Source organism: Myotis nattereri (genome assembly GCF_964212035.1).
Source record: "Myotis nattereri genome assembly, chromosome: 5".
NCBI classification, from domain to species: Eukaryota; Metazoa; Chordata; class Mammalia; order Chiroptera; family Vespertilionidae; genus Myotis; species Myotis nattereri.
Window position 1 is genome coordinate 75289979 of NC_138080.1, and position 143081 is coordinate 75433059.

Here is a 143081-nt window from a genome sequence, read left to right on the forward strand (position 1 = left end):
CCACCAGCATGAGCGTGGGCACCCCTAACAGCCAGAGGAGGATTGCCCCTCGGGGTGTATGACTCCGGGAGAGTATCTGTCTCCCTGCATTCTCAGAAATCTCCCTTGGGTGTTTCTCCCTTTCTCCCTTTTCTACTCTCCCTTTCCCCTCTCTCACCACCAGGGGGCGCGCTCAGTGGGGAGGTGGTGAAGAAGGGCGGAGATTTTAGAACACTCGCCTAGGGCCGCACCCTTCAACCTCTCCAAAGTTGAGAGTAAACACCCAATTCAGAGGCCAGTTGTTGTTACAGTGTGTGCGAGGCAGCCTCGATCTTTTCGCAGCTCGGTAGCATGCATCCCGGTAGAGACTCTCACGTTTAAAAAATATTAATGCTGCCAGAACCGGGGAGCTGTGGCTGCTCCTGGACTCCGAGTCATGTGCAACTCCCCTCTCCTTAGCTTGCTCCCGACTAGAAGCAGCCTTGTTTATTTAGTCCCGTTTCATGTAGTGAACCCGAATAATATGCGTTTGTGCTATTGTCAATGTTGTACTATTGCAAACCACATAAGTCTTATCAATTCACACTCTCACCGTCAGCACACAGCAGTACGCATTTCCTTGCACTCTTGCCAACACAGGACTTTTTTTTTTTTTTTGGCCAATCTAAGTAACATGCACTATGTAGTTGCTTTAAGTTGCATTTCTCTGATTACCAGTGATGAGCATTCACTCAAATATATATTGTGTTTGTGGGTGCTGAGCAAACAGTGGGGAGCAGAATGGTCTTCTCCAAGAGTTCTTGGGGGGAAATGCTCTAAACGAGAGGTTCTCAACCTGTGAGTCGCGACCCCTGAAAATACATCCTGCATATCAGATATTTACATTATGATTCCTAACAGTAGCAAAATTACAGTTATGAAGTAGCAACGAAAATAATTTTATGTTGGAGGTCACCACAACATGAGGAACTGTATTAAAGGGTCGCAGCATTAGGAAGGTTGAGAACCACGGCCGATAAACCCCTTTACTCTTTTTACTGAGGTTTAACTTCTTTTTTGTTTTGTTAATCCTCACCCAAGGATATTTTTTCCATTGATTTTTAGAGAGTGGAAGGGATGTAGGGGGTAAGGAGGGGGAGAGAGAGAAATGAGAGAGAGAGAGAGAGGAACATTGATGTGAGAGAGACACATGGATTAGTTGCCTTCTCGACCAGGACCAGGGATCAAACCTGCAACCCAGGTACCTTCCCTTAGCCAGGAATCGAACCCCTGAGCCTTCGATGCGCACGCAGGTTGATGACCGGACTACTGAGCCACACTGGCCAGGGCTATTTAACTTTTATTATAATTATTTTTTTTATTTCAGAGGGGAGAGAAGATATATATAGAAACATCAATGATGATGAGAGAGAATCACTGATTGGCTGCCTCCTGCATGGGGGCAGGAGGCCCCCCCTCCTACTGGGGATCCAGCCCTCAACCCGGGCATGTGCCATTGACCAGAATCGAATCTGGGACCCTTCTGTCTGCAGGCCGAAGCTCTATCCATTGAGTCAAACAGGCTAGGGCTATTTAACTTCTTAATTATAGGAAGGAACTTTACATATTTTTGTAGGAATCTTTGTTACTCTCACTGATCTATTTTCCTATTTTTGTGACAAAATCACATTGGTTTGATTACTGTCATTTTAGAGTTTAATATGCCCATCTCTCCTCCTTGTTCTTTGTTTACAAACACTTCCAGGCTATTCTTGCACATTTTCAATCGTCAGAGGTTTAGATTCAGTGTTTCAGGCTCTGGAAAAAAACAAGCAAACAAACCTCTGAACCGTGGCTGGGGTTGCCCTGAATCTGGAGAGACACTTGCTGAGAACTGCCCTGCGCCCTTTTCTCCCAAGCAATACTGCACCGTGATCTGCGCTCACCGTCCCAGCTACGCAGGTGCCCAGGACGCCTTCTCCTAGGGCTGACTTCCGTTTTCTTCCTGTTGCTCTGTGCTCCTAGGACTCCTTCCAACAGCTCCTCCCGCCGCCCCTCCCCTCCCTGGGGGAGCACAGGCCAGGGCACTGGCGAGTGCCCTTGAGAAGTGAGATGAGAAGAGGGCCTGGGCCCTGGGCCTGCAGGCAACCGCGGCCCCACCCCAACCCCTTGCCCTGCGGCTCCCCAGCCGTCCGCGCGCAGCGAGGCCCCGCCTGGAGCGGACGGAGGGCCCCGCCCCGGCGCCGAGCGCGCGCGCACGTACCCACGCCCTCCGGCGGCTTCGCGGGTCGGGCGGGTGTGGGAGCGTCTGCGCGCCCCTCCCCGCCTCGCAGTGCCTGCAGACGAGGTTAGGGCCCCACCCGGTCAGAGGCGGGAATGGAGGGGATGACAGGCCGCCTGGGGAGCCAGGGAAGCAATTAGGCGCAGGAACCGGTGGAAAAATACAGGCACAGGCCACCTGGCTCTCGGACTCAAACCGCAGAGACTGCACCCACGGCCCCGCGCTCACTCGCCGCTGTACATCCACCAGCCGCCGGCACTCCGCTTAACCCCGGGGCGCGCCATCACCCCCTCTCCCCACAGGGTCTGCTACCCAAATTGAAGGGTCCTTGAGCTGCCTGGGCACCATCGGTACCCCCAAGAACAAGGGCTGCACCCCCACAGGGCTGCAGCACCCAGGGAAGCCCTTCCTAAGCAGGCATCCGGGTGAGGGGCGGGGGAGGCAGGAGCGAAGAGGAGTGGCGCCCAGAACTTCGGACTGATCTGTCCTCTCCCTGTTCACGACTCTGCCCAGCGGCCCTGACTGAGCCCAAAGGTGGCAAACGTAAACATCTTGGGCCAACGTCCTGTGAGACAATAGCTCTGTGACCCAGGGTCCCCAACTCAGAGTGCGCCAGCCCACCTGGCCCAGGCCCAACTCTCATTATTGTCCCCAAACCTGCTCCTCTCTCAAGCCCTCACCCCCGGAGCCTTCAAACTAGACTTGGACATCATCCTCTACACCCTGCCCCCACCAGCCCATCCTACCCATCATTCTGTCTGGGGTTCTGCCTCTTAAGCATTTCTGCGACCCATTTCAGGGCAGCTGGAGTATTCTCGCACTCCCTGGCTTCATGGACCCCTTCATGGTCCCCAAGGCCCTGAGGACAGAGCATCTGATTGATCAATTATAGGCCTAGCATTTGAAAACTCTTTGACTTCCTGTTGCTGAACTCTTGATCTCACTTTCTCTGCTTACCAGACAGTTCATTGTTTGAGCCATCCTGCCTTTTCATACACCTCAGACCTTCTCTCAAGCTCCAAATGCCTTTATTTTTTCTTCTCCATCCAACAAACTCCTACTCACTCCTCAAGGCCCAGCTCCACTGTCCCCTTCCCACAGAAAAGCCTTGGCAATTAGTAGTTCCCATCCACATGCCCTCCTGCTGGAAGCCAGTCCATCCTTGCTGCTTGACACAGTCGCTGCAGGGAAGAAACATCTGCACAGCATATGTTTCAAGGGACCTGGCGTATATAGCATACTGTTCTTAATATGTTTGCTCCCTTTCTTGGCGCTATGTGTTTTAACCAAGGTCACCTCTCCGAGAAAGGTTGTTTCCCCAGGTAGGGATTTTTCCCCGAAGTTAGGGAGGGAATAAAACCCCTTAACTAAGTGCCAGGCGGGTAGTTAATCACTTTAACTACGAACAATCACGCTTAAACTACATAATCTTTACTCCCTGGAATGGAGATAAGAAACGCCCTAACCTTTGGAATAGAAATTGATAGGATTAAAATCAACTGGTATAAATACAGATGTAATAAGACAATAAAATACAGAACCTGGCTGGAGATCCTGGATAGAACCAGACAAGAGAACCCAACCATGCTGGTCAACTGAACGCTACCTCCGTGTCATTCATTCTTCGCTGACTCCGTCCACACCTTTGGGAACCCCTGGACCTGCTGGTGCTGGACCCCAACACCCTCCACTCCATCCACTCCATCCCCTCTATCCCTATCTGGTGTTTCTGGCCTAGACCAACCTGTTACCAGCCTGGCCTAGACCTACCTTTGTCCTGCCCAGACCCCAGGCCAAGCAGTGTGTGTGTATGGTCAGCTTTCACAGATACCGTGACATTTGAGCAGAGACCTGAGATGGTAAAGAGGAAATTGCGGTCCAGGCAGACAGAGCAGGAAATACTAAAGCCCTGGGTAGGGCTGGGGGAGGAGGCACGTGCTTGTTTGTCCTAAGAACAGTGAAGAAATGGCCGGGTGGTGGAAGTGAGGTGGCCGGGAGTAGTAGATGAGGTCAGAGAGATGTGGGGACAGGAAGGCTGACCACACACACACAAATCCCGGGTCTCCCTGCCTCCCACCACCTTCTTCCTTGCTTTGCCCTCCTGGTTTCAATGGGCATACTGCCTAAACCCTCAAAGGAGGTAAGGCCTTGAGGGCAACTATCTCTCACCTACATCCTCAAGCTCAACTCACTCATTCAATTAGTTATTTACTAAGAATCTACTACATTCCAGGCATTGTGCTCCCTACTAGGAAAACATTTTGGACAAACATATAAATACAGATTATAGGCAGTGCCATAAAGGAAATAAATAGGCCATTACAGTAGACAAGAAGTGATCCCTTCGTGTGGGGAATTTAGAAAGACCTCACAGATACCGTGACATTTGAGCAGAGACCTGAGATGGTAAAGAGGAAATTGCGGTCCAGGAAGATGGAGCAGGAAGTACTAAAGCCCTGGGTAGGGCTGGGAGAGGAGGCACGTGCTTGTTTGTCCTAAGAACAGTGAAGACATGGCCGGGTGGTGGAAGTGAGGTGGCCGGCAGTAGTAGATGAGGTCAGAGAGATGTGGGGACAGGCAGGCTGGCCATGTTGACCTTGTAAGCCACAGGAAAGACTTGGGATTTTACTCTGCGATGAGAAGCCAGACGAGTGGCATGACCGGCACTTTTATGTTTTAACCAGGATCCCTGGGGCTGCTCTATGGAGAATCGACTGTAAGGGGCAAAGGTGGAGAGAGACCAATTAGTAGGCATGAGTGCATTCACCCTCACTAATCCCTAACTGGCCCACTCCCTCCAGAGCTCCAGGCCCCCACACTCTCCCGCCTGGGTGCTGTAATAGCCTCCTGCCCAGCCTTCCTGTCTCCTGCCTGGCTCCTCAGTCCCACCCCACACAACAGCAAAGCGAACTTTTAAAAATGCAATTCTGATTATGTCACTCCCAGCTATTAAAACTCCTGGCTCACCATTGCTCTCAGGACAAAGTCTAAACTCCCAGCCCTGCCCACAGGCCCCATGACGTGCAGCCAGCTGACCTCGGCTGACAGCTCTGTCTCATGTTCCCACAATTCTGGTCACACTGACCTGCGGGTTCAGCTTCGTCAAGCTCTCTTCCAGACTCTTGCAGCCTTCCTTGTCCTCACAAGGAGCTTGAAAAATGAGTCCTTCCTTTTAGTTCTCTGTGTGACACCTTTATTGCCCCACCTTCCTCCTTGAGAACCAAGGAAAGGGGTGAGGGTAGGAGAATGCTAGAGGCTGCTTCATGGCAGCCCTCCTCCCTTCCTGGCCGAAGACCGAGTCCCTCTAGTGGGCACAATAGCCTGCCCCTGGGCTCACAGCCCATGAGCAGCTGAGTTGGCGGAGGGAGGGGAGGGAGATAGGGGGCTGGGGGTAGGGGGGTGTTGTGAGTTGCACGGAGGGCCCAGAGAGTCCCTCTGCCCACCTGGGAGCTCCCTGCCTGCTCCTCTGCCTCTGGGTCTCCCTGCCTAGCTTATCTGTACTCCAGCTCCATCTGGACCGCTTGTTCTTACCCAAGGTAACAGCTTCCTATCCTTGGGTCCCATACTCTTCACAACTCTGGCTAATTTCATGATTTGCTTTTTCCCACACAACATTCCCCAGCACCCCTAAATGGAGGTGGAAGTGTAAAAAGGGTTGAGGGTAGTTCAGGGGTCTCTCTAACAAACAAGACTGTCCTCCCATGCCCCTACTACCACCAGTGGGAAACGATTTGCGTCCCGACAGAAACCAAATTTCATCTTTGCTCCTATCTGAGATGAACCATCTGTGGCTGAAGATAAAGGCTAGAAATCCCAGGAGCGGCTGCCGGAGGCTTTACCTGTTCCTGGGGTTGTCCTCAGCCATGAGGGCTTAGAAACCCAACTGACCACCCCTGTGAGCAGGTCTGTCTCCCCAGTGAGACCCGGGTAAGCCAAGCCCAGAGGCCAAAGCACCACTCAGCAGCTTGCTCACCAACAAAGGCAGCAGTGGAAGGACACTGGGCAGTTCTCCAGGGCATTCTTGGACACTCGGCAGTTCTCGGGCACATTTTCATGGGAGCCAGAGCACAGCCACAGACTCAGAGTAAGAGATACAAGTTGGTTAATAACTGTAACAGGAGCGAATGTGTCCCAGGCATTCATCTCCACGTCCTTGGTGAACTGATGTTACCCTCCTGTCACCCTCACGTCAACCTGAAAGGAAATACAATTATTATCCCCATTTCATGGGTGACCTCAGACAAGTTGAAACACTTGCCAAAGTCACACGTTAGTTAGCTAATGTCAATAGCAAGGGCACCCAGGACAACCCATCTTCCCTGGAGAACACTGCCTGCCCTGAATGACCTGGGGACTCTGCCCAGGCCACTCTGAAGGGTGCTAACCTGTCTCTGCTTGGCAAGGTCCCCAGAACAGCCCAGCGTGTGAGGCTCAGACTCACCAACCCCTCGCACGGGTCTGGGTTCCCAGTCCTCTATGGGGAGTGGAATGGTGGGAGCTGGGCTGAATCAAAGTGATCCCTGAAACTTTGGGTCAGAGAGAAGACAAGGCTGGAACCCACAATTCTCGATCATAAACTCTGGCCTGCATGAACCCACCCCTATGCCTGCTTGACTTGTTCCTGCTGTCTGGGGTGGCCCCCTCCAAGCCCCCAGAGCGCTGTCTGATTGCTGGAGCCTGCCCTGGTTGGGGGAAGTCTCTTACCCCTCAGCCCTGTCCTCCTATATCATGCTGTGCCTTCTCAGCCCCTGCTCCGGTCCACTCTCCTGATGGTCCCCGAGCACCAGCCTCCTTCAGGCTCTGGCCCAGCTCCTCATTTCCTCTTCAAATGCTCATTCTCTAGAGAGGCTGGGGTTGTTTGGGCCTCTTTCCAAACTGCCCCTGCCCTCCTTTAGTAGTCTCATCCAGTCCCCTGGCTTTGGTCTGGAAGGACAGAGATCAGAGGCCACCTTGGCCCAGCCAAGGGCTGGATCTTGCCCTGCTAGGACTCCACTTTGGTTTGTAAACTTCCCAGTACCCAGAACCACCTCCAAACAGATTCCTGATAATCCCAGCGGATGTCCAGCATCCCTGCTTCTGACCAAAAACCCTGACTGGCTCTGCTCTCTGGAGACCTCAGCCTCCAAGAGCTATGCCCAAGGCCTCCAACACAGACCTCTGACTGACTGGGCATCTCTACTTGGATGTTCCCAGTACACCTCAAACTCAAAACATCCCATACCCACCTCATCATCTTCTCTCCAACCTACTCTTACTCCTCTGCTCCCACCTCAGAGGAAAAACACACCAACCACTCACCATCCAGTTCCCCAAGTTTGGCATCTTCCCTGCCTTCTTCCCCTCCCTCAGCCCACATCTAGTTGGTCATCATGACCTGTCCTTGCCACCTCCTTAACAGCTCTGGAAGCCATCTGCCAGATGGATCGGCCAGGGCCACCATCAGCCTCTTGGAAGCTGACAAGTCTCCTCCCTGGCGTCTGCTTCCACCCTAGCTTCCTCCTCTGCATTCTCAACTTGGCCACCAGAGGGATCTTTCTAAAAACAGAAATGGCATCAGGTTTTCCTTCTGACTTCCATTGCCTCAGAGTGAAACCTAAAGCCATTTAACAATTAAGGATTTTTGAGGTCAGGGGTGGTTGTACCTCTGCCAACCTTTCCAACCCTCACCCCTGTGCCTTTCCCCACCACTGCTTTCTGGCTCACATGGGCCAGTCTCGGGACTGGATTGGATGGTTCCGGAGCCAGGAGGTGACCTGCACACTCCCCTCCTGCCCCCGCCTCCCACACACACAGTTGGCTCCAGGCCCCCTTGGCTAGAACAAGCAGAAGCAGGAGTTGAATGCATGGATAAGGCTGCCAGGGTCCTGCCTTCCTCAGGCACCTGGGCAGCACCCAGTGAGAGGCAGCACAGCCTGGTCCTCCCAGGTCCTATTTGAGTAGGATGACAGGCAAATGATTCATTGCTTCAGAGCCTCCGGGCTATTTACTCCAGACCCTGCTCCTCCGAGGTGTCCCAACCTCAGCTGCTCTGTTTAATTCTCACTTTCTGCTCCCAGACTTCCGGACACTGAGGCATGGGACGCCTACAGACACCTGCCCAGCACTCACGCATGTGCAGTCTGGAAGTGGGGGAGTTACCACCCAAAGGGGCACACCTGGACCAGTGAGGGAGAGACACCTGCGAATAAATGTTCCTACTTCTGAGCCTTAGACAGACATTTCTGAGACACAGTCTCCTGATTTCCCACAGCTGTAAACAACCCTGAGCTGTACCCATGTACAGTGGGGCCTTGACTTACAAGTTTAATTCGTTCTGAGACCGAGCTCGTTAAGGAGCTCGTTAACTCAAATTACTCTATCAACTCAATGCAAAAAATCATCCGAGAGACAGCTGGTATCTCAAAAAACTTGTTAGCCGGGACACTCGTAAGTCAAGGCCCCACTGTAGTTGCTTTCCTCCTCAGTCCTTTACTCATGTTTTCCTAGAGCTATTCCTAAATAGAAGCTGTTTAGAAGGCACACTTACCAAAAAGGGATCCTAGAATGGGACCATTAACCTTTCCAACAGAGCTAAGGACCCCATTACTGTTGGTAAATGGGATGATAATCATCTCTGGCAGGCAGTTACCAAAACTCTTACCCAGGCTAGATTACACTGTGATGCCAGTGAAACTAAAACATTGCCTTGTGTCAGTGTTTATTAATAGGGGTGATTTTACCCCCCAGGGGACATTTAGCAATGACTGAAAACATTTTTATTTTATTTTAAATATTTTTAATTGATTTCAGAGAGTGGAAGGGAGAGGGAGAGAGAGGGAGATAGAAACATCAATGATGAGAGAGAATCATTGATCAGCAACCAACTATAAACTCAAGGCACACTGTGTAAGACAGGAGGTCTCCATCTCCCAATCTTCTGCAGCCACAGGGCAGATTGCGCTAGAAATCAAGCCCAGGATTTAGCTGATTTAATTGAAAGGGTAGGAGAGACACCAAAAAAGGGTTGCATGCACAGCTTTGATGGCTGTCCTATGACAAAGTCATGGCCCTGATAGGAAATACATAGAACCCTGGAACACAGAATAGGGACATTTGGGTAGATGGTGACAATTCCCCTAAACCTTCAAGGCAGCAGCAGATCTCTCCCCCTTGCCTGGAGTCCCTGCCAAGACTCCTCCTGAGGCAAGTGGCTCCAAAAACCGCTGCTTATCCCCCTTAAGATGCTCTCCTATCGCCCCTCCAGCCGTGGGCAAACTACGGCCCACGGGCCGGATCCGGCCTGTTTGAAATGAATAAAACTAAAAAAAAAAAAAAAGACCGTACCCTTTTATGTAATGATGTTTACTTTGAATTTATATTAGTTCACACAAACACTCCATCCATGCTTTTGTTCCGGCCCTCCGGTCCAGTTTAAGAACCCACTGTGGCCCTCAAGTCAAAAAGTTTGCCCACCCCTGCTCTAGACCAATACCTCCTAGGGTTAGGCCTCAGCACAGCCTAAGTGCAGAGATACAGTTCCTGACCTACCAGGAAATAACACACACATTGAAAAAGTGACAGGTAGGAACAGGGGTGATGTGTGGGTATGTATTAACCTTGGAGCACTCTGGAGAGAATCTCCTCTTTGGCTTGTAGATGGCTACCTTTCTGCAAGCTCCCTGGTGTCTGTTCTTATAAGGACACTAATCCCATCATGAGGGCCCCACTCACAATCTCATCAAAGCCTAATTATTTCCCAAAGGCCCCATCTGAAAATCACTATTACATTGAGGGTTAGGGCTTCAGCATATGAATTTGAGGGGACACAATTCAGTCCATAACAGTGGCCTTTTACCAGAGTAACTATGTCCTGAAGAAAGAGAAAGACCCAGACCTTTCAGGTGCTGTTGGATTCAGGATATGAGTTGGCATTGATGCCAGAGGATGGGAAACACCATCATGTTCTCCCAGTTAGATTGGAGGCTCAGGAAAGCCAGGTGGTAAATGAGCTCTTGTGTAAGCTGGTCTAATAGGTCTAAAAATTCACCTGTAGCCCTGGCTGGTGTGGCTCAGTTGGTTAGAGCATCATCCCGTACACCAAAAGGTGCAGGTTTGATTCCTGGTCAGGGCACATACCCAGGCTGTGGGTTCCATCCTCTGTTGGGGTGCATATGGGAGGCAACTGATTGATGTTTCTCACATCAATGTTTCTCTCTCTCTCTCAAAAAAAAAAAAAAAAAGAAAAAGAAAAAGAAAAAAAGAAAGATTCACACTGTAGCTACTGATCCCTAAGTGAGACAGATATACTTAGCAGCTGGCAAGACCCTAGCATTACCCCCTGTCTCATTAAATAAGGGCCATTATGGTAGGAAGGGCCAAATGGGAGGCTCTAATACCCTCACATTTTTTACCAATTTATTAACTCACAAGTAAAACTATATCCTGGGAGTCCTGGGAGGAATTGTGAAGATTAGCTCCAATATCAAGGATTTTTTCTTCTTGATAATCTTCATGATGGGGAACCAAAACCTGTTTATTTTGCCCTGGCTGGTATGCTCAGTGGTTGGAGCATCTGCCCATCCACCAAGCGTCTCCAGTTGTTTCCCATCAAGGGCATGTACCTGGTTCAATTCCTGCCCAGTCCCCACACCATTGGGGTGTGTGCAGGATTCAACCAATAGATGTGAGAGTCAATCTCCCCCCCCCCCCCACTCTCTAAAAATCAATGGGAAAAATATCTTCGGGTGAAGATAAACAATAGCAAAAAAACCTGTTTGCTTTTATGTGAGATAAATAGCAGTACGTTCTTGCCCCTGGGCCATGTGAATTCTCCTGCTCTCTTTCACAGCATAGTTTTTAGTGACTTTGATTGTCTTTGTAGTCCATAGAACATTGTGATGGTTCACTGTATTGGTGGCATCATGCTAATTTGCCATCAATAATATACTGCATGCCAAAAGTTGGGGATGGGGGTGGCGGGGCAGTAGGAAGATTCAGGGCCTGCTCTACTGGTGAAGTTTTTTCTTACCTTTTTATTCTGGGCTGAGTTAAATGTATGTAAAAGCAGACACACTGGTAAAATGAACCCCTAGAACCACCATCATAGCCAATCTTATTGTATCTATATGCTTGCTCGCTTCTTCCATCTCATATTATTTTGAAGCAAATTGGTTAGGTTACTAGGGATCCAGCAGTCAAGAACATGCCAGGTCCTCCCCTGTAAGGTAAAGACAAGTTGTTGTACCCTGTACCCTCCACCAGTAAGAAGACATAAAGCTTGGTGGTGATATTACGCTGACCCTTTGTTGGGGGTCAGTGAAGCCCAGAGCAAGAGAGCTCTACAGTATGTCCGCGTATAGTGCCAGGTTCTACTCTCTGTTCCATATGCCCCAGCCGAAGGATGGTGCTAGAGGTGTTTGTGGTGACAAGATGCTGGACAGAGTCTCCCGTTAATCCTAAAAAAAAAGAGTTTCAGTACAGACCTCTGAGGTTCCAGAGCAAGGTCATGCCTTGTGCAGCAGAGAGCTTTCTGCCTTTTGAAGAGCGGCTGTGGCAGTGGGACATCAAGGGTCTATGAAACTAGAGATGTCCAGTATGAGTTGGGTATTACCGGATTCTATCCAGTCATAAGATTAAGCAGGCACATCAGCAATCCACCTTATAGCAGAAACAAATGATAGAGTCAGGATCAGGACTGAGCAGGTCCATAGACTCATGTAAGTTAATGAACAGGTGGCTCTAACTCCTGCACCACTTATCGTAGTTATACTAACACTTCTCCTTTAACTTGAAACTACAGTCTTGTGGGATTGTTCTCTATAACGAACTGGTGGGGGAAAAACACTCAGGCCTGCCTCACAGATGCGTTAGTTTGATATTAGCCAAAAAATGGATTGTTACTGCAACACAGCCCCACCTAGGGGTGGCCCTAAAGGACAATGGTTGAGGGAAATCTTCCCAATGGGCCCAGCTGTAAGTAGTTCACTTGGACATTCATTTTTTATGGAGGGCAAAATGGTTCAAGATATGGATCTACATATACTCATAGGCAATGGCAAATAGTTTAGCTGAATAATACTGTTCATCTCTCACACCTGTGCAACCTGGAAAAGTGCAGGGGAGTTGACCAATGGAGCCAGAACTAGGAAACAAATACCTCCTCATTCTAAATAGCTCTTATGCCAAAACCGGTTTGGCTCAGTGGATAAAGCGTCGGCCTGTGGACTGAAAGGTCTCAGGTTCGATTCTGGTCAAGGGCATGTACCTTGGTTGCGGGCACATCCCCAGTGGGGGGTGTGCAGGAGGCAGCTGATCGATGTTTCTCTCTCATGGATGTTTCTAATTCTCTATCCCTCTCCCTTCCTCTCTGTGAAAAAATCAATAAAATATATTTAAAAAAATAAAAAATAAATAGCTCTTATAAGGTCCCAGTGGGATTGAATCCCAGTCACCCACAGCAAGGAGAATTGGGACAAGGCTAAGGCAAGTGAAATGAGTGAGGCATTGCCTCAGGTGCAAAATTTAAGGGGGCACAGAGAAATTAAATAATCAAGTTAATGATATTTTAATGTATTTTTTAAAAAAATCAAAATCAGTATAAAATCCATATAAACAAAATATTAAAATCTTAAGTAAAGATAGGATCAGTATTGCTAATTTTTTCCTTTGGCCTCTAGCTCCAATAAGTCTCAGCACTGCACTGTCATGGTTCCTGGCCATGGCCAGTGACCAGCTCAGTTACACAGTCTTGTGCTGGGCTTCCCCCCTTCTCTATTTGCTCTCCCTTAGTCCCTCACTCCTTTCCCCAGGTTACCACTCAAAATAAAACACCTCCACATAAGTTCTTGTCTCAAGCTTTGCTCTTTTACTGTGGGAGGAGGCGAGGACGAAATCTGAGCTGAGTAAGATGGTGACCACATTTCAGTAAGTATTCACTTAATGTCACCGATAGGTTCCTGGAAACGTCAACTTTAAGGAAAACAACGTATAAAGAAACCAATTTTACCATAGGCTAATTGATATAAACAAGAGTTAAGTTCCCATGACATATTTCTGGCCACAAAAAACATCACCAACTTCTAAATAAAGACCCCAAAACACTTCTAATAGTAAACATTGAAGTAAATGTCAGCTATACATACACTCAAGAAAAATTAACAAAAACAAGTAAGATTATTTTCCAATCTGCTTCTTCCAGTTCAGGGTCAGAGGTGGCCAGAGACTATCCCAGAAGCTCAGGATGCAAGGCCAGAACCCACCCTGGACAAGACACCCTTCCATCGCAGGGACACGGACACACACACACACACACACACACACAAACAACGCACAGTCACTCATACTGGGATGACGGAAACAGGTGAATTAACCTTACATGCACATTTTTGGGATGTGGGAGGAAACCAAAGGACCTGGAGAAAACTCACACAGACATGGGGAGATGTGAAAACATCACGCAGACGAGGCCCAGGCTGAAAATTGACTACTTTTTCCCTCATCAGCATAACAAAATGACATTGAATTCGAGGGTGTGATATATATATATTTCAAAGAAGAACACCTTTACACGTGAAGGGAAGGGCTATTAATAACTTCGCTGGATTACTAGGCATAAATCAGCGCTGTCCTGGCACATCAGGACATACGGTCTTATTCCAACAAGGAAACTGAGGTGTCAAAGAGGTGGGCAGCCAGGCTAAGAGGAGGGGTAAGACTGGAGGCTCCAAAACATGAGGCAGAAATGTCCCTCAGCCTGGTAAGCAGGGGCTGGAGAAGCAAACACACTTGTACAAAATCTCCACTTTGACAGGTCCTTCAGCCTGTCATCTTCCGGCCTGGTGAAGCCCAGGACTCTGACAGCAGCCCCAGGCTAGCAGAGGGGCCTGAGGCCTGGACCCTGAGCAGACTGTTGTCCCAGCTCTGGTTCCCCGTTAGATCTAGGGGAACTGGATCTCCTCCTCCTCCCTTCCTCCCTCCCAGTTCCTGGACTGGGGGCGGTCCCTTCTGCCAACGGGAGGCCTTCCAGCCCAGATGGCTCTGGCAGCCACCCCATAAAGAGCCCTGCGGGGTGTGGAGGGAGGGACGGGATCCAAATGAGAATCCAAGAGCGGTGACAGCAGCGTCTCCATGAAGGGCCCTCACCTGGGCCAGGCTTCCTGTTGAATCCTCTAGGGCCCACGCAGGACCCTGGCACGACCCCTGCCCCCCACCGCCCTTCGTCCCAGCCTATCTCTGACGCAGAGTGACCTTGCCCGTCCCTTCCGGGCCCTGGGCCTGTTTCCCTTTTTCAAGGTGAGGCTCCTGGCTTTCCTAGAGCGCCCGCCCCTCCGGATGCCGCCGCCGGGGACCGAATCCAGCCCTCCCGGGACGGCTGGCGAGTGCGCGCCCCGTCAGCAGGCGCCGGCCGCGGGCGCGGCGTGCGTGCCCAAGGAGAGTGCGCGCTGTCGCCGCGCCGCACGCGTTTCCCGGCGCACCGACCCCCCGGACTGGCGTCCGCGTGCGGCCAGCGGAGCTCAGACTCGGGATTGGAAGGGACCGCCCCGGGCGAGGGGCAGACGCCGACCGGGAGGGCAGAGAGCCGACCTCTCCAAGACTTTGCTCTCCAGCCGCGGCCCCTCCCTGTCGCCCGCTCTCTCCCGAGGGCCCAGCTCCGAGGCCGGGTAGGTTGCTCCGCACTGCGGGGTGGCCGGCGTTCGGAGCGGGGACTCGAGGCGGAGCCGGCCCGGAAGCCCCACCCCAGCGGGCCCGGCCGCCAGGCCCTCCCCAGCCCCAGCCCCAGGCGGGATGGGGGTGTGGTCCCGAGTTCCTCCGGAGGCTTCCAGCTTGGCGTCCAGATCCTGCAGCAGGTTTCCCGGGAACCGGCCCCGGTCGCGCGTCCCACTTTCCGCAGCCGGCCGCCCCCAGAACGTGCCGACACCCCCGGGGAACGCCCTCGGCCGCGCGGCGCCCTCCGGAGAGCGCTCCTGTCGTCACCGCGCGCTGCAAGCGGCCGAGCCGCGGCGGGGAGCATGCGGGACTACGACGAGGTGACCTCCTTCCTGGGCGAGTGGGGGCTCTTCCAGCGCCTCATCTTCTTCCTGCTCAGCGCCAGCATCATCCCCAACGGCTTCAACGGCATGTCCATCGTGTTCCTGGCAGGGACCCCCGAGCACCGCTGCCGGGTGCCCGACTCCGCGAACCTGAGCAGCGCCTGGCGCAACCACAGTGCCCCGCTCCGGCTGCAGGACGGCCGCCAGGTGCCCCACAACTGCCGGCGCTACCGGCTCGCCGCGATCGCCAACTTCTCGGCGCTCGGGCTGGAGCCGGGGCGCGACGTGGACCTGGAGCAGCTGGAGCAGGAGGACTGCCTGGATGGCTGGGAGTTCAGCCAGGACGTCTACCTGTCCACCATCGTGACCGAGGTGGGTGTGTGAGCAACCCTCTATCCGTGGCAGTCCCCTTCGAGGCTCCCCCCCGCTGGCTGTCCCACCACTGGGTTATGCTTCCAACATAGGAGTGCAGCCGAAGAGCACCGAACTCAGGTTTAGCTCATTCTTGATCTTTTGGTCCCGGATGGAGGGGATGGAGCAGGGAGTGTTCTGGCCAACTGTCTTCTCCTTTTAGAGTTGCACAACAGTTGAAGTTGTTTCTCAAGAGCCTAGATGCTGCCCTAGAGAGGCTCAGCCCCAGGCTCCCCAGATGTACAGGCTGAGTCAAGTTCTGTACAGGCAGGAGGGGTGTGTAGGGGACACTGCTGAGCTCAAGTGCAGACACAAATGGGCAGGACTGCCTGCTGGTGGCCACAGACTTCTGGAAGCATCCGGGACCTACTGCTCTCACGTGCCTACGGTGAAGCTTGGGCTCCAGTTTCTGCGGAAAGGAGCAGAGGTCCTCCTGATGCCTGCTGGGTGCAGGGATCAGAGGAGCCAATGACCATGGCCCCAAGGCACTTAAGAAGAGACAGACACACCGAGACCCCTCTGAGCATAGGGCCCAGTGGTGGATGGGGGCTCCAGCTTATGCCATTAGCCCCTTAGCATCCTAAGTGATTTGGTGACAGGTTTTCCGAATTTCAGAAGTCGGGATACACACAGCTTCACCCCCTGCATTTCCTGCTTTGCCCCGGGTAATGGCCAGGAGATGCTGGGTCAGGGCATGCGTCCTTCCGAGAAGGGTATCCTCACAGACTGGTTTCCTGCTATTGGTTGGGCAGGTCCGACTCCCCAGCTTCTGGACCCTCCTCTGCTCTGTGTTCCTCCCAAGAAAAACTTGAGGGTGGCCTCTGCTCTCCCCTTCCTTCAGCACAATGGGCAGTAGGACAACCATCAGACACCACGGCTGGCTTTGAGCTGGGCACTAGGCTGCAGGCATCTCAGAGGTCAGATGCCCATGAGGCATACTGGCCATGTTACAAAGAGGGCTAACATCAATGGAGTTCTGGAGCCTGAATTCAAATCCTGACTGGCTTGCTCTGTGACCTGGGGCAGATACATTACCCTCTCTGTGGAGATAACAGGGTGAGGAAATACTCCAAGGACGGGGGATAAGATTTGAGCAAAGTCTGGAAATATGAGCAGGACTTATCTAGGCAAAGAACGTGGCAGATCCTGGGATGGAATTCTATAGATCAGGGTGCCTGGAGCTCAGGATGGCAGGTGAGGCTAGAAACGCCCACAGAGGCCAGTTCCCAGTGGGCCTGGTGGGATCACAGAGGAATCGACTTTATTCCAAGAACAGTGAGGGTTCTAAGCAAGGCGTAACATGGGCAGATTTGTGTTTTTAGAAAGAGCTCACTCTAGCTGCTATAAAAAGCAAGAAGATTCGTGAGGAAGCTGTGGGAGTTGCTTTGGCAGAGACCGGTGGCCAGCCAGGAGTGGTGGCTGCAACATCTACAGGACCCACGGAAAGTGGGCTCAGCCTATGGGCCACCTCAGATTCCCACTGGCATTGGTGCCATGCCTACCTTAGACCCTAAGGCGGCCATACTTCTTGGATCCCCTAACAGGGCCTCCTAGTGCTTGCCCATGCCCTGCCTACAGCCTGGCCCAGGGGCACCTAAGCCTGGAGGCCAGTTCATCCCACCTCAGTTCCTGGAAGCGTCGTCAGCAGCTAAGCTGCAGCTGGCCGAGCTGGCTGCTGTCTCCTCCCTGGCAGCTGTGTTGATCAGTCTCCTTTCCCTTCCTTGCTGGTTTTGTTCCCCTCAGGTGTCAGGGGTGGGTAGCTGCTGGCCTCCAAGTACATAGCTACCCTTTGTGCCCTGCTTACAGAGAGGGGGCCTGTGGGATGCTCTTCATCACACACACACACACACACACACACACACACACACACACACCAGGATTTGGTTTTTCCCCTCCTTGCTTCCTTTTTGGGTGGTGGGAGTCAGGTAAAAGGCAAATGGGCACTGGTGGTTGGGAGGAAGGTGGGAGAAGCCACAGGGTGGCGGCGGCTCTCCCCAGAGAATTGGTGGCACAGGAGGAGTCTGGAGTCTGGAGTCTGACTGCAGCGTCGGTCTGACCCCACCGCTAACCACCTGGCTAACTTCAGCATGTTACATTCACTGCTCAAAGCCTCTTTTTCCTTATCTACAAAAGGGATACAGGTGTATGAAAAGGTGCTCAACCTCACTAATTGTTAGGGAAATACAGATGCAAATCAAAACCACAATGAGATATCATCTCACACCCACTAGGATGACTGTTATTTAAAACACACACACACACACAAAGGAAAATAAGTGTTGGCAAGGATGTGGAGAAATTGGAGTCCTTGTGCACTGTAGTGGGAATGTAAAATGGTGCAGGCACTATGAAAAACGGTATAGCAGTTCTTCAAAAAATTAAAAATAGAATTACCATATGATCCAACAAGACCACTTCTTGGTATATATACAAAATAATTGAAAGCAGAGTCTTAAAGAGATATCTGTACACCCATGTTCATAGCAGAATTATTCACAATAGCCAAAAATGGAAGTAACTCAAGTGTCCATCAGCGGATGAATGGGTAAATGAAATGTGGTATATACGTGCATCTGTCTTTGTGTGTATGTGTATATACGGTAGTTTCCTTCCTCAGGGGCTGTTTGTGAAGTCCGATTTATTCGTCCTGTGCAGTAACTAAGAATCACTTTTTATTAAACTTTATTTTGAAGTAATTTTTGATTTAGAGAAAAGTTGTGAAAATAGCACAGAGAATTCCCATATACCCTTCACCCAGGTTTCCCTAATGGTCACAAGTTATATAACCGTAATTTACTTATTAAAACCAGGAAATTAACATTGGTTACAATGTTATTAACTAAATTTCAGACCTTGTTCTAATTTCACCAGTTTTTCCACTCGTGTCCTTTTTCTGTGTTAGGGTCCGATCCAGGATTTGACATTGTGTTTGGTTGTCATGTCTTCTTAGCCTCCTCCCATCTGTGATAGTTGCTCATTCTTTCCTTATCTTGATCTTGACACTTGTTATGAGTCTCCTTGCTTTGGGATTTGTGTAATTTGTCTCACGCTGAAATTGAGTTTGTGAGTTTTTGACAAGAATACCATAGAAGTGATGTGTCCGCGGGCATCATACCAGCAGGTACATAGCATCGATATGGCTTATTACTGGCGATGTTAACCTTGATCACTTGTTTAAGTTGGTGTCTGCTTGGTTTCTTCATTGTAAAGCCACTGTTTTTTCCCCTTTATCATTAATGAATATCTTGGGGGGAGATACTTTGAGGCTATACAAATATCCTGTTTCTCCAACTATAACAACTATTTCTGTGGCATTTGCCTAGTGGTGATTTTTGCATCGTCTACATTCTTTCCAATTTATCAATTGGAATTCTGCAAAGAAGAGCTTCTTCTTCACTCCCATTTATTTATTTATACAATTATTACTTTATATCAGTACAGACTCACACATGCTCATTTTGTTTCATGAGTTATAATCTAATACTATCCTCATTTATTCTGTTGCTTCAGCTGTGCCAGTATGAACCAAATGATTTTTCACTTTAAGGATAACGAATGTCAGAGTCAGGGCAGGGCCCTTCGTCTGTCTCTGGAGTCGGGGCTGGAGAAGCCTGTGCTTGGCCCAGGGAGGAGGAGTGCCAGCCACCGCAGAACAGGAGCAGGAGCAGGAACGAGTGGAATCTGCCCCAGCAGGTTGAGACTGACACTTCTGTTGGGGAAGGAAGGGACCCCAAACATCCCAGAGCGGCTGATGATGGATGCTTCTCACTGAGACCTACTGCCGTGGGGGGACCGGCCTCCCTGGGCATGGCCCTCTCTGTAGCCCTTCAGTGTGACGGGCTCCACAGAGCAGAGGCCCTGTGTGTGAGGAAGCTCAGGAGCCTCCAGCCCTGAGGCTGAAGGAGCAGGGAGGGCAGCCCATTCCCTGCTCTCCAGGGGGCCTCGATTCATCTGAAGGGCCTCAGGCTGAGCAGTAGGGGTGAGCCTAGCTTCTGGCCAGGGTCTAAGCATGGGCTGGCCTCTGCCTCACACACGTCCTCGTTTCCCATGGAACATCAGGTAGTCTTGACCTCATTCAGTCCATGGGCTTGGAAAACTGTGCAGTCACCTCTGAGTCAGGTACCACTTCCAGGCCGTGTGCTCCACAGGCCCTGAGAGAACCTGCTTTTGGTAAGGACCGGCCTTCTTCTTCTTTGTTTAGAGAGAGAGGAAAGGAGCGAGAGAGAAACATCGCTGTGAGAGAGACACATTGATTGGTTGCCTCCCATATGTACCCAACAGGGGATTGAACCCTTAACCTAGATATGTGCCCTGACTGGGAATTGAACCCACAACTGTTTTGGTGTATGGGATGACTCTGCACCCTACTGAGCCACTGCCCGGGGCAGGACCAGCCCTCTGTGGCCAGCCACCAATGGCCTGAGGTGGGGTTGCTTCCTCACCAGACAAACTTTTAGCCTTTCTAGCAGTTGGGTGCTTCCTCTAGAAACCCGTGGGTGGAACTGCTGGCAGTCATGCCTTTAAGCATGAAAGAATCTCCAGCAAAGGGCCTGGACCTTCGGAGGCACTAGCCTTGTGCATCTTTCCTGGGACCCGGGGTCAGGGCATGGATGGACAGAACAGGACACGCTGATTTCCCCCACACAGTTCAAAGTTATGAGGTTGAAACACAGTGGCCTCATCTCTGCTAAGATAACACTTATGGGAGGCATTGGGAGCAGCAAAGAAGGGAACAGTTAGACAGACTGAGCCTGGCATCTATCTGATCTCTATGTGGGAGTGAGTGCATATGGCAACACGCAGGCATGTGCCTCTCCTGGGGCCTGGCTGGGCCTGGCTGGGCTCTGGCGAAGTTGCAGAGTTTGAGCAGTAGGCAGGTTTAGGCTGTTTTCTTTCCATCAAGCCTGTCGGCTGCCTTGGCATACTGCTGGCCAGTATGGGGACTGACAGCTTGGTTCTCAGGATAGCCTGAATATAACCAAGTTCACACTCAGACCTGCCCTTTGGTACATTCCAAAGGCGGTAAGGTGTGGGGACCTCTGCCTCTAGCCAACACCAGCTGGAAAGACTTTTATTTCCAGTCAGTGCTTCAGAAAGGTCTTGCCAGAGAACAAATAAAAGAGATTCAGGGGTATTTCCCTACCTCTGGCCTGAATGTGCTTCCCTGTTTGTTTATAACTGTCTCACCCTAAACAGTTTGCCTGTGGCCTCTCAGCTGTGTTCCTCCAGACAATGGCACCAGGATCTCAGAGCGTGCCTTTGTCCAGAAACTGCCTCATCTACACCTCCTGCCAACTTTCTGGATAAACAGACTTTGTCCATCCCTCCTGGTGGGCAGCAGAACTCTCACACAGAGTCCAAGAGGTTGGTTGTCAAAAAACAAGGCTTTGGCAGGGCTGATCAGAGGAGCTGCAAATGCCTTGGGCATCTGCAAGGACTATAATTTGTCCCTTGTGATAGGCCAAGTCAATTTATATTCAAGGCTAGTACAGGCCTGCCTTGTTATCGGAAACCTTGGTGTAGTTTTAAGCAAGGATACCATTTGGAGCAGAGATGGTACAGAGAGAATGGAGGCTCTGGGGAGAAGCAGGATTGACTCACATGCCCTAGCAACTGGCATAGACAGCCCAAGTCTAGTGGTTCCTGCTCTGTGTTTGCCGGAGTGTAGGGAAGGTCCACAGTGGTACAGACCCCATGCCATTTGCTCACATTCCCAGAGTGGAGCCTGGTAGAGCTGTGATGGATTCCATGCCAGGATGCAAGAGGAGGGCCAGGCCCCTGAGTACCCCTTCTCCTCCCCTCAGGTTCTCCAATCCCATCCCCACCATCCCACTCAAACTCCCTGGGTCTTTCATTGGGGTGAGCCTCTGATGACCACAGAACTCTTCACTGAGGCCTCTCCACCTGTGGTTGATTTTTCTTTACCTCTAATATGAAGGGGGAAAAAGATACTGAGAACATTTTAAGGTTTAGCCCACCTCAACTTCCTGGACTCCAAGTCGCAGAGGTTTAATTTCTTTGAATGCAGCCAGGAGATTGGGGGATTCCCCTCTTCCAATCAGCTCCTACTGATATGGTGGCAGCTCTACCACAGGTTACATAAGCCAAGACTATTGGGACTCTTGTCCCAGCTTGTTTGTAGGGTGGAAGCAAGCCGAAAAGACAGAGGCTATCACCCCCACCCAGAGTCCCACTCATAAAGTAGTGGTGTCACTCTGAGGGCTGCTTTCTCTGCCCTCAGCTCTGGAGCTGGAGCTCAGAGGCCTTCACCCTCTGAAAGGTAGTCCCATTGGAACAGAGAGCTCTGAAGCTGTCCCTACAGAAAATAACTTCATTTGAAAGTGTGCAGGAGTTGAAGACGAGGAGTGATGTTGAAAACAAAGTAGACTGTGGTGATAAAGAAGAGGAGGATGGCAGCTCCATTAGAGCAACAAGCTAACCCACAGGTCAGCTAGTTAGTTTACCAGTGGCAACCAGAAAAAGAAACCGCTCAGAACATCCCTCCTAGAGTCAGAACAAACCTCAAACACTACTCCTGCAAAGGGATTTGAATTAATCGAACTAGACTGTGGGATAATTTATGTGCTAAGGGATTATTAAAAACAATAACACGATCAGCTGGGTCTGTTATCAGCAGAGGCAGACAGTGTAATAGAAAAATCAGGGAAAGAGACAGTCAAAAGAGCACTGCTAAAGCCATTGTCATCCCAGGGTGACTGTGCACGGGCCCAACACTGTGCCCTCTGAAGAGCAACATCAGAGGCTTCACACTGAAAGGGAACCAGACATCACTTAGAGTCCAGCCAAGTTACTAAATAAGTCAACAGGCAAATAAAGACAAGCCTCCCTAGGGTGTGGGTGGGGTTCAATGCTCAGAGTTTCCATAATATATTTCCTAACATGTCCAATTTTAAACAAAAGAAAATTAGAAGACATGCAAAGAAACAGGAAAACATGACTGACACATAGCAGAAAAAGCAGGCAACAGAAACGGAATAAAAGGGCCCAGATATATTAATAAAGACTTCAAAGCAGCGTACTTAAAAAAAGTAAAAGAAGGTATGATGACAATGTCTCATCAAATGTAGAATACTAATTAAGACAAAATTAAATTTATATATAAAAATTAAGTGGAAGTTCTGGAGTTGAAATATATAGTAACTGAAGTTAAAATTCAGTAGAGAGCTTTAATTGTCATATAAACAGGCAGAAGAAAGAATCAGCAAACTTGAAGGTAGAACAATAGTAAATTTGCAATCCAAAAAAAAAAGAGAGAGAGAAAAAGGAATGAAGAAAAAATGAACAGAGTCATAGAGAAAAGTGGAACACCGTTAAGCACACCAACATATGCATAACGGGAATACTAGAAAGAAAGAAGAGAAAAACAGAAAAAAATCTAGTCAAAGAAATAATGGCTGAAACTTCCCAAATTTTATGAGAAACATTAATCTACACAGGTCAGAGTTCAGCAAAGTCCAAGTAGAAAAAACAAAAAAGTTCCACACACAGACATATCATGGTAAACTGCTGAACATCAAACACAAATGGAAAAATTTTAAAGCAGCAAGAAAAATATGACTTCATATACAAGGGGACTCCAATAATATTTACGTTTGACTTATCAAAAACAATGGAGGCCAAAAGGCAGTGGGATTACATATTCACAGTGCTGAATATGTCAACCAAGAATCTTATCTCTAGCAACACCTCTTTTGAAAATGAAATAAAGAGCCCTGGCCAGTTTGGCTTAGTGGCTAGAGCATTGGCCTGCGGACTGAAGGGTCCTAGTTTGATTCCAGTCAAAGGTATATGCCTAGGTTGTGGGCTCAATCCCCAGTGGAGAGCATGCAGGAGACAGCCAATCAATGATTCTCTCTCATCATTGATGTTTCTATCTCTCTTCCCCTCTTCCTTCCTCTCTGAAATTAATACAAATATTTTTTAAAAAGAAAATGCAATAAAGATATTCCCAGGTACACAAAAACTGAGATAATCTTTTGCTAACAGTACTTCCTTACAATAAATATTAGAAGAAGTTCTCCAGGAATACATTTTTTTTTTAAATGCAAAACATGCTCTGAAAACTACAAAGCATGTTTGAAAGAAAGTCAAGACCTAAATAAGTGGAATGACGTCTCATGTTCTTATGATAGGCCAATATGAAGCAGAAGACTTAATGTTGTTAAGATGGCAACACTCCAAGTTGATCTACAGATTCAACACAAAAGATGCTCAATATTGTTAGTCATTAGGGAAATGCAAATCAGAACCACAAGGAGATACCTCTTAACACCATTGGAATAGTTATAATTAAGAAGACATACAGTAACAAATGTTGGTAGGAATAGGGAGACTGTGGAGATAGAGCAGAATAATGCTGCTGTGTACACAAAAGTTCATAGCAGCATTATTCATAGTAGCCAAAAATAGAAACAACCCAAATGTCTATCAACCTATGAATGGTTAAATAAAATATGGTATATCCATACAATGGTATATTATTCAACCATAAAAAAGGATAAAGCACTAACACATGCTACAACATGGGTGAATCTTGAAAACATGCTTAGTGGGGGGGAAAAAATCAGTCATTAAGGGCCACATATTGTATTATTCCATTTACATTAAATATCCAAAATAGGAAAATCCATAGAGACAGATAGTATATTAATAGTTGCCAGGTCCTGGGGGAAGAGAATGGGAATTGACTGCTAATGGGCATAGGGTTTCTTTCAGGAGTGGTAAAAACATTTTAAAATTAGATAGTGCTGATGGTTGCACAACTCTGTGAATAATATACTAAAACCACTGAACTGTACACATTAAAAGAGTGAATTTTATGGCGTGTAAATTATATCTCAATATAGCTGTTATAAACAAAAATAATTAACTATCCAGCTTCTTTTTCCCCAATAGTCAAGAAATTTTCAGCTTTAAATAGCAACTAAGTTATAAGGAAGAAATTGGGGGGATGTATATTCTATTATTAACTAATTACTACTTCCTATTTTCTCCGGAATGAAAAATAACTATAAGAGATGTGACCGAAATATATTTTTCACTCTTAAGTGGATTAATGTCAGATTTTCATGTATACTCATCTCTAAGATTAAAGTCCATTTATAAAGGGATTTTATGCCCTATGGTAAAAGCCTTTTGGTCACTGAATACAAAGTTCTTGTTTCTGAGAATCTCTTTTGCTTAGTCAGGTTTAAGTGTAACCTGCTTTGCTTATTCATTCATGCTGTTTGTTCTAAGTCATGGTTTTGCTTAGGACAAAGGTGTGAGGTTAGCAGAAAGGGAACTGCCATTTAGGAAGGCCTGTAATATGTCAGACACTCTACTTACATTTCTTGTCAAATGCTCACAGTATCCCTAGGAAGGAGTATTACAGCTCTTCTTTGACAATGAAAAAGCAGGCTGATAGGTGTGCATGAGTAGCCCAAAGCCACCTAGCCATAAGTGACAGAACTCAAGAGAGCCTGTGCACTCTGCTCAACGTCAGGCTGCCTTCCAGAGTTCTCATTTCTCTGCAGTTCTTTATGGTCCTTTACGCCTTTGATAAATGCGAAAACTTTGGCTACTTGGAGAGTTCAAGGTTGAGGATGATTTTCAAAGGACAAAGTGTGACACCACACATTTTCCAAACTCGTTTTCCATTACTCCTAATTGTTCAGTGTTTGTTCATCAGCAGTTTGTTAAGCATCCATCACGTGCCTAGCCTTGTGCAAGCATTCGTTATCTCAAATAATTATATGAATAGGCTCAGGTTTTAGAACTCTGTCCATCTGGAGGAGATAGAGGAAAGGGGGGGAGGGGCTCTTCTCTAGCCAGAGAGCAAGGGCACAGTGGCCCAGGACAGCTGGGCTAATGCACGCACATGATCTGTCCTATAAAGTATGCTTGACCTTGAGCTTTGTGGAGGCAGAAACCATGTCTGTTTTGTACCCCACACAGAGCCTGGCCAAGAGCAGGTGTTCAATGACGGTTGGATAAATGATTAAGCAATTTCCTTTACCAATCCACTAGAACGTGGGCTGGTCACTTCAATGCTCTGTGCCTTCATTTCCTCATTTGTAAATGGGGATAAAGAGACTACCCATTTCACACGGCAGCTTTGAGATCCATGAGACAATACAATGCACACAGTTAGCACTCAATACACTGTAGTTGTCATTCCTGTTATTACTGCTGGGAGGGATGAAAGGCACATTCTTCTATGGCAAGAGTGACCTCCTGTCCCCTTTTACCTGGTGACCTGGGTTTTTATTTCTTAAAGCAGAACCGAAGGCCAGCTGGTCCAGCTACATGGAACTCACTCTGCTTTGTTGGGGAAACCTTGGTCTGAGCCCCTGAGGATGAGACGGACATAGTAACGCTGGGAGGACACATCCAGTGCCCCTACTCTGCACATCTTGGGCCAGTTGGTTCCCGCATTCCACTCTCTTTCTCTCCAGGGGATGTGTGGGGGTGTGGGGGTTATGTTTCAGAAATGTTAGTGTTTGACCTCAAAGCACAAGTCCAGAGGATTGCCAGCTAGCTACTCACCAGGCCATCCACCTCTGAGCATGTTGTATAGATCTGTGAGAGACCAAGGCACAGGTCTGTCCCATCAAGGAAAAGACTGTCTCCCACTGAGCCTGTCATGTCACTGTTAAGCACAGAGAGTTCCTTGGGGCCCTGGCTAGCGAGGCCCCAAGACACACCCCTCAAGCCCCAAGGGTCTGGGACAGACATGACCTGAACTCCCCAGGAATAGCCCCGTGGAGAAAAGGAGCTCCTCTTCAGACTGACAGCTGATTTACTAGACTGCAGCCCCGTGAGCCCCAGCTGGAACTTTGTCTGCCAATCCTGTGTCCTATTACCAGGCCCTTTGCAGCTTTTCTAAAAGACTCCTTGGATACAGCAACTCCCCAAGAGAAGATCAGCCCTGGAGCCTCCCCGCCCCCTTCCCCGGTAGCACTGAGGTCTGCTGGGTATGAGCAGGCTCTCTAAAGGTAGATGGCATGCCCTACCTGGTTTGGCTCAATGGATAGAGCGTCAGCCTGCGGACTGAAGGGTCTCAGGTTCGATTCCAGCCAAAGTCACGTGCCTGGGTTGCGGGCTCGATCCCCAGTAGGGGGCATGCAGGAGGCAGCCAATCAATGATTCTCATCATTGACATTTCTATCTCTCCCTCTCCCTTCCTCTCTAAAATCAATAAAATATATTTAAAAAATTAAAATTAAAAAATAAATGTAGATAGCAGCCTGCATGGGCCTGAAGCAAGTGGCTGCTGTGCACACACGGCCACCTCCTGTGTAGCATGATATTGATGGGGCTTCTTGAGCCCTTCTTCAAGGAGGGAAGGGGGACCTAGAGCCATGGCTGCATGGCCTCCAATAGGAGAATGATGGAGAGCTGGTCATTGCTCACCCTTCCCAGCACTCCAATTCAGAACCCCTTCCCCTGCTCCATTCCCCAAAGAGATCAAATCGACCCACTACTAAGCCGATTTCCTGGGCATGCAACCTGTGCAGTCACAAAGGGCCCGTGCTTGGTTTTAATGTTCTGATATTGACATCTTGAAATTCTTAATCATTTTTTAACAAGGGGGTTCCTGCATTTGCAGTTTGTGTGGGGCCTGCAAATTAGGTAGCCAGTCCTTCCCACAACCTTTGCTCAGGCGATGCCTAGCTTCACACCTGACAGCCTTCTTCTTTCTTTGATGCCTGTAAATCTTACCTCCCCTCATCTAAGGCAAAGTCCTGACAGAAAAAGTTCAAAAAAAATCACGAAGGAGAGACCACAGTATCTTCAGAAGAGCTTTTCTGCTCCACTGCAGATGGACTGGTGATGATTGATCATGGACACGTTAATACTCCTACCAAGCTGGAGATCTTGGCTCAGTCCAGGCTGAAGGCTGTGGTGGAGGCCTCCTGCCCCTAGTCCTGCTGTCACACTCCTTGCCGAAGTGTATGGGATGGAAGTTCATTTTATCCAGCCTTCGGAATTCATGTTCAAAGCGGGAGATGCATACAAGGTTGTACAGACCTGAGTTGGTCACTCACATGCCCTTTTACTTGCTATGACTTCAGACAAAACCCAGTCTCAGCACCTCAGTTTACTCTTCTGCAAAATGGGTCGCACTCCACATCATAAGGCTTTGAAATCTCAATTGCTTATCTTGCTGTGTGTTGGAACAGATCCAAGCTCTTTTTTGACACTTTGGCCAGTGAGTTTTGGAAGTGGGTGGCCATCAATTCAGGTGCATATCCTGTCTACCTTTTCCCATCCTTTGCCCAGGCCCATGAACCTGGCCATGTAACTTTGGAGGGATTGTGACCTTTCCCATGAAGCCCATTCAGGGACCCGAGGTGAAGCAACCCTACTGTGGGTGTGGTCTCAGGACTTCTCCTGGGATTGTGACTGAGGGTAGAGAGCTGAGTTCCTGGGCCACATTGTGTTTCTTCTGCAGAGCCGTGCTTGGCTGTCCCTCCCGTGGCCAGCTTCATGGGCACCAGGAAAGGCAGCCTCATGAATCTTGCTGTTGTCTTTAGGACAAGGGTGTTCTCAAGGACGTTACCCTCACCATCACAGAGTGACGCCTTTGTGGAAGAAAGTGTCTAGGAGAGACTTCTCTCAGGTCTCGGTACTCAGGCGCTTCTGCAGAACGAGTTTATCACCGTGTGCACTGCGGTCCTGAGCGCTGAGCGGCTGGGATGCTCAGAGCCCGATTTCAGGGCCTCCGGACCCGGGCAGGGCAGCAGGTGGCCAGTCTCCCCTCAGCTTGGGCATTTTGCAGCCCTTCCCCCCCCGTGCTTTCTCTTTGCCCCCGTTCCCTTGGCTTTTTGTGTAACACTTTTCTGGGGGGCGGGGGGGGGGATTGTTCTTACACACACCTCTCTCTGCTGCAGAATGAGGTGACAGAAATACGTGAATTCATTTTTAAATCTATCTTAGGGAAGTTGTGAGCATTAAGAACTGAATTGCTTTGAGACTGTCATGAAGCATCACCACCTGCAAGTGGAGCTGGGGTGGTGGTGGGACGGGAAGCAGGGGCTCTGCTCTGGACCAGCGATTTTCAACCTTTTCCATCCCGCGGCACACACGCTGGTTACTGAAAGTCTGCAGCATACCCAAAAATATATATTTTGTGCCAATCTGACAAAAAAAAAATCAGTATAATTTTGATTCATTCACACTAGATGGCTGTTGTTATGTTGGCTATTGCTATTTTTTCATTCAACAATCTACAGGAAAAGAGGTCAGTGCCCCTGACTAAATAGTCAGGTATTGCATGTTTTAAAGATTCTTGTGGCACTCTGGTGTGCTGTGGCACACTCCTTGAAAATCACTGCTCTAGACCAATCATCCGGCCACACACAACAACCTCCTGACCCACAGCTCCCAAATACTCATTGGCACCTGCTTATCCTATCTAATAAAAGAGAAACATGGTAATTAGCGTACGACCGCTACCCTTCCCATTGGCTAATCAGGGCGATATGCAAATTAACTGCCAGCCAAGATGGCGGCCAGCAGCCAGGCAGCTGGAAGCAAACATGAGGCTTGCTTGCTTCAGTGATGGAGGACTCCAACGTTCCCCGCCTGCCGCTGCCGGCCTCTGAGCTGCAACTCTAAGCAACTATGTTACAAATATAGAAGCTAAACAAAACCCCAGAAACCTGCTTTAGTCGCCGGGTTTCAGCCAGCAGGATTGCAACATTGTTTCAAATACAGAAGGTAAACAAAGGCCAGAAACCTGCTTTCAGCAGCGGAGGCCTAAGAGCTGGAGCCAAGCCTTAGAGCTAAAGCTGGCCCAGAATAAAAAAAAAAAAAAAAGGAGCGGTTGGGAGCTTCAGTCACCCACCAGCCTGAAAACAGCCCTCAGCCCCTCATCCAGGCTGGCCAGGCACCCCAGTGGGGACCCCCACCCTGAAGGGTGTGTGACCAGCTGCAAACAGCCATCATCCTTTCACCCAGGATGGCCAGGCACCCCAGTGGGGACCCCCACCCTGATCCAGGACACCCTTCAGGGCAAACCAGCCAGCCCCGACCCATGCACCAGGCCTCTATCCTATATAGTAAAAGGGTAATATGCCTCCCAGCACCAGGATCAGTGAAGCCGCGAGGCCTCCCGGCACCGGGATCAGCATGACGGGGCAACCTCTGTGTGTGACAATCTCCCTATCGGCCCTGCTCTGTTCGTGACAGGGGAAGGTGCCCCAACCCCCTGATCAGCCCTGGTCTGTGCCTGATAGGGGGGAGCTCCCCAACCCCCTGATCGCCCTGCAGCTCTGTGTGTGACAGGCTGCGGTGCCCCAACCCCCTGATCACCCTGCTCTGTGTGTGACAGGGTGCGGCGCCCCAACCCTCCCCCCCCCCCACGGGCCCTGCTCTGTGTGTGACGGGGTAGAGCCATAACCTCCCCATCGTCCCTGCCCTGAGTGTGACAGTGGCGGCACCCCAACCCCCTGATCCGCCCTGCTCTGTGTGTGACTGGGGACGGTGCCCCAACTCCCCTATCGGCCCTACTCTGTGAGTGACAGGGGGGAGCTCCCCAACCCCCTGATGGGCCCTGCTCTGTGTGTGACAGGGTACGGAGCCCCAACCCCCCTGATGGGCCCTGCTCTGTGCGTGACAGGGGGCAGCGCCCCAACCCCCTGTTTGGCCCTGCTCTATGTGTGACAGGGGGTAGCGCCGCACAACCTGCCCATTGACCCTGCCTTGAGTGTGACAGGGGATGGTGCCCCAACCCCCCAATCAGCCCTACCCTGAGCGTGACTGAGGGTGGCATCGCAACCTCCCAATCCGCCCTGCTCTGTGCATAACAGGGGCGGCGTCCCAACTCCCCAAACGGCCCTGCTCTGAGCCCGACCAGGGGCTGCACCTAGGGATTGGGCCTGCCCTCTGCCTCCCGGGAGCAGGCCCAAGCCAGCAGGTTGTTATCTCCCGAGGGGTCCCAGACTGCGAGAGGGCACAGGCCGGGCTGAGGGACTCCCCCCTTCCCCCCGAGTGCACAAATTTTTGTGCACCGGGCCTCTAGTTTTTTAAATAAATGAAAGTTCATTGAACACATGTTGAAATTTGTGCAACCTCCCTTGAGATGTTGCTGGCTTGACTTAAGTCAAGAGCTGGGAGGAACTGGAACGCTGGCTGAAACCCTCATGTTATCGATCAACCAGCAGAGACTTGTTAAGGCTGCAGCAGCCCCGGGGACCTGGGCAATGGGAGGGCCCCACTTCTTGGAAGGCTGGGTGGGAAGGAGGGTGGAGGACTGTAGATGGGAGATAGGCTACATCCCCTCTGGCTCAGTGGGGCCCGATCCAGGCTTCTGGTGTGAATGGGCCGGGGAGCACAGGGATCTCCGGGGGAGTCTCCTCAGCGCATGTAATCACAGACCCCCTGGGACCACTTGCACTTTCAACAAGGCAGAGGAAACTTTATACCTGGACCAAGTGGCCATGCCCCCTGCCCTGCCCCTCAGGAGTTTCTAACACCTTCGCTCTGTGCTCTGACACCTTCCCTCCGTGGTGTAGACATGCCACCTCTGCTTCATGCCACTGTGCAGCTGAGGGTCCCCAGTCGCAGCCGTGGCCTCAGCTCACTCTCACTGTGATGCCAGCAGAGCCAGGGCATCACACTCCCTTTCAGAAGGGAAGGGGGCTCTCAGGGAGGACAGTGACTTGCCCCAGTAAAAGGTAGTCCGGAGCCCACCCCCAGGGCCCTCTGCACAATGGCCAGCCTGCCCTTGGCTGCTGTGCTGCTGTCCCCCGGAGCTGGGCTGGGGCTGGGCCGCTGGGGAGCGGGCTCACACCTCGCGCTGTTTCCCTGGCAGTGGAACCTGGTGTGTAAGGAAGACTGGAAGACGCCGCTCACCACCTCCCTGTTCTTCGTGGGCGTGCTCCTTGGCTCCTTCTTTTCCGGACAGCTGTCAGACAGGTAAGGAGGCGAGGAGGAAAGTGGGATGGGGCCCCTTGTCAATCCCTGTTTGTCTTGGGATTGAACTGAATGCAAGGTGTTTCCACCCAGAGAAAGGAGGCCCCTCAGGCCAACAAGTCCATGACAGGAGCAGCCATGATGCCTCCTAATCTTCCTACACCCAGCCCCTTCCCAGGACCCACTGGGAAGTGGATCCTCATATTACCAAACTCTTCAAAAAAGGTGCGCTGCTGCCCGGCCGGTGCGGCTCAGTGGTTGAGCGTCAACCTATGAACCCGGAGGCCATGGTTCCATTCCCAGTCAGGGCACATGCCTGGGTTGTGGGCTCAATCCCCAGTGGAGGACATACAGGAGGCAGCTAATCAATGATTCTCTCTCATCATTGATGTTGCTATCTCCCTCTCCCTCTCCCTTCCTCTCAGAAATCAATAAAAAATTATATTATTTTTAAAAAGGTACACTGCCATCACCATGCCTCCCACCCCGTCCCTAACTCTTGGATGACATGATCTATCCACAAACAGCCGTAAGCCAGAGTCAGGGCCAGACAGTGAGCAACGGCTTGCTAATGTGCACCACCTCTGCTGTGGACCGGGCCCTGACCAGGCACGGGGGCCACAGAGCTGATCTCCAGCTCACAGTCTTGAGGAGCAGGCATCACAGCTCCAGGGGAAATGCCCACTGACCCCTGAATGGTCTGTGGGGATAGAGCAGGAAGGCGGGAATGCTAAATGGCAGTGTTGGGAAGATGCCCAGAGAGGGGGCTGTGCCTCCCCTGCAAAGCCGAATAGGACCCCAAGCTCAACAGCCTGAGACCTGAGTTTGGAAAATGGGGTGGGAGACTGTTCTGCTAACATCTGTGATCCGTTTCTCCCATCGGTGACTATCAAAATGTGAAATTAAGATTTAAGCCAACTACAGGGTTGCTAATGAATGTTCCTGGAAGCTACACTTCCCACAGAGCAGTGGTTCACAATTTTGGTTACACATTATACTCACTTGGAAAAATTGTTTAAATCCCAATGTCCAAACTGCATCCCAGACATAAGAATCTTGGGAGGCGGGTACAGGCTCCAGCATTTTCTGAAGGTGATTCCAAGTGCAGCCAAGGTTGAAGACCGCTGCCATAGAGGGAGTCTTGGTTCTGGACACATAGAGGTCCCGTGCTGCTGATAGGAGATGTGCCTGCTGTCTGTGCAGTACCTACCTTCTAGAAATGTGGTGGCAGCTTCTACCTGTGGCTCATTCTCAAGTGATTTCCACGTGGTCCTTGCATAAGTTGCTCTGTGCTTTTGAAATGTGGTGGTTCCACAGGAGGCTTAGACTCTCACAAGGTAACTCCTGGGCAGATGGATGCCTGAGACCTCACCAAGGAGGCACCTGAGAGGATGTGGACGACAGAGAGAAAACCCTGTCCTAACCCCTCCCCCGAGAATGAAGTCTGCAGCAGTGCCCGACTCGGTGCCTCCCACACGCCCGAGTTGCAGTGCCTCCGTGACCTGCCCCGGCCATGTTTTGTGCTGTGCTATCCTCTACAGGTTTGGCAGGAAGAGCATCCTCTTTGCAACCATGGCTGTGCAGACTGCCTTCAGCTTCCTGCAGATTTTCTCCACCAACTGGGAGATGTTCACCGTGTTATTTGTCATTGTCGGCATGGGCCAGATCTCCAACTATGTGGTCGCCTTCATTCTAGGTAGGAATGGCTTCTTACCCTTGGGGCTTCTCCTGCCAGCCCGCTGAGAGGCCCGGGAAGAGGGGGGCATGGAAAAGGGCACAGGGGGTGCTCTTACCCAGCACAGAAGGAAGCACCTCAGCCTATGAGCTGTGCTTCCAAAATGGGATCAGCTTGGGATGTGGGGGTGGGGGGCCTGTAGCCACAGGCTCTTTGATCAGACATGGACAAGGCAGGCACTCACAGGGAGCCAGCTCTGTGCCGGGTCCTGAAATGTGGTGGCGACTAAGAGTTCAGGCTGGTGGGAACCAGCTACATAATAACTGAGACACATTTCAGGAGCACAGGGCTTGAGAGAGGCATAAAGTGGGGGGCATTGGGGGAGGGATTTCTGTGATCTGAGCTGTGAAAGCTTGAGACTTCTGCCTGGGACAGGGCAAAGAGTGTTCCTGGTAGCTGTGCATAGCCCATGGAGGGACTTAGGAGAGTTGGTGTGGCCAGTACACAGGTGGGAGAGGCACATATCAGACCGGAGTTCAGTGCCAGCCCGCCACCGTTGAGCAGATTGGCTCTCCCCCTAGAGCATACTGGTATCAGCTGTGTGCAGGACCAGCCTGGTTGCTGATAGTAGTCCTGTCTCCGAGCAGCTGCCTTGCTTTTGGAATATGAGGCTGCAAGCCTAAGGCCACGAGAATGTCCCCAGGGCCCTCACCAGCTTTTCCTGGGAGGAAGTGAAGTGAGCTCCATGCAGGTTGATCAGGGACTCCACAGGCGTGAGGGTCCCTAACATGCTCTCAGCCCACCTGCTCTCTGAACAGGTGAGAGGAGGGGACACCTCTGGGACAACAGACACCAAATGCCATGTCTAGTGTGATAATATATCATTGTGGGCTCGCTGCTATCCCAGTTTATCCCTATTGTCACAGTGTAATTATTAGCAGTACACCTTTAATGAAAGGTGCACGATGCTTCTTATCTCAAAAGTCGATCTGCTAAGATGATTCTAATCCCTTTTGAGTGTGGATGACTCATTGGATTTGGAGGTGCTGTGTTTTCTTAGTTGAGGATGTGTACACCCTTTGTCGGGTTGCCAAGATGGAATCATTCAAATTCCACTCCTTTAATCATTTGTGAGGAGCCCTTGCCATGGGCCCAGCCTCGGTGTCTACCGAGGGGAGGGGAGGGCATGTTGAAGCCACATGGACCTGGTAGATAGCACCTCTTCACCAGCGCCAGCAGGAAGGGGCCTCTCTTTTCCCTGTAGGGGGAAAGAGAGGAGCAAGTGGTTTTTTTTGTTTGTTTGTTTTTTAAGAAAGGCATTTGTATAAGGGACACAGACCTTCAGGACAATGATGCTGGAAACCAGAGATTGGAGGAATTTGGGGACCGAAATTGTCTGATGGGCCCCAAGGACACAGGGTTTTGGGGCACAGCAAAGTCTATCCTTCTCATTGTCTAAATTCCCCAGAATCTGTCTTCCTTGTGGTGACGTTCCTAGTATCTGAGAAGCCCAATGTATGGCTCTGCTTGGGCCAGAGACTAAACAGGCTTCCTCAAAACAGAGAGCTCTGCCAGAGGCCAGCACACCCTGGCAGGAGGACACAAAGGACCATCGGAAGTAGAAGGCAGAGAATTGTGGTGAAGCCAGGGAGGCCCTGTTATTGGGATTGGGAGCCAGGTGGGGTTTGTGCCAGGCACGGCCTCCCTCAGGTTCTGCTGAGTGGCCAGCAGTGAGATCCGCCTTTCCAGTGGCACCGGGTGCTTCCGGAGGCCACGGAGCCTTCCCTGTATGACCGGATGAGGCCGTGGCAGCCCACCCTACGTGTCCTGCAAGGAAGCCCGCCCAGCCGGCCCTGACACTACAACCGACTCTCCTCCCAACCTACTCCCCTCCTAACCTACTCCCCTCCCAACCTACTCCCCTCCCAACCTACTCCCCTCCCAACCTACTCCCCTCCCAACCTACTCCCCTCCCAACCTACTCCCCTCCCTGCTGCCCATGCTGAGACGAGGGAGAGGGCCAGGGGGAAGGAAGATCAGTCAGAGCCTAGATGTCCCAGCCAGGATCAGCAGGCAGGACGCTGGGTGCAGCATCGGCCTGGGCCTGGGGCTGTGGAAGGGTGCTCGTGAGCCTCCCTGGCTGTCATTTTACTCAGCTGTGCTCTGTGGGAAGCTGCTGACTTTGTGTCCTTGTACGAGACGCTTTGTGTTGGGTTCTCAGATCTGAACCTTCTTAAGAGAGTCACTGAAAACCAAACTGACTCTGGAACCTGCGGGCTCCCTCAGCGCCTGGGGTGTGGTGAGTGACAGGACCAGTCAGTACAGGGCACACTGTGGCTGGCTTACCCACAGCACAGCAGCTCCCTCTGGCGTTTCAGGGCTAACATGGTGAGTTTCTGGTTTTGACTAAAATAAAGCAAAGCTTGGAGTCTGGGCTCACCAGTTCTGTCTAGGCCTTCACTTTGCCCTCTGGCTCTAGAGAAGAGTTGGCAAGACTTTCGATGATGATCTCCAGTTTTAAGAGTCTTCACAGTAACATTAATTCAAGGAGCTGAATTACTCCCATTCTCTAAGTGGTGCAGAAATGGATCTCCTTGCTCTGCTTTTTAAGAAGCCTGCCAGAGTCATTGCGAGAAGAGCAATGCCACCCAAGGGAACATAAAGGGGCTCCCCCTGGAGAGGAGGAATGGGGCTGGTTTAGGAGGAAATGACCGCTCAGGACAAAGGGCACTGGTCCTCCCCACACTCCAGCTGCTATTACAGCCTACTACTGTTTCCCAGAAATAACGCCTTCAACCAGTCCACAGCCTGTGGGTAAAATGCCAGCGGCATCCCTCATAACTAGCTGCTTAAATTTATTTCACACACTTAACTGCTTCCTGTCTGGGATGATCCATTAATTTTAATATTTTCCCAGTACTCTTAACATCAACCTCCTATTCAGTACTTGTTCCAATATGTTGAACTATTTAAAGCTCTGATAGTTCCTTTGATAAGTATGCAACTGATTGCATCTTCCTTTATTATTTTGGCTACCAGAAAGCTCAGGAAAAATTGAAATTTAACTATACCAATTATGCAGCCTTTATCAGTCACATATTTTTAAATGTTTTTAAATTGAGATATAATTTGTATACCATAATACTCTTTTACAGTTTATCACTCAGTGGTTATTGGTATACTTACAATGTTGTACAACTATCAACTCTATTTAACTCCAGAATGCTTCATCAACCCCGAAACACACCCTGTACCCATTAGCAGCCACTCCCCACTCCCCTCTTTCCCCAGCACCTACAACCACTAATGTACTTTCTGTCTATATCGATTTGTCTATTCTGGACATTTCTGAGAAATGGATTCATATAATATGTGGCCTTTGTGATGAAGTCCTTCACTTAACATTTTCAGGGTTGGTCCATGTTGTAGCATGAATCAATATTCCACTGTAAGAACATGCCACATATTGTTCATCCATTCATGAGTGGATGGATATCTGGGTTGTTTCCACTTTTGGACTGTTATGAATAACTATAGGCCCAGTGCACAAAATCTGTGCACGGGTAGGGTCCCTAGGGGCTGCCAGCTGCCAGCTGGGGTCTCCTTCCCCATGGTTGGCTGGCTGGCCCCGCCCCCTGGTTGAACTCCCAGTCAAACTCCAGGTTGAATTCCCGGTAGAGGAGACAATTTGCATATTAGGCTTTTATTATATAGGATGTGCTATGAACATTCAAGTACGATATTTTTGTGGATATGTTTTCAGTACTCTAGAGTATGTACCTAGGAGTGGAATTGCTGGGTCTTATGGTAATGTATGTTTAACCATTTAAGGAACTGACAGACTCTTTTTCCAAAGTGATCAGTTGCAAATTTTTATACTTTACTCTAGGACATAACTTTTAACCTTTATTTATATTTTATTTTAATGCTATCATCATTTTATTACATTGAAAATCTTCAAGGGATGAAATGGGGTAGAAATACATTTAAAAAGATGCAGAAATTTGCTGATACCCCTTGTTTGCACTGCACTATGTGAGGGAAGAAGCAAGGACTCACTCCTATTTTCAAAGAGTTCACATCTGGTTGGCAGAGGCTGAGAATACAGTTATTACTAAGGACATGGGTCATCATGGGTGAGGCAGGAGGGAGGGGGCGTGCAGGTAACTTTTATGGGTATACGCAGAGATAGGAAAGGTTACTTGTGAAGGTTCATCAAGGGCAGATAGGAGGCCCTGAGCAGGAGAATATTTGTTAATTTGAAGAGACTTCTGAGTATTTTCTGGGGAGCAAAGAGAGGTTTTGCTGCCTTCCATTGGGTCTCTTGGTCAAAGGCACTGTGCTTCCCATCATTCCCCTAACACCTAGCACATTTCAACTGTTTGACCAGAATAAAGGAATTATGTCCTTGAGTACCTACCATATGCCAGACACTCTACAAGTCACTTTACATACGTTATCTCAGTTCCCATAGTAATAACGTCATAAAGTAGGACTGTGAGTCACTTGAATAACAAATGAGCATCAAGGAGCCCAGGAACCCCTGGGTCCTACCTCATATCCTGGCGACTGCACCATGATCGTGTTTCTTGGCCTGAGGTCAGCGGCAGGCCTCTGTTGGTCATTCATGGAGGGGCAGGTCTTGCCTCCACAGGGAATGGATTCAGTAGTGCCTGACTGGATCCGTGATTGACTACCACAGAAAGGCCCGATCAGTGTGGAAGTGAGGCTGGCCCTCTCTGAGTCCCTCCTTCTTGGAGAGAGTGCTCAGATAGTTGGTGGTGGCAGTCAGTGGGCAAACATTCTGGCCAAAATGCCCCTTTAGCTTAGATGTCAGAGTTTTACTCCTGAGAGGCACTCAGAGGCCCTACCAGACCAAGACCAACTGGTCTCCAGCTGGTTCAAAGACCAGCCCAGGCAAATAAAATGCAAATCCTCCCTTCTGAAAGGAGATATGGCCTCACTCACGTGTGTCTCCTCCGGAATCTCAGTTGAAGGTCTGCTCAATAGGGCCTAGGCTCTGTCCCAGATTATTTTTTTCTAGACGTTACCCATAGGTCAAACAGACCAGACTTGCCCGGTCAGTGTTGCTCAGTGGTTGAGTGTTGACCTATGAGCCAGGAGGTCACGGTTCAATTCCTGGTCAGGGCACATGCCCAAGTTGTAGGCTTGATCCCCAGCAGGGGGCATGCATGAGGCAGCCAATCAATGATTCTGTCTCTTGATTGATGTTTCTATCCCTCTCTCCCTCTCACTTCCTCTCTCTAAAATCAATAAAAATATATTTTTTTAAAAAAACAGACCAGACTTAAATCCTGGCTGCCCCATTTATTACATGTGTGTGAAGTTAGGCAGTGTATTCCAACTCTTTAAGTCTCAGCAGATTACATTATAAGATAGAAGTAATATCTTTCTATAATTATTGTGAAGATTCAAAAAGATAATACAGGTAAACACTTAATCTGGAACCTGACACAAAGTGCCTACTCAAAAAAAAAGCTAGCTATGAAGATGATGATGATGGTGATGATGGTGATGGTTTAGGAAGGTGATTATCTAAAAGTCAGAGAGCAGAAAGTCGTGCTAACAAGCAACTGTTCAGGTTCATGCCATCCACATTGCTCCATGCACAGAAAGGCAAAGAGGTAGATTTACGAAGCATCTGTCCCCCATGGTTACTCAGCAAAGTCAGAACAACTCTGTTCTGGCCTGGGACCCAAACTTAGAGAGGGAGATGATCCAGGAATCTAGTGGTATAACTTCTCTCTCTCATCAGGGGCATGGAACTATGAGGGAGCTCCCTTGGCCTCATGAGTCTACAAGATTTCTCACATGGTCCTGTGCACTGTCTGTTCTCCGCAATCAAATCCTCTGCCACTTCACTTCTGAATCTCTGCTCAGGAATAAAACACCCCCCCATTCATTTCTACGTCATCATAATCACAGGCAAAGTGTTTAGAAACCATGGCATGGGCAGTCTTCCTATGGAGTGGTAGGAAGGTCATTAATGCAGTAAGAAAAGATCTGGAAATAACATTCGTGATCCTCACAATGGTCAGGCCCGATCCTTGGAAATGAGTTTAGAGGCTGAGAAGTGCCTGGGTGGTTGGGTCTCTTGTCCACAGTCTAGGATGAGAGGGGCACGCAGTACTGGCCATGTCTATCAGTCTGGTTTTAGAAATGGCTGTTTCAGAGGGAGCCTCAGAGGCGTATGGCGCAGTCAGGCTGAGTAAGGAGGAAGTGGGGCAGGGGCTGGGACAGGAAGGCATGGGAAATCAGTAATTTAACTACTTCTCTGTAATTAGCCCCTTATTCCTTAGTCTGTGCTTAGGGCATTTCAACATGGTTGAGAAAACCTGTCTTGAATGCCAAACCTGAATAATGTTTGAATGGTCAATTTTGTGTTTTCCGGGCTACTTCTGTGTAGTGGTGGGAAGACCTCAAACAAAAGGCGGGGGCGCTTGCCGTTGGACAGATCTCCGCCCCTGGGGACCACGAGTGGACTCTGTGGAGAGGGCCTGGAGCTTCGGGACAACAGAGGGAGCTTGTTCTTGGATTCTGAAGGGCGGGCGGCGTCTCTGGGAGAACTGGTGCCAAGCCAGCCATTGTGGCTCTGAGCAGAGCAGGACCCAGCAGCCACCTGCATGTCCTTTCCCAAAACAGGGCCCAGCACCAAGCAGTCTTGGGTCTTTGTGCTGTTCTGGGAAAGCGCAGTGGAGTTTCCTGCGTGTGTGGCCAGCTCCAGGGCCGCTGTCTGCCGGGCCAGCAGACCTGCGCCTTCTTTCTTTCCTGGTCTAAATGGCCTGTGTCTGCCTGGGGCTGATCCCTGGGCACAATGTGGCTGTAGGGGAACGAGCCCCTGGCTCCGGGGCCTGTTCTGTGCACATTCCAGAGCCAGCTGGATCCCATGTATCACTTCTCAGGGCTCACGGGAGGCTGAGAGTGTCCGAGCCCCACTCAGTGACTGAGCTCTCCAGTGCCTGTGTCTGTGCGGTGGAGAACAGTGGGAAAGGCTCAAGGCACGGTGCCCCCGCAAAACGCCTCAAAAGAGCCCCCACTGTCTCCTGGACCACCTCTTGCTCCTCACCCTGGGGCTCTGGTTTTGGAAATGTGGCATTCCCAGAAGAGGTTACTTCTTGGGGCTGGGCTTGCTATTTCTAAGACATGAAATGATCTTTAAAAAAAAAAAATCTATGGCTCTTTTAAAATGAAAACTTAGCTTTCCATAAGGTGATAAGTCTTGAGTCATTTCCCACCTTCCTCCACCCTGACCACTCCTGCCCTGGGCTATGAAACAAACGCCTTTTCCCTTCTGTAAGTGACTACAGTTTGAACTCTAACTGCCAGGTAATGATGTATAAAGCAAATATTAAAGTGAGTTAAAATGCTAATATTCCTCCCTTGTTTTGAACAGGAACAGAAATTCTTGGCAAGTCAGTTCGTATTATATTCTCTACGTTAGGAGTGTGCACATTTTTTGCAGTTGGCTACATGCTGCTGCCACTGTTTGCTTACTTCATCAGAGACTGGCGGATGCTGCTGCTGGCGCTGACCGTGCCGGGGCTGCTGTGCGTCCCGCTATGGTGGTGAGTGTGGCTCAGCCCCAGACAGCCCCCTGCTGCTGGCCAGCACAGCCTGGAGCCGAGAGCCGGGTGCTGACCCTGGTGTGATCTCACTGGAGCTGGCTGAGGCTGGGCCTCAAAGCCCAGAGACTGGCTGGGTGGGTCTGTGTGCTGGGGTTTAATTCTCCTTTGTCCCACGAAGCACCTTCTCAGGAAATCCAGCCTTTGCCCCTCCCCAGTCTTGTCTGCTGTTGGTGGTGGTTTTCATTTGTGGAGATGGTCTTGTTGGGTTTTGTTGTTTAGAACTCCACCGCCCCTCCCACCCCAGGTGTTTTGACACTTTTCTCTAGGAACTCTCTTTCTCCCTGTGGACTCAACTAATGTAGTTTCTGTCCTCCAGCATCTAAGGAGTGCCTGTTTATCTGCTTTATCTAGAAAGGCGAGAGAATTACTTCCCTTTAGTGAGTTGTCAGAGAAATGACCTCTTCTCTCCTCCCTCAACCCGCCAACCCCATTTTGACACATGAGTATGGGAATCACACAATCACAAAATCACTAGCCCCTAGTTCCGTGGGAGATTTCAGGTGAGAGAGTAGATTAAGAAAAAGGGAATCTGGTCCCAGCCACACCCTCTTTTTGGGGATTCCCCATTTCTTTGGTTTTTTCACATTTAAGTAAGAGGAAAAGGGATTTCCTCCATCGCTGGGTCTGGCTCTCTTTCTCTCTCTCTCTCTCTCTCTCAATTCTTTTTTGTTTGGTTTCAGGACATCGAAATCAAATCTCCAAGCAGTGCCCTGGTCAGTGTAGTTCAGTGGTTAGAGCGTTGGCCCATGCACCAAAGGGTTTCAGGTTTGGTTCCCAGTCAAGGGCAGGTACCTAGGTTGCAGGTTCGATCCCTGGGTTCAGTTGAGGAGTGTGCAGGAGGCAACTGATGTGTGTGTCTCTCACATCAATGTCACCCCCTCTCTCCCTTCCATTCTCTCTAAAAATCAATGGGAAAATATCCTCAGATGAAGATTAACAACAGCAACAACAAATATCCCAGCAGTGACTGTTTTTATCGAACTGTTTGAGTCCTACCTACTTGCACACAGTGAATGCTCCTTTGATCACTTTTTGGAACTCACAATTTAGACTAGCCCTCCTGGTTGCCCTGTCCTGTGGACACGCTGCCTGGAGAGGTGCCTGTAAGTCCATTATCTTGCTGCAAGTGTTGTGCAGCCATAGAGGCTGATAGGTAGCACATATTGGCCTTGTTGAACCAGATGGCTCAGGTTGGACCCACTCCAAGCTACTATCTCATGACTTCTAAAACTCTGTGGTTTACCAGTGTAAATTTTTGCCATGGGTGTGCATGGGGGGAGAGAGCACCTTTCCCCCCTTATTTCCCTGGAATGTGAGAGACAGTGTGTGAAAGGTTAGCTACTATTCTGATTTGGAGGTTTCCTCTGAAACCCAGTCTGATGATTAGGAAAGCTTATGGTGAATAAGGGCAGGCCATCATCTGCACAGCTCTGCCTCCGAGGAAAGCAAGGGCCATTTTCCGGAAGAGGAGTCACCATCATCATCATCATCATCACACCCTCTACCCACAACTCCTTGCTAACTGAATCTAGTGTAAATGCTTTTGGTGACCCAGTGCTCTCTGAAGACACAAGACAAGATTATTCATAGGTCATTTTCTGCCTCTTCAGATGAATGATTTTAATAATTTACGTTCCCTGGCTCTCATCCTTTTGGCATAAGAGACCAGTACTTTTAAAATATGTTATAATCAAACTTTTAACTATATACTCCTCTCAGAGGAGAGAGAGAGAGAGAGAGAATGAGAATAAAAATAGAAGGGTTCTGATTAAGAGATTAGTAGGGATTTTAATTTGTGGGACTGGGATCTTTCCCTCAGAACCAAATAGCAAGCACAGCAAGGAATAACTCTGATAGGTCAGCCCCTTGAGTTTCCAGCTGAGAAGGCCCATCCCATGAGGAGCGGCCTCACTCTTGCCCTAAAGAGAGTCCTATCTTCTGCTGCCCACTGGCTGGTCCGGGAGTGCTCCTGGCTATGGGCACACTGTTCAGGGCCAGCACTAACAAGCTGCCTGCTGGTCCTGCAAGGTTAAAACAATAGCCTTGCCATTTTCCTACAAAAACAAAATCACTTTGTTCTGAACATCTTGTCCTTATGATGCTGGAGTGATGGGCTGGGATGGTGTGGGGATGCTTCGGGCTGCCGGGCTCTCTGCCACCCGTCAGTGAGCGACACAGACTTTCCAGCAACCCCCGCCCCTGTTCATTGTGAATTAAAACTACAGAGAGACTACCGTGTACAACCTCGCGTGGTGCTCCACTGACTTTATAAGTGATCAGCTAGACTTGATTCTTCGTACACCAACACCCATGACAGCTCAGTAGTAGGGATTGCAGTCAGCTTGAGTACGTGGCTGGAAATGGGAGGGGAACAGAGTCATTGCAGGTGGCTTGGGGATTTTTTATGCCCCAAGTTCCCTTTAAAAGGTTTGCCCACAAGTTTAAATGAAGTATGTGATAGAGGGTGGGGAGGGAGCCCATAGATGCAATGTGGGGAAAGCTTTGCAATATCCAGCTGCCTACATATTAGGAACCTGAGGCCAATGATGGCCCTCAGGGCCTGTAGTAAGAAAGATGGGATATTTTTAGAACAACCTGGTTGGGGAAAGATATTGCTCAGAAGCCAAAGTGCCCTGATGTACACTGTGGCTGTGTAGTAAGACCCCTCATTCTGCACTAAGACAGTAGTCACTCGCCACATGCTGCTTTTTAAATTAAAATTGATTAAAAGTAAATGAAATTAAAATTCATTTCCTCAGTCACACTAGCTCAAGAGCTGCATGTGGTTAGCGGCTACTGTACTGGACAGCCCAGCTCTAATTCTGAAGGTCAGTGACCTGACATCATCATGGTTGCAACGGGGACCACGTAAGGGCATCTTCTGAAAAATGCAAACTGGGTTCAGTTTTCAGCCATTGTGCTGGGAGGCCGGGACAGGGAGCTGGGGTTGGCTATTTGATCGGTTGTCTTTTGCTCTGAGGCCATTCCTCTTGAGGCTTTGGAGGGGCCCATTTAAGTATAGGAGGCCTCTGTATCTGCTACACGTAATTTACTTTCTACTATAACTAAGTACTGATGAATAGGTAAGGAAAACAAGAGCCGGCAGAAGAATGGCTAAGAGATCCTAAGAAACAAAAACTGGGAAGGAATGTTAAAATATAAATAAATATGTGCATGATGAAAATAAATAGAAAAGGAAAAAATAGAAAAATTAGGAAAGAAGTCAACTGTGTTTGACCATCAATTAAAATGTAGGAAGCCAAAACCGGTTTGGCTCAGTGGATAGAGCGTTGGCCTGCGGACTGAAGGGTCCCGGGTTCGATTCCGGTCAAGGGCATGTACCTGGGTTGCGGGCACATCCCCAGTAGGAGATGTGCAGGAGGCAGCTGATCGATGTTTCTCTCTCATCGATGTTTCTAACTCTCTATCTCCCTTCCTCTCTCTGTAAAAAAATCAATAAAATATATTTAAAAAAATAAAATAAAATGTAGGAAGATTGTATAATTTTTAAAATTAACTTTCTAGACATTAAAAAAAAAGACAACATTGGCTGTCTCCCCAAATCTGGTTTGGGTGCTCGCTGACCCGGGGCTCTGTTGAAGGTGAGGAGGACAGCCCACAGGAGGCGTCAGGGTGCCCACCTTCTCCACTGAGGACAGGAAGTGCCCGAGGAGCACAGGTGGCCACCTTAACACACAGACTTGGGCGCAGCACCAGCTGGGGCTCCCGGAAGTCTCCTCGGCACGGACACACTGAGCGACACTGGGCTGTGTTTCCCTTGAAGAGCCACACTTGGCTATTACGTTTTTGATGGCCGTCTCCAGCTACCCTGGCTTAAACCCCTGCAGAGTTAACGTTATACCTTGCACTGCTCCTGGCTTCAAATATCACTGATGATCAGTCTTGTGATTTGCTCAGAACTTTGAAATGTGAAAGCGCTTTTATTTATTCCTATAACCAATGGAAATATTATGAGGCCTCAGCTTTAAAAAAACAAACAAACTAGAATTTTACAAAATAAAAATTATTTGGGGAACAACTTATGGTTAATAGTGTCAAACCCTGCCTTTGTGAAAAAGTATAAACCATTAAAAATGAATTCTAGGTTTATTCCTGAATCTCCGCGGTGGCTGATATCCCAGAGAAGATTTAGAGAGGCTGAAGAGATCATCCAAAAAGCTGCAAAAATGAACAATGTAGCGGTCCCGGCGGTGATTTTTGATCCTGTGGAGGTAAGCATTTGCAGATGTTTTCTCTTGAGGTCAGTCACGCATTCTTGATCTTAATGGAATTTAATTTAATTCAATGTATTTTGAGTGCCCACCAGGTACCAGGCTCTATCCAAGGCCTTAGAGACACAACGATGATTAAATTCTGAGATAAAACCCACTATAAAGAGCTGTGTGTGAATTAAATGCAATAATATATGTAAACTGCTTAGCATAAACAAGTGTTAACTAAACATTAGTTCCCTTCCTTTTTGCAAGTTCATCTCCAACTTTTTATTGGTATTGCTCCATACCATTGATGCAGCTACATACTGGTGAATATATATTATATATATACTAGAGGCCCGGTGCACGAAATTCATGCATTGAGTGGAGGGGGTCCCTCAGCCCAGCCTGCACCCTCTCCCAATCTGGGACCCCCTTGGGGGATGTCCGACTGCCGGTTTAGCCCCGATCCCACGGTGGGATTGGGCCTAAACCGGCAGTCAGACATCCCTCTCACAGTCCAGGACCACTGGCTCCTAACCGCTTGCCTTTCTTCCTGCCGTGAGGCACATTGGACCTGAACTGGTTGGGCCCATGGAGGGAAAGGGAGCTTGTGCTTTCCCAAGGCCCAGTCACCTCCCCTGTTCACCTCCCAGGTAGAATCTTCTTTAGGAGGATCTGCAGAGCCCTGCGCCAGCAAATGCAGCCTGCTCGGGATGGTGATGGCAAATCTGCCAGATGCTCATGCTAACCATATGCCTGTTTCCCAGGAGAGGAAACCGAGGTACAGAGCAGTTAAGTAATTTTCCCAGGATCCACAGCTAGAAGTCTCACTCGGTCTCTCCAGTGCAAAAGTGCATGCACTTGCCTGGGCTTTTTTACCTGATACGAGGAGCAGTGGTGTTAACTTGGACAGGAAAGAATGAAAAGTAGTATCATTTGGAAAGCAATCTCAAGCTTCTCAGATTTCCTTTCTGAAGCATCTCCAACTTGCTTGCTGCCTGGTCCAAAGGCATTTTGGTGGCTTCACACAGGCCAAGCATGAGCACTGGATATAAGAATGTTCTTATCCTGAAGTTTCCGAATGTGGCTGCCTATCACAATCACTCAAGGGACCTTAAAATTCAGATTCCCAGGCATCTGCCCCCACCCCCCCAAGAAAGAGTGTGTAATTAAGCAGGTTCAGGTGGGATCCAGCAATCTGCATTTTCACAAGGGCCCTGTGGAAGCACCAAATGTCAGCGTAGGCCTGACTCACAGGCCCTACCTGTGCATAGCACTACTCCCAGAGCCCTCCAGCTTCCCTTCAGCGATGCAGGGGCTTTGCTTTGTGGTCGTAACAGAGCAGCGTGCTCCAAGTAGTGTAGAAGAAACAAGGTAATATGCCTGTGAGCTGCGTGAGGAGGCGTCTGATTATTCCTGAGAGAAGGATGCTAATATCTGGGGAACACCAGCTACAAAGGCGGCTGGCACCCTCACTTTTATTATTGAACCTCCATCCTCAGCCTCGCTGTACACACCATAAAGTCCTTGCACTTTATCCCACAGAGATGCTCCGCCCCAGAGCCTTGTAACGTTTTAGTTTGAATGCTAATAAGCTTGGGTATCTAGATTCCTAACTCATGGCAAATTAACATCAGCAAATTAAAAGTAAAGGAGGGCTCAGAGGGAAGGTGGGGATGGGTAGGTGGGAAGAGATTAACCAAAGAACGTATATGTATCGCCCATGGACACAGACAATAGTGTGGTGAAGGCCTGGGGTAAGGGGCAGGGGCAGGCTAGAAGGGGTCAATGGGGGGAAGGGGGGGACATATGTAATCTTTCAACAATAAAGTTGTTGTTTTTTTAAGTAAAGGAGGGGAGCCCATTGACAGCAGTAAGAAATTACCACTCACCACTGACAGCTGGCATCCTCTCAATGGCTCAGTAATAATGTTAACAGTTAAAATGTATTGGGCATTTACATAGTTCAGGTATATGTTAAGCTATATTTAATCTTCTCAACTCTATATATATATATTGTGGGATATATATATATAGAGGGAATATATATATATTCCCTCCAAAATGTATACACACTTAACAGCTGATAGCTCATTGATATTTCTTACTTTTCAGATTTTACCCATTGGAATTAATTGTTCAAAGTGTGTATACAGTTTTTGGGGGGCATCCTATTTTACAGAGAAGTAAATGGGGGCTGAGAGAGGATAAATAGTAACTTTTCCAAGGTCCCACAGTTAACTCAAATCTGTTCAAGTCTGTTCTGACTCAGAGACCTCAACAAGAAAAGTATAAAAAGCAGACAGGGACCTCAAGGCATATAGCCCTACCAATGCAAGGATCACGACTCAGTGTGATTCAGGTGCCCATAGTGATTGGCATGAGGCAAGGAATGGCTATGCTAGCAGTTAGGCTTTCTATAAGAGACAGTGGAGCCAATGTTATATACGTTAAAGGCTTCTGTCTTAAATTAGCCACAAATATTTGTGTTAGAATAAAGCGTCATATATGTACATGCTCTTATTCCCCGAGAATTCCTGATTTCTAAGCATATTCAAGGTAAAGTGCATAAGTTTTTCCCATGCTGTCATGGCCAAAGATATTTCCTCACTAGCTCTTAATCTCATGGTTATTTGCATTATTTTAGCTACAGGAGCTAAGACCCCTGAAGCAGGAGAAAGTTTTTATTCTGGACCTGTTCAGGACAAGAAATATTGCCACAATAACCATTATGTCTATACTGCTATGGTAAGTAATAAGTGATCTGGAAGTGTGATATACAGCACATAAGTATACGACTAATTTTCTTTAATTCAGGGGAACATCAGGACAAGGCCTGGGTCTTCATGAGACAAAATAAAAATTATCTATATATATAAAAGGCTAATATGCTAAGTGTCTGACTGTCCAACCGGTCACAATGACTTGCACTGACCACCAGGGGGCCGATGCTCAATGCAGGAGCTGCCATGATGCACACTGGCCATTTACAGAGAAACAGCACCACAGACCTGGAGCCCACAAAGCAATACTTAGCTTCTCCCAAGTGGGACACAGGCCCCGCCACCACCCCAGAGCGACAGTCCACCAAATCGCAGCAGACCCCATGGCGCAAAATGCAGCCCACAGCCCAGCCTGGAAACAGTGGCTGTAGGCCCTGGGTAATGACGTCGCGTAGCAATGCCCAGCTTCCTCTCCCTACCAACTAGCCTCCTTGCAGTTTCTTCAGCCCAGGAACATGACTTGCTTTATAGCCAGGTGCAAACATTTTACACTTTAACAAAATGTCTGTGAAGCATTTTCCTGTGCCTTATCTCATTTGATCCTCACAGAAGTCCTGGAGTAGGTAGATAGGAGACTTGGTGGAATCCTATTTTCTTTTCATTAGCCAGAAAATAGAGATTTAGAAAGCTTAGAAACTTGACCAAACTGAAAAGAAGTAAAAAATGGTGGAGCTTGAAAATGACTTCAGGTTTTCTCACTGCGCAGAATATAGTCAAACACTGCTGCAGTTAAATATTTTATCTTTTGTTCTCCCTGCATGATCTACAATAATAATCTGCTTCGTGTTGATATTTACTGCTGTGTTGCTGACACCTGAAAGAGAAGTTGGGGTGCTTCACTGGGCTGGAAAAGTTTAAATCAAAAAGGAGGTCTAATTAAGCAAGTTTATTCTATATATATAAGAGGCTAAGTTGACTCGCCTGTGCAGCGATACATATAAAGCTTTCACTGGACCAATCGCATGTGTGTGTTTTGATCTGTTGTTGATCGTGAATTTCATTGACACTTCCATTATAGAGAAAGGGCGAATGGCGATATTAAAATATTTCTTCTAATTAATTTCTTTTCAATGTGCACGAATTTGTGCACTGGGCCACTAGTAAAATTTTAAGTTATTTGGAGATGACTCAATTCAATTCATGGAACTGGATACTAAAAAAATAAGTCACAGGGAACAATAAAGTCTGCTGCACTGTGGCCCACAGGGAATGGGTCCCTCCATTGGGATTAAGGCTAATGATGTCCTTGGTGCCTGAAGCCAAGATTCTAATTCAGCTCCTACTTCCTGAAGCTATACTGGCAATTGAACAGGAAGATTGGAATAACCTGAACCCCCTACTGCCTAGATTGGAGTTTGTTTTTGTTTTTAAATAATCCTCACTGGAATATATGTTTATTGATTTTAGAGAGGGGGGATGGAGTGGTGTGGAGAGAAACTTATGGGCCCCGACTGGGGATTGAATCTGCAACCTAAGTACATGCCCTGACTGGGTATTGAACCCAAACCTTTTGGTGTACAGGACAATGTGCCAACCAACTGAGCCACCTGGCAAGGGCCCAGATTAAGGTTTTGACAAACTTTTTATACCTGCCAATTGCAAACTACCAAGTGATTTTTTAAAAATTCTTTTATATATATATATATATATATATAATTATTTTATTATTTATATAATTATATTATATATATATATAATTTTAATTGACTTCAAAGAGGAAGGGAGGGAGTGAGAGAGACAGAAACATTAATAATGAGAGAGAATCATTGATTGGCTGCTTCCTGCATGCCCCACACTGGGGATCAAGCTCACAACCCTGGGCATGTGCCCTAACAGGGAATCAAACTGTGATCTCCTGGTTCATAGGTTGACGTTCAACCACTGAGCCACACCGGCAGGCTACCGAGAGATTTTAAGGCATCAAAATAATGAATTGACTTTGTAGACTAGTTTTAATAATAGATCTGCCAAGAAATGAGGAAGAAGAAAATAAAGCATGCCTATCCCATGATGGCAACAGAAAGAAAGATGATTGTCATAACTAGTAGGTTCAGACTGCAGCGAGTCTATTTTTAGGGCCATCCCGTTTTGCAGTTCGAGGAAACCCATGACAGAGCTTATGACTGAATTAAGCAAATGTGTCCAGGCACCTGGCTTTCCTCCCTCACTGTAGGCCTCCTTAGTTCACACCTGTCAGCATAGGCACTGGTTTTTATCTAAGCTGCTCTTATTACCAAATGTGAAAATCAGTAGGATTCCTAGAGCAATCAAGTTTAATTTTTGTTGTATTTTGGAATAGCCCTTGTGCTACCCAACCTAATAAAGTAGGTATAAAAATCTCCAACAGTGTCCTGAAAAGATTCTTCAGATATCCTTTGCTTTCATTCAAGTGAATAATAAGCAAACTTCTGCACAGGGCAGTGATTTTTCCACAGAGAAGGTTTTCCGTGGATGTTAACTATAATGACAGGATATATGGTGTGCACTTTGTAATACTTTGAAGCATTATGGGTCTCCATTCTGTCCCCTAAAGTGAGTTTTACTAAACCTTTTGGAATTGACTATAAGTAGATTCCACAGTATTATCTATGTTTCTCCTTTTCCTTCTTGTTTTTTGGTAAGAATTAAGTCTGGATTTTATGTTCACTGACATGACTGACATACATTCTTTCTTCAAATAATAGCTCTAATGAAGATGTACAAACTGTTCAGGAAATATTGAAATATAAAATTAACTAGACCAGGGTAGATGTTTTTGTGTACTGGTATATCTAGACTTGTGCTGTCCAATAGAACTTTTTGCAGTGATGAAAATGGTTTTATCTGTGTTGTCCACTATAGTAGCCACTAGCCACGTGTGGCTATTAAGCAACTGAAGGGTGGCTAGTGCAATGGAGGAACTGATTCTTTGATTTTTTTTCTTTTAAATTTTTTTATTGTTGTTGTTAATCCTTACCCGAAGATATTCCTCCATTGATTTTTAGAGAGAGTGGAGAGACAGAGAGAGAGAAGCACTGATGTGAGAGAGACACATCAATAGATTACCTCCTGCATGCACCCTGACCGGGGCTGGGAATCTAGCCTGCAACCGAGGTATGTGCCCTTGACCGGAATCGAACCTGAGACCCTTCAGTCTGTGGTCCGATGCTCTATCCACTGAACCAAACCGGTCAGGGCTGATTTTATTTAATTTTAATGTATTTACTTTTAAATAGCCATATGTAGTTAGTGGCTACATATAGGAAAACAGAATCGAGACAATTTCTTTTTTTTAAAATATATTTTATAGATTTTTTTTTTAGAGAGAGGAAGGGAGAGAGACAGAGAGTCAGAAACATCGATGAGAGAGAAACATCGATCAGCTGCCTCCTGCACACCCCCCACTGGGGATGTGCCCGCAACCCAGGTACATGCCCTTGACCGGAATCGAACCCGGGACCCCTCAGTCTGCAGGGCGATGCTCCATCCACTGAGCCAAACCGGTTTCGGCTAGACAATTTCTTTTTTCTTTCTTTCTTTTTTTTTTTTTTTTTAGTGGTTCATTAAATTGTTTATTTTGAAATAGACAATTTCTTGACCATTATGAAAGTTTAGAGTGATTCATACCATCCTTTTATCACTTTTGTTGTGTCTGTTATCTTTTAGGATGCTAACCTCAGTCGGTTACTTCGGTCTGTCTCTCAACTCTCCTAATTTACATGGAGATGCCTACCTGAACTGTTTCCTCTCTGCCCTGATCGAAGTTCCAGCTTACATTACAGCCTGGCTGCTCCTGCGAACCCTGCCCAGGCGGTATATCATAGCTGGGGTGCTGTTCTTCGGAGGAGGCGTGCTTCTCTTAATTCAACTGGTACCTGCAGGTAAGAAGTTAACCAATAGTAACAGCTTAACAGAAAAGACCTACACCTTGATTTGGGCTAATTATTGGTCACTGCTCCCTGATTATGTATCCTTCCCATCATATACCATTCATAAGTCAATTAGACAAATGATAGTTAATCATGTCATTTCCCATGTTCAAAACAACACCCCTCAAACAGATGAGTCAGCTTGGAGAGCTGGAAATCATTACCGAAAAGGAAAAACAACACTCCCGGTCATCCCTGTCATAGAAACCTTCACCTAAACCCTCAAACCTCTTTCTTGAAGACACAATCCTGATTCCCAATTTTTTGGTACTTTCTAATCTTTACTTGAGGTGTGTACTCAAGTGTAACAGTTAGTAGTTCATGCTAGTTCCAGTATAAATTCAGCGATTTTTAGGGTCTGTAACATTTTAGATAGAGAGCACACAGAACAACATAAACTGATAAACAAAAACAGATCCAGAGATATAGAAGCATCAAACAGACCGTCAAACCTCAGAGGGTAGGCAGGGGAGGGTGGAAGCGGGGAGGGTGAAAGATCAACCAAAGGACTTGTACGCATGCACATAAGCATAACCAGTGGACACAGACAGTGGGAGGGTGAGCGCATGTGCTGGGGGATGGGAGTGGCCGGGGAGAGGTCAATGGAGGAAAAGGAGACATATGTAATACTTACAATAAAAATGTTAAATTAAAAATAAAGAGCACACAAAGGGACATATGCTTCCTTTCCCCTTATGTCTAACATTCTCATACTATTAAATTGTTAAGGCAATAGATTATTGATACCTAGTATTATACATAGAAATATGTATTTCTTGCCCAGATGGCATGGCTCAGTGGTTGAGCGTCAAATTATAAACCAGGAGGTCACTGTTCGATTCTTGGTCAGGGTACATGCCCAGGTTGCAGGCTCAATCCCCCAGTAGGGGACGTGCAGGAGGCAGCCAATCAATGATTCTCTCTCATCATTGATGTTTCTATCTCTCTCTCCCACTCCTTTCCTCTCTGAAATCAATAAAAAAATATATTTTTAAAAAGGAATATGTATTTCTTAATAATACTAAACAGGATAGAAAGCATTGGTTCTTCTCATTGAAGATTAAACTTAACTATATTAACATGCTAATGACTTACCATGAAAGTGCTGTAACAAGTAAAGGTGGACAAAGGTCACTGAATGTGTAAATGATCCAGTGGTCGACAAACTGCAGCTCATGAGCCACATGCAGCCCTTTGGCCCCTTGAGTGTGCGGGCGCGCGCGTACAGTGCGATTGAAACTTCCTGGCCCATGCGCAGAAGTTGGTATTTTGTGGAAGAGCCACACTCAAGGGGCCAAAGAGCCGCATGTGGCTCACGAGCCGCAGTTTGCCGACCACTGATCTATACTAATAGTAGAGCCAAGCACAAGGCAACCCCTCACTCTCCATCTTTGTCCATGTCAATTATTTGAATAGAAAGTGTTATTTGGGGAATATCTCTGCAATGTGAAAAACATGCTCCTTCAAGCAAAGAAAACCATAAAAGCAACTGAGTTGAGAACATATCACTTCTAAAGCACCTCTGTTCACACTAGATCTCTTTTCCAGATTACAACTTCGTGTCCATTGGCCTGGTGATGTTAGGGAAATTCGGGGTCACCTCTGCCTTCTCTATGCTGTACGTCTTCACTGCGGAGCTCTACCCCACCATGGTCAGAAACATGGCTGTGGGGATCACCTCCATGGCCTCCAGAGTGGGCAGCATCATCGCTCCCTACTTCGTGTACCTTGGTGAGACATAGCTTATTGATCTGTTCTTTTTTTAAATATAAAAGTAATATATTTTCATTGCATAGAGAGTACTGAAAAAAGTACAAGTTTATCTCTTTTTTCTCAGTCCCCTAAATCACACCCCTATAAGTAATTAATATTAACAGTTTGGTGAGTAGCCCTTCAGATATTCTGTATATATATATAGCTTTACAATTTTTTTAACTTAACATTGTATCAGACTATCTTTATTGGTATACATAGTTCTTTTACCTTCTTTTTCGTTAGTACCTAGTCTTCCAATGTACACATATACACAATTTGTTTAACTAGGTTTAACAGATGGACATTTAAGCCATGTCCAGGTTTTTGTTATTACTGCAATGAACATTTCCCTATGTCCTACACCCTCTATTGGTTTGATTGTGTATATTTGGATTCGTGGATTGCTGGAGCAATTTAAAAATTTTACAGATATTGCCAAATTGACATCTAAATATTGTACCCATTTACAATCCAACTATCAATACATGCCTATTTCTCTGCATCCTCACCAGCAATGGAATTATCCAATTGTTTAATCATTGATAATCTGTTAGGTGAAAAGTGGATATCATTGTTGCTTTCATTTCTTTAATTATAGTGAGGTTGAGCATTTTTTATATATTTATTGACCTTCTATTTATTTTTTAGTGACCTGACTGTTCATGTCTTTTGCCCATCTTTCTAATGTTTTTTTTTTTCAACATTTTATCTTTGATTTGTGAGAGGTCTTTGTAATTGAAAAAAAAAATAGCCCTTTGTATATATGTTGTAAATATTTTTCCTAGTTTATCATTTACATTTTTACTTTATAATACTTTTTGCAATGCAGAAAATTTTAGTTTTTATGTAACCAAATTTCTCAAGCTGAAATAACACCTCAGAGGCACTTTAGTGGGATGTTCAATGGATGGAAGATCTGGTTCTCCAAGCCTAATCCTCATTAAGGACTGTACTGATGAGAGACACATAGGCCTCAGAACAGTTTCAAGATTAATGTTTTGGGTTGTTGTTTTTTTGTCAAATAAAATTCTTGAGTGTGTTGTTCCTCTATAATCTCTCTGTGCAAATGGGAAGCAAAATAAAAATCTGTTGTTCTCCTGCGTGACATTGTATAAAGGAAAGATGAAGTGGTTCTTCCAGTTACTTATAAAACCATGACTTATAAATGCTGCCAAAAAAGAAAAAAGAAAAGAAACCAAAGCACTGCTTTCACGGTGCCTAACTTTTTTTTTTTTAATTGGATTGAACATATCACTTAGATTTTTTTTTTTCAAGTCTCATGACTCCGTACACCTGGCTTTCCACTGCAGCCTACTGGTTTGGGTCAAAGCAAAGGTCACACCGATCATGATATCCAGTACCTGTACCTGCAGCATGCTGGTCAACCTCTTTCCCCTTCTTGTCCTCCCATTCCCTTTTCTCCAGTTACCTCCACCTTCAGAGGAGAACTTTGGTAGGCAAATATTTCTAAAGGAACATCTGTCACACATGATTATATAGCAGCTTAGAGAATAGCAGTTGACATGAAAGACCTTCTGATAATGCAAAACAAACGGTGCATTTTGCATACTGTTTAACTTCAGAAAATGTTCCAGTTTAAAACTGCTGTCAAGCACTGTTTGCCACCTTTACAAAATGATGCTCGAGAGCTTCTGGAAAATCCCTTTTTCTAACTATGTCCCGTACCTTACAGGTGCTTACAACAAAGTTCTGCCCTACATCCTCATGGGCAGCCTGACCGTCCTGATTGGAATCATCACCCTGTTTTTCCCTGAAAGTTTTGGAATGACTCTACCAGAGTCCTTAGAGGAGATGCAGAAAGTGAAATGGTAAGTGGAACTTTAAAAAATGATATAAAAATATCTCAGAAAGAATAAATATGCAAGAATGGCTAGGGAGAGTGGCGCTATCATATAATAAAGTGTAATAATAAGCAGCGGTAATGAAAACAGTGTGCTAATGGTATAGGAATAGAAATCACTGAATAGAGTTTGAATTAAACCCAAGGAAATGTGAGAGTTCTGTACATGATAAAAAATAGCAATTCAAAAGCAGTGGGGAAAAGTTAGATTATTAAGTAAAATATATTAGAACATTCAGCTAGCCATTTTGGATAAATAAAAACTTGAGTCCTACTTCAAAACGCATCCATATAAATTCCAGAAAGAGTAAAAGTTGAGGCCTAAAAATGTAAAATCATAAACATGCCGGAAGAAAAATATTTCTATTACTTTTGAGAAGGCCTTTCTGAGCATAATCTGAAGAGCAAAGAGCCATAAAGGAAAAGATTGATATATCTAATTATGTAATTTTAGAAATCATTGGCACAGCAAAAAAGAAACCATAAACAAAGACAAAGGTCAACAAGGCAGGAGGAAAATACTTGCAACATGCAGCATAAACCCAGGCCTGGTATACCTAATATACAAAACGCTCTTAGTGATCCGTAGGGGAAAAGACAGACAACTCAGTAGGAAAACTTAGCAGAAGTCATGAACAAGCAGTTTACAGAAAAGGACATTTCAGTGGCATATATATATATATATATATAATCTTTCTATGATATCACAGATTCGCAAACATTTAAAAGATAAGTGGTTTGGTAGGAGACGTTTAGATTCTAGAATGAGACTGCCTGGCTTCAACTCCCACATCTACTGCAAAAATTTGGGGAAATTTAATTCGGGGTAAACTTAATTTTCACTAAGCTTCAGTATAGTAAGGTTATATGAGATAACGTGTTTCAGTGCCTGGCCATGATAAAGATAAATCTTTATCATGTGAATGGATTCTGATCTCTGACAGAACACATAGTAAAAGGTGCATATTTTTGATAAGCTATTTTCTTGTAATGATAAAACCAGTTCAATATCAACTTTAACTCACGAGAACTTCATTCTCACCAATCTATCCTTCCCTCAGGGAAACGAAAAGAGTGTAAATTCTGGGTTTTGTTTATGTTTAATTAAGAAAATGACTCCAAGTATTCAAAATAATAAAGTATTAGCTCTAGGTTCTAATTAGAGTTACAATCATTACTTGTTCATTGAAGAAATGTTTTTCAGTGTCGGTTTAGAATTGTGAGGAAGAGAGTTGTGAATACTTAATTTTCTTTAGCATACATCTTATTTTCAGGTTCAGGTCTGGGAAAAAAACAAGAGATTCAATGAACAACGAAGAAAACCCCAAAGTTCTAATAACTTCATTCTGATAAAAATTTCTACCCCACTCGGTGAACTGAAAAACAGAGACATAAGACCCTGAAGAAACCAAAGCTTTTCCTGATGAAATGGACTGACTGTAACCAAACGGGCCCTGCTGTTGAGAAATGCTCGTCATGTAGCAAATTCTGGACCACTCTCCCAGATCATCTCCTTTTTTAAAAGAACTAACCATTTCTATAGAGTCCACCTTACTAATGAGTCCAGCGAAATGGGTTTGTCAGGTTGTTTGAAAATGTGTTGGTTAAGGACTAGTCAATACACATAAAGATTAACACTCATTTCCAAACAAGCGACTGCCGCCCAAATAAAGCGTCATTGTATTCACACACTGTCAGGTGACAACAGCGCGTGCGTGCGTGCGTGCGTGTGTGTGTGTGTGTGTGTGTGTGTGTAAGTGAACCGGCACATTCAAAATTACAGTCCTTTCTACAGTGAATTCATATACTGCTATAATCACATGACTATATGCAGCATTCCTAGCCAGAAAATTTTATACACTCCTTTGAGAGGATTAACAGTGTTTGCAAGAGATCAAATAGCCTGGCTCCTATTTTTTAAGTTATTACTATTATTGTTATTGATTTCAGAGAGGAAGGAAGAGAGAGAGAGAGAGAGAGAGAGAGAGAGAGAGAGAGAGAGATATCAATGATGAGAGAGAATCATTGATTGGCTGCCTCCTGCACGCCCCCACTGGGGATCAGTCTCACAACCTGTGCTTTGACCAAGAATCAAACCATGACTTCCTGGTTCATAGGTCAACGCTCAACCACTGAGCCACAGCGGCTGGGCGCCTGTCGGCTTTTAAGAAGGGAATCAGAGCAGTTCCCAGCTACAATGCCAGGGGCTACAGCTCACAGACTATTAAAAGATCCACTTTTGTGCTCTCTTTGAGCACATGACTAAACCTTCTATGTCCTAAGACTGACTTAAGAGATATTTTACTGGTAAACAGAGAATCATGAAAACCGCAAAACAGTTAGATCGATAGAGATGGTTTGTGTGCCCCACAGCCAAGAGGGGTCAGCACCTAGGAAGAAGGCTGTCCAAGCCAACCATCTAGGAAGCTTTTAAAACAGTTCTTTCCTTCAATACACCTTCCCAAGCACAGTGTGCAGCTACATCCACTCCACCCAGGGTGCTTCTGATCGGCAATCGCGGAACCTCTGCTCCATGAATGAGCAGCGTGAAAGATAAAAGCTACCATAAGTTCAGAAAATAAACGTCAGCTCTGTGTGGCACCATGGTTTAGTTGGAGATGATAGCACAGCAAGCAGTTACTCATGGAGACTTGGGCAGCATGCTTTCATTGATAGTGGCTTCTCTAAGGGCAGCATGGTGACGAGCTACTGATGACCCTGTAATACACCCAGGGCCATGGTGTGCGTGTGGAAATAGGCAGCTACTAATTTATAATATGCTGCTTGGTGGCATCATCCTCAAAATGATTATCCCCAAATGTTAACTTTCACTGTCTAAACATTTTTCTTTTTTAAATGTATCTTTATTGACTTCAGAGAGCAAGAGAGCAATAGAAACATCAGTGACGATGATGATGGGCTGCCTCCTGCACAACCCCGACTGGGGATGGAGCCTGCAGCCCCAGGCATGTACACTGACCAGGAATCGAACCGTGACCTCCTAGTTCATACATAGGTTGACCAACGCTCAACCACTGAGCCACGCTGGCCGGACTGTCTGAACATTTTTCAAAGGAATCTTTGATGTAACATCCTGATACACTTATTGTTTTGAAATCCTTATCTTGAACTTTTCTGATAAGCTCAGAATTTGTTCTCTAGACTGCCATATTCCTAACACATATTTTATATCCTACTGACACACTGCTTCTGCATTTTGATTGTTACCTAAAATCCACTAAAATATCTTAGAATAGCTTATGCTTTGTCTTTGGGGATACAGGTGAGCAGCTTTATCCTGCTTTCATTTCCCTACTGATACATCCTGTCTGATGTCCATTCCACCTTCCCTGCCGGGTACGAGGCGGCCTGTCCCGCAGAGAGGAGGTCATGCTGACTCCCAAGGAGCTCTCCTTGAGCTTCATTCCCACCAGCAGTGACTGTTCACTCTGCTGTGCTCTCCTGGTACTTGTTACCCTCACTCTGTGGGTTCTACCCCACCCCCATATGGCCATTAGCCTCTGGGAGCCAGGGACCTTGCCTGCTTATCTTTTGATAAATATTTATTTTAATTAAAATACTTTATAACTCTAGCTTGGTAAAAAAAAAAATGTTATGTTTGATACATAGATATTTGAATATTTAAACATCTAAATGTAAAATGCTCTTAAAGCTTTTTCTAAATACAGAAAGTAAGGATGTGATAATTACCTTTTATTTTTGCTGTTTGTATGGGTGCTTTATATTTTACTAGAGGCCCAGTGCACTAAATTCGTGCACAGGTAGAGTCCCTAGGCCTGGCCAGCAATCAGGGCCCATCTGTGGGGCAACCGGGGCCCCCACTCGCACCTGCCTTGGCCTGGCACCACCTGCTCACCTGCTCCACCATCCTGCCGCAGTCCCGGACCCATCGGGGTGGGCTGCGCCTCCACTGCCGCCTGCTGCCAGCACTGTATCGCCAATGCCCGCCACGTTCTGCGCCATCCTCTGGTGGTCAGCGCACGTCTCCCGGTCAGTCAAATTCCTGCCCATGGGGACAATTTGCATATTAGCCTTTTATCATATAGGAAGAGATGACTTTTGAAAATATATATTTTATTGTTGATAGTACTACAGATATCTCCCATTTTCCTCCCCTTTCCCCCCCAGAGATGACTTTTAAAAATCTGTTTATAAAAAGACAAGTACTCAATTAGTTATGTCTTTGGTAGTTCAAAGACCAAGGTGATCAATATATGCCAAAATTGTATTTGGTTAAATTCAAGACATATTCTTGATTTATAAAAACTACTTTTAAAGTTAGGTCTATAAAGCAAGTTCCTGCACTTGCTTATGAATATCAACCTCAGATTGACTGACTGAGTACTCTAACATGCAGTATTGCACCGCATTTTAGAGTGAAACACTAGGGGCATGCCATTAACAGGAATTTTATGGATATAGGTTTTTAGCAACTCTTGAACATTTTTTAATAAGTTTTAGTAACTGTAGTCATAGTATAAAATGTAGATAAGAAGTTAAACTGGTAGAAAGTAGACAAAATTGCCAATATTGAGGAGCATATAATGATGTTCTATTTTTTTTACTACTATTGGCTTTTTTTAAAAAAAAATAGAGTTTTATTGATTTCAGAGAGGAAGGGACAGAGCTAGAGAGATAGAAACATCAATGATGAGAGAGAATCATTGATTGGTTGCCTCCTGCATGTCCCCCACTGGGGGGGATGGAGCCCACAACCTGGGCATGTGCCCTTGGCCAGAACTGAACCTGTGACCCATTAGTATGCAGGCTGACGCTCTATCCACTGAACCAAACCAGCTAAGGCAATGTTCTATTTTTTAAAATGCAAGACAGTTAACTAAAAATTCTTACATTTAATAGATTCAGTTTAAGTGGAGGCATATAAAAAGTTTCCACTTTTTATGTACTAGAAATAACCAGCTAGAAAATATGTGTTTGTGTGTTGGGGGGGAAAAGGTTCTGTTCATAATAATCATAAAAATATAAAATACCTAGAAATAACCTTACTAAGAAATATATAAAGCCTAAATGAAGAAATTATTCCATTTTATTAAGATTTGAATAGAGATATGCCATGATCCTGAATGGGTAGAATGAATGCTCGCTTGCTTATAGGGCACTACTCTCTGTGCCCCCACTCTGTGCTCTTCCTCGGTATTGGCAAAGCTTGCTCTTTTACTTCTTTTATGTCTTTGCTCAAGTGTCACCTGCTTAACTAATCCTTACCTGACCACTCTATTTTAAACTAGAGGCCCGGTGCATGAATTTGTGCACAGGTGGGGTCCCTAGGCCTGGCCGGCAATCAGGGCTGATCAGGGCCAGGCAGCTTGGGGCCTGCAGGCCAGGTGGAGGGACAGGGGGACGGACCATGGGCCCGCCTGATAGGGGCCTGCTGGCTGGGGCCTGCCAGCCAGGGGGAGGGACAGGGCACGGGAGATTGGCTGCCAGCCCCGAGGAGGGAGCCGGCCTTTGGCCCCCCAGGAAAGGGATCCACCACCACCCAACTCCAGTTCTTTGTCCCAGCCTGGGCCAAAGATGATGGTCAGGCACAGAAGGAACAGACACCAGCCACCGATGCCACCAGCCGGTCGTGGGAAGTTTGCTGTGGGAGCACACTGACCACCAGGGGGCAACTCCTGTGTTGAGAGTCTGCCCCCTGATGGTCAGTGCACATCACAGTGACTGGATGACTGGCCGTTCTGGTCATTCGGTCCCAACGGTTGCTTAGGCTTTAATATAAATAGAAGACTGTATCCCTTTAGCCCTCTGTCCTGGCCGTACCCATCCCTGCTTCGATTTTCTCCGTAGTTCTTATTACCCTCTGACATCCTAACTATTTACTTCTTCATTTTGTTTATTGTCCTTCTCCTTCCTCATCCAAGTGCTTCCTCACAGTCCATGAAGACCACTTCTGTATCCTCAGGAGTTAGAATCTTGGTTGGCACACAGTAGATGATCAATAAATATTTGTTGAAAAAATGAATCAATGTATTATATTTTCATTATTATAGTTAAAGGGACCAAAATTAGTTTTCAAACAAGAAAACATTGGTCAATAAATGCCGGGGTCCAACCCCAGCGGGTCCAGGGGTCCCCAAAGATGTGGACGGAGTCGGCGAAGAAGGAATGACACGGAGGCAGCGTTCAGTTGATCATCATAGCCGGGTTGTCTTGTCAGGGTCTCCTGCCAAGTTCTGGTCTGGATCTCCAGCCAAGTTCTGTGTCCATGTTCTCTTGCTAGGTTCTCCAGCCAGGTTCTCCAGATTCTCCAGCCAGGTTCTGTAGCCATGTTCCCTCGCTAGGTTCTCCAGCCAGGTTCTGTCCAGGTTCTCCAGCCAAGTTCAGTCACCAGGTTCTAGTCAGGTTCTCTTGCCAATTTCTGTAGTCAGGTTCAGTCCAGGATCTTTTGCCATGTTCTCTCCAGCGAAGTTCTTCTGTCTGTAGGTTCTGTGTAGGTGCTGTCTTCTTTCTGTCTCCTAAGTTCTGTGTCTTGCTGTCTTATTACATCTGTATTTATACCAGTTGATTTTAATCCTGTCAATCTCTATTACAAAGGTTAGGGCGTTTCTTATCTCCATTCCAGGGAGTAAAGATTATGTAGCTTAAGCATGATTGTTCATAGTTAAAGTGATTAATTACCCGCCTGGCACTTAGTTGAGGGGTTTTATTCCCTCCCTAACTTCAGGGAAAAATTCCTACCTGGGGAAACAACCTTTCTCGGAGAGGTGACCTTGGTTAAAACACACAGCGCTAAGGGGAGCAAACATATTAAGAACAGTATGCTATATATGCCAGGTCCCTTGAAACAGCAAGGATGGACCGGCTCCCGGCAAATAAACATACAAAAAAGTGTTCTGCTTCACAAGTAACAAGAAACATATTAATTGAAGTGACAATGTGATGCCATTTTTCAACTACTACATTGCAAAGGTTACAAAATGAAAGTATTCAATAAAGATTTTTAAAGTATTTAAAAAATAACAATTTTTTAAAATAATTAATAATAAACAAAATGAAAGTATTTAATATTGATGAGAGTATGATTAAATGCACTCTCATATTCTGATGGGAATGTAAATTATTTTATTATTTTCTAGAAAACAAATCGGCAAAGTGTTTTCAGAGCCTTAAAATGCTGGAGTTTTTGAGGTATTAATTCTACAACTGGGAAATCATCAGAGATATAAGAAATATTTATGCACATAGATGTTTATCACAGATATAATGCAAGCCACATAGTGTAATTTTAAGGTTTCTAGTGGCATCATTAAAAAAAACAGTTTTAATAAATAGTGTTATAATTCAAAATATTATTTCAACGATATAAAATTATTAATATCTTTTTTATAAAGACAATGGACAGGCTCACTTAAGGTAAAGATTGACCTTTGTCAAGGAAGCTACAGGCCTGCTTTTAGTTAGGAATTTTTATGTTCAAACCATCCTATGTAGTTTCTTTCAGCCTCTGACTTTTTAAGGCCCACCATGCAGGCCTCCCTAATCTTGTCAGATTTAGTAGGTGAACCCTTTTTCATCCACATGTGGATAACTCCCTAATTTATATTTTATGCTGATCTCTCCTATAACCTTCAGTCTCATATATCCAGCTGTCTCCAAATTTATATTTTAAAATAACTTTAAAGTATTTATATATTTAAATGTAAGTTTATTTTTAAATAAAACTCTTTGCAATCTTAAATATGTTTCACAAATAACACAAATTACTTTTATAATCATAAAGATGTTTTAGGCTTTGCAGATGCCGCCGCCCCGAAGCCGTCCGAGACTAGCCATGGTGAACCCCACCGTGTGCTTCGACATCGCCGCCGACGGCGAGCCCCTGGGCCGCGTCTCCTTTGAGCTGTTTGCAGACAAGGTTCCAAAGACGGCAGAAAACTTCCGTGCTCTGACCACGGGGGAGAAGGGATTTGGTTATAAAGGTTCCTGCTGTCACAGAATTATTCCGGGATTCATGTGCCAGGTTGGTGACTTCACACGCCACAATGGCACAGGCGGCAAGTGCATCCATGGGGAGAAATTTGAGGATGAGGACTTTGTCCTGAAACATACAGGTCCTGGCATCTTGTCCATGGAAAATGCTGGACCGAACACAAACGGCTCCCAGTTTTTCATCTGCACTGCCAAGACGGAGTGGTTGGGTGGCAAGCATGTGGTCTTTGGCTAGGTAAAGGAAGGCATGGATATTGTGACAGCCATGGAGCGCTACGGGTCCAGGAATGGCAAGACCAGCAAGAAGATCACCATTGCTGACTGTGGGCAACTCTAATAAATTTGACTTGTGTTTTATCTTAACCACCAGACCATTCCTTCTGTAGCTCAGGAGAGCACCCCTTCATCCCGATTTGCTTGGAATGTTCCATAATCTTTGTGCTCTTGCCAGTTTATTGGGTTCCATAATTTCCCTCCCCTTTCCCAGTCTAGCTGGATTACAGAGTTAAGTTTATGATTATGAAATAAAAACTAAACAGTTGTCTGTCAAAAAATAAAGTAAAATAAAGATGTTTTAAAAATAAAAACTTTTATTGAGTGTCAACTAAGTGTGAGGTCTTGGAAAGCAAAGATGAAGATTATGAAAAATGCAAAGTTCCTGCTCTTAGTGGGCAAACTACAGCCCATGGGCCGGATCTGGCCTGTTTGAAATGAATAAAACTAAAAAAAAAAAAAAAAGACCGTACCCTTTTATGTAATGATGTTTACTTTGAATTTATATTAGTTCACACAAACACTCCATCCATGCTTTTGTTCCGGCCCTCTGGTCCAGTTTAAGAACCCATTGTGGCCCTCGAGTCAAAAAGTTTGCCCACCCCTGGTCTAGCCAGATGATAAACTCTTACCTGTGTGGCCACAGCAACTAGCTCAATGCCTCCCACTTGGGGTTGAGCACTGTGGAGCTGAAACTCAGGTCAAAGTCATTTTCTTTAAGGCCCGGGTATGTTTATATCTCTCCTCCTCCACACAACTTGAGCAGCAGTCACCTCTACCCTGATTGGGACCAAGCCAAACTTGCTTTGCCGAGGCAAATTACCTTAACATTGAGGCCACTGAATGGATTGCAAAATATTATGAGGATTTGAACTATCACCCAATGCCTCTGAACACAGAGAAGTCTTAAATCCAGTTTTGAGAACCTTGAGACCATCCTTCTCCAACATGGCAAATATAATCCTTGAAGTCAAATTCTCTGTCCCTGCATAGCCCACCATCTCACCCTCCTACTGTTGCTTTCCCTGCTACAGTGAAAACCCATTCCACTGTGGACAAACAATTCTCCTTCTGCAAGTATAGTCCTGGTTGCTCTCTCTACATCCTGGCCTTGACAGAGACCTGGCTTCCCCATCACTCCACTTCCCTCGTGGTTCTTCCTGTCTCTCAAATAGAGGCTGTTCATTTATCACTTTCTATGAACTTCAGGGCCAGGTAAGGTCTCAGCATTTTCCTGTTTCCAAACCATAATTCCTTCAGCTTCACATCTATAAAATTCCTCCTTTGAGGTTTACACTGCTTTCTGGTTGCTATTACCAACAATCTGCCCAGTTGCTTGTCCACATTCTATGAGCTCTCTGGAATTCAGCCAGGGGTAGTGATGCCTTTTGTGCTCAGAAGGCAAAGTAATCTTACACCTCAGTCTCATAGTATTTGATCTTAACCTGTATTTCAACTCCTTCCTGCCAAGGACACACCCTAGATGGCCTCATCAGTCACAATAACCACCTCATTCCAGGACCATTTACTTTCCTCCTGATCCTTCAGCTCTGACCTTGATATCCTTTCCTTTACCTTCCAGTCTATACCTCAAGATCTCTTCAATTCACTCACACCACTACCCTCATCCTTTTGTTTACTCATCTTGCAAAATCTCAACCCAAGATAAACCAAACCATTTTACTCTTCACTCTCAATCAAAGCTGTTGAATTAAGATATAGGAGAGAAGGGGGATCGTTATGGTTGGAGAAACATGTGGGTTGGCAGAGTCAAGTGGGTTGAGGGTACAGCCATGATTGGAAATGTAACTTTGCAGAGAAACCAATTCACATGGTTGTGTGGTTTTCTCCAGTGTCCCAGGGTAGGAATGATATGCATTAATGGCTGGATTTGGGGCTTTGCAGTCCAGGTGAGCAGAATGCCAAGACAATGGAGGAACTGAGACTGACTGAAGCAAAAGACCATAGTGTCTAGATTGAAGAGGAAAGGGAATAAAACACATGACAACTTCTGTTGATCCTAGTATGCTATGTCCATCTACCTTCTTTTCCTTTATTTGGGGTGTATGAGAACTTGGCACAGTGTTAAGACCCAGTGCTCAAAAAAAAAAAAGACTTTAAGTCAGCCTAAGGCAGTGATGGCGAACCTATGACACGCATGTCAGAGGTGACACATGAACTCATTTTTTTTGGTTGATTTTTCTTTGTTAAATGGCATTTAAATATATAAAATAAATATCAAAATATAAGTCTTTGTTTTACTATGGTTGCAAATATCAAAAAATTTCTATATGTGACCTGGCACCAGAGTTAAGTTAGGGTTTTTCAAAATGCTGACATGCTGAGCTCAAAAGGCTCGCCATCACTGGTAAGGTGACAAGATCAGTACCATCTGTCTTGGACCATTCACCACCACAAAGATGTGACTATACTGATATGAAACCCAAGGAGACCAAATGTAGTCAGTGGGTAAGGGCCAAGGGCTAGACTTCATTTTTCAGGATAATGAGATATAGCATTAATAGTTAAGAGTGAAGGCCTAGAAGCAGACCAACTAGATTTGTAATTTGGACCTGCCATATATTAACTATAGCAACTGGGTAAATTATTAAACTTCTCTTTTTTTTCTTGTCTGTAAAGTGAGGACAATACAAATATGTACCTCATAGAGCTGTTGTGAGGACTCACTGATGCCATGGGCTATTGTTAATGCTATTGTAATAATACAAAAGCAAGCAGGTTTAATACTTGCCCAGGGCTTTCTAATTTCCACATGAACCTAGCACCTACCTCAGAAGAACATCAATAACTTATGTTACCCAAAGTTAACTCAGTCAAAGCTTCTTGATATCTTCCTATGGAATCTTAACTCTAAGATGACTCCATCCCACAGGGAGACCTAGTTCCTATGGATCTTCTCTCTTGGGTGATTTCATTCGCTCAGTGGCTATAAATACCATCCCTATGTGTATCGATCATAAGAAACATCCAAACCTGCAGAGATTTTTATGAATTTATTTGAGCCAAACTGACAATTGCTAAGAAGCAAAATCTCAACGGATTAAGAAAATGCTCTGGAGAATGGCAGTTTTGCAGCTTATTTTATACATTAGAATCAAAGGAGAAGACATAAGGAGGGTTACGTGAGATACACAGATGGTAGATTAGAGAGGAGAGAAAAAGCAAAGCAGGGAAATCTCTGGGATTGGGTAAAAGTAAAATGGAGAGCCACTTACTTCTTTTACACTGATGGGTACAGGGTAGGCCTATTAGGGCCTGTTACTTCCCTCCATGGTAGGCTATGACCCACCACCCCTTACTACCAGGTAGTCTCACATTAGTGTTAACCACTAGCATTGTCCTGTAGATATAATGCGACCAACATCGTGTAATTTTAAGATTTCTAATGGCATCATTTTATTTATTTTTTTAAAATATATTTTATTGATTTTTTACAGAGAGGAAGGGAGAGGGATAGAGAGTTAGAAACATCGATGAGAGAGAAACATCGATCAGCTGCCTCCTACACTCCCTACTGGGGATGTGCCCGCAACCAAGGTATATGCCCTTGACCGGAATTGAACCTGGGACCCTTGAGTCCGCAGGCCGACGCTCTATCCACCGAGCCAAACCGGTTAGGGCTAGTGGCATCATTTTAAAAAAGTAAAAAGAAACAGTTTTAATAAATAGTGTTATAATTCAAAATATTATTTTAACAATATAAAATTATTAATATCTTTTTTAAAAGACAATAGACAGACTCACTTAAGGTAAAGATTGACCTTTGTCAAGGATGCTACAGGCTGCTTTTAGTTAGGGATTTTTATGTTCAGGCCATCCTATGTAATTACTTTCAGTCTCTGACTTTTTAAGGCCCACCACGCAGGCCTCCCTGATCTTGTCAGGTTTAGTACGTGAACCCTTTTTCGTCCACACGTGGATAACTCCCTAATTTATATTTTATCTGACCTCTCCTATGACTGTCAGTCTCCAAATTTAAAATATATCCAGCTGTCTCCAAATTTATATTTTAAAGTAACTTTAAAATATAATATACTTAAATATAAGTTTATTTTTATGTTTTAAATAAAACTTTTACACAGGCAACAAAAGAAAAAATAGATAAACTGAACTGCATAAAAATTTAAAACTTCTGCACATAAAAGGACACACAATCAAAAGGGTAAAAAGGAACCCATGGAATGGGAGAAAATATTTGCAATTCATATAGCTGATGGGTTTAATGTCTAGAATAAAGAGCTCCTACAACTCAATAACAACTAAACGACTTGAGTTTAAAATGAGCAAAGGACTTGAATAGGCATTTCTCCAAAGAAAATATACAAATTGCCAATAAACACATGAAATTAACCACAATATCACTATCATTAGGGAAATATAAATTAAAACTAAAATGAGATAGCACCTCACACTTATTAGGATGGCTACTATTAAAAACATAGAAAAGAACAAGTGCTAGTGAGGATCTGGAAAAACAGAAAACTTTGTGCACTGTTGTTGGAAATATAAAATGATACAGTCCCATTAGAAAATAGTATGGCAGTTCCTCAAAAAATTAAACATAGAATTACCATACGATCCAGCAATTCTTCTGAGAAATACCCAAAAGAATTGAAAGCAGGACCTTGAAGAAATATTTATACACTCATATCCATAGCAACATTATCCACAACAACCCAGTGTCCATCAACAAATGAATGGATAAACAAACTGACATATAGATACAGTGGAATATTATTCAGTGTTAAAAAGGAAGGAAAATTCTGACATTTGCTATAGCACAGATGAACCTTGAGGACATTATGCTGTGAAATGAACCAATCACAAAAGGACAAGTACTGTATGATCCCAGTTATATAAGGTACCTAGAGTGATAAATTCATTGAAACAGAAAACAGAAGGATGAGTGCTAGGGGCTGGGAGAAGATGAAAAATGCGCAGTTATTATTGTTCAATGGGTACAGAGTTTCAGTTTTGCAAGATGAAGAGTTCTAGATGGGGGTGATGATTGTACAACAATGCAAATATACTTAATGCCCCTGAACTGTACACTTGTTAAGATGATAAATTTCATACTATGTGTCTTTTACCACAATAATAATGTTTAATTAAAGAAAAATTTTAACTTCCCAAACCTCCACTCCACCCAATTTCCTCCAAGTTGTTTAGTCCAAAAATCCAGGAGTCATCCTTAATTTCCTTCCCTTACCCAACAGTAAGTCATTTACCTTTTGCTTCCAAAATGTATTCTGAATTCATCCATTTATCTCTTTCACAGATACACTCTACTTCAGGCCATGATATGCTCTTGCCTGAGATGCCGCAATCACTTTCTAACACGTCAGTCTGTTTTCATAATTCTCCACATAGCAGCCAAAGTGCTTCTTTTATTATAGAAATCACACCTTACCCTTTCTCTGCTTGAACATACTCTGATCGTTTCTCATTGCACCTATAAAATTCAAATTCCTTGCCACTGTCCACAAGGCACTACTAGATGATCTGGTCTCCATATAAACTGGCCTCCTGCCAATGTCTCTGCCCTTATGTCCCATTACTCTCTTTGATCACTATGTTCTGGTCATGCTGGTCTTCCCTCGGTAGCTCGAAGCGCATGACCTTACCTCACAATCTGTACTTGCTGTTCCTCTGCTTGGCACACTCTCTTCCCAGATCTTCACATGACAGGTTTCTTCTCATTCCTTGCAGCTCAGCTCAGATATCACCTTTTAAAAAAAGTATTCACTCATCATTTAATCTATAGTAGCCACCCCCTGACTGTCACTCTTTATACCATCATCCTTTTTGACCATTCTTTTTTCTTGGCCCCTACAACCACAGGCATACCTCTGTTTATTGAGCTTCACAGATGTTGTGTGTTGTGTGTGTGTGTGTGTGTGTGTGTGTGTGTGTGTGTGTTATACATACAAATGAAGGCAGGACCCTCTACCAGCAAAAAGATTATGACTTGCTTTATTGCAATACTTGTTTTATTGAGATGGTCTTTGAACTGAACCTGCCATAATTCCATGCTATACCTGTATTTGAAATTTGTATTTATTTTTTTCAAGTTTATTGTCATCTTCCTCATCCCCCAATGAAAATGTGAGCTTCACATCGATCAGACCATCAATCCTCAGAGGGAAGGTAGGGGAGGGTGTGGGTAAGGGGGAGAGATCAACCAAAGGACTTATATGCAAGCATATAGGCCTAACCAATGGACACAGACAACAGGGGGATGAGGGCATGAGTGGGGGTGGAGATGGTGGATAACATGAGGATAAGGACACATATGTAATAACTTAACCAATAAAAAATGTAAAAAAATAAATAAAATGGACCTAAAAAATAAAAAGTAAAATAAAATGTGAGCTTCAAGAGAATAGGTATCTTGCTCTTTCCTCAATTCCTAGAACCCAGAACAGTGTTGGGCAAATAACAGCCTATTTAAATATTTGCTGAATGGCCGAAACCGGTTTGGCTCAGTGGATAGAGCGTCGGCCTGCGGACTGAAGGGTCCCAGGTTCGATTCCGGTCAAGGGCATGTACCTGGGTTGCAGGCACATCCCCAGTGGGAGATGTGCAGGAGGCAGCTGATTGATGTTTCTCTCTCATCGATGTTTCTGGCTTTCTATCTCTTTCCCTTCCTCTCTGTGAAAAATCAATAAAATATATTAAAAAATAAAAATAAAAAAATAAATATTTGCTGAATGAATGAATTCAGCAAATATTTGTTTGAATGAATGAATAAGTAGACAACATTAATAACCCAATTTTCACCCTAGCTGATTTGACTCAGTGGATAGAACATTGGCCTGTGGCCTGAAGGGTCCAGGGTTCAATTCTGGTCAAGGGCACATGCCCAGGTCGCAGGTTCAATCCCCAGTAGGGGGCGTGCAGGAGGCAGCCGATCAATGTTTCTCTCTCATCATGGATGTTTCTGTCCCTCTCCCTCTCCCTTCCTCTCTGAAATCAATAAGCAAAACAAAACTGCCGGAAGCCGGTCCATCCTTGCTGCTTGACACAGTCGCTGCAGGAAAGAAACATCTGCACAGCATATGTTTCAAGGGACCTGGCGTATATAGCATACTGTTCTTAATATGTTTGCTCCCCTTAGCGCTGTGTGTTTTAACCAAAGTCACCTCTCCGAGAAAGGTTGTTTCCCCAGGTAGGAATTTTTCCCTGAAGTCAGGGAGGGGATGCCTCTCCTAGAAAGGTTGTTTCCCCAGGTAGGAATTTTTCCCTGAAGTCAGGGAGGGGATGAAACTCCTTAACTAAGTGCCAGGCGGGTAGTTGATCACTACAAACAATCATGCTTAAGCTACATAATCTTTACTCCCTGGAATGGAGATAAGAAATGCCCAAACCTTTGTAATAGAAATTGACAGGATTAAAATCAACTGGGATAAATACGGATGTAACAAGACAATAAACAGCAGAACCTCTCTGGAGATCGAGACCAGAACTTGGCTGGAGATCCTGGCTAGGCTGCTGATCAACTGAACGCTGTCTCCGTGTCATTCCTTCTTCGCCGACTCCGTCCACGCCTTTGGGAACCTCTGGACCTGCTGGGGTTGGACCCCGGCACAAAACAAAAAACCAATTTTCTTTCTATGTCATATGCATACATAAAACCCTTTTAGGAAAACTTGTATTTCTAATATTAGCCATCACCAATGTCTTTTCCATCCAGAGGTGGATAACTAGTCTTTATGATGCAAGCAGTGTATTTCACATCTCATTTTATGCAGGTATTTGCCTTGAAGGGAGCAAGTTTGTATTCCTACTGCAATGTGTAGGTAGCAAAGTTGGTAGCAATGTGTAATTATTTATATGGAATTTTAAAACTTTCCTGTATCTCTTAAGCCAAATTGTGGATTTCACATTGGAAATTACACTCATTCAAAGTCAAGGTCTGGACATCTACGTCCTTAAAAAACTGTTCAGATGACTTCGTATCTAACCTTCCTTGTCTGGAGAATGTTTCAAGGCCCACTCTCCTCATGGTTAGTTGCCTCTGTGTCCAGGTCAAAACAGACTGGAGTTAGAACGCAGGCCCTGTAACAGCACAAATGTGATTTCTCTGGCCCTTCTGTTTGTGCACCTCCAATCTCCCTCAAAGCCAAACCTACAGACCACAGCTGGGCTCATGAATACAGACTTTTCTGTTAATTCTTTTTTTTTTTTTTTTGAGATGTGTCTGCAGTAGACACCTGGAAAAGAGCACAGAAGTGCTGCATACCCACTGGAGAGGAAGGCCTGCTGTGCCAAGCTCAGCGGCAGCTGCTCTGCTGTGCCCCAGTTGCTGATAGGCATGGGCGATGACATGCCACTACAAATGTGGTCCGATGAGGTGGATAGACTCCTGTTCCTCCACTTTTGGGTCATACTCTGATGTTATGGGACCAAGGCAAAGAATGTCTCACAGAGATTTTAGCAAAAATAGCTATTTCAGATTTTGCTCAAGGTTCCCTTTCCATAAAATCTGTGAGAGCAACAGCAGAAACTAGACAAGACGTGACTCTGCATCATCCTCCACTCGGATGCTGAAGCTGTAATATTGGACTTAGTCTGGACTTCTTTGCAAGTTTCCTCTTCCTCAGGCAAGTTAGTCACATAACCTTCAGACTTGTCCAAAACTATGGAGGATGCTTAGTTCATAAGGTGCTTTTTTTTTAGGGTCAATAATCAAAATGAAACTAATAATTATAGCTAATATTAATTCCATAATGTTTAATAATTTGTATATTAGTGATGTATTGCTGCATAAAAAATTACCCCCAAATTTAGCAGCTTAAAACAACAAACATATTATCTCTCACAAATTCTGAGGGTCAGGATTAGCTGGGTAGTTCTGGCTCAAGGTCTCTCATGAGGTTGCAGTCAAGCTATTGGCTGGGGCTGCAGTCATCTAAAGACTCAACTGATGCTGAAGTGGTCACAATCTCGCTCACTTGAGGGTCAAATGGCCTCAGTTCCTCATTGGGTGCTGGCAGAATTCTTTATTTCTTGCCACTGCCTATACCTCTTACTACATGGCAGCTGTTTCTCCCAGAAAAATAGGAGGGGGGAGTGGCATTCAAGATGGAAATCTTTTAAAATATAATCACTGAGCCCAGCTGGTGTTGCTCAGTGGTTGAGCATCGGCCTATGAACCACGAGGTCACAGTTCAATTCCCGACCAGGGCACATGTTGGGTTTACAGGCTCAATCCCCAGTGTGAGGTGTGCAGGAGACAGCCAATCAATGATTCTCTCTCATCATTGATATTTCTATCTCTCTCTACCTCTCCCTTCCTCTCTGAAATCAATAAAAATGTATTTTAAAAATATGATCACTGAAGTGACAAAACATTACTTCTGCTATATGCTATTGGTCACCAATCCTGGTACAAGGTAGGAGGGACAAGTGTATGAATACCAGAAGGCAGGGATCATCTTGGAGAAAAGCTACCACATCTGCTAGAGTTTTAATCCTTTTAATTTAGGGTTCTAATCCTGAATCTGCTCTGTCATATACGTTTTTTTCCTCTTATATATAAAGTATATATAAGAGAAAACAACCTAATTCAGAATCTGAGGGTTAAAGGGCCTCAGGTAACTGGTTTTCTCAGATACAGAATTCAAGCTCTCTTATAAAAGGTGTAATTTAAATAATGCTAACATTCAGATATGTGGTAATTACTGTCCCACCAAGAACTGGAAGGCACCTTCCAAGGTTGCTGTTTGTTTTGTACATGTAGACAGGACATCTATTACGACAAATGGGTTTTTTTCCCTTAAGATCTGCTTCTTCTTTGGTAGCCTATTGAATTATTTTCAGACCCTTTCAGGAGTGTTTTCTGACACACAACTGATATTGCCTAAAATATTTTTTTTCAATTTGTTTGGTCTTGTCAAAGTGACTCAAAGAGTCTGGGGGCTTCGGCTAGAAATAAATGATGTTTATTCAAAAGTCTTAGAATTTGCAAATGGGAATACAGCTAGGCAAAAAATCCCAGAAGCTCTCCAAAGAAGAAAGGAAAGTTAAAAGTTTTTATAGTAAAAAGTACATTACTGAGAATTACTGGTTGATCCAGGATTGGTCCAGGGCTGTTATCAGTCAGGTGTCAGGTGGTCAGGATAATGGATGCCAGATGGTCTGAATAGGAGTCCTTCGGTGCGTAATCAGAGGGGTATCTGAAGGTCTGTTCTATGTCCAGCTGTATATCTAGGCATTGACTCAGGACTGAAAAATTCAGAACGTTTTAAGTTTCCAGGCTATTAGAACACGAATAGACTCACTGCCTAATGCCTTACCCCATTTGATATTAGTAATTTAGCAGATTGACAATATTTCCTCACTCCAATCCTCAATTTGTGCATAGGCATTGTTCTCATAGGAGCTTTCATTTATTTTGAAATATTAAAACAATTTTGAGAGTCAATATAAGAAACTAATTTATGATTAAGATGCTTGGTTTTCCTTTTCAGTTAGTTCCAGAAAAGGACTGTTAAGTTGAGATAAGACGTTAAAAGGAATTCAGTACATTTCTGAAGGCAGAGCAAGCCATCTTCAGGAAGCAGGGATACTGAATAGTAAATGCAAATGAAATGACCAACACCCATGTTAATTTTTATCCCAATGTAAAAAAAAACTGACTATGCTTTATGGAGATGTTAGTATTTCCTTGTGTAAAATGTCGGCAAGGTTAGTGTGGACGAAAGGGGCCACATGCTAACATGACCAGCTCAGGGAAGGCCTGCATGGCTGCCTTGCAAATTCAAAGACCTAAAGTAACTGCAAAGATGGTCTGAAATTTAACTTCTTTTACTAAAAGAAGTTTATGGTGGGTAGTCATGTCAAAACTGCCATTCTCCCAAGCATTATCTCAATCTGTTGAGATTCTGCTTCCTGGCAATTGTCGACAGTTTGGCTCAAATAAACGCACAAAAATTTATCACAGGTTTGAATGTTTCTTACATTACCTTCTCATTCTCTTATTTTCAACTTAGAATGTAGTCACTATTGAAGTGTTCACCCAATAGGCTACTTGTTGTTTTTTTATCCTCACCTGAGGCTATTTTTTTCCACTGAATTTCAGAGAAAGTGGAAAGCAGAGGGAGAGACAGAGAGAGAGAAACATCGATGTGAGAGACACATCGACTGGTTACCTCCTGAACACGCCCTGACAGATGCCAGGGATTCAGGTACGTGCCCTTGACCAGAACTGAACCTGAGACCCTTCAGTCCACAGGTCGATGCTCTAACCACCAAGCAAACTGGCTAGGGCACCAATAGACTACATTTTAAAATGCACGTTTAGTTCTATTACCCACACCACAGCTGGGCTGTATAGGCTCTTTTACATCTGCTTTGATGGAATCTCATGATGGAGCTCTAATGGCCATCATGTTTGCCTGCAATACCTATATGTAACCAGAACCCAAGTTCTGCTGCCCGCTGCACAAAAACCAAACTCATTGGACAGATGCAGGTGAAAAAAGGAAAGAGGTTTTATTCAAGTGCTGGTCACCTGAGGAGCTGGGGAATGCTTGTCACAAAGCCCACCTCAACATCTCAGTGCAGGCAGAGGTTTTTACAAGGAGGGAGAGGCAAAGCAGAACAAAATAATCAAGGGGAGGGAGTTGAAAAGTTGTCTACGTGCAGTCCAGCATGGTCCATTCCATTAAGGATCTTGAAACTGGTTAAGTGACAATCTAGTGTGGGTCATCCTGGTCTTGGTTATCTTGATTTTATGGTCAGCAATTCTCCTAGGACTGGGATGACTGAAGGTCAAAGTCTGTATCTTCTGAAGTTAGTTCCTAGGATTTTGCTTGTTTGTTTGTTTTGTTAATCCTCACCCGAGGATATTTTTCCATTGATTTTTTTAGAGAGAGTGGAAGGGAGGGGGAGATAGAGAAACATTGTTGTGAGAGACACACATTGATGTGTTGCCTCCCACATGATCCCTGACCAGGGTTGAGGATGGAGCCTGCAACTGAGGTACATACCCTTGAATAGAAAATCAAACCTGGATAGAGAGGGAATGTGGGCTGACACTCTATCCACTGAGCCAAACTGGCTAGGGCAGTTCCTAGGATTGTTATACAAACATGCTGTTTATCTACAAGCTACATATTAGTCAGAGTCAGCATTTCACAGAAACAGTGGCAAGAGAATGTGGGGTGGGTTACAATTTTCCACTGTTACAGGTCCCCACTGTCAATTTTTCTTCCATTTCCATGAAAGTTAGGAAGTTATAGCCAAAATATTTCAGGAAACTAGAAAAATTCAGGATCCAGTCTAGTTCATAGGTGAGAAATACAATATTATAGACAATATACTGAACCAGAGCCTAATGTTTATAACTAGAAGCCTGGTGCATGAATTCATGCACAGGTGGGGTCCGGCCAGCCCCACCCCTGATGGGGGGAGAGGGGTTGAAGGGTAGGTAGGGGAGGGCGACTGGCCAGCCCCGCCCCCTGATGAAACTCCCGATCGAGGGGACAGTTTGCATATTAGCCTTTTATTATATAGGGTTGTATTATAGATTCCATTGAAATACAATTTTTCTCCTAAAATCACCCTTACTTTTTATCAGGGAGTCAGTCAGCCACAGGCAGCCTGGGGAACTCCCTCCAAAGTCCAGGGGCTTACTGGGTGTGGGGGGAGGGGCTCCTGCTCACTCCTGGCTGGCTTGCCAAAACTGTAACCAGAGCTCAAGTTCTGTTGCCTGTCACCACAAAAAACAAACTCATTATTAGACAGATGTTGGTGAAAAAAGAAAGAGGAAATGGAGGGCTCGTGTCACAAAGCCCATCTCAACATCTCAGTGTAGGCAGAGGTTTTTACAAAGAGGGAGAGGCAAAGCAGAACAAAATAATCAAGGGGAGGGAGTTGAAAAGTTCTCTACCTGCAGTCCAGCACAGTCCATTCCGATATGGATCTTGAAACTGGTCAAGTGTTGGTCCAGTGTGGGTCATCCTAGTTCTTTGTCATCCTGGTTTTATGGTTGAAGGTCAGCAATTCTCCTAGAGTTTGGATGACTGAAGGTCAGAGTGTATGTTCTGAAGTTAGTTCCTAGGATTCTTATACAAATACTAGAGGCCCGGTGCACAAAAATTTGTGCACTCGGGGGCTGGGTGGGGGGCGGCCCTCAGCCTGGCCTGTGCCCTCTTGCAATCTGGGACCCCTCAGGGATGTCCACCTGCTGGCTTAGGCCCACTCCCCGGGGATTGGGCCTAAGCTGGCAGTCAGACATCCCTCTGGCAGCCCAGGAGCCCTCGGGGGATGTCCATTTGCCAGTGGGGAGCAGACCTAAGCTGTAGTCAGAAATCCTTAATGCTGCTGAGGAGGCAGGAGAGGCTCCCGCCACCACCACTGTGCTGGCAGCCGTCAGCCTGGCTTGTGGCTGAGCACAGCTCTCTCTGTGGGAGCGCACTGACCACCAGGGGGCAGCTCCTGCATTGAGCGTCTGCTCCCTGGTGGTCAGTGTGTGTCATAGTGACCAGTCATTCCCAGTCAATCTGCTGTTAGGGTCAATTTGCATATTACCCTTTTATTATATAAGATGCTTTTTATCTACAAACCACATATTAGTCAGAGTCAGCATTTTACAGAAACAATGTCAAAATAGTGGGTGGATTACAATGTTATTGGCTTTAAAGTCAATCTTCATTCTTTAGGGCTTTTGGTGACATCCAGAGTCCAGGCATGTGTCTTTCTTTCCAATATGACATTCTAGTCAAGATCTTGGTTAATAAAACCACAATTGGAAACTGGCCTTATTGAATTCATGCAAAAGAAACCTACTGCCATGGCTCACTCATTAAAAATTGCCTAATTTTGGAGGGATCAGGTAGGGAGAAAAATATATAATTTGCCAAATTGCTTTAAAAAATGTCTCTTGCCCGACTGGTGTGGCTTGGTGGTTGAGCATCAACCTATGAACCAGGAGGTCACAGTTGGATTCCTGGTCAAGGGCACATGCCCAGGTTGTGGGCTCAATCCCCAGTAGGGGGTGTGCAGGAGGCAACCAATCAATGATTCTCATCATTGATGTTTCTATCTTTCCCTCTCCTTCTCCCTTCCTCTCTGAAATCAATAAAAATAATATTTTTTTAAAAGCCAAAAGTAGGGCAAAGATTACATAGGGAGGTAGGGATTACAGGCTGGGGTGGGACTTCATTGTTTGGGCAACAAGGTTGTTCCTCTTTCCATGATAGTAGAAAGTTCTTGAATGAGAATTGACCACATTCCAAGGTCGACTTCCAGGTCCCAGGATGACTCCCAGATCCCGGGGGCATACAACTGCCAGCCAAGTTAGAATGTCCTTTTTTTTTTTTTTTTCCCCCAAGAAAAACTATTTTAAATATAATAATGTTACATGCAATAAACATTAATATTGCAAGGAAAACTATTTTAAATATAATTTAATATACAATAAACATTAATATTTCAAGAAAAAAATATTTTAAATATATTACCCAAACTGTACTAACACAGTATAATGTCACAAAAGTTGTAGGAAATATTAAAAATATAATGTCCTTTAACCAACACATGGCAATCATGGTTAACAGAGCATGATTAATACTTCCCTTAACCATGAAGCATCCATCTTATATAAGAACTGCTGTTTGAAATTTTAACCCTGCTATTCTGGCTTTTGTCTTAAATAATAAGGAAAATAAGACTACTCCCATTCCAAAGAGGCCGTAAACTATGCCCCAGAGTTGTCCGTGCTGACACCAGGCCAGGCCTTGAGATATGGTCTCATGACCCCTTCTCAGCACGTAGGCCCTCTTTCTCAGAAGGCCCAGAAGTTTCATTCCAAATTTGGGAGACAAAGGACTGGAAAAAGTATAAATAGAGAAGTTTCCTCCATGTTGGGGGGCCCAGAATTTGAAAGACACATTTTTGTCTGGGCCTGTGCAGAATTTAATAATAAAATGTAACTCCCTTTCTGGAAGCATGGCTTGGTTTTTAACCCGGTCTTCTGCAACAACCATACCTACTCCCCGATACTCTATTCTTGTCCCTAACAATTTCTGAGAGCCATAAAGACTTGGCTGTATGGAAAAGACGCATTGATCCTGGGAGGCCTCATCCTCCATCCACTTCCCTTTGGAACAGCAAAACAGGTCTAACTCTAGGACAGTATTAAACTTAATGGTGCCATGAAGTGGCCAAGTCTTTCCGTTGCCCATTTCATAGTGAGGCTAGGTTATGTTGCAAAAGAACCTCAAGGGACTCAGGGTCAAATGTCTCCCAGTTGGCAAATATGCATCCTAAAAGGTACCTCCAGGCACTGTGGACTGGTTCCCCACCAACAAGAGATAAATACGTTCCAAGCCAAGAGTTAGAGGTGTCAGTGCTAGCCTGGGCTGTTTTGGGCCATCCTGCAGGCACCTGGCCCCCCAATCCTGTAGGCACCCAGCTCCCCAATCCTGCAGGCACCACTCTACAATTGTCCCTTGCCAGGGAACCAGGGCTTTCCGTCCTGGTGACCTTCTGCACCTGGCCCATTCTCCTCGCTCTGCTTTTGGCTGGCTAACTGCCGACCACACTTATTCTATTGTACAGGGAACCTTTAGAATCACCCAGTTGCTTTTTTTTTTCATTGCTAGTCAACTCCAGAGTTAAGCCTGTGCGTAAACAATTAATCTAGAAAGACTATTTAATCCTAGCCTGGGATCATCAACAATCTTGATGTTAAAATTTTACTTTCGTTCGCACACGTTAAAGGACAACAAAAGGGCTTATTAGAGACCAAAACATGGAAAGGTCACTTGAAACAGAATTCAAAGTCATTGCTCCCAGCCTCTCCTTTGGGGTAGTTAACGGTTCCGGTTCGAAAAAATCCCGGTCCCTCTTACATGGCTGGGTGGTGTCAGAGCAGCTAAGCACAGGGAGACCCTGGGCCAGACCCAGGCCCCCGTCTGCCCAGGCGACGAGTTGCGAGGTGGGGGCGGGAATCGAGCCCCGCCGCCCGCCCGCCAGCGCGTCCCCTTCCCCCCGGCTCCGCACAGGGCCCGCGGGCTCGGCTCGGACACAGCGGCCAGCAGTCCGCCGCCTTCAGAACCCGCGCCAGGGCTCCGCGCGCTGGGACCTCGGGCTGAGCCCCAGGTGCAGGCGGCAGCCCGGGCCCGCCCACCTGCTGTCACGCGCGGCCTGAGCTCCGCCTCCGTCGGCGCCGCACCGCGGGCGGCGGGGTGGGCCTTGCGGCCCAACCCCAGAACCCTCCTCGGCCTCGCCCTCTAAGTCAGGCCTGCGGCGGCGGCGGGGCAGCTCCGGGGCGGAAGCTCACGAGCAGCTCAGTCGGCGGACGGTCACCCGGCTGATCCCGCGGTCGGTCGCGCGGCGGAGTCCCAAGGCGCACGCGCGCACGCCCCCCGCGCCCCGCCTCTGCGCGCTTCCGCGTCCCACGACCCCGCGCCGCGCGCCGCGGGCTGCTGAGTGTGGCATGCGGGACTTCGACGAGGTGACCGCCTTCCTGGGCGAGTGGGGGCCCTTCCAGCGCCTCATCTTCTTCCTGCTCAGCGCCAGCATCATCCCCAACGGCTTCAACGGCATGTCCGCCGTGTTCCTGACTGCGACCCCCGAGCACCGCTGCCGGGTGCCCGACTCCGCGAACCTGAGCAGCGCCTGGCGCAACCACAGTGCCCCGCTCCGGCTGCAGGACGGCCGCCAGGTGCCCCACAACTGCCGGCGCTACCGGCTCGCCGCGATCGCCAACTTCTCGGCGCTCGGGCTGGAGCCGGGGCGCGACGTGGACCTGGAGCAGCTGGAGCAGGAGGACTGCCTGGATGGCTGGGAGTTCAGCCAGGACGTCTACCTGTCCACCATCGTGACCGAGGTGGGTTCCAGCCCCGCGCTGGAAGGGGAGGTCCTTCGCAGTCTTTGAGCTCACGCACTTCATCTGGGCAAAGTGCGCGCTGTTGTCACTCCTATTCCCCCATCCCACTGCGCGCTGGTGATGATCATCCATCCTCCGGCTGGGTGGCTTGGGAACGCTTTGCGCGGTGACTTCCAGCCAGAGACGCCCTCTCACAGCAGAGTGTCAAACGGTCCATCTGTCCTGATGGCCAGCTTGGGGAGGGAGCCAAGAAGGTCCTGGTGGCCTGGTCCTCACGAGGTGCTCTAAGGCCCTGAGTGGTCAAAGGCCTCCTCTAGTTGGGATGAGAGTGTGGAGGAGCAGATCCAGGGCTTGGGACACGGGTCCGTCGCCGTTTTTCAGCCAGCCTCTTGGCATCAAAATGCTCCCTTTCTTTCCCGAACTTTTAAAGTTAAGGGAAGCATGTGTATAAAACTGTTTCTTGCTCCCTTTTCCAGTTACTCCTTCCCCACCCACCCTCACCCCAAAATGACAGTCTGAGCATGCCCTCTAAGGAACTGTTTACTTTTTGCTAATAGTTGGTTATCAACCTGTTAGGTTCTATGCATCTGAATGAAGATATCTGTTCAGAGTGACTTGTTGCCCAGAAATGTTGTCACAAAGCATACAGCTGTCATTCCTAGACAGACAGGAGAAACCTGTCTGTCTCATTCCCCAGCCCCTTGGGGTTTTGTTCTGGGTGGCTTTGTCTGTCCCCTGGCAACCCCCGCGTCACTAGAACCGAATGTATAACATGATGTTAATGGATGAGTGTGGATGTGCTTTGCATCTTCCTAAGACTCCAGCACTAACTGCTTGGAGCCTCAGAACAACTAAGCAAGCAGGGCAGTGAGAGAGCCCTCCTTGATGGGCACCAGGACTGCAGGGTCAGGGATTTGCAGATTAGGGACGGCTTCCCGAAAGATGAAGCCTCTCCGTGAGTCTGGGGTGTTCATGTCAGCAGATGCAAAGTCTGAAACAGCAAGAAACGGCCTAGAAGGAAGGCAGAGTTCAGAGGGGGAGGGGAGGGCTGAAGGGGATCGCCACTGGGATCTCAAAACAAGTGACATGACATCATTCTAGTGTCCTGAGGTGTGGACAAGAGAGACACTGAATGGAGGTAGCTGGCTGTGCTTTGTGGCCTAAGATTCCAGGGAGAATCACAACTTTCTGTCATCACAGATCCTCAGCCCTAGCCTCGCAAGCAAGTCTGTTACCTTCCTGGAAGCCAGTGAGAGTTGTGAAAGCAGAGACTGTCCATCTCCTCTATACAGGAGGCCCTACAAATTCTGCTTCTAGCTGCTCATGGAAGGGGGAAAGTCAGAAGAAGCTCATGGCACCTCTGGACTTTACCCCGATCCCTCGTATCCCTTGACTTAACTCTTGTCATCTACTCTTGTTTTACTGCCTTCATCCTGCCGTGGGCTGAGAGTGGTGGTGGTACTGATGAGTTCCTGCCAGAGGGGTCCTTAGCTTAAGTTGCTACCAGTGTCAGCTTTTTCATTTTTATATTTAGCCTATGTATTTTACTGTCTTAGCAGTTTCATAAGAGCTGTGTGCCCTTTCACCTACTGACAGGTTGTCAGTCTTTGCTGGGAGGCCAAATTAATACCTTACTTAGCCCTTTGTTTGGAGATGCTGGAATGCCTGACTTGACATTCAGAGCTGCTTGTTCCTCAAGCTGTTGCATTAACATTCTGACTCCATTTTTCTAAGGCCCATTTTCTTTTCCACCCAGACCTGGCGTGCTGACCGCTGCAGCTAGTCCCAGGTCTGCCCTCTGCCCCACATCATATGCAGAGTACACGGATACTGAATTTTTAGTCGTTTTTTTTCAACAGAAGATGAAAACGTCAGGTCTCCTGTGTGACTGTCGCCCCTTTTGAAATTACAGTGTGTATGTGTGAGTACTGAAGTTGGTGTTGGATTTACATCTTTGCTTCTCCTGCAGGTCCTAACATGATGCTGGATACAGAGTGTGGGTACGCAGGAAAATTGTTGTTGAATGGATTAATGGATAACTTAAGAACTGTTTTCTAACGTTTGAGAATTGAGGAAGAAAAGGATAATTTAATTCACAGCAGGGAAATTTGAGAGTGGTTGAAAAGCATTGACTGAAATATTTTAAAGGAAATGTAATCTCCCATCCCAGGGACTGGAGCATGTGACAAGGGATTGGGACTGGCAGAAAGAAGGGGACACTGTGAAATGAGATTGCTCTCCCATGTTTCAGGAACAGTTTGGGGGTCCACGTGCTTCTAGGCTGGCCCCTTCTCTGGCCCCTCAGTCATCCCTGGAGTTGGAGAGTCAGCCACCCCACCTTGCTGTGCTGCTCCAATCCCCGAGTGCTTCTTGACTCAGGACTGCCCCCTCCTCTGAGAACCTGGGTGATTTCTTACACTGCCTGGGCCTCCTGCTTTTTGGTGTCTCCATAGCCCAGCCTGCAGCCAGAAAAGTTCCTTTAGAAACTTCTAGCTTTTGCACCCATGAGTTGGAGTCTGTTCAGCTAAGGCCTGGCAGTCCTCTTTGTCCCCTTGCCTTCTGCCTGTCTCTGCTTCCCAGAAGCCCCCTGCCCCAGCCCTTGGCAGCACAATGACTTTCTCCCTGTTGTCCTAGAAAGCTGCTTTCTCTGGACTAGCTTTTCTGTCAGCCTTATGTCATACACAGATAGCCTTGTAAGATAGGAGCGCCCCCACTGTTATCCACAAGCCACATCACCTGAAGGAAAGGCCACATCAACCGGGAGGTGGGGCTGGGCTGACTCTGGGGTGGAGGGACAGACCTGGAGCTTGCGCCTCATCGCTATGCCCTTGCTGATTCAAGGGGAGCACAGACCCTTATCCCTGCGTTTGTAGCTCTGGAAAGCCAAAGAAGACCCTTGTTGGGTCCCCTGAGGCCCCCTGTGTGCATGCAGTCATACCAGACCCATGTGGCTCTGAGTGAACAGATTGAGCCCCTCTCTAGATGGCTGAGAACCCACACTCTGGGTCAAAGTTCTGACAGTTGACACAGGGAAGGGGCTGAGGAAGCAAAGAAAATCTAGAGATCAAAGTTCAGGGTTCATCTGGGCTTTGGGCAGCCAAGCCCAAAGAATACTATGATGTTGAAGATTCACAGCCCTTTTTTTCATGTTTGCTCACTCACCTATCTACCACACAGCTACTGAGCCTCACCTGTGCAGGGCACTGCCAAGTATTATAGTGTTTATGGTAGCAGATACTTCTCCTTGCCAGCCGTGGGGCAAGGATTTGTCATGAATTGCAGCAGGAAGCCGAACTAAATGTGTATAGGAGTACGTGGCATTCAGCAACAAGTGATTCTTACCAGTTTATTTGACCGTTGAAGCAGTCAGGCTAGGCACATCTCAGGGAAGAGCTTCTACACTATGGGCACAAACGCTGTATCTTTTTCCTTCTAGCCAACTCACAGGCAAGAACATTTAGTTCTAGGTAAGAACATTTAGAATCTATTTCCTATAACCAAGAAGCAGCACCAATTACATACTACATACAAGAGACACACTTCTCTCTCTTAAAAATTTTAGCAACTCTATTGAAGTATAAGTGACATAAACTGTACATAGCTAAGTGTGGAATATGAAAACTTTCATGCAAATTAACAGCCAGTACAGCCCATCCAATGCACCAAGTGGAGGCATCGATGAGCTGGTCTGGAGCTGCTTTAGTCATGGCTGGGGAGCCAGGAGCTCAGTGTAGGAACACTGGATTCCTCTGTGCATATCATCCCACCCCTTCTCATCCCACCCCTCCTAAGGAGGATTCAGGCCAAATCCTAAGTCCACTGCAGACCAGTTGACAGGTGAGTGGATAGGTTGGCGAGGTGCCTGCCCCTGTGTTCATTTTTTGAGACCTATTACCTGTCCTGACCCTACACATAGTCGTCCTCCTCCCCCTCCCCCCATGTGACCAGTAGGAAGTGTTAGCCCATGTTTGCTTTTGGAGGGCCCAAGCCAGGCCCTGAGAATTGTCAAGAATTGTTAGTGGTGGATTGAGAATTCAATTACTCCAGGGAGTTACACACTTGCCCAGAATAAGGACAGGTTGAACCAAGTGGCAGCTGTGGGAGCTGGAGACATGATCTGGGGACCTATCCCAACATGAGCATTAGTCACCTTGTCTCCTTGCCAGTCCAGATTTCTCTAAAAGCCTATATTGGGAGACCTGACATGGGTTGGGGGGACTATCACCCCAGAACTCACTGCAGAAGCCCCTGTGGATTCCTAGTGTAGCTCAGCTATATTATTCCCTAACCCTCACAAGAGACCTGTTGAGAAACAGCTACTGAGTCTTTATTTTTTCATCTCTGGTGCTACAAACGTAATGTGTGCTAGCTGGGAGTAGATCCCATCGCATTCAAGAGCAGCAGCAGCCATGATCTGGCCCCTGAAGCTCTGCCTTGCACCCTACCTAATACCAGAGGCCAGCACCCATCACCGAGTCCCTCAGCTCTCTTCCCTGCTGCTCCATTCTGACTTTAGCAGCCATGTCTGGACGGGGATATCTGGGTACTGGCACCACTGAGGCTGTAGATGAGGAAGGTTGCCATAACCCAAGCATTCAAGCCTTAGTGTTTTGAAATTCTGGCCTCCTTGCTAGCCTGGAGTTCCTCTAGATGTAGGAATTGGAGACCCCCAATTCTGCCCTGGGTTAGGGGCCACCAACCCATTCTCAGCCCATCCAAAGTGCCAGAGTGGAGAGCCAGCTGTGTGGCTGAGCCATCCTTATCAATAGCAGCAGGGATTTTCTTGTCCAGCCTGGGCCTGCCCTCCCACCCTTCTAAGGAGCCCGGAGGCTGTGTGCACACATTGCCCAGCAGAGCAGAGAAGTAGACTTGTTTTCCCTCCTCACTTAGCCTGGAAGAGGTGCTTTGTTCTTGGGAGCCACGCATTCCCACTGCTTCTCTGTGTTGCTGGGGAGACTGCAGACTCCATGGAGGGCAGGCCAGCAGCCTGGCGTCAGGCAAGCAAGAATGCCCTGGCAGGTGGCCTGCTTGGTTACTGCAGAGCGCCATCTCTCTGTTCTGGGAAACATTTTCCTGGGAACCACCAAGCTTCCTGTTTTGGCTTTTCTTCCTCGTTTTGGCTCCCTGTTAGGCTGGAGAGACTTCACATCTGAGTGTTCAGCTGCTTCTCCAAGCCTGCAGACCTCTTTTTATGGTAACCATAGACAAAACGACATATTGGGTGCTGGGAAACTCAAGCCATGTAGCCTGTTACCTACCCCAACCCTTGTTTTACAAAAGACGAAAGGTACAATGAGGAGGGAAATCTTGTCTGAGATTGGATAACCAGTTAACAGTAGACTAGAAGCTAAACCCCAGTTTCTTGACATCCAGCTCAGAGCTCTTGGCTGTAATCAGGCCTAGTGTTAATGCAGCATCAGGGATCCCAGCTCTAAATATCACTAGAAGGTCCAAGAAGTCATTGGCCCAGGGTGGGTGGGGACCTGAGCAGAGCGGAAGGAACAGGTTCACATGGTGCATTTCAGGCCCCCTGGCCTCGGTTCCTTGCCAGATGCCTTGACCCTTAGAGCCCCAGAGCCCTGCTCAGAACCCCTCCTGTGCCATCCTGCCAATGACCCAAACCCCACTGAAAGGGTTCCCTGCCCGTCTACAACCCTGGGCTCGGCCCAGATTCTTCAAAGTGACCATGAGAGGCCTTGCCTTCTCTTGGATTAGAACATGGGCAGAGTACTTGCTCCCTGCTGCTCCCTTTCTCAAATTAGAAGCAAAACAATGGGGCCAAAAGCTATGAAAAACCAGACGGGGCGGGAGCCAAATCTCCATGTGAGGGGAGCCTCCTCCCTGCCTTGCTGCCCAGATCATTCATTGCTGCCTAAACGGACTCACACCCACATATTCATGTAAACGGAGTGCAGGAATACAGGATGTTCTGATTTCATTTTCCAAGAAAGTTTAAATTTAAAACATTTTTAATAGAAGTGAGTGATACATCCCTTTCCTCCTCTTACAGTGGAACCTGGTGTGTGAGGACGACTGGAAGGCCCCGCTCACGGTCTCCTTGTTTTTCGTGGGTGTGCTGATAGGCTCCTTCATTTCGGGGCAGCTCTCAGACAGGTAAGGTGGGTGTCTGTCTCCTGCAGTGGTAGGGGACCCCAACACTGAACAAGGAGTGTGTGTGTGCCTGGCCCATGACTTCGAGTGGCAGTGTTCTTTCAGCCCAGGGCCTTGCATTTTAAAAGAAAGGGAAGCCTGACCTATAGTACGGACACCACACCAAGTAAAGAGAGCCAACAACCTTCTCCCCCTAACTCTTGCCAAACAAAACAACCTGAGCTGAGTGTATCCATGCAGGATCAGCTGGATTTGACCGGGAAATATGCCATGATTTATTTCTGCACTAGTCTGGCTGTCCCTCCCTAGGTGAGCATGACTCTTTCATGTTCCCAAGCATGGGAGAGGTTGACAACACACACACACACACACACACTGTATTATAGATCTTAAGGCGTACCATGAATGGCTGCTGCCGTATTCCCAAAACCACCACTCTCTCTACAAGGTAAGAGGAGATCTCTATAGCCAGTAGGGACGTGATGGTCAGAACCTGTGTCCACAGGACTGATGCGCCTTAGCTAAGAGGCCTGTGCTTATGGCACTTACTTCACAACAGGCAGAAAATGTGCTATTTTCACCCATAAGCAGATTGTTTATGGAATTCCAAGGCTGTTAACTCAAGGTCCATTCATGACTTAGGGAGTTCATGTACTCTTGACATTATAGGCACAATTTTAGAGATTGTATGTGAGCATTTAGAGAGGTCCGGAGTTCCTGTGAAGTTCTCAGAGGGGTCCGTTATATTATCTCCCTATCCCGGAGCTGCGGGGTCTGTTGGAGAAGCCCAGGACAAGAAGAGTGGCCTTCAGCAAGGTCCTTCACCAAGGTCACCCAGTGGAGAGGAGTCCCAGCATCGTCCCAGCTGGTTGGGTTCTCTAATAGAGAAGTTCAAGATTAGAATGTCATCCTATATAATAAAGATGTAATATGCAAATTGACCGTCACTCCAACACACAAGATGGCCACCCCCATGTGCACACAAGATGGCCAGCAGGGGAGGGCATTTAGGGGGGACCAGGCCTGCAGAGGAGGGCAGTTGGGGGGGGGACCAGCCTGCAGGGGAAGGTAGTTGGGGAGGACCAGGCCAGCAGGGGAGGGCAGTTGGGTGCAACCAGGCCGGCAGGGGAGGACAGTTAGGGGTGAGCAGGCCTGCAGGGGAGGGCAGTTGGGGAGGACCAGGCCAGCAGGGGAGGGCAGTTGGGGGGGACCAGGCCTGCAGAGGAGGGCAGTTGGGGAGGACCAGGCCAGCAGGGGAGGGCAGTTGGGGGGGACCAGGCCTGTAGGGGAGGGCAGTTGGGTGTGACCAGGCCTGCAGGGGAGGGCAGTTAGGGGTGACCGGGTCAGCAGGGGAGGGCAGTTAGGGGTGACCAGGTTGTCAAGGGAGAGCAGTTAGGGGTGACCGGGCCAGCAGGGGAGGGCAGTTGGGGGCGACCAGGCCAGCAGGGAAGGGCAGTTGGGGGGGACCAGGCCTGCAGAGGAGGGCAGTTGGGGAGGACCAGGCCAGCAGGGGAGGGCAGTTGGGGGGGACCAGGCCTGTAGGGGAGGGCAGTTGGGTGTGACCAGGCCTGCAGGGGAGGGCAGTTAGGGGTGACCGGGTCAGCAGGGGAGGGCAGTTAGGGGTGACCAGGTTGTCAAGGGAGAGCAGTTAGGGGTGACCGGGCCAGCAGGGGAGGGCAGTTGGGGGCGACCAGGCCTGCAGGGGAGGACAGTTAAGGGAGATCAGGCAGGCAGGGGAGGGCAGTTAGGGGCAATCGGGCCAGCAGGGGAGTAGTTAGGCGTCAATCAGGCTGGCAGGGGAGTGTTAAGGGGTGATCAAGCTGGCAGGCAGAAGCGGTTAGGGGCAATCAAGTAGGAAGGCAGGCGAGCGGTTGGGAGCCAGCAGTGGTGGATTGTGAGAGGGATGTCCGACTGCCCATTTAGGCCCGATCCCAGTGGGGTACCAGATCGGAGAGGGTGCAGCCTGGGCTGAGGGACACACAACTCCCCACCCGTGCATGAGTTTCGTGCACCAGGCCTCTAGTATTACACAAGAACAAAGCCATTTTATCCTGTAGCACTGATTCAGGGTGATATTTTGGCATGTTTACACCTATGGATTATTGTCCTTAACTCATGAACAAGAGGAAAAATACATGCATGAAAAATACATGCATTTCTCACTAGATTTGTCTTTTCCAGAGTATCATCCAGCAATTTAAAAAAAGGGACAAATTCCAGTAGTCACCAGAGAGCATTAAGAGTTAAGTAGGCCATCACCGTTAACTGGTGATTCTAGACAAGCCATAGACACTTGTCCTTTTGGGGGAAGGGCCTATGCTCCCCCAGATCCTTTATCTAGCAACAAGCATCAGCTGATTACTGATATATATTTAACAAACACATGGAACTTAATATGTGCCAGACACTCTTATAAGCACTGTACTGAGTAAACAATAATAATGATTTAATCTTCATAACCCTGTGAAGTAGGAAGCATCAGTATTCTCATTTTACAGATGGGGAAAATAAAACCCAGAGGAGTTCAGTGGCTTGCCCCAGTGTCACACAGCCAGCAAGTGGCAGAGCTAGGATTTGGGCCCAGATAGTCTTGATCCTCTGCGTTGCGTGGGCCCTACTCTTCTAGAACTTGCCTCCTAGCAAGGCAGAATGTCCTAAACAACTAATTGAGGGGAGCACTTGTTATTCTCAGTGGTAGTAAGTGATACAGAGATGTGCACAAGCTAAGAGAGAGTCTGACAGGGGGCCAGGAGAAGGTGCTCCAAGGAGGCAAAGCATGCACTGGGAGTTGAAAGATGAGTAGAAATTAGCCAGCTAAGGGAATGGAGGGAGGAAAAAGCATTCTGGGTGCAAGAGAGCAGCATGAACTTAAGCCTAGACTAAAGAAAAGGCATAATAGCATATGTTAGGAACTGGAAAAATGTCCTGTGATGGAGATGTGGAGAGTGGTTAGAGACGAGCAGTGAGGCAGGCAGAGGCCCAGGCAGAAGAGCAGATGGGAGTAGCAGGTGATAGTTAGGAGCTTGGACTTTAATCATAGAGCACTGGGGAGCCATTGAGAGTGTTTTCAAGCTTGAGTGTGACATAATCAGATTTGCAATTTTTAAAAGATTATGTGATAAACTTTGTGGAGAAAGTATTGAAAGGGGAAACAAGAGAGGGATTGTAGAGAGACTAATTAAGAGGTTATCACAATAATTTATGCAGGAGATGGTGGTGGCTTGGACTAGACTGCAGGTGGTATAAATGGGGAGGAGTGGTAGGAGGTAAAGCCAAGAGGACTTGGCTATGGGTTGGATGCGGGAAATGAGGAGAGGAACGTTTCTGGTCTACACAACTGGAGGGATGACAATACCCTTCTCTAAGACAAATAACTCTGGAAGAGGGGACGGTGGTGAGTTCCATTTGAGCATACTGAATGTGGGGTGATTATGAGACTCCTAAGTGGAGGAATTAAGTATGCAGTTGCAAATATGGATATAGTGCTCCATGAGAGGTTTGGGCTAGAGAAGCACGTTTGGGAATTAACAGCTCATAGAACCCTCATCACAGTCCCAAACATGGATGAGATTGCTTGGCGGGAATGTAGAGTGAGAAGAGGGGACTAAGCTTAGAGGCCCTCCAAGTGGGAAATACCCTCTCTCTGAGTTGAGTGGCAGCCGAGACTCAGAGTAATTACTTCGATATAAACAGGGAGAAGGTACCCCAAGCTCAGAGTTGAAACGCAGTGCATTTTTCTGGATTAACTGCATCATGGGTTGGGGAGGTCTTTGTGGGATAGCCTAAAAACCTGATGGCCGTGTAACATCCTGATTACCTAAGGAAAGTGTTTAAGTTCCAAAGGATCGTCCAAGTCAACAGAAATAAAACATTAATGAGTATGGAAAAAAACAAACACTAATGAGTATGTTAAGGACTACATTAGTCTTTAGAAGTGCTAGTAGTGTTTTTCAAAACTTAAAAAAAAATTGTCAGCAGACTTCTTTTAAGTAGTATCATTTGAGTCCAGTAAATGAAACAACTAGAAGTATGGCTGTTCTGGTTGTAGCCCCTACCATCAGCCCTTAGCACCACCCCCACGGGAGGCCCAGGGCTCTGTGGAGTGGACAGTTTCTCTTCTCATTACCTCTGAGTCAACCAGTTCAAAACCTAAGTCAGACAAATTACCTAAGTGCAATAGATTCATTACCTCAACTTGTCTAGGATACCAGTAGTAACTTTTTATGTAGGACAAAGGTTTAACCTTCATGAATAAGTAAGGCTGAAATTCAAGAGCAATACAATAATCTTGGGGACAGAGACATAGAAGCATCGAACAGACCGTCAAACCTCAGAGGGAAGGCAGGGGAGGGTGAGAGGGGAGGTAAGAGATCAACCAGAGGACTTGTATGCATGCATATAAGCATAACCAATGGACACAGACAGTAGGTGGGTGAAGGCATGTGCTGGGGGGTGGAGTGGCCTGGGAGAGGTCAATGGGGGTGGAGGGCGGAGGGAGGAGCATAAGTAATACTTTAAACAATAAAGAATTTAAATTTTTAAAAAATCTTGGATTGTCAAAGCCTTTTATCTGACATTGAGTTAGTTTTATGTGCATGAATTATGAGAGTCACAACCCTGGGAAGAAGTAGACTGGTATTTCCTGGTTTTGTAGGCACGTATATGTTTGATGTTTGGTTGACATATTTTATTTATTTTACTTTTTTGTTGACATACGTTAAAAGTGAGTGTTTCTGGGCCCAACCCAGACTGCCAAGGGGCTGGTACTATGCCAGGGTTTCCTGGATCTTTCTCTTTCCCATCATCCCAGGGAGCCCTTGGGCGGGGAAGGCAGGGATAGAGGTTACAGCTCTGCCTGCAGGAGGGCTGCCCTTGGACAGCATGGAGGGTGCTCTGTAAAAGAAAGGCCAGAAGGGGGTGGGGGGAACAAAGTCTGCTTCTAATGTCAGGGTTTCCCCACCTTCACACTATTGACATTTTGAGCCAGAGGATTCTTTGTTCTGGGGGGCTATCCTGGGCTTTTTAGGATGTCTAGATCATCTCCAGCTTATGTCTACTACTATATGCCAGTAGCACTAGCCACCCCCTCAAAAACAAACAAATAAAAACCCCCATCGCAGTAAGTAGAAGCACCAGCTCTTCAGTGCAGTGTAGGTCCTGCCCACCCTGCAGTCTCCTGGTGAGCAGCTGACTCCAGCCACAGTTGTGTGTTCTCCTCTTAACCACCCTGCCCCGGGGCCTTCCTTGACCTTGCAGGCTAACTCAGAGTCCCTGGTTTACATTACCTTGGTTCCTTGTGCCTTTCCTTCAGAAATTGCTAAATAGCCCTAGCTGGTTTGGCTCAGTGGATGGAGCGCTGGCCTTTGGACTGAAAGGTCCCAGGATCGATTCCGGTCAGGGCACATGCCCGGGTTGCAATCCCCTGTAGGGGGCATGCAAGAGGCAGCCAATCAGTGATTCTCTCTCATCATTGCCATTTCTATGTCTCTCTTCCTCACTGAAATCAATAAAAATATATATATATTTTAAAAATTGCTAAAGAAAAGGTGTTCTCATGTAATTAATGGTCTCTTTGCTATATTGTGAGTATCATTGGAAGCTTGGTCCCTATCCTTACTCCCCCTTGTCAACAAGTACTTTTCTTTAGGGCCTCGTCTCAATGTCCCATCATCAGGGAGACCTTCCCTGAATGCCTCCATCCCCAGCCCCTGCCCCCAGTCCAGGGTAGGTTCCTTTGTTGTACCCTTGAGGACCTGGGTGCTGATCCTTCAGTGCACCTATCTTAGTGTGTAACTGTACTTTCAGTAATGTGTTTATTTGACTAAAATGTGATCACTGCCCAGTTGGGTAGCTCAGTTGGGTGAGCATTGTCCTTGCACCAAAAAGGTGGCAGGTTCGATTCCAGTCAGGGCACATACCTAGGTTGTGGGTTCTATCCCAGGTTGGGACACATACGAGAGGCAACCGATTGATGTTTCTCTCTCACATCGATGTTTCTCTCTCCCTTCCTCTCTCTCTCAAAAGTGATCACTGTCTATTTCACTACCTATCCTATATAATAAAAGGCTAATATACAAATTGAGTGAATGGCAGAATGACCGCCGCTATGACACGCACTGACCACCAGGGCGCAGATGCTCAATGCAGGAGCTGCCCCTTGGTGGTCAGCATAGCAGGGGTGGCGGGAGCCTCTCCCACCTCCGTGACAGTGCTAAGGATGTCCGACTGACAGCTTAGGCGGGGAGTGGGCCTAAGCTGTCAGTCGGACATCCCCTGAGGGTTCCAGGACTGCGAGAGGGCGCAGGCTGGGCTGAGGGTGCCCCCCCACCCCCCAGTGCACGAATTTCATGCACCAGGTCTCTAGTAAACTATAAGCTCCTTGAGGGCAGAAACAGCATCTTTTTTTTAATAAGCATCTTTTTGGGGGACCACCCTGGTGCCCAGGCTGTGGAGGGGCGAGGATAAAAGTATAGGGACTGGGAGACTGGTACCCTAGCAGTACTGTCCACCACCCATCCCTGAATGGTCCTGGAGAAAGCCCCTCTTGGTGGAGCCTCTTCCTACCGCCTTCTCCCTGCTGGTTCTGTCACTCCGCTTTCTTTCCCAGGTTTGGTCGGAAGAACGTGCTGTTTGCGACCATGGCCATGCAGACAGGCTTCAGCTTCCTGCAGATCTTCTCCAGCAACTTTGAGATGTTTGCCGTGCTGTTTGTCCTTGTAGGCATGGGCCAGATCTCCAACTATGTGGCAGCATTTGTCCTGGGTATGGCCATCAAGTTGGAGTTGAGTACTTGATCCTGTGTTTCACCATCGTCTCACCACCCACTTTCTGGAGACATCCGTGATGTCCCTCAAGGGGAAGTGGTCTCTGGCAACACCAACCAGGGCTTCTTAGAGAACCCAGTTTGTAGGCAGGGAATCTGAGTCCACCAAGTACCCAGCCTTGGGTCCCCAGCAGCGTGCAGCCTACCTGCTGTATGCCAGTTCTCTTCTGGCCTCTGAGGAGTGGCTCCTTGGTTTTATTAGGACTTGATGGCCATTTCACTATACCCCACCCCAGATCCTTCATCCAACAAAAAGGGCCTGCCACTGCCCAGGGCTGAGGTAGCTAAGGAAAGAGGGAAGTATGACATGAGGAACAAAGGCCAAGGAAGAAATGGCCCCCAGCAAAACACTGGCAGTGAAGTTGACTATCAAGAATGAATTGATAGGATCAGGCTTTAGTCATGTGACCTTTGGGTTTTAATTAAGAATTCACACTGCGGGGCTTTTGCCTGTTCTCACTGAAAAGTTACCAGTCTCACTGTTTGGAGGAATCTAACTCTAGCTTATTGGTCTCTCAGTTGTACTGTTGAAAGGATTATTTCTTTCTCTTCACACTTAACAGAATATTTTTTCCTTAAAGGATAGCAGTCAGCCTGTGCAGCCTTAGTAATGACTTCCCCTTTAATGGATTCTTCCTCCTGTGAGGGTTACATTTGGAGGCCTAACGTGGCATCTTTAGCATATGGCTTCAGGAAGTGATGACATTTTCATGAGAGAACTGTCACCGAGAGGCCACAATGAGGCACGCCCAGCGGATAGTCAGACCAGGCTGGGTTCAGAATCCCATCCCTCTCGAGGGCTTAGAAACTTAGAAATAATTCTGGCAGCTTTCTTGTCTTTCTGTTGACAAGAGAAGATGAATAAGGAAATAACCTAAATTAAAATGCTAACATGACTCCTCCCTTGCTTTGAACAGGAACAGAAATTCTTGGCAAGTCCATTCGTATTATATTCTCTACGTTAGGAGTGTGCATATTTTATGCAATTGGCTACATGCTGCTGCCACTGTTTGGTTACTTCATCAGAGACTGGCGGATGCTGCTGCTGGCGCTGACATTGCCGGGGCTGCTGTGCGCAGTGCTCTGGTGGTGAGTGTGCCCAGGGGTAACACCCACAGGGGATATTCCGTCTTCCATCTGGCCTTCACTAAGGGGCAGCAGCAACCCACAAATCCCTATTTGGGCTCCCAGAGACAGGAAGTGTAAATTACAGTCAAATTTTGTTCTCAACCAAGTTGTTGGGGATGCGGGGAGGGGCAGAATTGTCTCCCTTTTCAAAACTTCAGTTCTTTACCTCACAAGCCTTTCGTACTGATCCATCCATATGGCAAAAGCCACTCTCCGGCCACACACAAAGGAGAGAACGCGGGTCAGCTTACCGCTAAATCTCCCTGAACCTGTTGCTAATAGCTCAGGAAGTTGTGCTATGAACATCTTCATGGGGTTTTGTTGTTATTTTGCTTTTGTTGCTGGTGGAAAGGACAACTAGCACACCTTTAAAACATATACAAGATGCCATCAAGTGTGCTGTTGTTGCTAAGGGTATGAACGTGCTCACAGAATTCCAATCACAGGGGACTGAAGAGGTCGGAAACTATTGTTGATTTGAGTAAACGAAAAGCAGAAAGCCGTTACCTGCTGACAATATTTAGGAGACAGTGATATGTGAAAAGTGAAGATGCTGCACATCTACTTCCTGAAAGACGCCCATGGAACTAATGCTGAAAATGATCCGATGAAGGCTAGTAGGGTGTGGTTCCATCAATTCAAGAAGTGTTTATAGATTAAACAGTACACATAAGAAAGGTTAAAGCACAGACTCATTTAGGGATTTGGAATGGATTCATTCCATTTACATTATTTCTAGTGGGGGAAAATGATTCAGTTTTCCAACAAATCCCATCTCAAACAGCTTTCCAGAATGAATTAAGTTTCAAGAACCAAGGTTCCACTGTATGTGTAAGTTACTTTAGAATGTTTTCTCCATACTCAGAAAAGCCAAAGGCAAAACAAAATCCCAAGGCATCAGTGGACTTGTTCTCAGCCCTGTGCTGGGTTATTCAGAGTTCAGGGAGAGGAAGAAGCAGCATCTTCTCTGAGAGATGAGCATCTTCTCTGTGAGATGACAGGGTCCTCCCTGACCTCCAGGAAGTTATCCAACTACAGACTAGGTGGCTAAGGCCCTGCTTCTGGCTGTGTTGCCACCAAGGCTTCATGACACAGGCACTGGGAGGAGAGGAGAGCGATGGAAGTGAGAGTTCCCAGGGTGGCCACACAGAAGAAGCCAGGCTCCATCTGAGCCTCCAACACAGAGGAGTTGGACAGGCAGAGGGGAGGCCATTCCTTACCAAGGGAGGGAACACAGCAGAGGGGCTGAGGTGGGAATCGCCCCTTGCAGGTGGGGATGTTGAGGGCACTGCCCCACATGTTGTGAACATTCCAGGGCATTTGGGAAAGGATACAGAGCTCAGCAAGGGTCCTGGTCCTGACCCAAAGGCTGGGGCTACCTGCTGAGGTAGAAATTAAGATCCACATACTCTCAAAGCACCCAGATGCCTTAGTAAGTGTAGGTTGAGAGTCTGACAAGTCAGTTGGGTGAATCAGGTGGAGATGAGGAAAATTAGAGGCTAAGAGGCCAGTGTAGAAACTTCTGTGGATGCCAGGAACAAGCAGAGGAGTACAGGTGGGCAAGGAGCTGGGCTGGGCTGAGCTCACACACAAGCCAGGCTTTGGGAGCCCAACTTGCCTGGTCTCCTTAATGTCCAGCAGGTGGCACCACTGCTCCTCAGAAATGGAGATGGCCAGCCAGTGGAGGCATCCCATCATGGTGAGCAGGCCCTTCCAAATTTTGTGCACTCCAGTGTACTCAAAAGCTCACACGTCAGGTCATTATTGGGTGTGGCATAGATGGTCTCTTTGCTTCTGACTTGGAAACACCAAGTATTCCCCAAACCTAGCTCTGGTTCTGAGGCCCCATTTCCCACCTGGACCCCATTTTACATCTTGTCTGTTAAGCAGGAATGCCTCAGTGAGATTGCTTCTTGTACTTCAGGTTCATCCCTGAGTCCCCCCGATGGCTCATCTCTCAGGGACGATTTAAAGAGGCAGAGGTGATCATCCATAGGGCTGCCAAAATCAATGGGATTGTTGCACCCTCAGCCATCTTTGAACCAAGTGAGGTAAGCCCTGTATGGGAGCTGGTGGGAGGGTCTCCGTGCCATGGTTTGAGGGCAGCATTACAAAGGTCAGAAGCTCAGCCAAGTCAGTGTGGCTCAGTGGTTGAATGTCGACCTATGAACCAGGAAGTCACAGTTCGATTCCTGGTCAGTGCACATGCCCAGATTGTGGGTTTAGTCCCCACTAGGAGTTCTGCAGGAGGGAGCTGATCAGTGATTCTCGCTCATCATTAATCTTTCTCTCTCCCTTCCTCTCTGAAATCAATAAAAATATATTAAAAAGCCCTAGCAGGTTTGGCTCAGTGGATAGAGCATAGGCCTGCAGACTGAAGGGTCCAGGTTCGATTCCAGTCAAGGGTACATGCCTGGGTTATGGGCTCAATCCCCAGTAGGGGGCATGCAGAAGGCAGCTGATCAATGATTCCCTCTCATTGATGTTTCTATCTCTCTCCTTCTCCCTTTCTCTCTGAAATCAATAAAAATACATTAAATAAATATATATATATATTAAAAAAATACAAAAGACCAGAGGCTCTCCCTTCACACAGGAGCCCTGCCCTCTCCCTGCCTATGCCCCAGGTGCCCAGGCAGGCCCTATTAAATTTCAGAAGCTGAGCCCAGCCGGTGTGGCTCCGTGGTTGAGCATCGACCTATGAATCAGAAGGTCACGGTTTGATTCCTAGTCAGGGCACATGCCTGGGTTGTGGGTTCAATCCCCAGTGTGCAGGAGGCAGCCAATCAATGATTCTCTCTCATCATTGATGTTTCTCTTTCTCTCTCCCTCTCCCTTCCTCTCTGAAACAATAAAAATGAAAAACTTCAGAAGCTGAGAAGCAGGTGCTAACTGCCTCAATCTCTTCACCTTTCTTGTGGAAATTAGGTTTTCTTACTTTATACACTTCTTTTCTAGGCAGTCATATAATCTTACCATTACTTGTAACCATAAGCACTCTTTATGAGTAAGGGGCTAAGTAGTCTCCAATCGTAAAAAAAAAAATAATGCAGTTTGTAAAACAGGAAGCAAACACAGTTTGGAGTTAGAAGTGTCCGGTCTCCTCCTGTGGGTAGTTGTTGCATGACCCTGGAGCCAGGTCCTTTTTGGTGTCGGACCCTTTCTTTGTCCCAACCCACCTCCCAGCAAACCCTGTTCTCACGCCGTGAGAAACCTCCTGGCCCTGCCTGATTCCCGGGTCTTGCTTCTTCCTGTTCTCCCAGAGCGTCCACCCTCTGCAGCAGGCAGTTCTCTTCAGTCTCGTGACAGTGAGAAGAGGTCAGACGTTGCAGTTGCTGGCTGCTACAGTTCTGGAATGTGTGTCTGATCTGACAGGAAGATAGGGGGCCAGCTGTGAGAACAGCCACCGGCACTCACGCTGAAGTGTGTGGACAGCACGTTAGAGACACTCGGGCCTCAGAGATGCCGAGTGGGGGTTTGGGGAAGAGGCCAGTTCTATGCAGCAGAGAAGCGGCTGGCCCCCCGCCAGCCCGGCCAGCCTCGCAGCTGAGTGGCGGCCCAGCGGCCGCTCCCTCCAGCACAGTTGGAAAGGGCAGGAGTGGATGGCAGAGAGGGCTTTTCAGAGAAGCGGCTTTGGTGGCTTTTCAGTGAGGGGTCAGTTTGGGTGAACCCATGGTCCCACTGGCATCCTTGAGGAAATGAGGCTATTCAGGGGATCCATTAAGTCTAAAGTTGACCTTGTGTTGAACTGCTAACGCTGGGAAAACAAGCTCCAAAGCTGGGTTTGCTTAAGAAAGAAACATCAGTGTGTTTAGACGTGTGGTTTATGAATGTCCTTGGCTATGCTGAATTTCATAGGAAGTCACTCTGGGTGAAGCCGAGGTCAATTTTCCTGTTTTTCTATCTGAAATGTTTTTGTTTTTGGAAGTAGACCAGAGACTACATGGTATGAAGACTCAAAACATTAATTCTTCTAAAATAGCAGATCAATAAACTGCACAGCCAGTTTCTCTCTCTGACCCAGAGGGCAGGGATCCAGCCTTGGGGAGGAATGCTTAGAGACCTGCCTGGAATGTGGCCACTGACTGGGGTGGTGCTGTGAGGACGCCACCGTGGGCTTGGGTCTGCCTTGGCCCTCAGGGACTGGCCACTTATTTTCCCTCCTCATTCTTGACACTAATGTGGTACTGACAAGGCCAGGGGAAGCCTTGTGCTGCCCAAGATGCAGTCACTATATATACTCTTCTTTTTAAGAAAGAAACAAAACCCTCCCCAACTCGGAGAGGAAGATGCAGGGGTTTCAGGTATGCTGTTGGGTCTCTGAATCTCCAGCCTTCTCTCCCTCCTATATTCTTTTATTTTATTTATTTATTTATTTATTTATTTGCAGTAAGGATCATATTTTATTCAAGTCTTTGGGGATTAATAGAGTGTCTGGCAGAACTTCATCACTGTAATAATATTTCCTCCTATATTCTTGTCATTTTGTCCCTGCAGCTACAAGACCTAAGTTCCCAGAAGCCGCAGTCCCACAGCATTCTGGATCTGCTCCGAACCCGGAACATCCGAATGGTCACCATCATGTCCATAATTCTGTGGTGCGTGAGACTGTTTGAGGCTTCCACGCGACGCCTCTGCAGTGGCTGTCGTGCCTCTCTCATTGGCAAATGTGGTTTAGACCAAAACTGAAAGGCCATGTCATCAGAAAGTAAAAGGGATGTGTTTTGCCATCAAAGAATGAGCATGTCACAATTCTTTTTTTTTTTTTTACGTATTTCTTTTTTTTTTAAGATATTTTATTTTATTTTTTGTTAATCCTCACCCAAGGATATTTATCCATTGATTTTTTTAGAGAAAGTGGAAGGGAGAGGGAGAGACAGAGAGAGAAACATCGATGTGAGAGGGACACATCGATCATTGCCTCCAACATGTGCCCCAACCAGGGCCAGGGCCAGGGATCAAGTCTGCAACCAAGGTATGTGCCCTTGACCAGAATTGGGCCCAGGGCCCTTCATTCCAAGGGTCGACGCTCTTGGAAGCTCTATCCACTGAGCAAAACCAGCTAGGGCATGATTCTTGATGGAATCTCAGACAAGGAAATGAAAACTCTTGTGGGGGGTTTGGGGGGGATATATAGAACCTTTGAGGATCCCTCCAGGTCGTGGGCGAATCCTTGCTCACTCTGGGTCCCAGTTTAGCTGTTCCTGTCCCTTGTGCCCCAGGCAGTGGCTAAGGAAGACAGGGCCAGCCTTCAGGAAGGCGCCAAGTGAAGACACCATGCTCTTTCAGTCGCAGAGGCTGCTGAGCACCTTCTGGGAGTCTGTGTGGAAGCAGGATCCCTCCTTCTGGGATGTTTGGAGAGTGTCCTGGAAGCAGGGCTCCTTACCAGTTCCTTCTGATGAGACATTTCACCAAGTGTGTCAGGAAGGGAGTTGCATTTGCTCAGCCGCAGACACTTAGGGTTAGAGGCACCACCTGATCCTGCTGGGTGAGGAAGGCAGACTTCACCTCAGTCTAAACTACGAGTCAGCCAGTCTCTGGGCGGCCAGCCATTTTGCTCCCTAGAGATGATGAGTCACCCATTTCCAAGAAATAGCCCAGGCTCCCTCAGGGCAATGCCGCGCCCGGGATCGGCCTCAGACAGTGCCAGCATTCAATGTGTGCCACAGACTTGCCAGTCGCCCCCGCTGTTCACCTGCCACTCCTCCGGCTCTGGGTTTCCCGGGAACTCTTGCTCCTGCCCCTTTCCCTGGTTGTACCAGCTGTGGTTTCACCCCTGCAGATGAGCCCAGTCTGACCATAAAGGTCCAGTCTGACAGAATGTCCTGGGGACAGGGACACCGGATGGGGTGCGGCCTGCAGACGAGAACCCCCCTGGCCCCGCCATCAGCAGCCCCTCTCCTCCCGGAGTAGGTGGTGGTGTGTTCACTGCCTCTGACCAGCCTCTTCCTGGCTGGTTGCCACAGGGGGTCTGCTCTGGCTCTTTCTCCAAATGCTTTACTGTGTTTGATCTTATCCTTCCAGTCCTCTCCCACCCCTCTTGCTGTCTGCTTCCTCTCACTCCCCAGCTCCTCTGTAGCTGCTGGGTTTGAGGAGGTTCAGAGAGTCAGGAAGTTGGCTTAGTGAGAGCTTCAGCTTAGGGTTTCTACAGCCAACAGGCAGGTTGGAGATGGGTTTGTTCTTTCTTTCTTTCTTTCTTTCTTTCTTTCTTTCTTTCTTTCTTTTTTTTCCCAAGTAAATCTGTCTGAATTGTATGTCTTTTTGCTGTTTGGGATCCTCTGAAAATGCACTGGGCCAGAGACTGGGTTCAATCTGCTGCCCTCCCCTAAGGGTCGTTGTGAATTTCCTGCATTAGTTGCACTTGGAAGGTCCTCTGTTGGAGGCCCCAGGTAGCTGCTGCTCCTCCAGCTTTCTTCTGTGCTCTGCTGCAGGATGACCATAGCAGTGGGCTATTTCGGGCTCTCCCTGGACACCCCTAACTTGCATGGCGACACCTACGTGAACTGCTTCCTGTCGGCAGTGGTGGAAGTCCCCGCGTATGTGCTGGCCTGGCTGCTGCTGCGGTACCTGCCCCGCCGCTACTCCATGGCCACCGCCCTCTTCCTGGGCGGCAGCGTCCTCCTCTTCGTGCAGCTGGTGCCCCCAGGTAGGGAGTGTGTGCGTCTGCCTCTGGGGTCTTCGCTGAGTCACTCAGCCTCTACTAGGCTGTCTCCCCCAACTCATGAAGGGATTAAAATAATGCCACCACCGCTCACCTGCATATCTGCATTCTTGGCCAAAAAATCAAGAGAAAGTGTCTCCTGAGACCCGACACTCCTCATGGCCTGGGCTTGTGTGGAGTGGGCAGAGCAACCAGGTGGGGCTGATGGTTAGTTTTACTCTCGACTCAAGTTAGTGTGTGCACATTTGTTTTTCTCTGTGGGGAAGCATGAGACTTGGTTGGAAGGCTTATAAGGAGGATATTCCAAGGAAAGGGAAGTGTGTGGAAGGCCGCCTGCTCTGTTTATCGGAATTCTGACTTAGGGGAGTGTCGAAGGCGGCACCCCTAATTATTCCTTGACATTTCCAAACAAGTCTGTTCATGTGCGGACCCCTGGGTGTTTACTGGAATCCTTATGCTTAATCCCTGAATGCCCTGCCTAGAAGACTATGCAAACACATGTGTCCTCCCAAGATTACTCACCCTATTGATTGTATCTGAAAATAAAAACTCTAATAAAAGGCTAACGAGGCAGGCAATTGAGGCTGCCTGGTTGCTATAGCCAGGCCGTCCCTTAGCCTTTCTTTCACCGCAAACATTGTGCAGGAGTAATCCATTCATCTGTCACTCAGGGTCTGCTGGCCAGCCCCACCATTTCTCTGCAGAGTAAGGGGGAGGAAAGACAGCCATCCCCATCACTCTGTAACCGGGCCCTTAGTCATTTATTTATCCAACAAGTAGATAGGGGCACTGTGCTGGGGCAGGGATGCAGGAGAAAACAACTTGGGCAGAGCCCAGGCCCTCCTGCAGCTCACACTCTAGTTGAGAAAACAGGTAAACAAGTAAATAAAGGCTTAATATAGTGCAGACTGTGTTACCTTTATAATAACAAGCAAGGACTGGAGAGCTAGTTTATACAGAGTGGTCACGGACAGTTGAAAGAAACATAGATGAAGTGATGGAGAAAGCCATGAAAAATTCTAGGAACGGAGCATTGCAGACTGAAGAAACAGCAGAGGCATAGACCCTGAGGCGGGACCAAGCCTGGCATGTTTGAGGAGAGAGGAAGAGCTGGAAAAAGACAGAGAGGGGAAAAAGGAGGGGCCAGATCATAGGCCGTTAGCAGGGTCTGATTCTTAAAACCGTCTTGGCATCCCGCAGATGGAGGAGACAGCCCTTTTCAAAGAACAGTTCATGGACTCCCTGTGGTAACTAGATTGTCAGAGTACCCAGGGATTTGGAGGCCTCTGGGGATCGTTTGTGGGTCCCTGAGGCTGGCAGCACTGCACAGGGACAGCCCCGACTGTGATATGGCAGGGGAGCCCAGGAATGCATGTACAGGTTCGCCCAAGCTCAGGGAGACCCACAGGCCACTCACAGCATCTCCTCATTGGCACAGCAAGCAGGATAGATGGGAGGGTCCTTTCTGAGGGTATGTGGGTCTGAGAATTGTTGAGGTCTGAGTAGAATGAAAGCATGAAATGAGTTAGATGTGAGCTTCCCATTCACCCAGAAGCCAGTAGTTATACTTCCACAGCGCCTGCAGCATGAGGTTCTGGACGCAGCTGACCCCTCGACAAGTGCGTGTTTGATGACTTCTGGCCTGGAAAGCAAGTTTGTTCGGAATGTTGAGGGGCTCATTCTCGTCATCTTCACACCGAGGGGAAGGGCAGGCACTTACACAGCTGCAGGTCCAGCTTCCTCTCCGTAGTAACAGTTTGGAGGGATCTCTTGGCTGTAGCCCCTCATCCCACAGTAGGAATGCCAGCCCCACAGAAAAGGGAGAAAGTATGTTTGTTTCAGACAACAAACAAAACAAAACCTGGAACTCTCAACAGCAGTGTACCTTGGGTTGGTGCCTTCTCCTACCTTCTTCCCTTTGTCTCCCCAGACTTGTATTATTTGTCCACCGTCCTGGTGATGGTGGGCAAGTTTGGAGTCACTGCTGCGTTTTCCATGGTCTACGTGTACACAGCCGAGCTGTACCCCACCGTGGTCAGAAATATGGGCGTGGGAATCAGCTCCATGGCGTCCCGCCTGGGCAGCATCCTGTCTCCCTACTTCATTTACCTTGGTAAGTCCCATGTGCCCTCGGCTTTGGGGCAGAGGCACTGGTGAGCTGGAATGCGAGCTGAAGATGGCTTGCGAAGGGAAAACACACAGCAAATGGGACCCATCTAATCCTGGATCTGTGCCTGGAGAAGGTTCCTGTCCAGGTACGTGTGCTGTGGAGAGGCACTGGCTTGTAGCTAAGCCTGAAATTGCTGAGAAAAGTAGGGAGTTTTGTTCCTGTTTCAGCTTCCCATCAGAAAACAGAATCCCCCTATCCTAAGAAACTACAGAGTGGCTTAGGGAGCCAGTATTCTTAATTGGAGAATCTCTTCTTGGAATCAGAATTTAAAAGGAACAGGAGAGGGAAAGATGTCCATTCAAGAGGGCTGATGAACTGAGAATGTGTGCGGGTTGGAGCATGTGACACGGTGGTTTAATTCTGTATGAAGATGCGCCTCATGCCATTTTCTGTAGCAGGGCACCATTTGTCTCTTCCTCAAAATCATTTTCTCTTGGCAGCTGCTTTCCCCTGAGCATCCCTGCTGGCACATCTTTGGGGAGGAGTGCGCCCACCTTGAGAGTACATATGCTAGGTGAACATGCTCCATAGATCTGACAAGCAGAAACATCTTGCTTGACCTGTAGGCAAATTGAATGGGTTGTAACACATCTGGAAAGAGCTATTCCTGTGGAGGAGCTATTCCTGTCCCTGGACGAGTATCTTGCATTTTTTGGAAACCCAGCATTTAGAAATAGGAATCTTGTCATTATGGCTCCCCTCCCCTGCACCATGAGGCATTCCTGGACCTCTGGGCATGCCAGTGCCAACTCTGGGTTCTGAGACCTGTCTAGGTGCCAGACCCTATTCTGGCAGTTCAGACTATGGCTGAGGGGGGCAGGTGATCCCCATTAGAGCTCAAAGGGATAGAGGGGACCAAGTCTAACTGCACCCTGGCTTGGGGCTCTGTCTGCTTTTCCCTAGGTGCCTATGACCGCTTCCTACCCTACATTCTCATGGGAAGTCTGACCATCCTGACAGCCATTCTCACCTTGTTCCTCCCAGAGAGCTTCGGTATCCCCCTCCCAGACACCATTGACCAGATGCTAAGAGTGAAAGGGTAAGGAGGCCTCCTTCTTCACCATGTTGGCACACTGGGGGCAGAGTTCCCCGGAAAGTCTCACCAGCGCCATGGACTGGTTTAGAGGGTTAGAAATGGCAAGGAGATTACATTCCATCCTCTGTGGCCTGACAAGATCACCATGTCACCATGTCCATCTCCACAGCAACAGCAGCTCTGGGATAGTACAGAGACTAGGAGAACCTTGCAGAATCTGCTGTACGATTTCTTTTTTCCCCTTTAGCGATATATCCTCAGTTCTAGGTTTGTTTTGTTTATTTGTTTTGAGACTGATGGACATCTTTTTAAGATTTGTTACTAACATTTGTTTTGCTTGTTTTGATAGAATAAAATACAGGCAAACTCCAAGCCACACAAGGATGTTAAAAGATGATGAAGAAAGCCCCACAGTCCTTAAAAGCACAGCCTTCTAACAACCTCTAGTGAGTGAGAAAGTGAAGAGGAAAGACTGGTCTTGTCAGAAACTGTGTAGACGCTGAGGCCTTCAGCGACAGGGTCTTTGCCGTTCATTCCGTCGACCCTTTGTCTGACAAGCTGGCGGATGGGCACCTGGGCTCAGAGGTTGCGTGTGGTCCTAGAGCGCCACCTTCCCTCCAGCGGCACCGTGGCTACTGACAGGCAACTTCAGAGAAGTCCTAACATGATGGATGGAGCACTTCCTAAGAAGTGAACTAGAACCATTGGGATTTGGAAGAATATAAGAGGCATCTGCTAAATTTACATTTTAATTTCAGACTTCCTGAAAAGGCCTCCTAATAAAAACTGGAGGTCTAAATCCCACCCTCTAAATATTTTCTTCGATTCCCTCTAATGGTGCACTTTAGAGGGAAAAATCATTTCAGCCCTGGCTGGTGTGGTTCAGTGGTTAGAGCATCAGCCCACATACCGAAGGGTCCTGTGTTCCATTCCTGGTCAAGGGCACGTACCTGGGTTGCAGATTCAGTCCCCAGCCCTGGTCGGGTTCCTTGAGGGAGGCAACCAGTCCATGTGTCTCTCTCACATCGATGTTTCTCCCTCTCCTTCTCTCCCTTTCACTCTCTAAAAAAATAAATGGAAAAAATATCTCAGTTGAGGATTAACAACAACAACAAAAAGAAATCATTTTACAGGGAGTTGCATTTCTCACACTTTCTCAGTTACAAAGGTTATTAACTGGGATTATTGCTTCCTGAGGGCAGGAGAGCTGGGTGTGGAGAAATTTACAGGTAATTAACATGAGGGGATGTAGAGGTAAAGAACACAGGCAAGGCATGAGCCTGAGCTCTTGGGCCACCCAGTGTGATTACTGGGCAGACTTGTTTACATCTGATCAAAGCACGGGGCTGGTCCAGGCCCATAACAGACACCTCTTGGAACCCACTCTTGTTTTCATGCCAAATGAGTCAAACCTCCTACCTGTTACGATGTCCATGTATGGTTTGCAGGAGGTGTATCAGTGAGAAAGCGAGATGAGCAAACCTGTCTCTTCTCTTAAAACCATAATATGGGTTTTGTTTGTGTGTTGTTATGTCTTTTTCTCATGGCGTTATTTGCTCTTCAGAAAAGACTTAGGAAAGACTGGTTCCTTCGCCTCTTGGTTTGTGTCTTTTTTTTCCAACCCCGAGTCACTCTGGCAAAGGTCTGCAGTTGCCCCTTGGGCAAGGCCTTCCCAGTAGCACTCCTGAGTGTCGTGGGGATGGCACTGTGGGGGTTCCTTTTGTGATGCCAAGCCATGGGGGCAATTACAGAGAAGAAAGTTCAGTCGTGTTCACTGCCGTTCAGAGCTGCTCACTTCAGCCATACGACACTGGGAGAGATTTTGTGTTCCATGTGATTGTCCTCTCTTTTCTGATTGTTACTGCGGTATTCCTGCAGCCTATGCTTCACCTGGTTAAAAAAACAACATTTTTGGGAAAGCTACTGACGTGCCTTGGAAAATGAAGATGTTTTAATAAATAAAGTAATTTTTTAAGTAATAGCAACTCTCCACAACCTTTATTTCCACAAGTTGGTGAGCCATACCACGCCCCTGCCTGACTTTTCTGTGTCACCTTGGCCTACTTCTCGTAGTGGTTTGTGATGAGCCCCTAGAGCTGAGACTTAATCCCTGTGTGCTAGAAACCTTCCCCCTACTGACTGTGCACTGAGCCAGCCGTCTTACACCGGGGTCTTAGCCTGGCTTCCCCTAAAAGCAGAGCCCGAGCTCGGCCAGCGTGGCTCAGTGGTTGAGCGTCAACCGAAGAACCAGGAGGTCACAGTTTGATTCCTGGTCAATCCCCCCTGTGGGGCATGCTGGAAGCAGCCAATCAATGATTCTCATCATTGATGTTTCTATCACTCCCTCTTCCTTCCTCTCTGAAATCAATGAAAATATATTTTTAAAAAATAATAATAAAAGCAGAGCCTGAGGCCAGTGCTCCTGTGCAGTCAGTTGGTTTATTTGGGGACAAGATTCCAGGAAGCAGGAGTAAAGGACAGGCAGAGGAAACAGGAATGGTTGGTGAGTAATGTGCTCAGTTGATACCTGTAAGAATTAAAAGCCAGGATACCCATAGAATAATAAGGATAAAGCAAAGGAGGGGGAAGGACAATTCAGATTAAAAAAATAAATGTGTAACGAAGGGTTTATCCTATAATCTTTTCCTATTGTTAGGAACTAGTTTCTGTCTCCATCAGAGCTCCCTGAATGCCAGAAGGGCTATGTTTGCCAGAGAGAATTATCCCGCTTAACACCTCATCTAAGTGATGGTGAATGAGTTGGGCAGAGGGCCCTGTTGTTAGGTGGTAAGCAGCACAGCTAATCTTCCCCTGGGTGATTCATTCAATTCCTTTTCCCAAAGTGCTTTCAGACTCTAAGATACAGAGTCTGGATGCAGTACATACAGCTTAGCAATTCCTTATGTTGTACGCCATTGCTATAGCAAAAGGCACTTTGGAAAATATACCTACTTTCTCATTTGATCTTCATAAAACTCCAATGACATTGATAGAGGATGCCCAGGATGCCTGAATCAGGGGCTTTGTTAGGGGCAGACATAAACTATTGGGGACTAGCTATTAGTTATAAAAATATTAATAATGCTCTGTTAACCGTGATTGTTTTGTTCTGATTAAAGAAAGCACACTCTAACCTGGCTGGGGGTTGTACCACGTGTCTCTCTCTCTCTCTCTCTCTCTCTCTCTCTCTCTCTCTCTCTCTCTCTCCACACACACACACACACACACACACACACACACACACACACACACCAGGGAGTCAACCTTGGAATGTGGTCCATTATCTTGGAAAGATTGACAACAACCTTGTTGCCCAAACAATGGAGCCCCTCCCCCCAGCCCACATTGCCTGTAATCTAACCATTATACCCATTTTTAGTCCTTTTGCCTACTTCCCCATGTAATCTTTGTCCTTCTACCCAACATAAGCAGCTGGTTTATGGCAGAGCAGACTTTCCTGGATGACCTGCTTCTCTCCGACGCTGCTGGCATTATTGGAATAAATGCTCATACATAATTCAACCCTGTTTCTGTTTAATTGGCTCAAGTAGTGACAGGCAGCCTGGACCCATTTGTTGTCAGTTTCATTTACATCCCTCCTAATAAGAGAAATACACACAAAAACTCTATTGCAGTATCATTTTTACCTTTGCGTTCTCTTTATAAATGCAAAGGAAAATATATATAACAATATTTTTCTAACATTAATAGTAATAATTTTTAGATGGTAAGATTTGGGAGAGCTTTATAGCATATAGCATACTTTCTATATTGTTTGAATTCCATATAATGAGAATGCATAAGTTTTGTAGTGGTTTTTAATTTAAAAAATAAAACTGGGAGTAAATATGCAAGATGAAGACAAGGATGAATTCGTTTCTTCTGTGTACTTTTCACTCTTTTTAAAAACTCCTCCAATCCCTTCCCAAAACTTCACATATTTTTTATTTTTGTTAATCCTCACCCACGGATATTTTTTCCACTGATTTTTAAAGAGTGGAAGGGAGCTGAGGGAGGGAGAGAGAGGGAGAGAGAGAAACATCGATATGAGAGAGACACAGATTGGTTTACCCCTGCACTAGCCCTGCCCAGAGCCAGGGATCAAACCTGCAACCCAGGTACCTGCCCTTGACCACGAGGGCTGTACCCACTGAGACACGAGGGCCAGGGCTTCACATACTTTTTACGTAGTTCATTCAGCTCCTGATATGAAACACTTCCAGTTTCATATTTCTCCTTGATACTGCTGCCTCCATCCATGCATTGCCCTCCGTTGTCTCTGATTATCCCAATTCTACCCATGCTCAAGGCTCACCTCAAGCACATGCTCTTTCTGGGAGGTGCTATGACTTATTGGCAAAGTGCCCACACCAGGAGCAGGTATGTGGTCCAAGCGGTCTAACAGTCGGCTTCTCCACTGACTAGCTCAAAAAGTTGGACAAATCACAAACTTTCCTCACATGTAAAATAGATGAACTACCTCACTGGGTTGTTATAGGGATTACTAGAAGCCTGGTGCATGAAATTCCTGCACGGGGTGGGGGGAGGGGGAGTGTCCCTCAGCCCAGCATGCACCCTCTCACAGTCCAGGTCCCCTTGGGGGATGTCCACCTGCCGGCATCCCTCCCACAATCTGGGACCACCTGCTCACTGCTCCTTAGCACTGCTGTGGAGGTAGGAGAGGCTCCTGCCACTGCCCCTGCGCTTGCCAGCTGTTTGCCCCCCTGTGGGAGCTCCTGCATTGAGTGCCCCCTGGTGGTCAGTGTGCATCAGAGAGACTGGTCTAGTAGTTGTTCCACTATAATGGTTGCTTAGACTTTTGTTATATAGATAGATATTAGATCATGCATGTAAAGTGCTTAGCAGTACTAAATTTGTATTAACAATAATAATATTGCTATTCCTCCAGACTTCCTAATGTAATTATTGACTATACAAATAATTACTCCTTATCATGGTCTGTTTGGTTCCAGAGAGAAATGATAACTACCTTTGGGAGAAAGCACAGGTTTCCCATCCCCAAGGCACATTCATTTTACATTTGATTGTCTTATTAACATTTTAACAAATATGTTTACTCATTCACCCTTCAGTGAGACAGAGCCCTCAGGAAAACATACCTTGCGATGCCCACACCTACTCCTTTCTTTTTTCTAATGCAAGGGAACTAATGGTTTCTGGGCTTCCTAGCCACCTACTAACAAAGCATGTAAGCTCACCTATGCCGTGAGATGGGTGCGGGTTGTCTGGGGTCCAGGATTCGTGAAGGAAATGTTTGACCTACGAGAGAGCCCGGAGTTCGAATAGCAGGTAGTAGTTATGATTTTGTTCAACCCGCTGCACTAGGATGAACCAATGTTGGACCTGGACAGCTCTGCTCTCTCCCGGATGATTCGCTCAGACAGCGTCAGCCCATGCCACCCAGCTCGCCAAGGGCATCTTGCTCAGGGAGACAGACCTCAGAGCAAGAGTGCTTTTTGGAGTATTAGCTTCTTTTTCTCTGGGACTAACAGAAATTTCCATTGGTGTTGCCAAATATGTAACTGCTTTTCTTCAGGAACATTTATTAAAAAAAACTACTCCTTTTTCCCAGAAAACCAGAGCCCCCAGAACACAATGATTTACCTTGGGTTGTTCAAGAACAACTGCTCACTCCCTCTCTATTTTTTGACTTTTGCCTCCTCCTCAAGGAAGTTAAAGGATACTTTTGCTACTGGTAAGTCAAATTTTTCTAGAGGCAAATAGTTCTAGTATTGAGTTCTAAACTGAAGTTGGGAAATTATCCATGCAACAAGAATTTCCCAAAGACCAGATACTAGCTTACACTGAAGACAGAGTTGATAGTTTCATAGCAAAGCACAAACATATCTTATGACTGGGAACGTGGATATGTAGGTTCCCTGCCCACCTGAAGCATCACCGGACACGTGCAGAATCAAAGCCCTCCAAAACTTGGGTCTTCCCCAATGTTCTCCAGCTTAATAAAGGGCATCCTTGTCACTTTGGGTCTCCCCAGAGCAGTGGTTTCAACCTTCCAAATGCCGCGACCCTTTAATACAGTTCCTCATGTTGTGGTGACCCCCAACCATAAAATTATTTTCGTTGCTACTTCATAACTGTAATTTTGCTACTGTTATGAATCGTAATGTAAATATCTGATATGCAGGATGTATTTTCATTGTTACAAATTGAACATAATTAAAGCATAGTGATTAATCACAAAAACAATATGTAATTATATATGTGTTTTCCGATGGTCTTAGGCGACCCCTGTGAAAGGGTCGTTCGACCCCCAAAGGGGTCGCGACCCACAGGTTGAGAACCGCTGCCCTAGAGCAGTTCTGAGAGTGTTGGCCATATTGACGGGACCTGCAGGGTAGAGACTGCCTTGCCTGTTGGAGGAGTCCCACCTTGGGCAGAAATGACCTGGCTCTGATACCCGCATTGTGCTCATTCATTGGCTGGGAGCAGCCAGAACGTGTGGCCTTGTGTGAACACTGCAGCGAATGGGAAGGCACAGCTTCTGGTGGCTAACTATATTCTTTGTAGAAGGCTTTCTTGAAGAGAGATCTGAGTACCTACATGGCTCCCACAACTATTCATTCAATTATGCAACTTGGGAGTCATGCTTCATACCTCCTTCTCCCTTATCTCTGAGACCCAACCCATCACCGTGTTTCTGACCATGTTACCGTCTAAATCTCAACCTCTCATCTGTCTGTTTCCCTTCATCTCCTCCACCACGGCCACCATCTTCTTGCTCCCAACAGGTGACTGCATTTCAATTCATTCGCCACACAGCGGACAGAACAGTCTTCTCAAAACACAAATCAGATGATATAACATTACTGCTCATAAAGACCTAAGTCCTTAGCAGGACCATCAAGACCCTACCTAATACAGCTTTTACCTTACTCTCCAGCCTCCTGTGGACTCTCTCTGCTCCGTGTAACCTTTGGGCATCAGATAGAAGACAATGGTTCAAATCCAACCAGCATCCAGTTCCCCAAATTGTCTGGGTTCTTTCCTGCCTCAGGACTTTTGCACATGCTGTTCCCCTCCCACTGCCACCACCACCACCACCATTTATCTCTTCTCCAGCCTCATACCCATTTGCCCAGTTAAATTAATCCTCATTCCTTTGCTCCCAATTCAAGCAGCACTTCTTCAAGGAAGACTTTTCTGACGCCCAGACAATTTCAAATCCTTTGTTCTTCCCTCTGAGAATCAAACCCACTTTGTAGCATTTAGGATAGTTTTCTATATTTGACTGATTGTGTGACTGTCTGTCTCCCTCACTAAGGTGTTTCCTGGGGGCAGAGACCATGTCTATTTTTGCTCATTATTGAATCGTAACAGTGGCTAACCATAGAGAGTGGCTGCATTTTGTAGTTGTCACAAAATATTGGTTGAATAAATGAAGTATGTAAAGGATTATTTGACCCCCCCCCCCCGCCCTTTTTATTTGAATCATACACCAGGTGTTTTCTAATCAGCAAATTCTATCTTCTTCGCATTCATATTGTTCTCCAGCTGTACTGCCTGATCACCTCTTCTTGCCCCCCACCCCCCAATGTCTTTGAAGGCTGGCCTTGGCCTTGGAATTCTGGGTCTTCGTTAATGACCATTGCAGCCTGGATAAAGTGCTTGTTCCATAACTTGCTATTTGCACAAGATTTTATTCTAGAGTTAGAAGGTGAGGGGTGGTAGGAAGGAAAAGAAAGTAAATTTCCCTCTAAGAGTTGGGGTACAAAGTTGCTCTTTGAAAGTTCAATTATATATCAAGTCAATCAGAGCACAGACATACAAACAAAATGCTTCCATAAAGAGGAACAAGGACTCCAGGAGTCTAACGGCACTGTTACACTTGATCAGGCCTTGCTCTATCTAAAATAAGAAATGTGTCCACCTGAGGAGGGGCAGCCCACGTAGCATAATAAAGACAGGAGGCAACACAGATGGAGTGTTCAGTGGGCACCACCCCGAGAAGGGCAGCCAGGCAGCGGGAATGGGTGAGCAGTCCTTCCAGCAGGTTGTGTGGCCTTTGGTGTGGAGGAAAACGCACCAGGCTGCCCAGGTCTGAGATCATTAAGCACTGAGGTCAGATCCTGACTCTGATTTCAATTTGCCAAGCTACCTTCTTACAATTGGGCTACAAAGTGCACAGTTACCAGTAGAGAGAGCATGCACCAGGCAACATCAAGAGTCCAATGTTCCTGAGAGTTTTGCTTCTAACAGGAATGGGTAAGCTCCTGGTTTTGGAATCAGATGCCTTTATTTGAACCCCGACACTATCACTTACATACACACTAACTGGGAATTTCCTTCAGCTTTTTCCTCCCAACTGAAAAAAAAAACATCAGAATACACCACATAATTATAGGGAGAGTTAAATAAAGCAATGTATGCAATGCACCTCGCATAGAGGCTAGCAAACAGATGAAGTCAGTAAGTTGGCATTCTAATTTTATATAATGTTGACTTTTAATCAAAGCTGGAACACTAAAAAGATGAAAAATTTATGTATATATATATTTTATTGATTTCAGAGAGGAAGAGAGAGGGAAAGATTTTTTTTAAAATATATTTTATTGATTTTCCACAGAGAAGAAGAGAGAGGGACAGAGAGCCAGAAACATTGATGAGAGAGAAACATTGATCAGCTGCCTCCCGCACGCCCCCCAGTAGGGATGTGCCCGCAACCGAGGCACATGCCCCCGACTGGAATCGAACCTGGGACCCCTCAGTCCGCAGGCCGACGCTCTATCCACTGAGCCAAACCGGTTCGGCAGAGAGGGAAAGATTTTTAAAAATCAATGATGAGAATGATTTATCAGCTGCCTCCTGCATGCCCCCTACTGGGGATCGAGCCCACAACCCTGGTGGCTGGGGGAAAAAAACAATGAAAAAAATTTTTAAATATATTTTATTGATTTCAGAGAGGAAGGGAGAGGGACAGAGAGAATCATTGATTGGCTGCCTCCTGTACACCCCCTATTGGGGATCGAGCCGACAACCTGGCATGTGCCCTTGCCTGGAATCAAACCTGAGACTTTTCAGTCCACAGGCTGATGCTCTATCCACTGAACCAAACCAGCCAGGGCAAAGACAAAAAAAATTTTTTTTTAATATATTTTATTGATTTTTTACAGAGAGGAAGGGAGAGGGATAGAGAGTCAGAAACATCGATGAGAGAGAAACATTGATCAGCTGCCTCCTGCACACTCCCCACTGGGGATGTGCCCGCAACCAAGGTACATGCCCTTGACCAGAATCGAATCTGGGACCGTTGAGTCCGCAGGCCAATGCTCTATCCACTGAGCCAAACCGGTCAGGGCAAGATAAAAATTTTGATACCACAAGGCTGAGGACCAAATCTGGACCTTGGGAAATCACCAACATGATAGACTCCAGACTAGCCCTCACATCCTGCTACCTCTGCTCACTTGGGCAACATCTATAACAGATAGCCAGGATTTGGCTTCACCTTCTTGTGTCTCAACCACTCTTTTCCTGTTCCTCATCTGCCAGACATACTTTTTATGCAGAAGTAGAGTTAGCTCTATTAGCTCTACTTTGCTCTCCTGAAGTCAAGATTGATCTAATCTAATAAAAGAGAAACACGCAAATTGACCATACCTTTGCTATGCCCCAAGCCACACCCACCAGCCAATCAGAGCGACTATATGCAAATTAACCCAACCAAGATGGCAGCCGGCAGCCACGGAGCTGGAGCAAGCAGGAGGCTTGGTTGCCCCGGCGATGGAGGAAGCCAAGCTTCCCGCCTGCCCTGGCTGGCTGTGGCCTCCGCTAAAGGCAACAAAGTTTCAATTATAGAAGATAAATAAATCCCAGATACCTGCTTCCAGCCAGCCTCCACTGGGAGCTTGGGTGGCTGGGGGCTGTGGCCAGCCTGCAAACAGCCATCAGCCCCTCACCCAGGCTGGCCAGGCACCCAAGCGGGACCCCCACCCTGATCCAGGACACCCTTCAGGGCAAACCAGCCAGCCCCCACCCATGCACCAGGCATATAATAAAAGGGTAATATGCAAATGACCCTAACAGCAGATTGACTGGGAATGACTGGTCACTATGACACACACTGACCACCAGGGGGCAGATGCTCAATGCAGGAGCTGCCCCCTGGTGGTCAGTGCACTCCCACAGGGGGAGCTCTGCTCAGCCACAAGCCAGCCTGCCAGCTGCCAGCACAGCAGTGATGGCGGGAGCCTCTCCTGCCTCCTCAGCAGCGCTAAGGATGTCCGACTGCAGCTTAAGCCTGGTCCCCGCTGGCAAGTGGACATCCCCCAAGGGCTCCTGGGCTGCCAGAGGGATGTCTGACTACCAGCTTAGGCCCGATCCCCTGGGGAGTGGGCCCAAGCCAGCAGGTGGACATCCCCTGAGGGGTCCAGACTGCGAGAGGGCACAAGCTGGGCTGAGGGATCCCCCTGAGTGCACAAATTTTTGTGCACCAGGCCTCTAGTTGTTCTATAACAAGGAAGAGGCTCCAGGACTTGTCTGGATTTTTTTTTTTCTTTTTACTTCATACTACAGAGCAAAAGCATCTTCTTCTAGAGAGGAAACATGGGCTTCTGTTTTTCTAAGGCCAGCAGTTGGCCTGCCCCTCTTCCCCACCTGCTCTTGAGGAAAATACTGCAAGGACACAGGGAAAACCACAATGTCAGCCACAGATCAAAGCTGCCATCATGCAGGGAACGTACAGGAATTACAAACAGGCAAACCAAAGTGACTCTGGCAGACTTTAGCTCTTTTTGTTTTTCTGTTGCAGGTATCAGATTGCTCTGTGACAAACACAAACACACACACACACATGCAAATTGTGTTTAGAGTATGGAGTCTTGTCACTGCTTTCCAAGTGGAAATACTTACAAAAAGTATTTTCAGATCTCAAAGGTGGGTGCTGGATAGAGCTGCGGGGACTCCCTCTGACTTTGATTGGAGCAGCGCTCTACACTAATAAAAACCTGCCCAGTGGCATCATTACAGGGGCTGATTGTTAGGCGAAGTGCCAGGTGCCTCCTATAAAGGCGGCAGTGCCCTCAGTCCTTCCTAATCAACAGAACACAGTCCAAACTTTGAAGAAAACTTTCTTTCCCATTATCACAGAGACCTCCAACTTATCAGACCATTAGAACATGTCCATCAAGCACCCAGAAAAACAATGACTTGGTCACTGCCCTCAAAGAACCTACCCAGAGCCTAAGATAAAATACTCAGTATTTTCTCCATTATATGGTTCATTAAATTCCTATGATCTAGTGGTGTTGTAGGAGGCGGGAAGGGCACCAGGTGTCTGACTGGTGGGGTCAGACCAAACCTGGGTTCAGCAACCTTGGTACTTGGGTTTTGGCTAGGGAAGAATTCAGAGCAAGACCCAACCTGTAAGAGAAGATTTATTGGGTACATTACAGAGGTAGAAAAGGTCATTCCTAGAAGAAATGGCCTTAGGAAACGAATTATGGAGGTCAAGGAAGGGCCCTTGGGAGTTAGGAAGCTAATGGTAACATGCCTGGGCCCAAAGAGGGGGAGGGACAGGAGGAGGAAGAAGAGAGGGAAGGGGAGGGAAGGGAAGGGCAGGGGGAATGCTCCCCAGAGGGGAGAGCAGCACTGGGTCCTCCTTCCTAAGGCTTTTAAGGCTGGAGATTTTAGGGGCAGCACGAGGGGGGAAAGATCTTAATAGAATATCCAGTAGCTTTCCAGGTGTGTCCATTCAGGGTTCTGGTCGCCACTGCCTGATTGGCTGGCAGGTGGAGAGGGGGCGTTGCTTATCTGGGCCTGGAGCTGAAATACAACTTGGGGGCGACATGTTATCCCTGGGGAGGAAAGCACTGGGGTCCAGGTCTCATGACCAGTGATGTGCTAGGGGAGGGCGTCACCTAGCCTTCCCCCACCCTACAAGTGTCCTTTGCTGGACACCTGGGGCGTCCCACCAGGTGACCTCTGTACCTGGCCCATGGTCCTTGCTCTGCTCAAGTCTGTCTTACTGCCTACAGTTGCGGTAGGCATAGTCATTATCCCCGTCCTATGGGGAAAGAACCTAAGGCCAAGGGAGCACTTCCGAAATCACAGCCAGCAAGTGACAGAGCCAGGAGGTTGAACCCTGGAGGCGCTAAACTTGGGGTCTTGATGGGCACCATTAAGACCGGGGGGTCCAAACCTTAAGCTTGCTGTCCGTTTTTCTTGTCAAAGGAGAGGTCCCCCATTTCACCGACACCTCTGACTTATTTCTCCGCTGACCCAGGAGGAAGAGCCTGCCTGGCACCTCGTGCCAGGACCAGGCTGTTAAAGTGATGGCGCACCAGTTTGGCAGAGGGACCAGGGCGCTCAGCGCCTGGAACCTGGGTCCCTCCGAGGCTGGCTCCCCGCTGCCAGGCCAGGGCCCACCTTCTCGGGCCAGAAACCCACGAGGGGCGCGGGCAGCCAGGGCCCGCACCGCCGCCGCCGGCCTCGAGGCCCAGGAGGCGCTGAATGCGGAGAAGCGGCCGGGCCGGACCGAGGCGCGCGGGCCCCTCCGCTGGCTGCCGGGCTGCCCGGCCCCGGCCCCGGCCCCTCGGCGCGCGGGGCTCCAGCCCGAAGGCCGCCCGGCGGGCCGCGCGCAGCCCGAGGCCCCCGCCTCTGGCTCGGGGCCCGCGCTCACCGCGCGCTCGGGCCGGGCCCGCCTCTCGGCGGTTTTCGCTTTCGCTTTCCTGCCGATATAGTTGAGGAAAATGAAAGCGGCCGTGGTCTGCGCTGGCGCGGCTGCCATCGGGCGAGGGGCGCGGAGCGCGGCGGCGGCCGGAGCCCGGAGCGCGAGCCTGGAGCCGGAGCGCAGCCCGCGCCGGGCGAGGTAAGCGCAGCCCCTTCGCGGTCGCCTCGCGGGCTCCTCCTTGCGGACCCGGCAGGCGGGGCGCCGGGCCGTCGTCGCCCTCCGCGGGCGGGGAGGGCCGGGGACGCGGCCGGCGGGGCGTGGAGGACTCGGACCCTCCCCGCCGGGCTGGGAGACGGGGGAGCCCCGACCCGCGGGCCAAGGACCCGGCAGCCCGGGGTCGGGTGGGACGTGGCGAGGCGAGCCACCGCTCCCCGCACACGCTCCCTTTCGGTAGAACAACGCGCCCCCTTCCCCCTCAGCCTGGGTTTCCCAAATGGAAGCGGGAGGATGGAAGCCTGTCAGGTGCGGGGCGGAGTGCCTCACCTGAGCTCAGCGCATCCTGGCCTTCTCACCTGGCAGAGCCCCCTCCTCCCCACTCGGTGTCCCTCGGTCCTTAGCTTCCGGCGTTTCTCGGATCTGGTGCACTTGGGCGTCCCTGCGGTGCCCTCCGGGGGCCTGGCACGTACCCCCACTTGGTCACAGGTTTGGAGAGCAGCTAGTCCGGGATGCCGCCCCTCCCCCGGGCCCTTCAGGGACCCAGACCCAGGGCTGACATAAATGGCCAGGGATGGATGCACCCAGGGACCCAGGTCTTCCCAAACCACGCACCCTTCCACCGCGTCTGCCGGGCACAAGGGTGAAAGATGAGTGCCCTGGTCTGTGTCCTTAGTCAGATCTACCGCGCACTCCTGGTGTGAAAGAACTGTAGAGACAGCCCCTGACCTTGGGGCGTTCCCCATCCCCGGGCAAGAGAAGGTAGGTCGGCTAGCTGTGCGCCAGGCCGGTTGTGTGGGACAGGCATAGAGATGAGGCGCTCAGTGTTGACAGTAAAGTGACAAGTCTACAGGCACTGACTTGCAAAAACGGACAAGAACCCAGTTTTTGTAGCCAAGAACCCCCTTCTCTTCTGCTTTTGTCTCAATAAAAAGGAATTCAGCTTAATTACATGGATCTGATCCTAAGACCCATTATTGAGGCAAAACTGGAACGTCCATAACTTTGAAAATAGCCATCTGAATTTGATGAGATGACTCAGTGCCCTATTTTTTTAAAACATGGAGTCCCACCCCAGAAGAGCGGCATCTGTTACTTTTAGAAAATGCTGTCTTTATCATGAGCCAGAAAGTCAGGTCCTTGATTTTGTGACTAACCTCCTCTAAGCTGTTCCTTTTCTTTTGAATTTCCTAAGGCCCTTCTCCGCTCCCTCCTATTAAACTATGATTTAACTGTCATGGATGGTTCTCTTTCCTCTTGAGGGGGAACCAAAGTTTGCCACCCTAAAATATGCCTTTTGGGATATTGATCTTAAGACGGCTATTTTGGAGAAAGGAAAGATTCACAAAGAGCCTTTGATCCTTTCCTGCCTAAAGGAGTTCCGATGGAAAAGCCTGCTTCAGGACGGGAAGCCGAGCACACGGACCTCAGGGTAGTCACCTTACACCCATGAGTAAGTGGCAGACTGGGAGAAACCTAGCAAAGCCTGTGTGTCGGACTCCCCTCTGCGTCCCATTGTTTCAGGGTGGCCCAGCCAGGATTTGTTGACAAGTCTGCTCTTTCTCATCTACCTGTGAATTGGCTACTTTCCCTTTGAAATCCTAGACCAGTGGTTCTCACCTGTGGGTCGCGACCCCTTTTGGGGTTGAACGACCCTTTCACAGGGGTCGCCTAAGACCATCGGAAAACACATACATAATTACATATTGTTTTTGTGATTAATCACTATGCTTTATGTTCAATTTGTAACAATGAAAATACATCCTGCATATCAGATATTTACATGACGATTCATAACAGTAGCAAAATTACAGTTATGAAGGAGCAACGAAAATAATTTTATGGTTGGGGGTCACCACAACATGAGGAACTGTATTAAAAGGTCACGGCATTAGGAAGATTGAAAACCACTGTCCTAGACCCCTGCCTCCCTCCCCCTTGTCTAGAAGGGCATGTAAGCCTCAACTGCCCAATGCATCCTCAGTCTTACATTCTTTTTTAAAAAATGTTTTTATTTATTTTTATTTTTTTTTTTTAGAGAGGAAGGTGGGGGAGAGGGGGGGGGGAGAGAAAAATATCAGTGATGAAAGAATCATAGATTGGCTGCCTCCTGCAGGCCCCCAAAAGGGGATCGGGCCTGCAGCCATGTACCCTTGACTGGAATCGAACCCCGGACCCTTCAGTCTGCAGGCTGATGCTCTATGCACTGAGCCAACCCGGCTAGGGCCTCAGTCTTAGATTCTTATGGAGCCCCTATGTGCAATAAACGTGGACATTTTCTCCTGTTAATCGGTCTTATGTTTGGTTATTAGCCCAGCCAGAAGAACTTAGAAAAGTGGGAGGAAAATTATTCTTTTTACACCCCACACTCCCTTACCTTTCATCTCGGGGTAGGAAGGGGTGGTATAGTGGACACCATCCACCACATTTTCCCCACCCCGGGCTCTTGCTTCCGTGTTCCTGAAAGCTGGATGACTCAGTTGAAGACTGAGCAAGCCCCTGTCTCCCCCAATCCCTTCTTCTCGCCACAGCTTTATTATTCATTGCGTTAGCCACCAGCATGCGATGTGATGGCCTTTGTTGTGTGTGTGTGTGTGTGTGTGTGTGTGTGTGTGTGTGTGTTTCACTAGAAAGTAATGCTAGGAGTTTTATTTTTTTCCCTCAGTCTTATTTGTTGTTATTTCCTCCATTTATCCTCCATTTCTCTCTCAACACCCTCCTTCTTGGGCCTGCACAAACTTAGGCAGCCATACTGACATATTTGTTCTTCAAAACTACCTCTCCAGTCAAAAGACATAGGGTAGCTGAATGGATACAAAAACATGACCCAGTTATATGCTGTCTACCAGAGACCCACCTCAGAACAAAAGACTCACACAGGATGAGAGTGAAGGGATGGAAAAAATTTTCCAGCAAATGGAAACAAAAAGAAAAGCTGGGGTAGCAATATTCATAGCTGACAAAATAGACTTAAAAATGAAGGCCATCACAAGAGACAATAAAGGTCACTACAAAATACCAAAGGGATCAATCCAACGAGAGGATATAACCCTGGTAAACATATATGCACCCAATATAGGAGCACCTATATATATTAAAAAACAACTTCTAGAGGACTTTAAGGGAGAGATCGACAATACAGTCATCTTTGGGGACTTGAACACCTGCTGACTTCACTGGATAGATCTTCCAGACCAAAACCCAACAAGGAAACAGTGACTCTAAAGGATACACTGGATCAGATGGATTTAATTGACATTTATAGAACATTTCACCCCAAAGCTGCAGAATATATATTCTTCTCAAGTGCACATGGGTCATTCACAAAGATAGACCACATGTTAGGACACAAAACAAGTTTCTACAAGTCAAGAAGATTGAAATCATTGTCAAGCATCTTCTGAGATCACACACACACACACACACACAAAACCAACCTCTCATTACATCTTCTCAGAAAATGTGTATCTTTGAAAGATATATCATGTTTTGCTTTGGTTGAACTTACCTGAATAAATAGGATTGTGCTATAAATCTCATACTGTTTCTTTTCCCCTCAGCATTATGTTTTTGAGTCAAACCATATTGCTCTATGTAAGTCTAGCTCATTACTCCTAGCTGTTGCATAGTTTTGTTCTTTTGATACACTATATCAAAAGTGCACACCACAAGTACTTAACCAGTCTCCTGAAAACAGAAATTGGGTGGCCTCTTAACGCCTTGCTTCCATAAAGGATGCTACACTGAACATCCTTTCGGGTATCTCCATGTGGCGAGTGGGTGGGAATGGCCAACCACTCAGTGTCCCCCGCCACCCCCCTGCCCGGCAGGCTCCGATCGTCCGATGGGGAACAGGGAACCAGGGGTGGGTGGCGGGGGACACAGGTGGTGCCAGGCCAAGGTGGGTGAGAGTGAGCAGGGCCCCAATTGCCCCGCCAGTCACCCCACACACAGAGGGCGACCAGCATCGGCCACTGGGGGCGGGGCCAGCTGCTGGCAGTCAGGGAAGATGGGCCCTGATCACAGGCCAGGCCTAGGGACCCTACCCATGCACAAATTTCATGCGCCAGGCTTCTAGTTTCATATAAATGGGATTATGCAATATGTGATTTGTTGTGACTGGCTTTTTCACTTAGCATATGTTTTGGAGGTTCATCCGTATTACAGCATGTATCAGTAGTTCTTTTTTTTAAATCCTCATCTGAGGATTTCCATTGATTTTAGAGAGAGGGAAAAACAGAGAGAAATATTGATGTGAGGGGAACACATTGATTGGTTGCCTCCTGCATGTGCCCTGACCAGGGCCCAGGCCCAGGAGGAGCCTGCAACCTAGGTACATGCCCTTGTCTGGTATCGAACCTGGAACCCTTCGGTCTGCAGGCCAACGCTTTATCCACTGAGCCAAACTGGCTAGGGCAGTAGTTCATTTTTATTGGCCAATAATGCTCCATCATATGGATTTACAGCATTTTGTTTATTCATTCATCAGTTGATGAATTTTTAGGTTGTTTCTATTTTGGGGCTATTATGAATAATGCTCTATGAGCATTTATGTATAAATTTTTGTGTGAACATATATTTTCATTTCTCTTGGGTAAAGAATTCTTTTAAAAAATATATTTTTATAAGTACCGCACGCTAACCGATTGCGCCACTGGAGCTCCTAAAAAATATTTTTTTTTTTATTGATTTCAGAGAGGAAGAGAGAGGGAGAGAGAGATAGAAATATCAGTGATGAGAGATAATTACTGATAGGCTGCCACCAGGGACTAAGCCTGAAACCTGGGCATGTGCCCTGACCGGGAATCAAACTGTGACCTCCTGGTTCATAAGTGGACGCTCAACCACGGAGCCATGCCATTCGGGCCCCCTTTCACTTTCTTGATGGTGTTCTTTGAAGCAATTTTTTTTTCAATTTTTGTTGAGGTCCAACTGATCAATCTTCTCTTTTTAAAAAAATATTTCTATTTATTGATTTCAGAGGCGAAGGGAGAGGGAGAGAGAGATAAAAGCATCAATGATGAGAGAGAATGATTGATTGTCTGCCTCCTATATGCCCCATTCTGGGTATTGAGCCTGAAACCTGGGCATGTGCCCTGATCAGGAATTGAATAGTGACATCCTGATTCATAGGTTGATGCTCAACCACTGAGCCATACTGACTGGGCTAAGAGTTTTATAGTTTTAACTCTTACTGTTTTTAAATCCTCACATGAGGATATTTTTTATTTGTTTTTGAGAGAGAGGAAAGGAGAAAGAGAGAGAGACAGAGACAGAGAGAGAGAGAGACATAGAGAGAAACATCGATGTGAGAAAGATACATTGATTGGTTGATTGGTTGCCTCCTGCATGTGCCCTGACAGGGGCCGGGGATGAACCTGCGACCCTTCGGTGCACAGGCTGATGTTCTCACCACGGAGCCACACCAGCCAGGGCACTCTCAGATATTCCTGATCAGTCTCCCCAGGGATTTGTCTATTTTTAAAGAAATACATTGGGTTTTGTCAACCACCTTTATTTTTTTGTCCTCTATATCCTCTATTTAATTGGTTCTTCCCTTATACTTATTATTTCATTTCACCTTGTTTTCCTGGTTATATGCTGCTTGTAATAGATGCAAACAATGAGACACTCATAGAGTTAGATAGGAAAGGCCACTCCTATTTTCTATAATCCCACTCTTTATAGGTAACCTTAGTTACCAATTTGGTGTGTTTTTTCCTGGACTCTTTTTTCTATACTTACACATTTTTCTACAACTTTCTAAACTATGTAAGGCATGGGCCTCTTTCTGTGGTATGCTCACACACACCCCCATTACAATGGAATGGCATAATTTATTTATCAATTTTTCCATTAATGGGCATTTAGATTGAAAATCTTGGTTTTTTAATAGTGGAATATAATTCATTCATGTTTATTTTGATCACTGATATGTGTGGCCTTTCTACCATCTTGTTTTGCCATATATTTATTATGGGTTCTTCCTTTTTTCTTGTGATTGTTTTTTTCTGGATTCATCAAGGCGTCTTTCCTTCCTTTTTATTTAGTGACTTTAAATTCTGTATCTTACCAGGAGCCCTCATTCAGTTCTTAAGCATAGACAAACTTATGTTTTCCTATAAATGCCCCAAATTAATCAGAATCTCTAACCTCCTTCCAAACATAAGAAACTTTTTAGCATGTTTTTAATTATCTTCTCCTCCCCCACCTTACTCCCACAGCCACACACACACATGGGTATCTGCCCAGAAATTATTGAAATAATCTGGACGCTTCTCATTGTTATTAACTCTTCATGCTTCAAAATACAGTTTCCTTTTTCTATTTTTGAAATCTTTTCTTAACAATTGCATTACTCTTTAACCGAGTTGTACAATGGCCTATCATACCAGGGTAGGAGGGCTTCAACATGTGTTTCTTTTGGCATTTTCATTGGCTTACTGAACATTTGTAGTTATCTGTGTCTCGCGAGGATTGCTTCTCCGGCCTCTGATTTCTCAAAAGCATACTGTAGAGTCCATGCTATTCTAATCCTCACTTGACCTTTGCTGGCACAAACATGTTCTGAAATGTTTACAAGTGCTGAAGTCACTTCCTCATATTTTACTGAGTTTCCTTTAACTGGGTTAAAAAGTGCAATGTCGGGCTGTGTCGACTTACCGCTAAGTGTCATGGCCCTGCCCCAGGGTCCGAGAATGGCTGCAGGAGTATGAGCATAGCTTTGAAAATTCAGCTGCTGAATGTGTTACACTAAAAAGCTTAGCATTTTAACGTTGCTGTTTATCATCCTTACTATGTGAGGGTGAAGTAAAATGGGCACTCTGATAGTAAAATAGTGGTGCCAGTAACTTGGATGGTGTTTATCAAAAGCTCTTTAAAAGTGTCCACACCTTTTATTCCAATAATGCTACTTCCAGTGGTCTATCCGAAGACGTGACTCCCACGTGGGGTTATTTCGGATGGTGCAGAGTAGTTCTAGGTGGAACACACAGCATTGTCGAACCCTGACTCGCATGGTGAGAAGTTATTGCCCTTTGCAATCTTCTGACCAAGGGAAGGAGAAACGTCTCAGCTTGGTGCTAGTCCATCTTAAAAAGCCCTCCACACCTTCCTCATCTCCCTTTTGATATAAAAGAATGAGCAAAAGGCTAGCAGTATCTTAACTGTACTTTCACCACACTGTTTTGTTTTCCTTCGTATTTATTTTTCCAGTCGCCTTCATTTATGACTATGATGCCGGTTTTCCATTTACAATAGTAAATAAGGTTTGCTTTTAAAACACGTTTACTGAAGGGAAAATGAGTTGATTTAAAGAGAAATGTTAAGTATGGTACGGATGGTATAGAATTACAATGAACTAGTAATGGTGATGTATGGTTGACTGAAATGTGCGAAGCATGGCCCCAAGGAATAATCAGAGCTTCAGGCAGATTTTAAACGGGATGTTCTTATATGTGGGCTGTTCCTCCCTGTGACTTCTGCTACATAATGTTGCCGCTCAGTTTTCCAGCCAGAAGGAATTGGTTAAGTGATGTTGATACCTTTCTATGATGGAATAGTGCCAACTGTTTAAAAAGTATATTTAATGGCACAGAAAAATTATATACTGCTATATAAAACAAAGCTGGTTGCAAAAGAAAATAGACACAGTACCTGAAAAGTTTTAAAAGAAATTATAGATATATAGATACACACACTAAAATTATTGGAAAAAATATTGAAAGAAAATATTTCCAAATAAATTATCTCTGGATGGTTGGGACTACAGGAGATCTTTGTGTTTTTCAATAATAAACATATGTCACTTTTGTCACCAAAAAAACAATACATACATACATACATCTGCTTTTTAATTAACCTGTTCCAACCCTAACTGGACTACCTGGTATTTTGCAATCTGCAGGCACTCCTGGGTCTTGACATGCTCCTGGGTCCCTGAGGCCTGACCCAAAGCCACCTGGGGGTGGGGGTGGGGTTAGGGGTAGGGGGAGCAGTGCCTTTAAGACTTGCTTGTCACCCCTCAGTAGACTCCAAAGTACTTGGTGGGTATATGTTTATACTTTTGCAGTAAAACAGGGAGAACATATATAAAATGCTCTGGAATCATTTTTATTGCCTTTTCTTCTCAACAGCCCTATTAGGCAGGACCAAGTCAGGACGCCACGTTTTAGTAGGTCCGGGTCATTACATAGGGGTGGGGTAGATGCTGAGAGAGGGTCTCCTAGTTTCTCATTTATTATCTTTCTTTGATTTCTGTATTATTTTACTGACCATGAGATTTCCACATGTTGGATATCATTGTGGCTATGCATCACCTGGGTTGGAGATGGGTGTATTTAAATTTGGGCACCTCATTTCCAAGATTATGAAATCTCTTTGTTTGGAAGAAAAATAATGTTCATTGCAAGGCCTAGTGCTTGGCAGAAACAATTGCTACCTTTTGCCCAGTAGCAGTTCCCAGGCTGTCACTTAGAGCTTGTGTCTGGAACCCCTGGACTCCTTTGGGGGATGGGGCTGGCAGGTCCCTGAGAAGAGTCCGGGAGTGGGCTATAGCCCGGTACAGCTTCCTCCTTCTACAGAGGGTGCTGGGCTCTGCCCAGGAGAAGCCAGCCGCATCCTGAGCCCGGAAGAAGCCTGATGTTGCACTCAGTAGCATCTGCCAGGTTGCAGCAAGACCTTTGACTAGTTGACTCTTCCCCTCCTTCAACGCCTCTTCACTCCGACTGCCATTGCTGTGGTTCAGGCTCTCACACCGCTTGCCTGGATTACACAGTGACCTCCAGCTGGCCCCTGCCTCCCCTTCTCCTTACTTCTGGTGTGTTTCTTCACCGAAGACAGTGTTTCTCAGCCTCTTATTGCTGCTGTAACAAATCAAGGCTTTTCCAGCTTCTAGAGCAGCGGTTCTCAACCTGTGGGTCGCGACCCCTTTGCGGGTCGAACGACCCTTTCACAGGGTTGCCTAAATACATTCTGCATATCAGATATTTACAGTACGATTCATAACAGTAGCAAAATTACAGTTATGAAATAGCAACAAAAATAATTTTATGGTTGGGGGTCATCACAACATGAGGAACTGTATTAAAGGGCCGCGGCATTAGGAAGGTTGAAAACCACTGTTCTAGAGGCTTCCTTCATTCTTTGGCTATGGCTACTTCCCCATCTCTTATTTTTATTTTTTAAAAATATATTTTATTGATTTTTTACAGTTAGGAAGGGAGAGGGATAGAGAGTTAGAAACATCAACGAGAAAGAATCATCGATCAGCTGCCTCCTGCACACCCTGCACTGGGGATGTGCCCGCAACTAAGGTACATACCCTTGACCGGAATCTAACCTAGGACCCTTCATTCCACAGGCTGACGCTCTATCCACTGAGCCAAACCGGTTAGGGCCTTCCTCATCTTTTAAACCCACCAGTCTTTTTCACGTGGCATCACACTGGCACTCCTCCTCTGTAATCACCTCTCCCTCTGCCTCCCTCTTAATGGAGACCCTTGTGGTGACACTGGGCTCACCTGGACACTCCCGGATAATCCTCCCATCTCAAGATGCCGAATTTAGTCACATCTGCCAAGTCCCTTTGTGAGGGAACATATGCACAGCTTCCGGGATTCAGGCATCAACATCTTTGGTGGAGCCATTATCCAGGCAGCCTCAGAGTGAATCTTTTAAAAAGACTCACATCCCGCCACATTATTCTCCGCCAGGCCCCTTGTGGTGCTCCAGTTCTCAGGTGATAAGGACCTCTCACGGCTGCGAGTGCCATGCAAGAGCTGCCCAAACCCCTCTCCACCTGCCCCTGCTTCCTCTCTCTCCACTCCGCCTCTGGCTTGCTATTCATGGTCCAGCCTTTGTACATTGTGTGCTTTTTGCCAAGAATGCTGCTCCCCACACTCCATCCCAGGCCTTCCCGAGGCTTCCGACCAGGTCAGGCCTCCCTGGGATGCTCTCGCAGGGACCTGTGCCATCCCCCTATCACACTTACCACAGGTTAACAGCCTTGCATTTATCTAAGTGATCGTTTGATTCTTATGTGCTTCTCCTATGTGATAAGTATGCCAGGCGAGCTGGGGCTGTGTTTGTTTTGGGCCCATCACTGCATCCCAGCACAGTGCTTGGCTGTGGTAGGTGGTTAGTAAGTACTGGGGAAACGTGGGAACGAATGAATAATTGAATGAATGTCATCACTCTCTATCCGCTTTATCCTGCTTTGTCATCTGCACAGCATTTGTCACCTCTTCTGTTGCCTCCCTCCACCAGAATGGAAGCTCCGTGAGAGCAGGGGCTTTGTGTTTGCGTCCATGCCTCTACTCCCAGGTCCCAGAGTCGTGCCTGGGCCAAGACAGGCACTCAACAAAAATGTAGGGATGACTCATCTGCGGGATGCCCGGACTCTATCCCAGAAGATGGTTTTATCAAGGTCTTCGTTTTAATTATTCAGTCCAGCTCAAGAATTAGGCAGATTGGCAGAGATCTAAAATATTCACCTGTTTTTGTGGTAATTCAGTGAGTTAATAAATGCAAACCGTTGAGAACAGCATTTGGCACACGGTGAGCCCTGTGTAAGGCTTTGCTGCTGCTAAGAAATACTTGAGCTCCTAGTCGCTTAGAATTGTTAGTGTGTCTGTTGCAGCTCTGAGGTGGGATCCCAAATGCAGGACTGAGTGACTTCTCCTGGCTCTGGAGAGAGGAAGCTCCCGGCAAGGGCTTCAGGTGGGCAGCTTGAGCCATAACTTGTGCTTTTTCTTGTTTTGCCTGCAGATGGCAGCACGCCCTGGACTTCCCTGCATTGCAGGCAGACCTGGGGCTGGACAGCAGGGAACCGAGAAAATGGACTCCCTTCTCCTGGAGACAGGAATGCCAGCCACCAGCCATGGGTGAGTTTGGAGCTTGACCAGAGTTTTCCTCTTTTCTGTCCCGCGTTACTTATTTATTTTTAACGTAGGGGTTGGTGTAAACCACACACGTTGGATTTTGAGGTAGTTTGTCGATTTTCAGTTTGTTTACAAAAACAACAATAACAACGGAACCAGAAATATTACCAGGATCTTGCAGAGGGGATGCGGGGCCAGGAGTCATCCTCTGCACTGTGAGTGTGGTGTCCCGCCCCTTTGTCACCGGGGGGGGCGGGGCCCACGCAGAACAGTTCCCTCTAGTCCAGTGGTTCTCAGCCTTCCTAATGCCGAGACCCTGTAATACAGTTCCTCATGTTGTGGTGACCCCCAATTTCATTGTTACAAATTGAACATAATTAAAGCATAGTGATTAATCACAAAAACAATATGTAATTATATATGTGTTTTCCGATGGTCTTAGGCGACCCCTGTGAAAGGGTCGTTCTCCCGCCAAAGGGGGTCATGTGGGACGCCCATCTGCTGTTGGTTCAGCTTCCCCGTGGCCCACCCTCGTGGCCACAGGGCCCGGCCGGTCCTGGCATGGTTACCGCTTGCTCTCTGGGTGCTGTGCCTCACAGTTCAATACCCCTGTGTCCGGTTTCGCTCAGCTTCTGACTCACAAAGCTCTGGTATTGGGCTGTTGGTTTTTAGTAAAAGCAGGTGTGGAAGGACAAATCGGCCCCGAGGGACTTTGATGGGCAAACTCCTGAAAACATTTCCGGGCTGTTTGTTGTGTTTTCTTCTTAAACACCAGTGAACAGTTTTCAGTTCAACTGTGTGTTCCTTCCTGAAGTCTTTACCCGAGGCTAGTCTCTATGATTTATTCTATGCCTCGCTTTTTAGGGCGTGGCTCTACTTGTCAAGTCTGGGTTGGAGATAAAGATGATTTTTTTTTTTTCAACACAGACCAAGCACGCAGAAATAGGAATGACTTGAATTTGCCTCCAATTTAATTTATTTCTCTTTCATTTTCTTTCCTCGGGAAATGGAGGGAATATTTGGGGGCATATTAACTTCAGTCAGCAGGGATTCCTGAATATTATTTAGTGCCTGATGAGTGGAGTCGCCCTCTGAGAAGCGGCTGTTGCCCTCAAGGGTCACATGTTCTGGGGGAGAATCAGAACTTGGTTTCTAGGTGGGCCCTGGAAACCGGGGAAACACTTTGCAAGGCGTATGATTGTCTGACACTATGCTGTACTCCCGGAACCAACAGAAAACAATATTGAATGCAAACTATTTAAAAAATAAAATTAGCCCTGGCTGGTGTGGCTCAGTGGATAGAGTGTCGGCCTGTGGACTGAAGGGTCCCGGGTTCGAGTCCAGTCAAGGGCACATGCCCAGGTTTCAGGCTCGATCCCCAGTAGGGGACATGCAGGAGGCAGCCAATCAATGATTCTCTCTCATCATTGATGTTTCTCTCTCTCCCTCTCCTTTCTGAGATCAATTAAAAATATATTAAAAATAAATAAATAAATACAATTTAAAAAAGAAAAGAAATCTAAATCAAAAAAACCAAAAAAGTGGTTTCTTCCTGTTAACATGCCGCATGTGCATGGCAGAGTACCCAGTTGTGAGTTCCTAGAAAAGCCCAGGTCAGGAAAGACTGTGGGGCCTGCTCCTGGGGCTTTAGTAACTCAGATGGGAGAAAAGAAGGCGGTGGTGGTTCCAGGCACACAGCTTGGGGGTGGGAGGGGGGTGGGGGCGGGGTGGGGGCGGGGAGCAGGAGCATCAGGAGGAGGAGTCCAGAGAGATCACACTGAGTAGGTTGGGTTGACCCGATTTTGGTGGTGGTAGGATTTGACTTCTCAAGCCAAAATAATTTGACTGAAAGATCAAGAATGGAAATAAAGACTTTTGAACAGGAGGACAAGCTTCCTGTTTAAAGTAGGGACTTTTATCTCCATGTCACACCTGAGAAAAGCAGTGCTTTTATATTGTCTTCTCAAATAATTCTCAAAGGCCACACAGCTGGTGGAGGTTGGATCTGCCAGACCCCAGAGTCCACACACACGCTCGGCCTGTGTTATCTGCAGAGCACAGGCGGGTCTTGAGATCACCAAGGCTTCACCCAGCTCTGACCTTTTATGACCCTGAGAGTCTACACACGACTGCATGTGTTTGTCAGCGTCACTCCCTGCGCTAACCGGGTAGGGGGAGAGGGGAGACTTTGGGTAGGTCACTTCCCAGGCTCTCTGAGGCCCAGAGAAAGCAGGGCAGGAACCCAGCCAGACCTCCATGGTCTGCACAGCAACAGTCCAGACAAGTCCCACATGCTGCAGAGGCTGTCGGGGAGTTTTGGAGCTACAGGTCCCCGGACAAGCCTTTCCTCCGAAGTGGAAGCCGCAGGGCTGATCGCAATCTGGGCAGGGTGACAGCGCAGCTGCAGCCACCGCACAAGCTGACTCTTGTTACTGCCCTGATCTTCCAGCACAGGCAGGAGAATGTGAACGCCTGGTGTGTGCTGAACTTTTCCATTCATTCCTTCATGGAACATTCAGCAAATAGTTAAGCACCTACGGGCTTACAGCAACAAACAAAACCCGAGCCCCTGCCTTCATGGAGCTTACGGTCCCCTCTGGGAGGCAGACAGTGCTTAACACAGTGTCAGGGAGCAGTGGGTGCTCTGAGGAAGAGCGAAGCAGGGAGAGGGCACAGGGACAGGGCAGTCCAGGAAGACTTTTCTAGGGAGGGGTGTTTGAACAGAACCTGGTAAAGCCAGGGAGCAAGCCCTACGAATGTCTGTTCCAGGCAGAGGGAACAGCAAGTTCATGGCCCTGGGATGGGGTTGTGTGGGGATCAACAAGGAGACCAGTGCATCAGAGAAGCAGGCAGGAGGAGAGTGGGAGGAGCAGAGACCACAGAGGGAGGAGGCACTGGCCACCAGCCTTGCAGGCCACTGTAGGAAGATAGGATTGTGTTCTCGCCCGGCCCTAAGGTATGTTTGAGGCGTGCTCCTGGCTGCTTGGCCTCTAAATCTGCAGCCTTCCCAGAGAACCTTTTGATCTGCCCAGTGTCCTTCGATACTTAGCCTCTTTTCTGGTGCTGTTAGTCACCAGTAGTTCTGCTGTCTTCGAGCAGGAGCCCCCATGCAGAGCTTCGCGGGGAGGAGAGGGGGACCAGCTACATTTAGAACTGAATGTTGACCAGCTTAGAAGTGAAATACAGTTGTGTTTAAGATTAGAAAAGATATACTTGGATATTATATTAAAATTAGAGGCCCTGTGCACGAAATTCATGCACATCGGTGGGGCGGGGGGAGGGAGGGGGTATCCCTCAGCCTGGCCTGCACCCTCTCCAATCTGGGACCCCTTGGGGATGTCTGACTGCCAGTTTAGGCCCAATCCCACACATCCCTCTCACAATCCAGGACTGCTGGCTCCTAACCACTTGTCTGCCTGCCTGCCTGATTGCCCCTAACTGCTCCCCTGCCGGCTTGATCTCACCCCCAACTGCCCTCCCCTGCTGGCCTGATCTCACCCCCAACTGCCCTCCCCTGCAGGCCTGATCGCCCACAATTGCCCTCCCCCGCCGGCCATCTTGTGGTGACCATCTTGTGATGACGCGAGGGTGGCCATCTTGTGATGATGTAGAAGCGACCATCTTGTGATGACGTTGCATGGCACCACCTAGGCTTTTATTATATAGGATGTTTAAATTTTGGTTGGAAGGGCCCCACCTTGACCATTTTTGTCTCCCTCGTCACCTGCCAGTTGAAGGCCTAAGCTTGACCTTTCTGGTCTCACCTGTGGAATTTGGCTAGCCATGGCATTCCTGCCCAAAAGGAGGGGGAAGAAAGAAAAAAAAAGACTTATTGCAGGGCTTTCTCATCTTAGAGGTCTCTGGTTCTGTGGACAGATTCTACAGAATGTTCTTAAGGGGATTAGGAATATTCTTTAAATCATGTCCAGGGGGTTGTGTTTTATATTTATATTATGCAGCCCCCCCCTTTTTGCTTGCTCTCAAACACCTTTACATCTGTCCTTGATGTTTATAAAGTAACTCTGTCACAGTGGTTAAGAGCTTGGGAAAACAAAAGCTGGTCCACCTTTACTACCTGGGCGACTGGGGCATGTTCCCCTGACTTCCCTGTTCTTCCAGCTTCCTCATCTGCAAATGGAATGGCTCAGAGTAAAACCTCGTGTAATTATTCCCCGTTGACGGGAAGGAAAGCCGAGACCAGGGAGGTTAAGTGACTTGCTTAAGGCCATGTACAGACTTAGAGGAAAAGCTGGAAGTGGAAGCCTTGGCTCAAGGGGTCCTAGGCCAGGGTTTTCTCCCTGGAATTCATATTGGTCTCCAGGAAAAAAATGTTAACATCTACAGACAGTTCTAGCTGAGTTGAACCCTTTGGCAGCTGCTTTTGACTTTTGTAGGGCTTGTGGTCAGGGCTTCCTCAGCACAGAGGACCCTTAATCCTAGGCAGTAAGAGGCCCCCAGGGAGGGGCACCTGTGGGGGCTCTTCGGTTTGTGAGAGGGAGAGAGGTTGGGGGTGGTGTGCTTCCAATATGCCCCACCTTTGCTTGGTGCTGGTCAGATCCTACACCCACCCTTCCCTCTCACCCCCACCACGGGCCCTCATAAAGACCATACATGGAGTGTGGGGGGTAGGGGGGGGTTGGGACAGGCTTGCAGGTGGCGGCGGGGGGGCACTCTAAAACTCTCTATCCTAGCGCAAAGCCGGGCCCTCACTCTGGTGGCCCAGATTTTTTGGATAAAGTGACCTGACTTTTGCCCTATGGGGCAGGAACAACAGATGCCCCTTTGAGCTGCCCTGGTCACCCTGTCACCTGAGGATTGTGGCCACTGGTCTTAGATACCCAGTGGTGCCCCTGCTCCTGGCAAGTTAGATTTAAGGACTACCCCGTGGGTTTTCCCAGGAAATGGACTGCGCTTAGAATGTCGCTGCAGGCAGCACGGCACAGCGAGGTCCACCGTCAGGTAGGCTGGGCTGCCTCTTTTTGTGTGGGTACTTGGGTGGGCGTGTGCTTGAGAAATTATTCAGCCTCTTCAACTCTCAGTTCCTATATCTGTAAAGAGGGAACAAAAATACCTGCCTCGCAGATTTACAGTATGAAATAAATAAAATGCCCCGTGTGAGCTGCCTGGCATGTGCCTGGCCCGTGGGAGCTATTTTCACCATCCTGGCCGTGGTTATTAAGCATATCAGTGGGCTCCACCAGTGTGTGGGTGGAAGCAGCTCTCACGTGCATCTGCATGACGCAGGAGCCCGAATGACTGGGCCGCAGTTCTCAGGCCCCTCTGCTTCATTGCCGTTTGCAGTCATGTCTGTTGCTCAGGGTGGATGATTAAGCTGCTGCTGTGTGATGCCTGCTATTTCTTTCCCGGCTTCTTTTCTTTACTGGTGTTCTTGAAAGGAAAAACTTGTTATATGGCTCAAATGTAGGAGGGTTTACTATACTATGAGTTTTGCATGTATTATCTTCTCTAATTCACATAACAACCCAATGAAGAGATGGAGAGGTTAAATGATGCCCAAGCTGCACGGCTTTCCCGCGGCCGACCTGGCCTTCACAGGCCCAAGTCCAGAGCCACCCTCGCCCTGTGCTGCCTCCCTCCGCAGGGCAGGGGTTGACCTGGTGGCCTTGAGGGAGCAGGTCGTCTGCTCCACCCCCCAGCTCCCTTGCTGAACTGAGCTGTGTCACAGAGGGGAAAATCTGTCCTACTTTCTTATTTGTTTGTATTTTTTAGGAGAAAACCACTTTTAATTGAAAAATAAAGCAATACTAGTACATCTCAGATAAAACTCTTTAACAACATAAACTGTAAGTTGTTAAAGAAATCGCTTTCCTAGGTGGTACTGTGAAATTTTGGAATCAAACTATCAATACAATTTCCCTCCTTTATCCTGACTCAATTATAAGCATATTCAAAATAAGGTTTCTTGGCCGGTGTGGCTCAGTGGTTGAGTGTTGACCTATGAACCACAGTTTGATTCCCGGTCAGGGCACATGCCCGGGTTGCGGGCTTGATCCCCAGTAGGGGACATGCAGGAGGCAGGTGATCAATGATTCTCTCTCATCTTTGACTTTTCTATTCTCTCTCTCCCTCCCTCCTTCCTTCCTTTCTGAAATCAATAAAAATGTATTTAAAAAAATAAGGACCTTCTCATGAATTTAGACTGTAAATCTGTAAAGGCTATTCCTATTCCTATCCCTAATACACTGACAAGAGGGGGGATTTTAAACAAACATTTCCACACGGAGGAGTTCCCAGATAATAGCAAATGAAGCCAGTATAGTTCCTGTCCTACTTCAGCAGCTTTCCAGAGAGCACTGTGGGCCTTCCTGTGGTAGCCATGTCAGGGTCTGCAGGGACAGTGGCTTCTTCCTTGGCCTTCTGGCAGTGTCCCCTTGAGGCCAGCCGTCCATCTCCAGAGTAGTCAGGGACCTAGTTTCAGAGTCCTGGGGTGGACACGAGGACAGTGAGGGTGATGTCCTCCGGAGTGTGGGTGGCAGGGCCTTCTGCTGTGCTGACTGTGGTGTCTGGCATCCAGTGCAAGTGTAGCCAGACATCATCCCACCTGCTGTGCTGCTGAGTTGCCTGACCACAGCTGGCTCCTTCCTCACAGGTCTGCATCCACCTGGCTCTGGGAGCAGAGGAAGTGGTCTGTGGGCCACCTGAGTCCCTGGAGGGGCTGAGTGACCATGTTAGGTCTGGCCTTCAGTCCCTGGGGTGAGAGGTAGGGGTGGATCTGCTCTAGCCACTGCAGCCACTGCAGCCACTGAGGGGTTATCCAGGGTCCTCGAAGTGGTAACTTCATTCAGCAGGCATTGATTGAACACCTACTGTGTGCCTTGAGAGACCATGTGAAAGAGACCTCAGATGTGAGGTGGTACCGGACTGTGTCCAGCGGGCAGGGCCACCAGTGGCCACCAGGGAGCTCCGCAGCTCTCAGAAGAATTCCAGGCTGGCAGAGGGGCCAGTCTGGCTGTGTTGCTGTTATTCTGAGCAGGTTCCATGACAACCAGGAGATAAATACCTGAGGTTAAGCAAAGGCTGGAGCAAGATTAGGTGTCTAGATAGGGTGGGACCTGTACTGTGATTTGGAAATCCTTAGGTTACCAGAACCTTGGGAGTGGCCTATTCAACATGCTTAATTAGTTTGTTAATTAATTTATTTAGGTCCCACCCTATTCCAGAAAGGATTCAAAGTGGCTCCAGCAGCAGGTGTCTTAGAGGGAAGAAGGTGTCCTAAGCTTGCTCTGAGTGAAATGTTGGGGTTTAGACGCTACGTGGGTCCTTTACCAGCTGCCAGCCCAGCAGTGTGCTCCCAGGGCTGGCTGCCTGGGAACACAGCTGTTGCTGCCAAAGCTGATTTGCAGCGTTTCTGTGTTCACCTCCTGGTCCCTTTGCAACAAGTGGCCGCGACACCTTCCTGCCTTGAGACAAATCATGTGACTTAAGAGAAGCAAATTTGACCTCAATTACGAGGTGCAAATATCAGTCACTGAGAGAAACCAGGAGGCCAGTATCAGGTCGTTTCAGGCTTTAGCGTTAAATATTAAGAGTGCAATATTCAGGGTGTGATAAAGGCTGTCTCGGTTTATGATTTCCAGTAAACCAGAGGACTTCAAGGAAAGGCCAGGGGCAGGTGAGAGACTCCAGGCCTGGCCCTCCACTGAGCTAGCAGAGCAATTTCTGCAGGAGCAGGGGTGGGGGGGTGGGCAGGAGTCAGGTCAAGGCTTCTCAAGGCTAGTCCTGTTGTGCAGCAGAGCCAGGAGCCACAATGCCCCGCCCATGAGGCAGGGCCACTTTCGGCACCCAGCCAGGCAGCTACGTGAACTCTCCGGGTGGCAGTATGGAAAAAGAAGGACACCTGTCTCTGTGCCGACCGCTTTGCCTGCTTCCTGCTGGGTGCCACGCCAGCTAGGAGCCCTGGGCACATTCCTCTGTCAGATGGGCCCTGGGCAGCTGCAAGGGCTGTCACAGCAAGCTGGAGGAGCACTTCCAGCCCTGGGGCCTGCAGACACATGGGTGAGATTCCTCAGCATCTGGCCACAGGAAGCTGTAGCAGGCAGCAGAATCCACCTTGTCCCAGGAAGGGAATGGAGGTCCGCTCCCGCCCTCCAGTGCCACGTGGGGGAGAGCCTTCTGAGTTTTTCTGAGCACCTAATCCAACAGCAAAGACAGGAGACATACATCAGGGTGAGTCAGAATGCAGCAATAATAGCACACATTTGTCTAACAAATATTGAATGAACAATTTGCCTGGCATACAACCATGAAAAGACAAGGTCCCTGCTCAAATGGAGCTGACAGATAGAAAATAATCAAACAAACACATAAATCAAATGTTAATGCCAGAAAAGAGTACTGTGTAGCAAATTAAAACACACTGAAATGTAAGCAAGTGACTGAGTGACCCCTTTGGGTTGGTGGTCAGGGACGGCCTCTAAGGAGGTGGCATGTAAGAGGATATTTGAAAAAGAAGATTGAGGAAAGGGCAGGTGAATGGCCATAAGGTTACCTATCCTGCAGTTGTGGCAGGAGAGCCAGGGTGACAGGAGGTAAGGAAGAATGTTCTAGAACATATAGCATGGTTAACTAGATGCTTTTGGATTTGTGATGCTTGTTTTCTTATTTTCTGAATTACGCCCCTCACATTCACTCAGTGAGTCTTCATTGAGTGCCAGGAGACGCTGCTGGATGGTGGTGGGACCAGGATGAATATGTCGAGGTCTCTTCTCAAGAGATGTTGAATCTGCTGACAGAGGTAGGCCAGGACACCAAGACAGGGCGGTGAGTGCTGTGGGTGAGAGAAGAAAGAGGGCTCATGGGAGCAGGCCGAGGGCGCCCCAGGCCCTGTGGGCACTGAGGGGAGGCGACACTGCCCAGGCAGGCTCTCTGAAGGAGATGCCACCTGAAGGGTCTTGGAAAATGTGGTCAGATTTGCCAGACAAAGAAGAGAGAGCGTGTGTTCCAGGCAGAGAGAGAGACAGAGGCCTGTGCAGAGGTCTGGAGGAAGGGTGCGCAGATGTGAGAAGGATGCTAGAGGCGGAACAGGAAGCCAAGAATGCTTGGCTCTGGAGCCTGTACCAGACACTCAGAATAGCTTGTGGAGTTAAGACTGGTTCCTAAGGGGTCAAGTCAGCAGCCGCCAAAGACTTGGGGAAAGGACGCTGAGGCCATGAGCTCAGAGCACTCTCCGGGCCGCCCTTCCCACCGGGAACCACCCATGGAGGACCAACCCACTCCACGCAGCCATTTCCCTGACAGGCACCCAGGCGGGAACGTGGAGGTATTTGAACATCCGTGTGAGCACATTTGACTACGTGAGTTTGGAAGGGACAGCACTGCGACGAAGCCTATTCATCTAGGAATAGCGATAGGGTTTTGCACACCGTCTTTGCAAGTCTCACAAGACTGAATCGCAAAGACACTGTGACCACACCCCTGGACATGCCTAAATGGATCATAAAGTGACAATCCTGTGTTCGTTCCAGCCTGATAGGGAACGTACGGCTTTCTCTCGTTCTTTCCGCTTCGCTGCTCCCCTTCTTTTGTTTCCCTCTCTCATCCCCAACCCCAGAGCCCTTGGTTATTTGTTATTTTCTTTACACACTCATTACTCCCTCAAAACCCTCCAACATAGATAACAATAGTTGATTGCTTGGGAGTCACCTCGACCGACCATTCGTGACCTGTTAAAACCAGGAAGTAAGCAGTAAGAGTCATCCAGAAAGAGAGCGCGACAGAGGGAGAGAGAAGACCAAAGTCCAGAATTAATTAACAGTTGCCTTGCCTTACTATGTTGAAGGCACTGTGCTAAGCTCATCACATTCTCTGTTTTGTTTAATCTTTCACAAAGCTTTCCTATTTACCCCTCTAGGTCTGCTGTCCACCCTCCCCACCTGCCCAGTACCCCAGAAGGCTGCCCTATGGTGCGCTGCAGGGCTAGCTACCTGGCTGCTGGCTTCTGCCTCAGTTTGGCCAGTGGGGAAGACTGCCGGGAAATCAGTGGGCACAGACATTTATTTCCCTGGATCCCTATCAGGTCACCTCAAGCTAAGTGCATCCTCTCCTGGAGCCTACAGATCCTTCTAGACACCCATTCCAGCAGATGCCAACTCTGGGTTCCACTGGGTGCCTCTTTCCATCCTTCGCATCTTCAGCTAGAGGTAGTAACAGCTCCCCACTATGCGTAGCCCTACCATGTTGGGTTCCTTAAATCTGTCCAGTCTGACTATGCCACCCATTTCCTCCAAGACCCTGTCAGTATGCTAAACCATATGAGGTAAGCACTATGGTATCCCCATTGTAAGACAAGGAACACGAGGCTCAGAGAGTCCTCACCTGTCCGAGAGCACACGGCTAGTGACTGGTAGAACTAGGACTCAAATCCAGGTGTATGTCAAGTCATTCTATCACATTGCTTCCCACGTACTCAAGACCCCTTCCCCCAGACTCCACTAAATATCCACTTGCTCTTGTATTTTGTTCCCTAATCCACAACCATTAAGTGGAGCAAAAATTAGAAGTGGATGCTAACGGCAGGCTTTCAAGTAAGTCGTGAGAAGTGACTGGTGACAGTCTGAGATGGAGAAAAGGAATAGAAGCTATTAAAGATACTAGTATAGACCTAAGCCATAAAAATGAATGAAATCTTACCATTTGCGACAGCATGGATGGACCTAGAGGTTGTTAAACTAAGTGAAATAAGCCAGTCAGAGAAAGACAAATACCATATGACTTCACTTATATGTGGAATCTATAGAACAGAATAAATAAACAAACAAAATTGAAATAGACTCATAGACACAGAGAATAGACTGATGGTAGCCAGAGGGGAGGGGAGGCTGGGGGACTTGCTGAAAAAGGTGAAGGGACTAAGAAGTACAAATTGGGTCCTGGCCAGGTGGCCCAGTTGGCTGGAGCATCATCCTGTACACCAGGGGTCCTCAAACTATGGCCCACGGGCCACATGCAAATACAAATATTGTATTTGTTCCCATTTTGTTTTTTTTTACTTCAAAATAAGATATGTGCAGTGTGCATAGGAATTTGTTCATAGTTTTTTTTAAAACTATAATCTGGCCCTCCAACAGCCTGAGGGACAGTGAACTGGCCCCCTGTTTAAAAAGTTTGAGGACCCCTGCTATACACCAAGCATGTCAAACTCAAAGACTAACACAGGCCAAATAAACAAGGCTTAAGTTTATGTGGGCCGCAAAAAACAAAAGCTTCAATTTTCATAGAAACGTATGTTTATTTTGATAGAGACATGCTGAATACAAAGGGCTGAAATAAACGAGTCATCATTAACATAAAATAATAGAACATCTTAATAAAAATTAATATTTTTTCTTGAACATTAACTTACCAAACACTGAATAACTGCACAAATTAATAAGCGTAAAGCAAATAAACCTATTTTTCTTATTCTCCGAAAGTGAAATATTTCCTGTTGCACACACCAAACAAGTCAGTCCAAGACTAATGACGTGGCAATCGGCTGCTAAAATACTCGCTGCCAGTATTAGTAGAGAGAAATGGTGCACCTGCGCATAAGGGAAATGAATGCAACATGATTATAATAATCAGTCATTAGCAAACGTTGTAGTTCATTATTAATAATTATGTATAACAGGATATTGTAAAAATTAAGTTAGGACATTTTTATTAAAACGTTTCTTACATACCGTTATATTGGCTGGGCCGCAAAAATATTTGCTGTGGGCTGCATGCGGCCCATGGTCCACGAGTTTGACATGCTTGCTGTACACCAAAAGGTTTGCAGTTTTGATTCCCAGTCAAGGCACACACCTAGGTTGCGGGTTTGATCCCTGGTGGGGGCACGTAGGGGAACTGATCGGTGTTTCTTGCATCGCTGCTTCTCTCTCCCCCACCCCCTCTCTCTTACTTCCTCTCTCTCAAATCAGTAAACATACCCTCAGGTGAGGATTTGAAAAAAAAAGTACAAATTGGTAGTTATAAAATATTCATTGGGATATAAAGTACAGCATAGGGAATCTATATAATAAAAGTCTAAGCGGCCATTACGGTGGAACGACCAGAATGACCGGTCACTATGATGCGCACTGACCACCAGGGGGCAAACACTCAACACAGGAGCTACCCCTGGTGGTCAGTGCACTCCCACAGCAGGAGCGCCGCTCAGCCGGAAGCCGGGCTCACAGCTAGCGAGCACAGCGGCGGTGGCAGGAGCCTCTCCCGCCTCCGTGGCAGCACTAGGGAGCAGTGAACTCAGCAGTAAGGAGCAGCAAGCAGGCAGGTGCTAAGGATTGAGGGGTCCCGGACTGTGGGGAGCGGTCCTAAGCCAGCAGGTGGACATCCTCGAGGGGTCCCGGACTGGGAGAGGGTGCAGGCCAGGCTGAGGGACACCCCCAGTGCCCGAATTCTGTGCACCGCGCCTCTAGTATAGTTAATAATAATGTAACGGCATGGTGGCAGGTGGATATTTGAAATATCAGGGAAATCACTTTCTAAAGTTTATGATTTTCTAACCACTCTACTGTATACCTGAAATTAATACAAAATAATATTGAATGTAAATTGTAATTTAAGATTTAAACAAATTTTTTAATGGGCCCAAGAGCTTAAGAACCCTTCAGGGTCCACGCTTGCCATGTCTTCTGTGCATTCTGAGGGATGGCGGCATTGATTACAGTCCTCTGGAGCCTGAAGTAAAGCTCTGAATTTGCCAAAGGAGCTGCCTAATTATCCCCGACACTTATCTGTGTTCTAATGGCCGGTTTTCATGCTTAGTTTGTGACACCCCAAGCACAGGGAAGAGGTTCTTTTTAGTTCTGAAACTGCTGATTCAGTTTGCATGAGGATATTACTTTTTAAGGAACTTTCAAAAACACCTAAAATTTAATGGTAGCCATAGTTTAGCTAGAGAATCCCTAGGAATTTTCTCCACTTCCCAGCATTTACAGAATCTGATGTCACTTGGGGTTGGAGGGAGACTCTGGAGAGAAGGGCCAGGAGCCACGCAGCAGGCGGAAGGGCCTTTGCCCTGGGACTGTACTAAGACAGTAAGCATTTGACTGTCCTCTTGATGGCATCTCTGGCCAGCCCTTCGACCTTAGCTGAAAGAGACCATAAGAGGGCTGCTCTACATTTATTTGATTATTGGCAAAGTTGACCCTTTTAAAAATATTTTTTTAAATTGATTTCAGAAAGGAAGAGAGATAGAAACATCAATGATGAGAGAGAAACATTGATTGGCTCCCTCCTGCACACCCCACACTGGGGATCAAGCCTGCAACCTGGGCATGCCCCCCCGCACCGGTAATTGAACTGAGCCACACCAGCCACACCAGCTGGGCAAGGTTGACTCTTTTAAAAACATTTTACATTTGTATTTATCATGACAACTCTATGCACATGTATGTTAGAAACTGCTAGTTGCTTTCTAATATCCATTCCTCTGTCTTTCTAAGTAACAAGTCCAATTTGTAGCTGAGCCCTTTATTATTTAACTCAAAGACAATGTTTCCCAGGCTCCCTTGCAGCTAGGTATGGCCATGTAACTGAATTCTGACCAATGAGATGGAAGTAAAAATATTGTGTGGGACTCCCAGGAGACCCCTTGAAAAGAGAGAGATATGCCCTTCTACCAACCCTCCCTTTCTCCATCCTATGTCCTTAAATGAGGGCACGATGACTACAGCTCTAGCAACCAATATGGACCATGAGAGCTGAACCCTAGGGATGGGGCAAAATGAGCTGGAAGAAGCCTAAGTCCGTAATGACTCTTGGAGCCACCATATCAGCCCTGGACTGACAACCTCTGGGACTTTTTTCTTCTTAATATGAGAGAAATAAACTTCCATCTTGTTTAAGCCCTGTTGTTTTCTCTTTTATGTAACCAAACCAAATTCTAACCAATCCAAAATAAATGCTCTAACTGTTGTGTGTTTTTTTCCTGGAGCTTTTTAAAAAAATTACTGATCTATGTTTTTCACGTATTAAAGATTATTTCATCTCTGTAAATGTTGTGAATATCCTATTTTTGCTTGCCTTTTGATTTTGTTTATGAGTTTTATTTTATAGTTTTGTTTTTAAAAGAAAGGTATTTATTTTAAAGTTGTTAAAAATTTCCAGGCTTTTAAAACACTAATTGAACCCGGCTGGCGTGGCTCAACAGTTGAGTGTGGACCTAGGAACCAGGAGGTCACAGTTCAATTCCCGGTCAGGGCACATGTCCAGGTTGCGGGCTCGATCCCCAGTTGGACCGTGCAGGAGGCAGCCAATCAATTATTCTCTTTTATCATTGATGTTTCTTTCTCTCTGAAAGCAATATATATATGTTGCTCTTGTATTTGAAGTGCTTATGTCTTCAGATCAGATAAATATTCACCAATATTTTGCTAGGTTGTTGTTTTTTTTTTAATGATTTCACTGTTTGTATTTGGTGTTTTAGCTCATTGGTGAGTGCTGTTGGTGAGTTTTGAATCTTCTGTAGGTCATGAGTTTCCATCCCAACTACTCTCCTGAGTTGCAGGACAGGAGGCAACATCATCTCTCATTTACGCCGCCTGGCCTGGCCTGAGCCACCCAAAGGCCAGCATGCTCAGCACCCATACCCCCTCTTGGGTCACCTACCTGCTTCCCAGGATAGTACTCTGGGCTTCTGGAACTTCTGTCTTTGCCACCCTATGTTCAGCTCTGCTCCAGCTCAATTCTATTTCCTGTTTCCCTAGACAGGGCCATTGACCGACTTCCCAACTCTCCTGGGAGCTTTTTGTTATTTTTTTCCTCTGGGAAGGTAATATGAAGAATTTTTAGATTTTTTTTTCCCCCAAGTAGACACAAAGCTTTTAAAATTAAAATTTTGTTTTCTGCCGAAACCGGTTTGGCTCAGTGGATAGAGC

General features: G+C 47.2%; 4 protein-coding genes and 2 long non-coding RNA genes across 8 annotated transcripts in view; 4 read left to right on the plus strand and 2 right to left on the minus strand.

Moving 5' to 3' along the window:
- PDLIM4 (PDZ and LIM domain 4) overlaps nucleotides 1-270 on the plus strand; it is a 15505-nt gene extending 15235 nt beyond the window's left edge. Inside the window, exon 7 of the mRNA XM_081093012.1 lies at nucleotides 1-270. This exon is cut by the window's left edge and continues 673 nt beyond it. The gene's annotated coding sequence lies outside the window, so the exon portion shown is untranslated.
- Nucleotides 271-1665: 1395 nt separating this feature from the next.
- On the minus strand, nucleotides 1666-2105 carry LOC308520456. The gene is made up of 2 exons (XR_013996093.1): nucleotides 1905-2105; nucleotides 1666-1776 (listed from the first exon to the last, which is right to left on the minus strand). It is a non-coding gene; the product is annotated as an uncharacterized lncRNA (long non-coding RNA).
- Nucleotides 2106-14631: 12526 nt separating this feature from the next.
- On the plus strand, nucleotides 14632-57990 carry LOC308520098 (solute carrier family 22 member 4). Its single transcript, XM_081092586.1, has 10 exons — nucleotides 14632-15618; nucleotides 31478-31581; nucleotides 33120-33274; nucleotides 40668-40839; nucleotides 45005-45131; nucleotides 47764-47864; nucleotides 51545-51759; nucleotides 53356-53538; nucleotides 55256-55391; nucleotides 56698-57990. Exons 1-10 carry the CDS (start codon nucleotides 15226-15228, stop codon nucleotides 56771-56773), a joined length of 1662 nt encoding a protein of 553 aa, XP_080948712.1. The 5' UTR covers nucleotides 14632-15225; the 3' UTR covers nucleotides 56774-57990.
- LOC308520100 lies at nucleotides 51433-80081 on the minus strand. 3 transcript variants are annotated; one of them, XR_013996076.1, is made up of 7 exons: nucleotides 79827-80081; nucleotides 76584-76701; nucleotides 73755-73915; nucleotides 71131-71256; nucleotides 69313-69414; nucleotides 59301-59447; nucleotides 51433-51753 (listed from the first exon to the last, which is right to left on the minus strand). It is a non-coding gene; the product is annotated as an uncharacterized lncRNA (long non-coding RNA). The 3 variants fall into 3 exon arrangements; XR_013996077.1 differs by having other exon boundaries at nucleotides 73745-73915; XR_013996075.1 differs by lacking the exon at nucleotides 73755-73915.
- Nucleotides 59310-64101, plus strand: LOC308520099 (peptidyl-prolyl cis-trans isomerase A-like). The gene is made up of 2 exons (XM_081092587.1): nucleotides 59310-59434; nucleotides 63195-64101. The coding sequence occupies exon 2, from the start codon at nucleotides 63204-63206 to the stop codon at nucleotides 63627-63629; it is 426 nt and encodes a 141-aa protein (XP_080948713.1). The 5' UTR covers nucleotides 59310-59434; nucleotides 63195-63203; the 3' UTR covers nucleotides 63630-64101.
- Nucleotides 79949-105261, plus strand: LOC308520097 (organic cation/carnitine transporter 2). Its single transcript, XM_081092585.1, has 10 exons — nucleotides 79949-80528; nucleotides 86539-86642; nucleotides 93247-93401; nucleotides 94380-94551; nucleotides 96515-96641; nucleotides 99088-99188; nucleotides 101022-101236; nucleotides 103182-103364; nucleotides 104325-104460; nucleotides 104807-105261. The coding sequence occupies exons 1-10, from the start codon at nucleotides 80136-80138 to the stop codon at nucleotides 104892-104894; spliced, it is 1674 nt and encodes a 557-aa protein (XP_080948711.1). The 5' UTR covers nucleotides 79949-80135; the 3' UTR covers nucleotides 104895-105261.
- The last annotated feature ends 37820 nt before the right edge of the window (nucleotides 105262-143081 follow it).

Bases quoted from the DNA above. Each gene is read 5' to 3' on its own strand.
- LOC308520098 (XM_081092586.1), top strand. From the start codon at position 15,226: ATGCGGGACTACGACGAGGTGACCTCCTTCCTGGGCGAGTGGGGGCTC. The intron at 33,275-40,667 runs GTAGGAATGGCT...TGTTTTGAACAG, and splicing joins TGTGGTCGCCTTCATTCTAG to GAACAGAAATTCTTGGCAAG. The intron at 51,760-53,355 runs GTAAGAAGTTAA...TCTCTTTTCCAG, and splicing joins AATTCAACTGGTACCTGCAG to ATTACAACTTCGTGTCCATT.
- LOC308520099 (XM_081092587.1), top strand. From the start codon at position 63,204: ATGCCGCCGCCCCGAAGCCGTCCGAGACTAGCCATGGTGAACCCCACC.
- LOC308520097 (XM_081092585.1), top strand. From the start codon at position 80,136: ATGCGGGACTTCGACGAGGTGACCGCCTTCCTGGGCGAGTGGGGGCCC. The intron at 96,642-99,087 runs GTAAGCCCTGTA...TTGTCCCTGCAG, and splicing joins CCATCTTTGAACCAAGTGAG to CTACAAGACCTAAGTTCCCA. The intron at 104,461-104,806 runs GTAAGGAGGCCT...TTGTTTTGATAG, and splicing joins CAGATGCTAAGAGTGAAAGG to AATAAAATACAGGCAAACTC.